Source organism: Syngnathus typhle, linkage group LG3 (assembly GCF_033458585.1).
Source record: "Syngnathus typhle isolate RoL2023-S1 ecotype Sweden linkage group LG3, RoL_Styp_1.0, whole genome shotgun sequence".
In the NCBI taxonomy this organism is placed as follows: Eukaryota; Metazoa; Chordata; class Actinopteri; order Syngnathiformes; family Syngnathidae; genus Syngnathus; species Syngnathus typhle.
The window spans coordinates 12,223,118-12,344,994 of NC_083740.1; the positions used below are offsets into that span (position 1 = coordinate 12,223,118).

The 121,877-nt window shown below is 38.9% G+C and overlaps 8 protein-coding genes across 9 annotated transcripts; 4 read left to right on the forward strand and 4 right to left on the reverse strand.

The window, feature by feature from the left end:
• The first annotated feature begins 6,379 nt into the window (after positions 1-6,379).
• Positions 6,380-13,544, forward strand: LOC133151657 (sodium channel and clathrin linker 1-like). Its single transcript, XM_061274860.1, has 17 exons — positions 6,380-6,426; positions 6,522-6,654; positions 7,039-7,164; positions 7,898-7,968; positions 8,312-8,402; positions 8,531-8,622; positions 8,723-8,900; positions 9,774-9,872; positions 10,424-10,495; positions 11,126-11,200; positions 11,318-11,457; positions 11,625-11,817; positions 12,052-12,248; positions 12,435-12,513; positions 12,857-12,952; positions 13,275-13,327; positions 13,413-13,544. The coding sequence occupies exons 1-16, from the start codon at positions 6,380-6,382 to the stop codon at positions 13,305-13,307; spliced, it is 1,722 nt and encodes a 573-aa protein (XP_061130844.1). The 3' UTR covers positions 13,308-13,327; positions 13,413-13,544.
• Position 13,545: 1 nt separating this feature from the next.
• On the reverse strand, positions 13,546-15,314 carry lg3h4orf33 (linkage group 3 C4orf33 homolog). The gene is made up of 6 exons (XM_061274859.1): positions 14,990-15,314; positions 14,720-14,913; positions 14,508-14,568; positions 14,342-14,393; positions 14,049-14,248; positions 13,546-13,946 (listed from the first exon to the last, which is right to left on the reverse strand). The coding sequence occupies exons 1-6, from the start codon at positions 15,052-15,054 to the stop codon at positions 13,850-13,852; spliced, it is 669 nt and encodes a 222-aa protein (XP_061130843.1). The 5' UTR covers positions 15,055-15,314; the 3' UTR covers positions 13,546-13,849.
• A 43-nt stretch (positions 15,315-15,357) lies between these two features.
• sclt1 (sodium channel and clathrin linker 1) lies at positions 15,358-26,470 on the forward strand. Of its 2 annotated transcripts, XM_061274857.1 has the most exons (23): positions 15,358-15,446; positions 15,808-15,974; positions 16,113-16,230; positions 16,394-16,461; positions 16,652-16,704; positions 16,835-16,907; positions 18,190-18,245; positions 18,642-18,777; positions 19,234-19,356; positions 19,435-19,500; positions 19,813-19,883; positions 20,033-20,123; positions 20,421-20,512; positions 20,767-20,944; positions 21,435-21,533; positions 22,679-22,750; positions 22,857-22,931; positions 23,057-23,199; positions 23,346-23,538; positions 24,118-24,314; positions 24,704-24,782; positions 25,326-25,421; positions 26,180-26,470. In XM_061274857.1, exons 3-23 carry the CDS (start codon positions 16,197-16,199, stop codon positions 26,237-26,239), a joined length of 2,055 nt encoding a protein of 684 aa, XP_061130841.1. In that variant the 5' UTR covers positions 15,358-15,446; positions 15,808-15,974; positions 16,113-16,196; the 3' UTR covers positions 26,240-26,470. The 2 variants fall into 2 exon arrangements, with proteins under 2 accessions (XP_061130841.1, XP_061130842.1); XM_061274858.1 differs by having other exon boundaries at positions 15,371-15,974; positions 16,163-16,230.
• Positions 26,471-27,600: 1,130 nt separating this feature from the next.
• Positions 27,601-66,965, forward strand: dnah6 (dynein, axonemal, heavy chain 6). The gene is made up of 80 exons (XM_061273836.1): positions 27,601-27,652; positions 28,054-28,118; positions 28,499-28,678; positions 29,277-29,633; positions 30,560-30,638; positions 30,727-30,799; positions 30,883-31,069; positions 31,146-31,247; positions 31,334-31,441; positions 31,761-31,841; positions 31,912-32,032; positions 32,164-32,315; positions 32,439-32,591; positions 32,685-32,933; positions 33,034-33,162; positions 33,580-33,693; positions 33,782-33,925; positions 34,027-34,179; positions 34,317-34,367; positions 34,563-34,655; positions 34,749-34,868; positions 34,968-35,148; positions 35,257-35,353; positions 35,516-35,741; positions 37,424-37,588; positions 37,902-38,012; positions 38,099-38,224; positions 38,345-38,500; positions 38,715-38,876; positions 39,866-40,003; positions 40,083-40,250; positions 40,413-40,561; positions 41,144-41,251; positions 42,106-42,232; positions 42,428-42,640; positions 42,726-42,947; positions 43,049-43,171; positions 44,254-44,436; positions 44,551-44,694; positions 45,567-45,788; positions 46,045-46,192; positions 46,425-46,582; positions 46,673-46,804; positions 46,892-47,063; positions 48,198-48,344; positions 48,461-48,534; positions 48,644-48,798; positions 49,948-50,179; positions 50,251-50,403; positions 50,571-50,711; positions 51,029-51,271; positions 51,434-51,601; positions 51,698-51,933; positions 52,844-52,988; positions 53,166-53,282; positions 53,419-53,542; positions 53,629-53,825; positions 54,107-54,310; positions 54,647-54,772; positions 55,349-55,513; positions 55,714-55,781; positions 55,914-56,094; positions 56,885-57,064; positions 57,181-57,414; positions 59,196-59,331; positions 59,422-59,594; positions 60,288-60,478; positions 61,163-61,323; positions 61,536-61,624; positions 61,853-61,999; positions 62,087-62,225; positions 62,744-62,863; positions 63,365-63,486; positions 63,750-63,879; positions 64,014-64,141; positions 64,389-64,574; positions 65,134-65,206; positions 65,471-65,622; positions 66,446-66,668; positions 66,760-66,965. Exons 1-80 carry the CDS (start codon positions 27,601-27,603, stop codon positions 66,861-66,863), a joined length of 11,958 nt encoding a protein of 3,985 aa, XP_061129820.1. The 3' UTR covers positions 66,864-66,965.
• Positions 66,966-68,105: 1,140 nt separating this feature from the next.
• On the reverse strand, positions 68,106-82,616 carry LOC133151463 (neuronal acetylcholine receptor subunit alpha-7-like). The gene is made up of 10 exons (XM_061274524.1): positions 82,547-82,616; positions 79,151-79,290; positions 75,779-75,823; positions 73,696-73,805; positions 72,863-72,942; positions 72,563-72,730; positions 71,441-71,635; positions 70,604-70,690; positions 69,201-69,310; positions 68,106-69,081 (listed from the first exon to the last, which is right to left on the reverse strand). Exons 1-10 carry the CDS (start codon positions 82,614-82,616, stop codon positions 68,500-68,502), a joined length of 1,587 nt encoding a protein of 528 aa, XP_061130508.1. The 3' UTR covers positions 68,106-68,499.
• Positions 82,617-85,913: 3,297 nt separating this feature from the next.
• On the reverse strand, positions 85,914-89,214 carry LOC133151465 (neuronal acetylcholine receptor subunit non-alpha-3-like). Its single transcript, XM_061274525.1, has 7 exons — positions 89,063-89,214; positions 88,528-88,572; positions 87,684-87,793; positions 87,084-87,597; positions 86,674-86,864; positions 86,390-86,582; positions 85,914-86,256 (listed from the first exon to the last, which is right to left on the reverse strand). The coding sequence occupies exons 2-7, from the start codon at positions 88,552-88,554 to the stop codon at positions 86,125-86,127; spliced, it is 1,167 nt and encodes a 388-aa protein (XP_061130509.1). The 5' UTR covers positions 88,555-88,572; positions 89,063-89,214; the 3' UTR covers positions 85,914-86,124.
• An 8,634-nt stretch (positions 89,215-97,848) lies between these two features.
• Positions 97,849-112,447, reverse strand: chrna6 (cholinergic receptor, nicotinic, alpha 6). The gene is made up of 8 exons (XM_061275444.1): positions 112,293-112,447; positions 106,855-106,994; positions 105,870-105,914; positions 104,496-104,605; positions 103,469-103,676; positions 102,093-102,695; positions 99,887-100,156; positions 97,849-99,061 (listed from the first exon to the last, which is right to left on the reverse strand). Exons 1-8 carry the CDS (start codon positions 112,348-112,350, stop codon positions 98,936-98,938), a joined length of 1,560 nt encoding a protein of 519 aa, XP_061131428.1. The 5' UTR covers positions 112,351-112,447; the 3' UTR covers positions 97,849-98,935.
• A 6,132-nt stretch (positions 112,448-118,579) lies between these two features.
• Positions 118,580-119,967, forward strand: LOC133151993 (antihemorrhagic factor cHLP-B-like). Its single transcript, XM_061275452.1, has 7 exons — positions 118,580-118,783; positions 118,856-118,966; positions 119,041-119,125; positions 119,206-119,375; positions 119,457-119,573; positions 119,669-119,749; positions 119,824-119,967. The coding sequence occupies exons 1-7, from the start codon at positions 118,580-118,582 to the stop codon at positions 119,965-119,967; spliced, it is 912 nt and encodes a 303-aa protein (XP_061131436.1).
• The last annotated feature ends 1,910 nt before the right edge of the window (positions 119,968-121,877 follow it).

Consider the following 121,877-nt stretch of genomic DNA (forward strand, 5'->3'; position numbering starts at 1 on the left):
ATGATAGTGACATGAAAAGAGAGATTTCTTAGTTTGTAATCCTTTTTTTTTTCTTTAAATGTTCTCCCTACCTGCAACTCCTGCATTTGAAATTAACACACAATTAAAAAATGATGAAATGTTTCTTCAGAATCCAAATGGCAGCAGACATGCACTTTTTACCTAAATTAAAAAAAAAAAAATACTGTATCTGTTGATTGCCCTGGACAATTATTTTATTTTAATTTTGACACAGAAATTGAGTTTTTATCTCAAGCGAGGAAAAGGCCCCTCTCATGGTAGCCAAGATGGATTTGGCATCAGCAAGTATTTGCTGCTCTCTGCTGGACAACAATGAAATATTTTGTTATAAATGAAGACCATCTGTTTTTGAGACGCTTGGATGTCTCGGCACGTTATTGGATGTCATGTCAAGTTTCTGGAATGTCCTTCATGGTTCACAAAAGCAGATGTCAAAGTGTTTTGTTCTTGCATGATAGCGAGGTGCAACCAATGTCATAAGATAAAGCCACTGTAATGTGTGCAAGTATCATGTGAAGGGGCATCTATGTATAGAGACAAGCTCATGATCATTTTGTTGCCGTATCACTTGCCATCATTAATTAAGATAACTGACTTGCTCTTTGCTCTCTGAACGCTTTCAACTATTGCTCTGTAATGTGTGTGTGTTGAAAGAGAGAGGCAGAGAGTGAGTGTTTTTCAAATAGCTTATGCAATAGTCCTATTAACTGATCCACACAGCTCAACCCATCTTTGCATAACTCTTTTGAATAGATGGATTTCTTTCGCTAATTAAGCACTCACTGTGCCGTGTTTTTCCTGCTCTGCGGTCTTGTGTAATTATGCGCACAGTTGATGCATTTCTGTTCGAACAAGAATTGGTTCAGGCGAAAGGCAATACTGTGTGTGCATTACTACTAGATAGAGATGCAAACTAGGTAACTAACTAGGTAACACTTTTAACAGCAAAGTAAAGTAAAAAACAAAACCCAAACAATGAGAGGCATCACAGTGCATCCATGGCATGGTTAAAATATAAAAATCCTAAACTTCAGAGTTAATGTGACAAGATAAATAATTAAGTCTTACCGGAATGCCCCCCTAAACAAAAGTTGATGTTTTTTTTCATGAAAACCGAGACTATATGGTGTGCACAACCTACCCCAACTTTTAGTTTGATCAGGGCCCAGAACATTTTCCAATGCCTATTTCTGTTATCTATGATTTTGTGCTTCTAGGGCTGTGTAAAAATGAAAGTCTTTCGAAGGAAAGTCACTGCTATTTCTCCACAAAAACAATATTTGAGATAATTATCAACAGTGACACTTCTTTCAATGTTGGTGTCTCCACTCCAGACTGTCACAAATCATACTATATCACTCTTATTGAAGATCAGCTCTTGACATGTCACTCATCATTTTTTTCGGAGATATTTATTTTGAAGCAGCAGGAAAACAGACCATTTCTCTCCTCACCTTCCAGTTAGAAGCAGTAAAATCTCTGATATCTGATTTTAAGGCTACAGCCCAGCGAATTAGCGTGGTCAGGTCTCAGAGTTGAGTGAGTGAACCACCAGAAGACAAAAGGTTCCGTTAACCAGATTTGGGTGAGTGAACCACCAGAAGACAACTCTGGTCTGGGTCTCCGAACAAGGTAAGCAAGGTAGCATTGCAAGGTTTATCATTTGTTTTTGGAGGATTCCAGGTGAAGGGCTGCACCCTCCCCAATCCTTTTTCTTACCACTGTAGTAGTCCATTTGAACTGAACAAAAGCAACACATGAAACAGACCAAGCCCTTTCAAGAGGGGATAAGACTTTTTTGAGAAGCGGATACGATTGTCGTTATCGGTTTCATGCAATGACATGGTGACACTTTGTTCAATTTAGAATAGGCTTGTCCAGGTTTTGAAAGAGGCTCAGTATGAGAGGAATATTTGATGTGAGGCACAAAATCTAAAGTTTATAGCTTGACCACGTTGCCTGAAGGTTAAAGGCCATTTTTGCACGATTGAGTTTAAACCACTTTCGAAAATCAAATGTATGGAACATTTACACCAGTCTTGGCATGTTGAAGTTCCTTAAATATGTCACAGAATTTCTTCAACTTGTGGTATTTAGTTTTTATCTTTTGGGAGCTGTCAATCTTCTACAAAGTGCATCTTTAAACACCCATGAAAAGCCAAAACAGTACTTCATCCTCTGTCTTGGCAATGGGTTATTAATGTGTTCCTCTTTGATTTGCTCTACCTGTTCAACGTATTCCTTCTCAAGCCACATGAAATGTAAGTCAGTCTTTTGACTTGGGTTGAGATTTAAACTCCTTGTTGCATTCTCAGGTTTCCAAGTTCTGAAGTTTTTAGGTTTATCATTAAGCCACAGTAGACCTATTGCTAATATAACAAGGTTAAGCAAGTTTCTATTACCAGTGTCACCAATTTATGAGCTCAAGTTGCCCATGCTTTTGCATCGTGGTGTCTTTTCTGGGAAAGACAAGACAAGCTTTAGCTTTTGTAGCTTTTGCTGCGACCATAGCCGTAGCAAAGCCAGTAGATGAACGTCATATTTTGTGGACCATCTTTCAAGACTCTACCTCTTCTTCTGTACTTTACTGTAGTAGTGCATGAGTTGCCTACCCATGCTAGTGTTTCTCAACCAGGCACAGTGCAAGGGGGTATGTGGAAATATTTACCGTATTTTCCGGACTATAAGGCGCACCGGACTATAAGGCGCACCTTCAACGAATGGCCCATTTTAAAACTTTGTCCTTATATAATGCGCACCGGACTATAAGGTGCACCATTAATGCATCGTGTCAGATTTTTAATCCAAATCAAATCATTCTCTATTTGATCTTTTTTATTTCTACTTCAGACGCAACAAATTACTTTATAATCACAAAATAATGATCCATAGTCTTTGTGATTCATGATTCATAGTCTTCAGTGGGTCACTTATGATTGATTTCATGACACAATGCTTCGGGCCAGTTTAAATTTAGGAATTTGGTCCATATATAAGGCGCACTGGACTAAAAGGCGCACTGTCGGCTTTTGAGAGAATTTTAGGTTTTTAGGTGCGCCTTATAGTCCGGAAAATACGGTAACCATTTATTTCCAACGTTAATTAAATCTTTTAAGTGATTTCATAATAAAGTGGTGTGTGCACTTAAACTGGTTCCCCCAGGAGACAATAATCAGTGGCACTACCACACCAAAATCAATCTCCAAAAACGAGCTGTATGTTGGTGCAAGTATCTCATTAAGCTCATGTGACTGATGAAAGGAAAGTAAAACTGCTTGAATGAGTCTGAGTATAAGTCGTAAGTGTTTTGTTTGTGACTTTTGAATTTAAATGCCTGTTTGATCAAACTTATTCAAAGTTGCTCTAGTTTTTTGGTGATAAATGATGTCATATATATATATATATATATATTTATAACAAAGGAAGGTTTCCTAATGAATTCAATTACTTTTTTTTATTTCTATCCTAATTTATTTTTTTAGACAACATAATTATTTTCTTTATTTTGAGTTTAAAAGAAGACAATGCTTGAGGATTAAAGGTTATAAAATAAATACATTCTCATTTCTTCATACTTTTGGACAGTGATCAAACGTATGAGTGAGGGGGTACTCACAGCATGTCAAAATGTTTTGGGAATACACAAAAAAAAAGGGTTGGGAACCACTGCTTTACTCATGCAGCAAAATGTCTGTTGTGAGCCTGCACTTGCTCATCTTTGATGGAGGCGCATTTATGCTTTACACTTGCATAAAAACATCTGTCACTTTTGAACGTTTTACACCTCCTTGCTGTCATACTTCCATCATGCGTCCATTGCATTGGAATGAAGTTTCAGAATTTAATCAGCCAGAGGGCCCAATTTGAATGAAGATGGCTCAGAAATACTTAAAAGCACAGTAACATCTTTGACCACTAATATGGAGATGTATTTTTAAGTGTTTATTAGGGAGAAGGCAAAACCAGGGACAGTGTGCATACATGCAGGCAGCAGTTGTCTGTGAGGTTGTGTGCAGTTCCAAAACAGTGATGCAAGAGCAAAGGAGCAGTCACACTTTTTGTTCTTTTGTGTACTTCTGTCACTGTGAACATGAAAATAAATCCCCCAAGAAGACCAACGGCGGAGTGTGCTGTCATGTTTTTTTCGGCACTAAAGGGAAAAGGGGAATCAGCACCCTAGTCCAGACCAAGGGTTTCAGACAGAGCTGGAGCACGGTGCATGCTTCGAGCAGATATCACAGATAAACTACGGAATGTCCATGTTGGGGTATTCCCATACTCATTTTCAATCTCAATTCTACCTCCCGGTTGCTGTAGTGGTTACATTCGGTGTGTATCTAAGTTCTTCGGGTGATGGACAAAAATTGCAAATGAATGCAGAATATACACGAGTGGCTCCAATCTGAAAATACATGTCAATTTTTAAAGAGCTTGAAGGAGCGTTCTAACACGGTGCTGTCTTGGATATATGCCATGTAAACACTGACCAACTACTTCCAGTGTTTTGGTGATGAGGGAGTTACAGGCGTTATACCTTGGATTGGTTGCTAGTCAATCGTAGGACACATGGGGCAACTCTAATGAGTAGGAACCATTCGCATATTAACATCTATGGGCATCTTTAGTCTTCATTGAACCTAACATGCAACGTTTTTGCAACGCGAGGTAAAATATGAGGCAAAATCATGCCAAAAGGTCAAAGCTGAGATTGAAACGAACTCAAACTCAGATTTAGACTCCACTTTAGTCATCCCTTGGGATTGCTCCCTCAGGAAATTCTGGTTCCAGTCGCTGACATAGAAATATACAAAAAAGAATGCTGCACTTGAGTAACAAAAAGTAGAGGAATAAATAAAGCACATAGCAATAAAGTGTTGAGTAAGAGTAAAATAACAATGATAACAAATAATAATATAATATTAAAGATAACTACACTTGGGTATTTTAATTATGTGAGGTCTCCTTTTCTCCCCGTTCTTATCAGCCCATCCCCCAGTTGTTATACAGTTTGATGGCATGAAGAAGAAAAGAATTCGGCAGTCTGTTGGTCCTACAATTATGGAGAAGTAGTCTCACACTGAACAGACTCCTCTGAGCAACGATGACTGTGTGCAGAGGGTGGCTGGCACCGGCTCGCCTGACTAATTTGTCCAATCTGGAAGCATCCTTCTTGGATGTGTTGCTCCCCCAGCACATGACGGTGTAGAAGAGGACACGAGCAACCACAATCTGGTAGAACATCTCCAACAGCCTATTGCAGATGTTGAACAACCGCACCCTCCTCAGGAAGTTTATCCTGCTTTGCATCTTCGTGTGTGGTGTGTACTGACCAGTCCACAGTCTCCACCTCAGCTCCCTCCAGTAGTACTGACCGAGGCTTTGATCTGGACTTCCCAAAGTCGATGACCACCTCCTTTGTCTTGGAGACGCTGAGCTCCAGATGGTTGGAGCGGCATCAGGCGGCAAAGGTATAGACTCCTGGACTCCTCCTCATTGTGATCTCTGATATGGCATCCTCATACTTCTGTATATGACACAGCTCAGAGTTGTAACGGAAGTCCAAGGTATACAGGGTGAAGAGAACAGGGGCCAGCAATGTACCCAGGAACGCCCCAGTACTGTTGACCACAGTATCAGAGATATTGTTTCTCAGCCTGACATACTGAGAGGTAGTTGGAGGTCCATGCCACCAAGCAGGGGTCCAATCCCATCCTGCTCAGTTTGTCCCCAAGCAGAGGGGGCCGGAACTGTGAGGCAGACATGCGAACCACTCGGAGACCAGCGAAGCACATCAATGTTTCTCAATCAAGTTGTCAAAATATAATTACTAATCGGAAAAGCCGTCAAACATCAATTAAGTATGATTGTGCTGTTTACCTCCTGTTTAATTTTGAAAAGGAGTTAGTGTACTTCTAGGCATAAAACAACAGTAGATGGCAGTAGCACTTTGGAAACTTTGCTGTCCAGGAAATCTTAAAACTGCCAGATGCATTTGAACTAGACTAATCGGATCCAAACAATTGATCTTTTTATTTTGACCGTTTTAGTGACCTAATAAAAAATTAATCATGTGACTTCACAGGTGCTTCTTTAATGGCCGAATTGATGTAACAAAGGAAGGACAGAATGCAGATATAAAGACAGTTGTTAATCTTTAATCTGCACTATAATATGTATTTATTTTAGGTGGAATAGTCATGCCATTTAACCTGAACTTGCTCACCACAATAGTGCGAGTGTTTGAATTAAAGCTAAAAGCTACAGCTCCTATACAAGGTATATTAACTAACGTTCTATTTGCTCATAATATTTAAAGTATTCTCTGAACACACATTTCATATTGGATATTTGACAGATGATGACCGTCAAAGTGAAGTTGGAAAGTGATCTCAAGGAGGACGACTGGTATGGATTTTTTTTTAGTTATGAAACAAAACAAGACAACATACTGGACATATTAAAAAATATTAATAAATATAAGCTTCCCACTATCTTTGCAGGCTGCAAAGAGAGCTGGGGGAGCCAGTCCCAAATAAGCTTCAGATGCTCCCATTGACTTCAGGAGCGGAGGGTAACGTAGAGGAGAACAGAATGATAAATAACGATGAAGCTCAAGTCCAACTTTTTAAGCAGGTCTGCATGTGTTTAAGTTAATTGAGTTAATTGTGCCCGTATTAGTGCATGCAATATATGTATTCACATCATGTACACTAAAATATTTGGTTGGGTTCGAAGAAAGACCGAACTTCAGTGGATAATATACTGTAGTCTCTTTTACATACTACATCCATCTATCCATTACCTGAGAGGTTTTTCCTCACATTATCTACATTAAAATGATGTAAAATAGTTTCAAGGATTACATGTTTAACATAATCATCCATAGTTTATGATTTATGTTGGAAGTTCCACGTTTACAAATGAAAGTCTTGGTTGTGAATTGTAAAATGTGTCTTTAACAACCGCATGTGTTAATTGTTTAGAATGTATAATCAGTATATTTTATGTATTTGAAAGGAACGGATGCAGGTCACAGAGTTATGGCAGACAGCTGTACAGGAACTTGACTGTCTACAGGAATTCTACCAGACAATGTTAACTAACGGACTCAATGCCAGTGCAGCAGGACAACAGCTGATACCAGTATTTACATCTTAACATATACAGTTTGGATGCAATTTAACAATTGACCCCAGCAGAGTGCTCAAAAGAAAGATATATTGATGCCTTTTCTAATATGACTTTTAACCGTTGTTACGTTTGTCAGGTATCTTCCAAAAATGATTTCACATAGAATACATCTGCAGTGTTTGAAGCTACCTCTTGATGAAATCTGTACGAATCTTGTGAAGAAATGTCAACCGCTACCACCAACTCTATCTGTTATGCTATAATTAAAAATGTTGGCATCACTTTAGAGGTCACAGTTGACCATATGCTTGGACTTTGCCAACAGCTGTTAGACAAGCCCCAATGAACAAATAAGGAACTACATACATTTATTTGGAAGTGACTAAATAGAACAAGCATAGGTAAAGTGTCAAGAGCCTGATCAGATTTTTTTGTTCACAGACCTGAGCTGTAGCATAAAGTCAATTTTGAGTTCAAGTGGGCTATATGGGTCATATACTTCATTCAGTCACTACCATGTGCACTCACTACCATGTAATTTGTCTAGTCACAATCACTCGCTGATTGAGTCCAGGGTATAGTCACCCTTTTTCACTGAGTCAGGTCGCACAGGTTCCCGCCCCCTTGGAACTCTTAACAATATATGCAGTACAAAAAATGAATGGATACTTATCCATCTATGTAAAAATGTATTTTTGCAAGCATGCCACACTAATGGCAGTTGTGTATTTTTTGTCACTCACAGACCAACCATAATTTTCCAAATACAATGGCGGGAGACAGCACAGAGGTAGAGAACTTACAAACCCAGCTCAGGTAACTAAACTTTTGCTTCAATGTAGCTGTTGCAACATGTATTTTGAAAACCAAAATACACTTTTAATGTCGCAAATACACCCAGATTAATTAATTTGCCCTGGAATTAGCTGACAACCAGTGCAGGTTGTACCCTGTCTTTTGTCTAGTCAGCTGTGTTAGGCTCCAGGTCACCTGCAACCATAATGAGAAAAAGTAAAATACAGAATGGATGGATAATTATTGTTTCTCATCTAAAGGCCGCATTATACACTATATATATTTTTTCTTTAGATATTCATATATATGTAAATACATCATATAAGGCCTGACTAGCGAATGTTGGATGTCACTTGTGTTATAGAACAACCAAATCTGATCTGAGAACAGCCATAGCCAAAGTGGATGAGATGACCAAACAGCTCCAGTCTGTTCAGCACCAGCTAAAGAGAAAGGTGAAATGTAGTATTTGGCGTAGGATGGACATGGAGAATTTCACATTATCAGAGTAGAAGTTCAAACAACTATTTTATAATTACTAATTGTTCAGATCTGGTAATTTGTAAATACCATGCGTGTTTAGGAAGAAGATGAAGCAGAGGCTCAGAGTAGAGAGGAAGCTGCACAGAAACAAATCCAGCACCTTCAGACAACCATCAGCCAGCAAGAGACCAGGTGATTATGGAAAGAAAAGGTTTTATTCACAAACATTTAATGTATGAAGATGTAATTTTGGAGATTTTCCCATCGGCTCTTGATGTTTATAATTGCTCAGAATAAAAGTTGCATGTCAGGAGGCAGAGACTGCACTCAAAGATCAAGCTATGTGGGAGAAGACAGCAGCGAACCTAAAGGCCCGTTGTTCAACTTTAGAACAGGAGAAGTATGAGGGTCTGGAAAAAGTGCGAGAGTGTGTTGAGATGGCTGAGGAAGCAACATTGCAGAAGGAAGAGGTACATATGTACTTCCAATTATAAAGTAGAGACTGTTCTTTCATTTGGATTGTTGAGAAAAGCCCCACCAGATTGCATTATTTTTTCACTTGAAATGTGTTTACTAGCAGAGTATTTTAGTTATAATAGACATAGTGTGTGCCTTAAATTTAAACAGCCTATTTGGTGTCACTTGAGTATACCATTTTTTTTCAGTGGCCATTGGAGCAGCTATGATGTAGTTATTGTATGAACACTGTTTGGCAATGAGTGGCCATGAAAATTAAATAGCCATTGTGTTGATCTTCCTACCTGTGTCTCCGAGATGATTGGTTCCCAACCACTGTGTCCCGACAGTGTGCAATAATAGATGTAGATAATAGAGTATTTATTTACTCAAAACAAAGTTAAAGGACTTGTACATTTGTCGATGCTACTTATACAACTGTTTTAGTGACTTTTATGACTGTTTTAATGAATTTATTGTTGCTTGACAAATGATAGGTTAAGTCTAACATGAAAACAGCTTGACAAATGATAGGTTAAGTCTACCATGAAAACAACAGCAAAAAATAGGGTACATACAAAAACAATTACCATAAAGGAGAAAAAAAAAAAACTCAAACTTAACTTACTGGCAGACGAAATAAACCTCGTTGGCTGTCTGTAATCTGTAATGTAAGCAATCATGAGTGATGATTAAAATGTTATTTAATGAGTACGGGCTAACCTAAATGGGTCAATAACCCACCAGACTTTTCCTATAAAACAAAACGAAAGAAAACACTACTTTAAGTATCAGATGTAGAAGAGGAGGATCTTGGGAAACTTGAATCTGACTTTGTTACAAGCACAAACTCTCTAACCTGCTGACCCTCCATTTATTTTCCTCAGGCTCAGTTAAGAGCAAAGCAGTTGAGGGAGGATCTAGAGAAGACAAAAAAGGCCTTCCAACAGTTGAGCAAGGATGCTGCTCTTTGCTTCAATAAAGAGGTAGAGAATGTCATCTGTGGGAAGGAAGCACTTTACTTGAGTTTCCCTTTGCCACCTCCTGCATGAAAATTCACTTTTATTTCTCTCTTTAACATTCACATTTGGCTTGAATGTACGGGTTACACATGCAAGATAAAGTTTCGTCAGCACTTAACCTGAATAGCGACAATTACAGGAAACGACGCTACTCTCTCCCATCCATCTTCAGTCCGTCTTTTGTCCGTCTGCAAAATTGGCATCCATCCGGAATGGACCGTTTTCGTACCTGAGACGGAATGCCTACCTCTGCTCAACACCACATGCTGTCATACAATAAACTTAAATGTAGTACTTTCTCTCTAACCATCTTCAGATGACACTCAAACCATTTTACAGTACTGTCAAAATCTGGGCACAGTAGCCAAAAGTGCATCCTCGCCATGCATGTTTTTTGCACTTTGTTTTATTCTTGTTTGTGTGGTATTGTATTGGTGATAATAGTCTGTTAAGAGCTCACAACATTCTGATACACTAGATTTCCCGCAGTGACAGAACTGTACTTTTTTTAACAGCTGGATAATATTCGTCAGCAGTGCAACACTGAAATGCAAAGTATGACGGAAGAATTGTCTCTATTGCAAATGGTAAGTTTTTACCCTCCTTACAACAAATTCCTCTTAAAATCACAATGCATACATTTCATTCATTCTAACTACCATAAATTCCGGACTATAAGCCGCACTGGACTATAAGCCGCACCAGCTAAAATTGGGGGATATTTTAGTTTTTTTCTTATATAAGCCGCACCGGACTATAAGCCGCACGTGCACACATGTCTTTTTTACAAGGAAAGACCGTTCACAGAAAGCCTTTTTAAAGTTTTAATAACATACTTTAACATGTCTTTCTAAACACTGCCTGTGACGAAGGGTTTAGAGCCCTTTGACGCAGGTCACCTAGCGTGCATTCCTACTAAAGCTCATAATAGTCACAAGCAACACAGCCAGAATAAGCAGCAGCCATAGTAGTGTTTCAAAATAGTATTTTTGTTGTTGTTTTTTTCTTCAAGATACCGCAGTGTATAAAAGTGATCAAGTCATCGCAAAAATCACGAAAAAAATCCTCATATAAGCCGCACCTGACTATAAGCCGCAGGGTTCAAAATTTTGGAAAGAAGTCGCGGCTTATAGTCCGGAATTTACGGTATTTGTTTTGCAACACCTGGTTGAAGTTGCAATATTGATGTGACACTCCACTTCCTCTTTTTGTTATAGGAGTGTATGGACAAACAGTGTCAGATTGAGAGGTCAAAGCGAGAGAGAAAAGCTTTTGAAGAGGGAATGGCAAAGGTAGATGTTTAACTATAGTACTGGAAACAGCTCAATCCAGATCCAAAGTCTTTTCAATGTTTTATAATGCACGACTCTTACGCAATGATTCATTGGTTGTTTGTTTTTTCATTTAAGATGACCAAGTGCAAGGTAGACGATGAGCTTCGGAAGATTGATGACTTTCACCATAGGTGTCTAAAGGCAGAGCGGATGAAGGATGAAATGAGCATCATTTTGGAAAGTACCCAAAGCAAACTAAAAAAGTTGGAAGCGGAGTAGGTGGATCAGTCATATATTCACTGCTTTTAAAGCCAGTCGATGGTTATATCATGTTGTTAATAACCACAGTACAAACCAGAGCCGCTCAAAGACAACAGCTGCGAAATGCATATAAAATCACGTCGCATTATTATCTTTCATGTTTGCTTATTTCGATCTTTAGCTACAGTGAGGAGTTATCCCGACGCCAGGAAGAAGTGCAACAGGTAAAGGGCTGTTTGGATGCGGCAAGAGAGGGCTGTGGCAGAATCAGTGATGAGCGACTCCAGTTGCAACAGGAGAATGTTCAGTTCCGCAGGGAGATGGATGAGCTGCGGAAGGCTTCTTTGCAAGTCCAAAAGAAGGCCAAACAACAGGTAAATGTGAGAATTTAAGAAAATATGTGCCACTGAGAAGAGAGTACAGATCTTCCAAAGCAAGCAGAGAACCGGTGCTTCTTTGTCATATTCATTTTACCTAGTACTCTACTTTTGCATAGATACCTGTACAACTTATTGGGACACTGGCGAGAGATAAAATGTTAATAGTGAGGTTTTTAAAAAAAATAAAATAAAAAGGGATAGACTTAGCATGATTTTACACTTTCCTAGATTGCACAGATGATGCAAGAGTACAGCATTAAGGAGAAAACACTAAAAGGACAGATGAGTGACCTGGAGGAGCACAGTCGCAGCTCAAGTGCTGATCTGATGCGCCTTCTGACAGCTCAGCAGAAAAGTATCCAGCGCTGGAAAGTGGAGGCGTCAAAGATGGCCCAGGCTTTGGAATCCAGAATTAAAACTCTCACGTGAGAACTAAAAAACAGCAGATTTAAAAGAATAGACACTAATAGAGAAATGTGATTTGAGACTAGACTTTTTAAAGGGTCAAGAAATATCTCAATTTTGATGACATTCTTGTCATGGCAACTGTTTAACAACAATTAAAAAATATATGTGCGTGATTTTCTTTTGTTTTTGTTTTGTCTTTTCAGAGAAGAATTGGATCTACACCAACAGCGTTCACATGAGTATGAAATCCAGCTGTCAAAAAATAACAATACTATTGTGGAGGTTTGTGAAAAAATGAGGCGGAGGATAATGATATGGTCGTGGTGTTTCAGCTTCCTCCCACATTCCCCAAAATGAATGTTTTGAAGTCAGCGTCAGCATGAATTCTTTGTGTGACCTTTTGCTGTCCAGTCCAGTAAGCACACAACTCTTATCTAAGGCTCTAGCTACCTTATGAGTCTAAATAGGATAGACAGCATCTGTAATATATAATTTATCAACTTCCACTGCCACTAATGCATGTGTAGGATTATCATACAGGATCATCAGAATTCACTGTCTGGTATTTTTCACGTGAAGAGAAACCAATACTGTAACAGTATTTTTACATATTCTGTTTGTTCAGTATGAGAGACAGCTGGCTGAATTCCGAGAGAAAGCCAGTCGCCTCCAGAGACGACTAACTGAAGTTGAGCAACAAACAACTCTACCTTCACAACAGGTGTGACGACTGAGCAGCATATTGTAGTGATAATGATGACCTATGGCCTCTGCTAAAGAAATTCTTGTTCGGCTTGTGACATCGCTCTGTGTCCTCATAGTGTGTGTGTGCTTCAAAATACACACGGAGTGCAGTGTTCATGATTGGTGCATTATTTTAATTCAACACTAGTTGGCACCACATTCTATACACTGTACATATGTTTAACGTTTCTGACAAACATGAACGTGTGCATATCATGATCATTAGTATTCAAGTACTGTTTAAAGGAAAACAGCTGTTCTTGCAAAATATTTTTTTTTATGAACTGGACTCTCCGTAGGCTGACAGCAGTTCCCAATTAGCTCTTGGATAGGTACTTTGCCTGCTTTTTTTGTGAGTAATCAACCTTCAACCTTTCCTTCTAACTATGTACTATGTGCAAATAGAATTGATGTTAATTCTGTTCTTTTCCTGACAGCTCCCGTTTGGCATCCCAGAGACGAAGGGCCAAGCTTGATTCCTCTGAACTCTTATCAGTGACTCGTTTGTCTTTAGAACATTCACAATGAACTATAAAAAAAAAAATACAAACACCAGAGGTATGCTATGTTTATTGATTTGCCACAATTGTTTTCCAACCTTTAAGTTATTACTGAACCAGTCCATTCATAGATATACAAACATCACAAAATCAGAAAGGGAATTAAATGAAAAAGAAATGTACAAAACTCCAGAAAGGCATGAAATACACTTTGTTAAATTCCATCATATGACTATGCCAAAATCACTGACAGAAATTACTGAAAGACATGTTTCCACATCCGTGACAACACACACAAATGCTGCAGTTAAACGCAAGTATTTAAAAAAAGAAAAAAAAAAGTGAGAAATAGGACAAACAAGTTAGTGAGCTGCTCAGCGTTTTCCCTTCCAGAGATCAGACTCTGGCTGCTCCCAGCCATCCCCCATGATACTTTGCAGTCGGAAATTGCCAAAATACTTCAGGGCATGGCTAACAGGAAAAAGAACGTAAAATGTAATGCACAAAGTTGTAAACATTTATGTTCTAATTAGCTCCAAGAGAAAATAATAGTTTTGCAATGAGTGTACTTACAAATTTGGCTTCTGTCCTTCGACTATCTCATCACGGGGGATGGAGTAGAGTGCTTCGTACGTGCGCATCTCTCCGGAGCCATGAATAGCATAAGAGTTCATCTTGTTCACATTGGGAGGAAAATAAATCCAGGGAAGGAGAGCCTCACCCATCCATTTGTCGCCGATGACTGTCGCATTAAAAACCAGCGGCAGTGCTTGCTGAAAGTGGGTACAAGGGACATTTTACGCCACACTAAAGCATATTAATAACCCTTTATGGATCTGTTGATTACTTCGATTACATCTGCCTACCTGGAACGCTTGGCCAACCCCTGACAGCAGTAATACCAAATGCTGACCATGTCTGAAGTGAAATAATAGAAATCGGCACAAGATAAAAGTGGAAGTTTCAGTATAACTACATTTATTAGATGCCCATTGATGTGTCCAATATTAAAACTAATTCGATTTTACTTACGGACAAATCTCCACCTCCAAGTAATTGTCTGTAGTACTATCGAGAAAGAAGGACTCAACAACTGATAAAGTAAAAGGGAAATATTGACATTTTTAGCACCAGACTTCAAAAGACAATCAAATGAATGCATACAAAATGTCATACCACATGTTTTCATGATACAGTTGTTTGGTCTTCCCAAATACACCTTCATCTGAGCTCCAATCACCCACCTTCATAGTTCCAGAGCCCAGGGAATGGCTGGCCAGGTGCTCCAGCTGGGGCCTCTAGGTCATTGAAAAAGGGAGCAAAAGTCTTCATTTTTAGCCCTTCAACACCAGGGGAGAAGATGATCCTGATAGGATCATGATTCACAGGATTGCTGTCCCAAGTGTGCAGGATCTCAAACTCTGCTTGCATATTCAGCCTGTAAGTAGAATTGTATACAAGGACTGTAAGGTTCTATCTGGCCCCAGGTTAGAAAATTAAAAATATCAACTTACAGAGAATCACAACTCAATGTCATGCAAATGACTGTCACAAACTGCAGTCCACGAACTAACCCCATATTGTCCTTCCAAGAGAATAAACAATAAGCATCGCATACTGCTTTCTTAAACACTTCCAACTTTTCACCTTCCTGTCATTAATTATTTTACGCAATGCGTTATTAAATTAGAGTAATGTTTAACGGAGTTCTTAGATTCACGTGTTATCAAACTCGTAAATCAAACTTAGGTAATAAACAAACCTAACGCAAGTATAGTTTTGGACCCGTACTTGTCAACAGTCGAGTTTATCAAAATGACATCAGCAGTCAATGGACTTCCTTATTTCTGAAATCGGAACTATTCCGTTTGCTAAATTGTACACATCGGAACTATTTTGCACCGCACAGCTTAGCTGTCATTGGCTGCTGTTTGTTTTCTTCAAAACGGACGGCGCAACTCGATTATTCAAGTAATGCCTTCGTTTTATCATCATTTAATAATACAGACAGTTGTCAAACGTAAAACTATTAAATTGAATCGATTTTCATATCTTTAACCACTGAAGATAATTGTTGTTTTAAATACCTGACTCAGTGCTAACGGACATTTATTAGCTCGCTTCTTGTGTTAATCTCCTGTAAAAGAAGCATTAGATAACCTTAGTCTTCTCTCTCGATCAGCTTGTTACAGCTGTTTTCTCCTTTTCTTTCAATGCTGATACTGTGCAACGCCAGCCATGCTTAATTTTCCAGGAGCAAAACCAATGCTGATTTGGTTTCTGCGTCTGTTTGACGCGCTAGCATGATATTTTTACATTTGCTTCCGCCTAGGCGAGTGGTTCTTAACCTGGGTTCGATCGAACCCTTGGGGTTCGGTGAGTCTGTCTCAGGGATTCGGGAGAGCCTCCAATGCGGAGGTCCGAACACGCTTGATTTATCGTGTAAATTCGTGACGACGCATATCTGAACTGGTTTCGCAAAGGCACACTGATTTGCAGGTATGTAATTTGTTGCGAGTTCATGCATTGTGTTGTTTTTGTTCTTTGAGCAAGGTGATGTTTGTGCACGGCTCATTTTGTGCACCAATAAAAACGTCTGTCTTGAACTTGGAAAAAAATATTATTTTTTCACTAAAGGTTAGGTGAATGCGCAAATGAAACTGCTGGCGTTCGATACCTCCAACAAGGTTAAGAACCTCCGCCCTTGGCTGCATCATCAACATGGAAACGGAGGTCGAATTTCTTCGTGATCAAGGTAGGGAAACAAGTCACATGCTGATATAATTACAATTCGACTGCTTACTATTTACCTGCACGATGCCACGCACCAAGGAAACCTCCCCATTGACAAATTTTATTTGAGAAATTAATGTGTGCATATTTTTCGAGGTGCAAACTGCAACAATTTGTGTGCGTAGTCCGCAGGCTAAATTCATCTCTCAGCCAGTATCAGCGTGAGGAGCATGCACGCACCAAACCATCTCAGGTACCAAACATAAACTATACCATACATTATTATAGTACAGTATTGTGTATTATTTAGTTAACAATGAAGTGGGATAGGTTAAGGGAAAACTGAAATGTGGAGATGTGTCATGATGCATACAATGTGTTCAACCAAATCCTTGAATTCTGACTGAATGATATGACTTTGCAACCCCCCTCTCCCTCTCCAGAGATACGAGGAAAAGAAGGCCCCTGGAGATGCTCCCTGGCTCTCTGATAGGAGGTATGATACTGCAGCTATGTGTTATTGTAAATTTTAGGCACAATTTAGCAACAAAGCACCAATGAGATTTGTAAGTCATATGATGGTTTGAACGTACTATTCAACTAATACAAATTTTCTTTATTATCAGTATAATGGCTCCATTGATAGCCGAGTATGATCGGCACATTGATGAAATGTCTCAAAAGCTGCAGAAATATCAGGTAAAACCCCCAAGATTAGGTCATTATAAAAAGGAGGCACTCAAAGATTTTTTTAAAAAAGCTTAAACTTAATGTACCTTTTAAATGCCAATTTAAATTTGTTAAAATTCAAATGACATTATAGCTGATTCAAGAAAATTGTCATAATTTTATGTATCTTACTGAACCTCCCACAACAGCTTTGCAGTTTTCACCTTTTTAAAACACCATATGCGAGTAGGGTTCACTCCTCTCTCACTTAGATTCGAGTTATTTGACATAAATTTTGTCCAGTTAAAATGAGGTTCATTTTCCACATCCCCTTCTCATTTTTATCACTGAGCTCCACACATTTGGAACTCTGTGTCATGCAGGAGAATGGTTGAATGCTTAAAAGGATTTATTCAACATTTTTAAGTGTGCCGATATTGGCACACAGTGTTGGAATAATTAGTTTTGCTGAAGCGCTGGTCGGCCTGAAACCGGAGGTCACATATCTTCGCTCAAGCCAACATATCTGCCAGCCAGCCTTGGGGAGTCCTTATACTCCCGTCCTTGTCTTACCTGTGAGAGGCCCTCACTAGTTAGGAACAGAACACCTTTGTTCTTTGTTAGCTCAAGAGAAGTTCTTTCTCTTTTGATTCTTTTTGTCCAAGACAGTTTTTTAGTTATCCCATATTTACTCAATGTTTGTTTAAGTAGACTTCATGCAAGTTATCTCACATCTACTTAACGTTTGTTGGAGTGTATGCACAAGAGGTATCTGATTATTTACTCATTATTATTATTGTGTGAAATGTAGCAAGAAAGTCTAGAGCATTATTTTACAGGGACACGGCATCCAGGTTTGGAGATTGCAGCCGGGAAAGAGGCTGCCAACCATCTAAGAACAGACTCTGCATTCCTGGGGTCACGGATCGGCCAAGGCCATGCGGCCTCGCACCACACAACATTATTAGCTAGCTGAACAGCGTTGCTACAGTTTAGTGTAGCAACGCCTCTTGTAACCAGGGCAACCCAATATAAAAAGAGGAGACGATGGTAGGGCAGGTTAGGATTGGTGGAAGACTGTGAACTGGGCCTTCTACCTAATTCTCCTCGCGAGCAAAAAAAATACTGGTTGTCTTCTCCTCTTTGTTTCCAGTGTGTAAATAAATGTCTGATGGTATTTAGACCTGACACTTAGGCCCTTAGACATGTGTAAAAAGCAATATAATCTGAGTTTTGTCTTCTTTGTCACTTGTCATTTGTTTAAAGTATTTTTGATTGTATCCATTTACATACTTTGGCTTCATGTTTGCAGGTGTCAATGACAGATGTCAAAGAAAGGTTGGAGACTGTTGTCCAGGAAAATGAAAGGTATCTGGGATTTGTTGGTGTCTGACAGAGTGCACCCAAAAATGATTCACAGAGCTTCGGGTTGTTCCCCACCCCGCCCCCCACATTTTAGGTTACAGCCTTATTCCAAAATGGAATAAATTGATTTTCCCCTTATAACTCAACACACAACACTCCATAATGACAATATGAAAAAAGATAGTGAATGTATTAAAATAATAATTAAAAAAAAGAACATGTACATAAGTATTCCCAGCCATTGCCACAAAGATCAAAATTAAGATAATATAGGTATTCTCCATTACATTGTAGCATTTCAATTGTTGTTTAACAATGTTTACGTGACAATACTAATATTGTATTATATTTTATTATAATCAAGAGAAGTGGTTAGTAAACATTTGGATTTTATTTCAGGCTGCATGCAGAACTCAGGGAATCAGTTGAGAAGCAGCTTCAGTCACCCTCAAATATTTCTGGAGTGGAGATGAGCACAGTGGAGAAAGAAGGAGTGGTTGAAAACCTCCAAGAACAAATCAAGCTTTCGGAACAGGTCCCAAAACTTTCACGTGTACTTTTTATATATTACCTGTTTTAAGTAGCTCCAATGTTTTGCCTGTTTTTAAACAAAGGAAGCCAAATAATGTGGTTACATCTGAAGGAAGCATTTCAGGTTTCTGTTAATGTTTTATATGTGTATATATGTTCTATATGTTATGTGTGGTAGCAGTCACATCAAGAAAATGTCCAACCGCCTGCTTTTAGATTCCTCATCCAAAAACGTATAAGTTTTGACCTGTCGGTGCATTTTATACTCTGACCTACCTGTAGCAATTGAACAAATTACAACATACCATATTTGACACATTCCTGTTAAATTCAGCTTTAACTTTTTAAACAATGATGTCAAATTTAGGATTTTGATCAAATGAAAACATCCAGGAGTAAATGGTACTCTGCATAGTACTTGGTAGTAATAGTTTTGAATGTGTTTTATGTATTTGAATAGGAGCGGATGCAGGCCATGGAGTTGTGGCAGACAGCAGCACTTGAGCTTGATCGCCTCCAGGAGTTCTACCAGAAGAGTGTCACTGATAAGCAGAGCGCTAATGCTAAAGAACAGCAACTCAAGGTATACCTCATACAATGACATTTATAGCCATCCTGTTGGGTACTTTACGACAATAACAAATTGTTTTACTCATCATAGGATCAAATCGTAGTTACCCACCAGCACACGCAGCAACTCCAAGCGTCCAATCAAGAACTACAATTGGTATGTAACGGGTAGAACATGATAATTCTTCTGCACGTTTGAGATCTCTCCCATGTATACATTTGCACACAAACAGTATACGGTAGTGTGTTTGTGACTTGACTGGAGTCGCAAGATGTGAGAGGAACGCGACACTTATCTGATGTATATTTAATGAGAGGGCAAAGCTAGTGGTCTAACTTTTACTGTCTCGTGGGAGCAGTAACATTGTTGTTAAGTGACTTTTAAAGTTTTTACAGTTTGGTTTGAGTCAAAGCGTACAATAAAGAAATGCTATTCAAAGGACAAACTTGTGTATCTTGTCACATACAGATCAATCAGCAGCTACTAAAAACAGTGACAGAACAGAGTACAGAGATGGAGGGGCTACGCAGCCAGCTCAGGTAATAATTGTTGATTTACAATGAAGTTGTGTTACGTTGCTAGGTGCAGAACTCAGCCACACCAATTGCTACATTGTAGTATGATAATGGGGGGAATGATTAACAAAAGTAACTATTGACTGAAATGTTCTCTGGGTCTTGTGTTCTAGAATAACCAAAAGTGATTTGGGGACGGCCACAACCAAAGTGGAAGAAATGAACAAGCAACTCCAGTTAGTTCAGCACCTGCTAAAGAGACAGGTGAATAAATCCATGTTTTAGAATATGACATATTGCTTTTGAGTCAAATTGCTGAAACAAATACTTTATTGCTATTGAAACTTTTGTAGTATCGTTAAGACGGTTTACCCGCATTCAATGATTTTGACATTTTGCCATATATTTTTACGCTCCATACTGTAATACAGTATACCTCAGTACAGTATACAAATTTCTGGCTGATATTACTTCTCACCCTCACCTGTGCTGTAGACGTGTGTGCGTGTGCATACTGTTACTGTACCGTATTAAAGACATGCACGTATTGCATTCATTAAGGAGGAAGAGCGTGCAGAGGCTCGCAGCCGAGAGGAAGCGGCAGAGAGACAAATTCAACAGCTTCAGTTAACCATCAGTCAGAAGGAGACAAGGTGAGTGCCGATCAACTACAGCGTCACTTGACCTGGCTCATTCCATAGACTCAGTAGATAATACTCCAATATATTTACTCTCTCTCGCTCTCTCGTTCTCTCGCTCTCTCTTTCTATATATATATATATATATATATATATATATATATATATATATATATATATATATATATATATATATATATATATATTTATTATTAATTGTATAGGTCACTTGTGCAGTTCACTATCAGCTTCATATTTTCATTTACAAGGCTCAAAACAACATCGCAGGAGGCAGATGATGTTCGAGGAGAACAAACTATGTGGGAGCAAATGTCAGGGAACCTTAAGGCCCGATGCGCTACCTTAGAACAGGAGAAGTATGATGCTCTGGACAAAGTTCGAGAGAGTCTGCAGATGGCTGAGGAGGCAGTACTGCAGAAGAATGAGGTAACACATACTCATTTATTCACCAATAATGTTCTTAATGCATGATTGTTCTTAATGCTTGTATTTGTGTTAACAGTTAAAGTTCACTAAAAGGTTTTGTAGTCAGTCAATATTGCAAGGATGCATATTAACTGACATTAGCGCATTAAACTAATATTATTGCATCTTACCAGGAAATTCCTTGCAGTCCAGTGGATTCATTCATCTCTGTTAATTCAGAGGTTGTTCAGGAACAAAGGAGTTCTCTTCTCTGCATTTCAATACTAATCAATTACTATGCCATTGTTGTTATTTTTTTGTAAAAGCATTCTGTGTGTTTGTGATAAGTACAATGTCATTTCATGATTGTAACTGTACTTAGTACAAACCATAACGACGTCTACCTACCATTTCAAATTTGCATGCATATATTTTGGTGAAAGTAGTATATACGGTATGAGGGAAATGTTTAACAGTCTTTCAATCAATGCAATTTACTTGTTTTCCTCAGGCTCTGTTAAGAGAGCAACAGATGATGGAGGAACTTGAGAAGACAAAGACGGTCATTCCCCAGCTGATTGAGAATGCTGCAGTGCGCACCGGAAAAGAGGTGTTTCTATATGGTTATTGAAGCAAACCTATTTCTGCTGACGTTTATATGTATCATGTACACGTTGCACTTTTTTTTTTAATCCAACCCATATTTAAATCCCTGATCAAGCAAACATGTTTTTCTCTGCTGTACTCAATCCGATTAATCATCATTCTTTTTTCCTATATATATATATATATATGCCAAAACACATCAAAACAAAGCTTTCTCTGCATCTGTTTAACTGGTTAATCCTGCTAAAATGCTGTGTGACTGGAAAGTGAGCTCTCAATTCAAATCACTGACTTTGAGGACTGAAACCTTGAAGACTGGATACTTTTTATGTTTTATTCACAAGGTAATTGAAAAACCTAATGGAGAGTTTGAGACAGGATTAAAAGATTATCCAACAAACAATTAGACTCTTACTCCTGAAATCTCATAAATGGAAATGATCTCTGTGCTATTGTTACAGCAAAAACACGGATACACTCATACGTGAAATAATCTCTCTGATTTATTTTTAATGAAACTGGCCTTAAAAAAACAATCCACCCTGCTTCAAAAAGCATAAAGCCAGTCTTTCGTTGCAATTTCCTGCACTAATATATCTTGGAGGTATTTACATTAATTTTGTCCATTTCACTGACACCAAGATCCCACCAAAAGATTATGATTTATTTTCTGATCTAATGATAACAGTTAGGACAGTGTTCCAAGACAAGGTTGACGTCAAAATTATAGAACTAACTCTGAAAAAAATACTATTGTAATTATAAATGCCACAAATAGTAGTAGGAAGATGGTAGCCTAATTTTACCTAACCCTAACCTTACGTAGAATCTCAGCCACTGTAGCAAAGTTTTTCTGTCTAGCTTCATTGTCTGTAATCTGAAGTTTCTGCCCTGAATTTAATAGGATAGCTACACGTTGTAAATAGTAAAGTTCACTCAAATTGCCTTTAATTTAAAATATTTGTAGTAGAATTAAGTCACTAACTGTGATGCATTATATACAATACAATTTTATTTAATAGAATTAATCAATAGAATTAAGTCACTAACTCTGATACATTTATGTCAAATACAAGTTACTGTCTGCCCTTAAATTCCAATCATACTATCTGCTATAATGCAGCTGCATGACACATTTGTGTTAAACAGGTGGATAATATACGCAAGCAGTGCAATGTTGAGCTCCGTCGTATGGCTGAGAAGCTGTCATTATTGCAACTGGTAAGAGACCCCCTCACAAAGAAATATGTTCCCAAATCTGCCTATTATCGTCTACAGCTCTTACTACCTGATTGGGTATGTTCTTACTCTCCTCACTCATTCACAGGAGTGTGCAGAAAAAGAATCTCAGAATGAGAGGTCAAAGCGAGAGAAAAAAGCTTTAGAGGAAGAACTTGCAAAGGTATTGTTGCACTGATGATTAGATTTAGATCGGCTGCTCTAAATCTTCTTTACGTCTGTGGTCTTCATGAGCCCCCTCGTTATCAACATCATCAACCATGAGATTGTTGTCTTTTCGTGATATAGGTAGTTAAGGAGAGTCGGGCAGAACCAGAGCTTGGGAAATTTGATGTCCTTCACCAGAGATGTCTCACTGCAGAGAGGATGAAAGATGAAATAAGCATTTCTTTACAAAGTACACAAAGCAAACTAAAGAAGATAGAATTGGGGTAAGTGCAATGCCAGAACATGACCTACTAGTATTACCAACTTCCTGTAATGTACAGGGCAGTTACTTAGCCAGTCATTCTGAGCATCTAGTTGTGCAACACTTTGTCCATTTATTCCCTGTCATCTTCCACATTTCTATCTGTAGCTACAACGAAGAATTGTCCCGTAGTCAGGAAGAAGTTCAGCGACTAAAGGGCTCTTTGGCTGCAGCAAGAGAGGACTGTGTCAAAATCAGTGACGAGCGACTCCAGCTGCAGCAGGAGAACTTTCAAATACGCAGAGAGATGGATGAACTGCGTAAGGCCTCCATGCTTGTCCAGAAGAAGGCCAAACAACAGGTAAAGAAAAAGTTAACAGAAGTCTCCAACCAATTGATGGATTGATCATCTGGTAGGCCCCGGATTGTTCCCAAGTCAACATTGAAAGGTGTACGGGAGAAAAATAAGAATGTCTGTGTGCGTAATTATTATTCTCTTTGTTATGTCACTGTTCACTACACTAGCCTAAGAATCCTAACAATCTCATGTCAAGAACAAAGTATTTTTAAAAAAAGGAAAAAAACTGGGCACCTTAACCCATGTGACCTGCATTACATGAGGTTATTAGTGGTCCGCAGTTGTACACAGTCCATGATCAAATTGGTTACTGTTGGAGGTGTCTGCACGCGCGCACGCGTGTATGTGTGTGTGTATACACTCGTATAAAAAAGGAGCACAGAGAACGATGTGATGTCTAGTGATTGTATGACACCAAGAAAAAAATGCTGTGCATGCTGGAAAAGGTGTGTGGGTTTGCAATCGTGACACTGAACTGGGTCATTGCGAAAGGTTGGGCACCACTGAGCTACAAGACGTATGCACGTGAGTCACGACATTTAGGACCTAACCTATTTACTGCACTGTGCTGTCCTTTTCCAGGTGTCACAGATGGAGCAAGAGTACAGCCTAAAAGAAAAGTCTCTTAGTGCACAGATGAGTGACTTGGAGAAGAGCAGTCGCAACTCAAGTGCTGATCTAATGCGTCTTCTAACTGCACAAAACAAAAGTATTCAGCGCTTGAAAGACGAGGGGAAGAACATGGCCCAAGCCTTTGAAATAAAAATGAAAAATCTCAAGTAAGAACCGATTAACCGATGATTACTAATCAATATTTGAGGGATCTTAGTACAGCTTTGCACTGCGAGTTTCTTTGTTTAAAAACTTGAGAGCTGACACCTGACTACTAATATGCATTATGGTATTAGGTAATAGTAGGGCTGCACATGCAATATGCAATAAAGTAATATTTATGGTATTGTATGACCTCATTTTGACTGGTCAGATGCAATATTCAACACACAGTATCGCATGTTTTTCCCAGTGTCGTGCAGCCCCAATTAAAAGTAAAAAAACGTGTTGAAGTTGTTGTCATTCACAAAATAACTCTAATATCTATCACTTGAATCCATAGATCCAGTAAAGCTATAGTTTAATTTGTTTGGTGACGGCTTCTTTTGTATTTCAGGGCAGAGCTGAATCAACAAAAGCAGCGGTCACACGAGCTCGAGCTCCAGCTGGCTAATAACTTGAAAATTCTTGAAGAGGTGTGTGCAACACATGAATTGTGTTTTTCTGGAGTCAGGAATATAATATATTGTAGGCTGTCCTTTAAACACAATGTAACATGACTTGACTGACCTCAGATTGAAAGAGCATTTTAAATTGATCCATTCAGAATTGACGAATGATGTGCTCTCTAACCGCAAGAATACAGATCACCCAGTATTAATTTTTTGCTTCTACATTTTGTCGTTGCAGACATATTCCACAATAGACTAAATGCAGTTCTCCCTCAAAATTGTGTACAAAACACCCCATTGTGACATGATATATTTTTCAGATTTTCTTTTTTAATTATTTTTGGGAGAAAATACAATGTTAAATCTACATGGGTTTTAACACCTTACGCTTCTTGATGCCGCGTAGTCAAACATTATTGCCTTCATAGAAACACTTTTTTTTTTAATCACACTTCGCTAGAAATTTTCCTAAGAAAATTAGAGAAGCTAATTTCAGTTGACTGTTTTTGAAAATGTTGTCCCTGTAGTGATAAGCTCTAATAAAATGTGCATATTGTATTTGTGCAGTATGAGAGACAGCTAGCAGAGTCTCAAGAGAAGTCCACTCGCCTTCAAAGACGACTAACTGATGTTGAGCAACGTGCAACTACTGCTTCACAACGGGTACCACCTTACCCTCACTGCTATTTCGTTTAAATTGTGTGGTTGTCTACGTATGACTGAACTGGGACCTACATATGTGTTACTAGTATATGATCTTTGGGTGGGCAACAACAAAAATTTAGCTTCTTCTAAATAGCGTATGTAAACAAGCCGTGGTTTCATTTTGAGAATGGGTGGGAGATAATTCAACGACAGCATTCAATTTCTTTAGCAGGGTCCATAGTCCTTACTCCTTACTCCATAAAAAATAAAAATATACTACCGTATTTTCCGGACTAGAATTTGCAGTTTTTTCTCACAGTGTGGCCGGTGCGACTTACACTCTTATGTGTGAAATTATTAACACATTATTATTTCAATTCACAAGATTCAGATCTTTATTATGTATTTTATGGCTGCTGCAACTTGTCCTCCGAGCGCACTCTCGTCCGGGAATTACGGTAATCCTGTTAGCCTTCGGTAAAATTATTTTATACCTAACAAGCCAGTGACTAGCAAAATTAAACTATTTTTTTTTTATGCCCAACAAGCCAACTCCAGTGACTAGTAACAAATCTGCTACAGCAGTGGTTCTTAACCAGGGGTGCTCGCACCCCTAGGGGTGCGAGAATGCTTCCTAGTGGGAGCAAGGATATCCTAGGGGAAATTTACACTCCCCTGATTTGTTTTTGTTTCCAACAGCATGTCAGAATATTTTTAAATATTAAAACTGTGGGTTTGTGCAAACCGTAATCTAATTTTGTCTGTTTCCTCCACAGATTTCAGTTATGGCATCCAATCAAAGGAAAACTTACTTTTGTGAGCCAAAGCATGAATGAAGGCATTTTTCACAGATCTATTGGAACTGTGATAGCTGTCATTTTGTAACATATTGTTGATTTGATTTTGAGTTGTAAAGGTGCTTCAGGAATGTTGGCAATCCACTAGTCCTCTGTTACTGGAACATTTTCAGTATTTCAATATTTTTATTTGTGTGCAACTGTGTATTGATATTTTGTAGTTTGTTTCCCCTAGTAATGTTTCTAATAAACAGTAAACGGAATACACAATGTCGCGGAAAATCTCATTTTCAGAGTCCTTTTTAGATTGGGCGGGATTTGTTTTATTTTATTTAATCTGAATTCGATCAGGTGTCTTGATGTAGATTCTACATTGTAGAGGATCAAAAATAATTTCAACATTTCAATGTCCGTTAATTTAACATGGATTCTCACTATTCGCCCCGTCCAATCCTTTATTTTTGTGTTTCGCTTTCTTTTATACTGGGGTATATGAAGTGGTATTTATTTTACCAGTGTTCAAGTGAGTATACTTTTGTCATTTCTGCAGTTGTGTTTTTAAATCTTTTAAAAAGGTCGCAATTGGCTGAAGACTCTTGCTTGCTCAAATATTTACAGCCGCCTTTGTAAACCTAGTACTACTACGTCTGCGATGCTTGTTGGGAAATCCCTGTGTTGCTAGGCGACTGTAAACGTGTTGTGGTGGCACGACCTGACGTATTCTAGAACGTAAAGGTAGGCAAGAATCTAAACACTTATTACGTATGTAATGCCTCAAAATTACAATGGTGAATTGTCAACTTGTTTGCTATTTCCTGATGGTGAAAGTAATAAATCGTTATAGAGCACTTTTTGTCATTTCTTTTTTTTTTAACGCAATACAATATAGCTTTGCTTGCCCTGCAAATTTTCTTTTGATGATTTGCGATTGACATTTCATTTTGCTAAAAAATTTTATTGGTGAATTTAATGCGCTTGTTGCCATGACAACAAATCCTACGATTACAGGAAGTGTTAACATTGCTCAAGTGCGTGCATAACTCAACATCTGTAGCGTCACCTTCCAGAATATTTATATGCGTTAACTAGGCAGTGAAAGCTAAATTTGTGAAAGCTAAATTTGGCAACGGTCGTCAGAAGCTTCCACTCGCCATCGTCCGCGTAACTTTCTTTTGTTTACGTGTTATTTAAGCGTGTAACATTACACGAGTGATGGCAGTGATATGTGTATCACTGACGTATGCAAAATGACACACACTGTCCATGAATGGCAGTTTTTGATAATGCACCAAATTTGCAACGGGATTGAGTAATTATGAGTTGAAAAACAAGAATTATGTGAGTTACATTAACGCTATTCTGCAGTCCATTGCACATTAGGATATTTTTTTTTAACGAAGATGGCGTCAACATCTAACTTCTCGTCTGGACAGAGTGAGAAGGATTGCATGGGTAATAACCAACTACATACTACACCGATTCCGTATTGGATGCATGCACTCGTGTATTTACTGTAGATGAAATTCAAGAACTGGATTTACAATTGGGCTTTTGCAAATACAATAGACCCTCACAGAAATGGTGCAAATTTGCACAATATAGTTACTGGCTTGAGGGTTTGCATCTTCCCTCTGTAAAATAGCCAGAAATTCGTAAATAGAAGACAACATTAACATCAATATTTACAGCTGATTTTTTTAAATATTCATATTGCATCCACTGAATGTGGATTATTGAGGTAGCCAATTTATGATTTATTTTTTTTTTTTTTGAGTGAGTACATTTGATTAGCAGGAGTTTCAAGTTCTGCCACTACACACCATATCTCATATCCACTTCAAATATTTTTTCAGAGGTCGATCTCCCACAACAGCAGAGCCCCACCATGCTACCTCCACTCTGTGATAAAGGCACGCAGGTATGAGCAAACAAGATGTTATGAGTCGACTGAAATTAGATAAACATTTCCGCTGAGCGTTTAATTATTATTAGTTATTTTCAATGGTTGTAACTTTTATAGAGGCACGGTGGCCGAGTCATTCGCACATTTGTCTCAGACGTTCTGGGCTCAAATCTGGGCTCAGGCTTTTCTGTTTGCATGATCTTCCCGTGCTTGCATGGTTTCTATCAAGGTACTTTTGCTTGTCAAATTCTAAAAAAAAAAAAAAAACTCTTTGAAGACTAATTGAAGAAGAGGACTAGTGGCACCGGGAATTGATGGTTTGATTCAATTTGGATGCCTGTCTTTGTTTTTATACACATTATTGTTTGCTTATTTTGTTTTGCCCCATAATGTAGGCTCTGTTAAAGAGACGTGTTAAACGGAAATTGCCAATTGAGGAGCACCTAAAATCTCAGGAAAAGAGGTATTTTCCAGGCTGGCATTCTCAAGCGGCTATATCCCAAGAGAAAGAGACACCACCAAGGCGCAGCGTGCCATCACATATAAAACTACCTCCTTTGCAACCTAGCACCAAGGTCAGTGGCACTCATGAGTGTGAGGTAGATGATAAACATGAACCGTCTGAGAGAAAGCATCAGAGTGGTACATTTGGCATTTACCCACCTTGGCCTTTTCCCACTGACTATCACGACTTGTCAAGTATGTGAGGTTTCGCACAATGAATTGTGTGAGAAAATAATTGGACTTGTGCTTTCAACACAACAGGGTGGCAGAAATGAGGGCTAAGTTTAATTAACTTCACACAACTTGTACCACTATTGGCAATTATCCTTACACAGATGCATCATTCTGACTATTAAACGTCTGCTACTACTTCTACAGGCGAATTCCATATCAGAGCCCTTTAAAAATGGTGGGTTTCACATGCAGTGTAAATAGGGGTACAACAGAGGTCCATTTAGTAAGTTGTAAGAAATGCTAATGTGAAAATAAATAGTGGTAAATAGTTAACCAAATGATTTCTTTACAGCTCCATGAATAGAAATCAAAATTAGTTCTTATGTTCTAGTCAACCGAATAACAGATGTACCAAACTAAAAATTAGTATTAAAAAGTATTTTTCAGCTTTAATAAAGACCTGTAATTCTTGGGCTGTTTTCTTCACTCTTACAGAATCAACTCCCCAAAAATGAAGCATGTACCTCTTGTCCAACAAAACGACCATTTTCCCTTAAGGAAGACGCAAACCTGGAAGCCCCCTCGCAAGTCCAAATTTTTGAGCACAGCAAGGATGACTACACGATGGTTAGCAAAGACGGCGTATTGTCAACTTGTCGAGAGAACTTTGACTTTGTAAGCCTTGAGCGGTTTGAGGAGGAATATCAACTTCACCGCAAGCTGGTTCTCATCCCCTTTTTTGCTCGCTTCAAATTATTCAAACCGTTCTATATCTGGCATAAAAAAGTCTGCGCCAAGAAGATGTACATAGCTCAAGAGGCTCTCAAAGACAATTTGTTCTTGATCAACCCGGTAAGTAGAGAAAATCTTTCTGGAAAAATACAGTTGCAAGAAAATATGCAACTCTTTGGGAATTTCATGGTTTATATTATATTGAATACATTTGTCATAAATTGTGATCCCGTCTTCATCAAATTCAAGGCTATTGAGACTTCTAAAATAATAATGGCAATTTTTTAAACATTTGTCTTGATTGAAAATGTCAAGAAAAACAAAAACTATAGTGCTGGTAGAAATATGTTTATATTGTTTACATTCCATTTCTGCAGGCACTACAGTTATATAGTATCAAAATTTGGTGTCGGGTTTTACCATACTGCATGGCGTCTTAATAAAATAATGAGTTTGGAGGTGTGGATTTCAGCTACTACTGATAAAAACACAAAAAAAATCTTCAAATGTTTAGCGTTAGGCCTGCTGAACTAGAACGTGCTTTCATTGGAATTACAATCAAGAATTGCTAAATTGAAATAATTAGCAAGATTACAGTTACTTCAAAGAATTTATAAATTCACTAGTCTAGAATTCAGCAAATAGTTTACAAATGGAGGCACTTTGGGCTGTTACTACTCTACCGAGAAGTAGGCACCCAGTCAAAATGACTGTTGAGTTTCCCTTTCAGAAAACCATCAAATTCCAAAAGGAGCACATACTTTTTGTTATCACTTCAGGCAGTTTTTTTTAGACCATGATATAAATTAAACTTTGTCCCGTTTCTATCCAGGATCTTAGCGCGGCATTGACAGATGTCTGGAAAATGTGTTATCAAATCAGAACAACCAACTTGTGTGATATTAAGAAAACACACACATATACTCTCCAGGAATTTCATGAAGCTCAATTCAAACAAGTAGATGAGGTACATGTTTATTCCCGTTTATTCCTGTCATTGTTGTTTTACCACATAATCATGTCCCATAATTGTTTTCTTTAATTAGGCACTGATTGACCTGAAGAACTTTGAAGACCTGGTCAAGGAAGTGACACTGTGTTCCTGTACCAACTTCCTGTCAGATCGTGTGTGCATTTTTTTATTGTCTTGAGATTTTTGTGCCCCAAATTATAGATGTTTTTTTTTTTTAATCTATTTATCTAATTGTTACAGATAGCAACAAGCTGAGTGAAATTCAAATTTTATTGGGGATCAACAAGGGCTTCTTCTGTCACCGCCTCAACTGGTATGTTTTCTTGTTTTGTTTTACATTTTGTAAACATTTTGCAGGAAATCAATCACTCCCTCCTTCATCTCTCATCTGCACAGCTTCATCCGACTTGTTGACTATTTGGTAGTCAACACCATGCACACATTGTTTGTGAGTGCCGTGGAGAAGCTGCTGGCTGCATTCAAAGAGCATGTGAGTCAAACCCCCAGCCATGATGTCATTCAAACTTGGGGCCAGCAGCTGGAGACTGATAACAAACCTGCTGAGGAAAAGGCGGATCAAAAGGTAGGGCATTATCTCTGCACCACGAGTCGTCATCCACATACACCCAGTGAAAGGTTTGTTGTATGTGTCTTAATAGGAGGAAGAGTCCGAAGCTCCCCAGAGTAAACCGATGTTGATTAGTGAACTCGTGCTAGACACACAAGGGCTATCCTACAGACCCTCTGAGCAGAAATTTCAGGTTAAAGATTGAGTCAGCACCATTTTATACCAATTGATAATAAACTGCCGAGCAAAATAAATGATTTTTTTTTTCCTATCCAACAGAGTACAGTTAGAGAGATCATGGAGAGGTTTCAGAAGACTGTTTTGTCTGTTGAAACACTAACAGAAGACCCCGATTTCATTTTACTCTTAAATCACGAGTCTTTTAAGGTAGACGAATAACTGTGTTTATGTCACTCTTGTGGTTACACTGCTTATATCAGAGGTGTCCAAACCCGGTTCTCGAAGGATGCTTAGCTGCATGTATTTGATCCTCCCTCCAACACACCACATCATTCAAATGATAACAATCCTCATCAGGCTTGTTCAAAGCTTGCCGACGTGTTGATCATTTGCGTCAGGGGTGTCGGAGGAGGGAAGCATCTAAAACATACAGGACAGCAGTCCTCTAGGATCGGAGGTGGACATCCGTGGTTTGTAAATATGTTAGACACCACTCCGTACTTTAATGTGTCTCTGTTACTTTAAGAGTCAATATCGAGATGCTCCCAGTTTGGAATCGGTCATTGAACATGATGGCTACATTAAAAGTATCCGTCAAAAAATTAAGGTCAGTCACACATTAGTTCCCTTTGAAAGTAACACTCCAGATGACACAATGTGTTTACTCCCTCCCTCAGGAAGCGCTGCAGTTCACATTTGAAGCTGCTCAAGTATGCGCAAGCATGTTTAAGCGGTTTCAGTTGTTTTACAAGGAAAATGAAAGTCTAGATTTGGACGCTCTACGACAGCAAGAACACGGTACAGGCTTTCTGTGTATAATGGACAATATCAGAAGAAGTGATTCAAGATGGTCCCTGATGTTTTAATCCTGACCTCTGAACTTTCTTTCCATAATTTTCTTTTACTATTAACTATACTTTGTTGAACAGGTTTGGACTTTTTTCGAGATTCACTGGACTTGTACAACAATGAGCATAAAGAAGCTGTGGCTCTCCAGCCACAGAGACATCTAGGCCTCCTTCTTGTGGACAAGACAGAAATGAAAGAAAAGCTCATCAATTCCCCCCTCCGCTGTTTAGAGGTCAGAACAGTACACAATCATAATTTGCTCATAAACACATAGTGTCCATAGATATGTGCAATATTCATTAATTGTCAGTGAATGGGGCAATAGTAGTAGTAACTTTCTGCTCTCTTTTTATAGTTCATTAATGAGATACTGACCAAGCAGGCCAAGCGAAAGCTAAAAGCTGTCATGGTGGAAGCTGGTGAAGCTCAATTCAAACTCGAACTCAGTCCCAGTAATACAACCGAGTTAGCCAGCTACCTCACTTTCCTTGATGAGATACCAGAAAGGGTAAGATTTGTTAATGTGTACAAAATCCTAACTTTAAAGAGCTTCACAAGAAAATATTTCTCTTGTCATACACTGTATATTTTTTGTTGCCAGATGAAAGTGCTGGAGCAGGAACAGGAGACCGTGTGTCAGATGTACAATCTGATCAATATGTCCTCACTTCCCGTCACAGCTGATGATGTGGCCTTTGCCTCCATGGAGCCTTACATGAACTCATTACACAACATGATCAATGATGCAATGTTTGACAGGATCAAAATGATGGAAAAGTTTTCTAAGTCTCTTCTAGTAGACATAAGAGATCTGAATCAGAAAGTCAAGAAAATCAAGGAAAAGTCGCAAGTGTGTTGACAAATTTGTTTGTCTTAAAATATATAATGGCGATAAAGTATTTTTGAGTTGGTTGGTCTCTGATGATCTTATATCATGGATGTATGTGTAGGATCCAAAAATCCTTGATATCACTGCTGATGTTTCGGAAGTGCATCTTCTGCTTGAGGATCTTCAGGTTTCCATTGATGAGCTGCAAGTCCAGGCTTCAACATATACGTCTTACCAGAAACAATTCAAGGTAATGTGCTTATTAAGTAAAGCTAATAATTTATTTTACTACTTGACAAATATTTGGCTTTTGAACTTTTCCTGAAGTTGTTTTCTCTCGGGTTTCCCTTCATCTCTGTCTTGGTGTTGCTTTTGTTTTAATAGTTAAAGCTAAATTGAGCAAATTGTGTCAAATTGGTAACCCTTTGTCTTAATCAGTACCCTGGAAGTAGCCCTCGGTTTAAGAAAGATTGGTGACCCCTGGTGTAAATGTTTTAGTATTTGGGCTTCATGAAAACCAGTCTGCATTCTTCTGTAGAATGCGCCTTTGCTACTTTGCTTTGTTACTTCATTGATTGTCACGAAATCAAGATGCTGTGTTATTAAATCCTGACTCACCACCATTCCAACCAAGCCATTTTTCTGTGAATATTATTTTTCAATTTAGTTGGTGGTGACCAAATTTGATGACCTTGATGAGCTAAAAGGAGAGTTTAGGCTGAAGAGGCTTCTTTGGGACTCTATGAAGGAATGGGACTTATTACAAGAAGGATGGCGGCAGGTGAGACACTCTCAAAATATGTGCAGCATTATAAGAATACTTTAGATGCTACTCTTTGTATTTCCATTAATTGTCTTTGTATCTTCAGACCACACTTGAGAACCTGGACATGGAGCAATTAAACTCACAAGTCAACAAATACAACAAGTATATCAACCAAATGGAAAAAGGCTTGCCGCGTAATAACGTAGTGCCACTTCTTAAGGAGAAGGTTGAACTTATGAAACAGAGGGTGGGTAACTAACTGTAATAAAACTATACCATTACAACTGAAGTACTTCCTGTTCATGAATGGTGAGTTGATTATACGTCTGACAACTGTGATGTGTTCAGGTGCCCGTGATCACAGATTTGCGTAACCCATGTATGAAAGCAGAACATTGGAGGTCCCTGGAAACTGTTGTGGGGAGTTCATTGAGTGTGGAGCTTACTGTGGCTGTTGTGGAGGAACTCAATGTGTTCTCCTATGGCACAGAAATAATGGAGGTCTCCCCTAACTTCTTCTTTATTTCTGAACTATCCAGGCCATACTGTATAAAAACTGTATACGGTGTTTTACTATTGGTATTTCAATGTTTAACCTAACTGATGCAGCCTGAAGAAACAAATGTTTTGAATTTTAGGCATCAGCACAGGCTTCGGGCGAGGCATCAGTAGAGACAATTATTAACAAGGTTGGTAAAAATAGGACCCCATGAGTGTATTTTTCTTCTAAGATGTTTGTTGCCTTATTCTTTTGGAGTAAATCAATCTATGATTCAATTTATTTGTGTAGATGAGGAGATGTGTTTATTAGTGAACGTTTTTAGCCATTATTATTTTGATAAATCAGTCATTGAAAAATGAGGCCCATTTTGATCATACTCTAGGTGGAGGATGTGTGGTGGACCACTACTTTCAGTCTTGTGCAGCATGGTGATTCCAAAGAAGTCTTCATCTTGGGGGGCACAGATGAGATCCAAGTAAACATGAAGTGCACGTTCCCCAATCAGTTCTATAAAATGTGGTAAAGTTCAATTTTATTCATTCTTTTTTTTTTTTTTGTCCTTGTTGAGGTACTCTTGGATGACAGCATTATTAATGTGGGCACAGCAGCAACTTCTCGTTACGTTGCTCCCATCAAAGCCAGGGTGGACAAACTCTTGATGAGGCTGCTCCGCTTCAACCAAACTCTGGTGAAGGCTTTGAAAAAAAGAGATGAAAAAGCATTTTTTTGTCTGCCATCTGTGTGAAATAAGAGCACATACATTTATTTACCTCCTCTTCCTACACAGGATGAGTGGCTTACGTGCCAACGAAACTGGCTGTATTTGGAAAGTATTTTCTTGGCACCGGACATCAAGAGGCAGCTTCCTGCTGAATCCAAAATGTTTCTCAAAGTGGACAAGTCATGGAAGGCCATCATGGCTAAAGTCAAAAAGATGCCCAATGCACTCAAAGCGGCCACACAGCCTGGTAGGTACCCATAGGTTAACTTTAACAAAAAAGGTACCAATTTACAGCAAAAAAATCCACATTTTCACATTGATGTACACACTTGAGATTTTGTATTATCCCACACAGATCTTTTGGAAACGTTTCAAGAAAATAATGTTCTATTGGACAAGATACAAAAGTGTCTTGAAGACTACTTGGAGTCCAAGAGAGTTATATTCCCAAGGTAGGCTCATTTTTGGTTAGAAAATTGGGAAATACACACATTTGAGTTCATGATTCAAGTATGTTACATATTTATGCTTAATGTCATGTGATTTAAATGTATTATTTACCAGCATGACTGATATGAATGTTGCTTACTTTGCAATCTTTCCTCTCTTTGCAGATTCTACTTCTTATCCAATGATGAATTGCTTAAAATTTTGGCTCAGACAAGAAACCCCCAGGCAGTGCAACCTCACTTGAGAAAATGTTTTGATGCAATTACACACCTTGAGTTTGCCTTGGATACTGAACAATCGAATACGGGTCAAGCAACACTGGAGTCTGGAGAACAGGAGAAGGTCTATACAAAGGACATCTTGAACATGGTTTCCCCGGAAGGAGAGAAGGTCAGCTGTACCGTTTTTTTCCGTGTATAGTGCGCAAAATTTTACTAATTTATTGTCCTAAAACCCGGGGTGCGCATTATACATGGGTACAAAAAAAAAAAAAAAAAAAACATTTTTTTTTTTTAATTTTTTTTTTTTTTTTTTTTTTTAAGTCCCAATGATCGTCACACACGCAGGGAGGCAATGGGTCCCATTTTTATAGTCTTTGGTATGGTCTTAACTAGGCTGGATGTAATTTTTTTTGTTGGCGTTGATTTCTCCGACTGCCCGTAAACGCACCACTGTGCTTCGTGCGCGCACGGGACAGCAAACGAGCAGGTGATCGAGCAAGCGTCTGATACGAGAGCATTGCGGTCGCATGGAGCGTGTTTGAAGTGAACAGCAGAGAAGAAAGGCAAAGTGTTGTGATATAAAATGCACAGAACGGATGCGCAAGACACGTCAGCTATATAAAGAGCGAGAGTTGTTTTCTTCCTATTAGTTTCAATTCACAGTTTAATTAGCAGTTTCAATCAGCAAATAACAAAATGCGTATTACAGGTAATATTTTATTTCACAACACTTTGCCTTGTTCCTTTGGTCTCTGCTGTTCATCCTAAAACACAAAGGCGCTCTTTAAGCAATGCCACGGTGAGCGCCCGGCGCGCTGCACCAAATTAAGCTCCCTGCGCAGTGCGCACTGAGGTCCACTTAAATTTTAGAAAGTACATCAGGACTTTAAAAATATCTTCTAAATTTCAGCGACGGCTCTGTCACAATAATCGGCCAGCCCGGTGCAGTTGGGCGGTCGGCGTCGCGCTACGGTTGAGCGTTCTCTCGCACGCTCTCTCTCTCGCTCTCTCTCGCTCTCGCACACACGCAAACCGGATATCATACGGAGGCCGCCATTACAGATGCGCAGAACGGATGAGCAAGACACGTCAGCTATATAAAGAGCGAGAGTTCAGTTCTCTACCTAAATCCGTATTACAGGTAATATTTTATTTCACAACACTTTGCCTTGTTCCTTTCTTCTCTGCTGTTCACTTCAAACACGCTCCATGCGCACGGAGCGCGGTGGTGCGTTTACGGGCAGTCGGAGAAATCAACGCCAACAAAAAAAATTACATCCAGCCTAGTTAAGACTATACCAAAGACTATAAAAATGGGACCCATTGCCTCCCTGCGTGTGTGACGATCATTGGGACTTAAAAAAAAAAAAAAAAAAAAAAAAGAAATTAAAAGTTTTTTTTAAAAAAAATCATAAAAATTCGGTGCGTATTATACATGGGTACAAGCTTTTTTCCAGCATCAGCATGCCATTTTTAGGGGTGCGTACTATACATGGGGGCGCACTATACACGGAAAAAAACGGTAGTTACAATCAAACCTTGAACTTTTTCAGTCTGTTTTGGGCATAGAGGCTTAAATGGGCAGGTTTAAAACTGGCTGAATGAGGGGGACAAAAAAAATTGACAGAAGGGAGATGTGTCTGGCATAAATGTAACATGGTATTTCAGAAAAGCAGCAGCATCATATCAAGGTAGTGATAGTATGATGGTCTGGGGCCATTCATGCTGGCCCAACTAGTTATTCGGTTTAGGGGGCGAGTACTGTATCTTCTTCCGGTGCTGTATAAAATGGAGCAGCCTGATATATCACCGTTATAACTGTTGATATTGTCCTTTGGTGTGCAAGTGTAGGTGGCTTTAACAAAAGGTCTGAAAGCAAGAGGCAATGTGGAAGATTGGCTTTGCAAGGTGGAAGAGGCCATGTTCAACTCACTGCGGCAGCTCAGCAAGGCTTCTATAGCCGACTACCAAATAACAACAAGGGAAGAATGGGTGGTGTCTGGGTATCCTTCCCAGGTATACACACTTATGCAAGAAAACTTATTGATACATCCTCCAAATGTAACATTTTAGTCTTCCGGCTGAAAAATGAAAGTTGTTTCCCGTGCTTTTTCACTTTGCTCTATCCTCTCGTCCTCTGCTGTATTATTTACAGTATTGCCTTGGGTGCAGCATGATTTGCAGAGCCCAATATTTCTCCATTGTATCCATTTATGTCCTTGGCAAAGACAATGCACACATCTTTCTCAATCTTATCCTCCATCCTGTCCGTTTCATTTTTTACTGCCACTCATTTCTTACAGCAGTTTCTTTTATTCCGCTTCATCAGGTGGTGTTGACTATTTCTCAGATGATGTGGTGCAGGGATATGGAAGCTTGTTTGGAAGGAGATCATGACCACTTTGCTGCCTTGCAGCAATTTGAATTCACCAACTTTGATGTAAACTAATTTTATTCTGATTATTATTTTTAAAAATAATCTACAAAATGTACTTGTCCAGCGTTGACTGCTCGTGTACTTTTCAGAGGTTAAATGCACTTGCCGCTTTGGTCAGAGGGAAACTACCTACTTTACATCGCAATATCATCACCGCCCTCATCACCGTTGATGTGCATGCCCGTGATATTGTGACAGATTTAGTCGGACAGAAGGTGGTGTACTGTGCCATACAGACACACACATACACACACAAGTACACGTTTCATTTATTGCCTGTAGCTTTTTGTAGCATGTAATTTATGAGGTCATGCACTTGAACAATTCTTTCTTAGGTGGACTCGGGGAATAACTTTGAATGGCAGAGACAATTACGTTACTACTGGGATCTTGACATGGACAACTGTATAGCCTGCATGGCCCTGTCTACTTACATTTATGGCTATGAATACCTCGGAGCTTGTCCAAGACTGGTCATCACTCCACTTACGGTAACATGGGCAACATAATGCTCATATGCATAAAACAGAAGTCACACAGGAATAGGGTTAGGGTGAAGGGTGAATACATTTGTTGGACTGTTGAGCACACACAGTCCAACACAACACCTTCTAGTTAAAGTGTTAAATCATGTAAGAAATAACATACATTTGACTTTTAAGTTTTACACTTAACTTATCGAAATTAACTAACATGCCACTGCAGGATCGTTGCTACTTATGTCTAATGGGAGCCCTCCAGTTGGACTTAGGAGGTGCTCCAGCTGGACCTGCAGGAACAGGGAAAACAGAGACTACGAAGGACTTGGCCAAAGCCTTGGCAATTCAGTGTGTGGTCTTCAACTGTTCTGATGGACTCGACTACAAGGTGCGATGTGACTGCAGTAACTGTATCTGGATAGCTTTCTAAAGTATTTTTTAAGTGAATATAAGGCCACCATTTCCTCTGAAATGTAGTTTATTTTAAAGTAGAAGGAAATTTAATTTTATACTTAATGTGAAAAGAATGCACATTCACTTCTGCGTACAAAAGTAAACATTTTTATAAGAATAATTATTGATGAAAAATGGAGCTCAATTAGGAGAATCTCTACATTTAAACAAATGACAAATAATGGTCAATACACTTGACAGCAATTTGAGTGATTTTCTTAGTTTAGTTTTAACTAACTTGTGAAGTTATAAATGCCAAGAGGCATTTGTCTGAAAAGTACCAGTCACAGGAAGATTAAACATAATTATAATTTAGTGGTGATCTAAAGAGAGCTGCACACTGGATATTTGCACTTACAAGATTTTGGAGTGCCTTTGCAAGTGGCTAAATAAACAAGTTCTCTTTATTCATGCTTGCTCTCTCACCCTTTATGCATTTACTGTGTGAGGCTGTTAGATGGCGCTGTTGTCAAAGCAATCAAGTCTCACGCCTCTCCATTTCATCACAGAGAAATAAAATACTATTGTAGTGTATTTTTTTTCCCCCACAATTTATTAATCGTCTAGTTATCAGGACAACATCATCACTTTTCAAGACGACAAGAAAGGCCGGCAGCCAATCAGAACACATCAACAGCCATTCATACCTATTGGCAACTTAGAGTTTCAAAAGCAACAAAAGGAGGAAAGCAAAGTACCAAAAAAAATTCTGTTCAAGCAAGTGATGAAAGCAATTCAAACCCAGAACATTTTGACTGTGCAGCAGCTGTGATAACCGCATGCTCCTCTGTGCTGCCTATACATATATAATATACATATATTTATAGAGTATAATTTAATTAATAATTAAAGTATAATTTATGATAATTCTCTTAAATAATATATTTTTTCTGTCTCTTACTCAACTCTATATATCTCCATCAGATGATGGGGCGTTTCTTCAGTGGACTGGCTCAGTCTGGTGCTTGGTGCTGTTTTGATGAGTTCAATCGAATCGATATTGAGGTGTTGTCAGTCATTGCGCAGCAGCTCATAACTATACGGAATGCCAAAGCTGCTAAGGTATTCACAAACATGACACAAATTATGTAGCATTTCAATAATACTGCATTTTAAAAATCTTTACTACATTACTTTTCAGATGACAAAGTTTCGATTTGAGGGACGAGAGATCAAGCTGGTGATGACCTGTGCAGCATTTATTACCATGAACCCAGGCTATGCTGGAAGATCAGAGCTACCTGATAATCTTAAATCTCTCTTTAGGCCAGTAGCTATGATGGTGCCGAACTATGCACTCATTGCGGAGGTAACATTTTTTCTGTTTGTGCCAGATATTAACATTGAGCCACTGATGGACAACTTTACAGTAGAATACAAAAACATGTTATGTGTTTTACTACAATGTCGAGCTTTTGGTAAACTGCATTTTGGCCTCTGCACTATGTTTGTACCCCACTTCTCCATGCAGGTGATTTTATACTCAGAAGGCTTTGAGTCCAGTAAGACTCTCGCAAGGAAGATGACCCAAATGTACAAGCTGTGCTCTGAACAGCTGTCTCAGCAGGACCATTATGACTTTGGAATGAGAGCTGTCAAATCTGTTCTTGTCATGGCAGGGTCAGTGGGCATCTTTTTTTTTCTTTGCTTGATCACGTAAATCACATGACATGAACAAAACTATATTACTACTTACCATTACTACTGCTGTAGCGAATGCCACATAATTCATTGCACGTCTTTTACATGTTCCTACATTTAGTCGCCTTGTTAGTCGGCCAATTCCAAACGTTTATAAGCCAGCACTTTAATCATTATGTTGCCTTGTGTTTTTTTAGATGACCAAATTGTTAGAATCAGATGTGCATTAGTAAAGCTCACAGCTGATTGCATGCATTTTTATTACATTTAAGTATGTGCTACTCTTTTGTTCCAATTGCGATAGACCAAACTGTATTGATCTTCTTACGAAATGAAAATCAGAAAGGCTTAATTGTCATTGCATTAAAATGTAGCGAAATTGGAGGGATAGCAGAGTGAAGCCAATCCTAGGTGATCACTAGCACACCAAAGAGAGTAGAATAAGAGTGGAGTGTAGTGTAGTGTCGTGTATCAATATTGCAACGTCAGTGCCCTGAAAGCTACAGAAGCTAGTCATGATTATTGCTCTAGTATGTTTATCATCTGATAATCTGTCATCAGGTCTCTGAAGAGACAGAACCCTGACCTAATTGAAGACGTGGTTCTCATTAGAGCTCTGAAGGATTCCAACCTGCCAAAATTCCTAACAGATGATGCAGAACTGTTTGGGTAAGAGTGCTAGTTCAATGAGGAGGTATCAAGTTGTTGTTCCAGTGCTATTCCATGCTATGTAATGGGTAAAGGGCATTTTGTTACAGCCTTATTTAAAAAAAAGAAACGACTGGATTTTTTCTTAAATTCTGCTCTGTGCCTTTTACCATGGTGTGGGTTCCACTGTCACTAAAATGCAGGCTGCATTTGTGGATTGCCACAGAGATCGTTGTCCTTTTGATTGTTTTTTCCTCCATTGAAGTATGTCGGAGCCCTGACAGTGATGATCAGGTTCATGTTCATCTCCCTGATTAAGGCCACTTTGCTCTGATTGCTCAATTTCGTTGGACGGCCCTACGATGAATTCCGGTGTTTCAGATTTTATTCCATTCATGGTCTATGGAGGTCCATTGTGCTCACTAGAATATAAAATAATTTATTTCTGAACCATTGCACTGTCAACTGTGGGACATTTTATAAACACAGGTGTCATTTTCCAAATTATGTCTAAGCAATGGAATTTACTGTAGTATAGTACTTCAGCACAGTGCTGTAAAACACGTCAAATCCAGATCTAGAAAGTAAATGACACAGTTTGGTTTTAGCCGCTAAAACCAAACTATGGCAGGGTTTCTTGTTTCTGGATCTCAATCTGACAACTCAGATTTAACGATTTAATTGATGTGATTTCTTTTTTTTTGTTTTATTCTTATTAATACATTTGTGAAATTTAAGAAACTTAAAGGGAAAAGAAATGGGGTACAGCTATAACATGACAAAATGTTGAACTAGTGAAGCACTACTTTCTAGTAGTGATGCACTCTTTTCTGGATGCACTCTTTATACTCAGTTACTGTATAAAATTCATCTAGTGGGATCCTGTCTGACCTGTTCCCTGGTGTGCTCATCCCTGCGCATGACTATGGTATACTGCACTCAACCATTGTGGATTGTATCGTGAAGCGAAACCTGCAGCCGCTGGCCACCATGATTAACAAGGTACACATGGCTAAGGGAATTATACACAGCAGTTTCTTTTTCAACATCTAGGGAAATAAATGTGTTTATAATAGTGGTAAACCTTATTGTTGTAATCAGTATGTTTGAGTTGAAAAAAGCTCTGTCAATTCTTAGTATTGGATGGATAGTATGTATTTGAATGGAAAACTAATACCCCTGTGTCTTGAAAATTAGGTTATCCAACTGTATGAGACCATGATTGTGCGTCACGGCGTAATGTTGGTTGGACCCACTGGTGGTGGAAAGACCGCTGTCTACTCCGTCTTGGCAGACACACTGGATACCCTTTATGACTCAGAGTACAGGGAAGAAAACCCCTTCTATCAGCCTGTGAAGACCTATATTCTCAACCCCAAATCTATCACAATGGGAGAACTTTATGGAGAGGTACTTTGGGGATATAATGGCATTTCTGGCACATTGACTAATTTTCAGTTTATTTAAAAAAACAAGCAATAATAATCTGCTTTAGATTAACACACTGACCCTTGAGTGGCGTGATGGATTAATGGCACTGAGCGTCCGTGATGCAGTCGACAGCATGAACGATAACCATAAATGGGTGATTTGTGATGGACCAGTTGATGCCCTGTGGATTGAGAACATGAATACAGTGCTGGATGACAACAAAATGCTCTGTCTGGCTAACAGTGAACGTATCAAACTTTCTCCTTCCATACACATGGTATTTGAGGTAACAGCTAATGCTAAACCATACTTCTACAATCTACACAAATAGACCACTTTATATTTTTCTTCTATCAGTATAACCTTCGACAGAATTACATTTTTCAGGTCCAGGATTTGGCTGTGGCATCTCCAGCCACAGTCAGTCGCTGTGGCATGGTCTACATTGACCCAGATGAACTCAAGTGGATGCCTTATGTCCAGACATGGCTCAGTGGTCTAGGATCCAAAGTAAGATTGTGTCTGAAACATTTCTGGCAAATTTACATTTTTCTAGATTGGTAAATTGCATCATCAGGTGAATATAAGACAAGAGATAAACACATATACAGACGCAAAAGATCAGTGTTTTAGTGAATCTCCAAGTGTTCTTTTCACAAAGCATACCTCTGATCTCTCTGATCAGGTTTACATCAGCCACCCGTTCCTTCTAAACCCATAATGTGTACTTGGACCTGCAAATCAGTCTCTTCTTTCATTGAGGACAATCAGTCGAAATCAATCAGCGCAAAACTCTTTTTAAATCCGCCATGCTGTTCCACCTTGCGAGCATCTGCAAAAATACCGCATCAATATCTAACCTGCCTCCGGGCAGATTTGTGCTCGATTTGTGGTGGGCAAGAAAATAGAGCCCTTATTAGTAGTAGAATGTGATACCTACATCACAAATCAAGCACGGACAACTACCTGTCACCAAATTATCAGGTGCGTGGGAGGCAAAGCTGCTTTGTGTGCCGGCACGCCCAGATTAGCGCAACATGACCCCAGACACACTCCATTAGACTTGCGCTTGCACAAATATGAAGTTACGCCTATTTTTTCTACACCGAGTGCACGGGCACCAGTCGAACAAAATAGAGCCATACACCTTAAATGTTTTCAATACTCAAGTGAAAAATGGCTGGTTTATAAAAAATGGTGGTCAAAATTATTTATCACATTCAGATGTAAATACCAGAAAATGTAAGGAAAATGTTAATCCCTTGTCGTATTTTCATCTTTTGACGCCAGACCCAAGATATGTAGTAAAAATGTATGGATGCTGTAATTAACATTAACAAAAGACGATGGAGAAACCCATCCATCCATTTTCCGACCTGACTCAGAGATTCTTTTATTTGATTTCTTTTTTTTGGCAAGTACACTTATTACAACTTAACGTCACATTTTGTTTTACACAACTTGTCAATAAGGGTCCCAATTGGACAGTTTGTTAATCTGTCCATCCAATATAAATGAAGATTAGAAATTTCCCCAAATCTCTATCCTCACTGTGGATATCTGTGTACTTTTACATCTTGCTGTCGTTCAAGCTTCCAGACCCGGTGAAGACGGCATTGCTTGAGTTATTTCAGACTTATGTGGAGGATGGGCTCTACTTTATATGGAAACATTGCATCCAAGCAATTCGCCAAGTGGACATAAGTAAAGTATGCACTCTTTGTACACTGATGGAGGCACTGCTGCTCGGCAAAGACGGACCAGACTTCAATATGGTACTTGTTTGTTATCAAGGACTGAATGAATATGATGGATAAATTAATTTTATTGTTTGTATTGTAACATCCCATTAGCTTCTGACAACATATGTGCGGGTTTGTAATTGGCAGGATTCCAAGCGCCTGACCGATGTACTATGTCAGACCTTCATATTTTGCTACTTATGGGCAGTAGGAGGAAATCTGCCCAGTTCTCAATGGGATGAGTTTGACAACTTTATCAGGGAGCAATTTAAAGACAACAACAGCGCAAAGGTACTGCACCATGTATTCACATGATTGTCAACTGCATTGTAGTTTTATTTGGTCAATTGAAAGAACAGTAAAGTTTGCTTGTTTATTGTTTAATGTAAGTAATTCTAATTTACTAATTGTAAAAGAAATTGGTGCAGACAAAAAGATCATTGTTGTTTGAAATGATGAGCCCCTTGGCCTTAGAGTACAGTTTTTTTCCATGTATAATGCGCACCCTAGAAATGGCATGTTGATGCCGGAAAAAAAGTCTGTACCCATGTATAGTACGCACCCAAATTTTGACTCCTACTTAGGTCCGTAAACGTTAAATTATTTCAGAAAAAAGATCATCTTTGGTAACAACCGGATGTTATTCTGTCGGTCAGTATCACTGTGCATGCGCTAGCAAACTCAATAGTGAAGAAATGTTTCGGATTTGTGTAGGGTACATTGTGACAGCAAACGAGCAGGTGATCGAGGAAGCGTCTGATACGAGAGCATTGTGTTCGTATGGAGCGTGTTTGAAGTGAACAGCAGAGAAGAAAGCGCATCTGTAATGGCGGCCTCCATATGATATCCGGATAAAAAAAAAAAAAAAGAAATTGTACCCATATATAATGCACACCCCAGATTTTAGGACAATAAATGTGTTAAATTTTGCGCATTATACATGGAAAAAAACGGTAAACGGAAATAAAGGGTAGTTTGCTTTATTTGATAGAGCAAAGGCAGAGCCTGCAAAGGTTGGAATATTACTCAATTTCTGAAACTCAGTATTCATGTAAAAATGTACACTATATTGGATGAATGAGGATAGAGATGTGATATAGCACATTTTAAGTCCATGTAACAAAGAAAACATATTTATTTTATTTGTTACTTGTCTTTTATAGCTTCCTACCAACGGATCCCTATGGGATGTGTTCATCAACTTCAGCAAAAATACATTTGTCCAGTGGGAGACAATAATACCTTTATTTTCATACGACAGTGAACAAGCCTTCTTTGAGATGTTGGTTCCCACGACAGACACTGTCCGCTATGGCTATCTGATGGAGAAATTGCTTTCAGTAAACCATTCTGTACTCTTCACTGGCTCTACAGGAGTAGGGAAGGCAAGTAGTAACAATAAAACAACTAAAAATACAGTGTCAAAAGAATAGCTGTTTATCATTATTATGATTTTGATTTTCTTTTTGTATTAATAGCACTGCTTGTGCCCAGTGGGCATTTGGCTTAGTTTGCAGCAACTCTGTTTTGTACTACCCACTGCCGTTTTGACATTTTTCAGAATCTTCTCATGTTTATGGTGCCTCAAATTGAATTTGCCTTAAACTGTAAAAAACCCGAACAAGGTTGTGTCTTTTACAGTCTGTGATAGCTCGGGGCCTCCTCAACAGTATCCAGGAAAGTAGGGGCTACATTCCTGTCTACATCAACTTCTCTGCTCAGACATCTTCTGCCCGCACACAAGAAATCATTGAGTCTAAGCTGGAGAAAAAGAGAAAAAACATGCTTGGTAAATAGGACAGATCACTCATTCACACACCACATTTTGATAAATTTAAAAAAAAGAACATAGGTTTTACAACCACATAATAGCTTTAGTTTGTCTGTTTCCACAATCATTTAATTTAGTAATTGTGGTTGTCAGTTTCACTCCTCAGTAAACACTCAAAACATGACTATTCCTTGTGATTACTTTTCACTCATTTCATTGACTTAATCCTGTTCCCTGTCACTGTCCATAGGTGCACCTAAGGATAAGCGGATAGTGGTGTTTGTGGATGATCTGAATATGCCCAAATTGGACAGTTATGGCTCCCAGCCCCCCATTGAACTTCTACGTCAGTTCCAGGACTTCTCTGGATTTTATGACAGGGAATTTTTCTTCTGGAAGGAGATTCAGGTAAACTATTGTGCAAATGAGCTATGAACAACTTTAATAGTTGGCAGAGGCAGCTTCCCTGCCTTGGCACTTCTTCATTCTCTTCTCCAGGACATGACTATTGCCGCAGCATGCGCTCCACCAGGAGGAGGACGTAACCCTGTGACTCCCCGCTTCATTCGCCACTTCAGCATGCTTTGTCTGCCCACACCTTCAGACCAAAGCCTCAAACAGATAATTATTGTCAGGATAGACATCACACAAACACACGCATAATGCAATAGTGTTCTTCAGGCTTCATTAACTTTTTTCCCCTCGATTCTTGTCCAGGCAATCTTGTCTGGTTTTCTCAAAGAATTCACTCAACCCGTGAAGGACTGTGTAAAACAGATTGTGGATTCAGCTGTGGAGATTTACAACCGCTTGATGGTGGATCTGCTTCCAACTCCAGCCAAGTCTCACTATGTCTTCAATCTCAGGGACCTCTCCAAGTGCGTCCAAGGTGAGCATTGAGTATACAAAAATACATCCTAGCCTACAGTTGTGTGCATATATTTTTCCAATGTCATGCTTTTTGACTGAACCATGCTCATTCCCTAAACCTTGGTAAATTCCCAGTCCCCGCAGTAGCCCTTTGTCCAATGCCATACCTTGTCACAATGTCTCACTCTTGTTTCTAATCGCAAGTATTCCGCGATAGGCTAGGAAAAAATGATTTAAAAATGCTAACATAAACCTGATTACCATGTTTATCACAACATAACTTTAGGCTGCTAACATTTTCAATGACAAGCAATGACCAGGTATTTGCTGTTTTTGTTTGTTTGTTTTGTTTGTTTGTTTGTTTCTGCATTCTTTTTTTCTACATTTTTTTAGAACAAAAACAATAAAACAAAAAAAAATTGTTTATAAAAAAACAAAATCACTTAAGGCTGCTGAAGATTGGTTGTACACATTGATTCTTGTATTTTATGTTGGTTTGCATTCAGCAGTTATGTGTCATATTTGGAGGATTATATTTATGTAAGAAAGCCTTTGGAATGAAAAACAAAACTCTCTAATTTTTTTGTTCTGTCTTTCAAGCTCATTTTTGTATCAGGACAGTAAGTGGTCTTATGTGCTCCCTGAGTAAGCGCTGATGAAAAATTGTGACCCCTCCAGCGTTCAAATCACCAATGCCTGCTTTGGAGATTGAATCCTCTCAGAGTCAATTGCAGTGCCTTATATCGAGATGTTTTGCTTTTTTTTTTTCCTCGGACACGTAATTGAAATTTAGGGGATGCAATGGATTTTCTGTCACTGACAAAAACTTCTGATTGATCACTTTAGTGTCATTGCCATGCAGCAAACAAATCTAGTCCTGTAATTATGGCACATTTTGCCTCTTGTGCTCTGATGCTTACTTACAAAGATAAATAATATAGTATAAATATAATACATGCAGGTGAGTAGATTACAAAAGCTTCACAATCAACTTTGAAGAAGTACGTATTCAAGATGTTTGAGTAAATGACTGACAAGTTTTTGGTGAAATAAATAAATTATGATACTGATCTAAAATACAAGGGTAATAAGACCTTAGGCTTCCAATTGAAATTCTTTTGTGATATATGTCTCTCCTTGTCTGTATTTCAAGGAATGCTACAATGTGAATCAAGTCAAATTAGAGACAAGACTCAGATCTTTCGTCTATTTTGCCATGAATGTCAGCGGGTTTTCCATGATCGACTCATCAATAACCAAGATAAAGAGTATTTTAACACCATCGTTTGCGAGACAGCCAGTAAGAATGGTCACACTTGATACACTTGAAACACGCACACATCCAGATTTGGGTCATCATTGTTCTCATACTTGTTACAGAATACTCCATCATTGACTCATGTCTCTTTTTTTCAGCCAAGCATTTTAGCATTAACTTGGATCCCTCATACTTTGTAAACGAGCCCATCATATTTGGGGACTTTATCAAGGTATGATGCTTCACACAGACCCAGACACCCCCCACCCCCATTTTCCGACCAAAGGTCCTCTGTATTAAAAAAAAAAAAAGAGAAAGAGCTAAACATGTTATGCTTTTAGGTGGGTGCAGAGAAAGAAGAAAAACAGTATGAAGACCTTACAGACCTGGATAAGATCCAAGCTGTTCTTCATGACTATTTGTGTGACTACAACATGACCTACTCTAAGGAGAGCAAGTTGGTATTCTTCCAGGATGCCATTGAACATGTTTCCAGGTATTTGTGAATAAGCAATTCCTTCACGCTGATCTTGTTTGTGATTGGGACTGTCCATCCATTCATTTTCTATACCGCTTGTCCCCACGGGAGTCACGGGCGTGCTGGAGCGTATCGCAGTAGTCATCGGGCAGTAGGCGGGGGACACCCTGAACCGGTTGCCAGCCAATCGCAGGGCACACACAGACAAACAGCCATCCGCACTCGCACTTATACGTGCAGTGCTCAATCTAACCCTACCAAGCATGTGTTTGGGATATGAGAGGAAACTCACGCAGGCACGGGGAGAACATGCAAACGCCACACAGGGAGGGTGGGATCGAACCCGCACCCTCCTAACTGTAAGGCGGACGTTCCAACCAATGTCCACCGTGCCGCCTTGATTAGACCGTAACAGAGAAAATATGTTGAGTTTATAAATGCAATGCAAGCCCAATGATTCTACTTTTTCAATACTTCAAAACAATGCAGCATTGATTCATGCCATGGGGATGTAGAAAGAAAACTAAAAAACAACGCACATTATGTTTTGTATCACAAAACTCAATTGGAGAAATAATATTTGGTACAGTATGGCATTTGGTATTGTTAAGCAAATCCACCGATCCTTGTCCACTTTTGACATTCCATGGGAATGCTTAATTTATTCCCCTTTTTTTAAAAAAAAAATGTTATTCATATAAAGCATAAAAACCAAAGCCACCACATTTTCTACCCTGACAAGAGTGGACAAAAACACCATTCCTTGTCCACTTTTGTCACACCATTAAAATGCTTAATTTATTCCCCTTTAAAAAATATTCAAGAAATACATCCACTTGCTATTCATGAAAAGCAAACCCACTGTTGTTCAAACACATTCCCGTCCACCCTTACAAAAAAGGACAAAAAACACTGTTCCTCGTCCACTTTTGTCATACCATTTAATTCTCAATTTATTCACTTTTAAAAACTATTCAATAAATACATTCACTTGTTATTCACAAAAAGCAAACCCACTGTTCTTCATAAACATTTTAGTCTTCCTTTCCGTACCTGACCAGTGAATGACCTCTTACTTGAAATTCAGTCCCCTCTAAATGTCATTCTAAACCACAAATATATCTGCTGTCCTATTCTAAAAATGATTTTGCTTATTGGACTTTCTAGAATTGCTCGAATGGTTCGCCTGGAGCGAGGCAACGGCTTGCTGGTCGGAGTGGGGGGCACAGGCAAGCAGTCGCTCACTCGATTAGCATCTCACATTTGTGAGTACCAATGCTTTGAGATTGAACTGAGTCGAGGCTACAACTACGACAGCTTCCACGAAGACTTGAGGAGACTCTACAGGATGGCTGGGGTGGAAAGGAAAGATACAGTTTTCCTTTTTACAGACACTCAGGTATGACTAAAAGGAAAAGCAAGAAGTTATGCACAACTTGAGTAGTTCACCTCTAAACCGGCATGTTTTAGATTGTTGTGGAGGGGTTTTTGGAGGATGTCAACAACATGTTGAACTCCGGTGAAGTGCCCAACCTCTTTGAAAAAGATGAGCTGGAACAAGTGCTTGCTGCAACCCGCCCAAAAGCCAAAGAAGCTGGAATCAGTGAGGAGAACAGAGACGAGGTAAAATCAGATGCACATACTCAATCAAAGAAATATCCCAATCATTCATCAGGTACAGGTACCGTATGTTTTTGAAACAAGTGTTTCACTGTCTTTACATGATGCAATATGTCATATCTGGCATTCTGACCATTTGGCCGTGGCTAACGTGTGTTTGTGATCTTCAGGTGTTTCAGTATTTTATTTCTCGTGTACGGGAGAAGCTACATATTGTGCTTTGTATGAGTCCGGTCGGTGATGCCTTCAGGTCCCGCTGTCGCATGTTCCCCTCACTGGTCAACTGTTGCACTATTGACTGGTTTGTGGAGGTATGTTAAAATCACTATCATTTCTGACCATGGCAATTCATTTTTCACTTTTTGGATTATTGTGATAGTGTCTATTGATTGAGTCAAAGAAGCATTTTTGTCTACACACAACCACCTTTGTAACATTATCTGTGCCATTCTGGAGTCTTATTTCAATCAAATTGACCATATACTTAAATACTAAACTGCATCAAGTCTGTGACCTATTGATATAATCGAAGTTTTACATTCTTCTTTGAGGATGTCCTTAAAGCCCCTAAAGTCCACAAACCGCTGCTGTCCCTGAGCTGTTGTCTTTCTGTGCTGTTTTTGTCTAGTGGCCCCGTGAAGCTCTGCTTTCTGTCTCTCGGGCCTTTTTCCACAGTGTGGACTTTGGAACGGAGGAACTCAAGCATAGCTTCTCAGATTTGTGTGTAGAGACGCATGTCAGTGTTTCTGTCATGGCTGAGAGATTCTACTCAGAAGTTAGACGTCGATATTACACTACGCCCACCTCCTACTTGGAACTCATCAACCTGTACCTGTCCATGCTAGACAACAAAAGGATGGAGCTAGTGCTTGTAAGGCAAAGCCCAAAAATGAATGAACGAAACAAATGAATGAACGAACTAACGTACAGATGGATGAATGAATAAATTAATTAATATTTTTCCAGATCAAAGTGGCCCACTAATATAGTATAACCTCAATTAATTACCACTTTGCCGTGTCCATTTAAATAGGCAAGGGACCGTGTGAAGAGTGGTCTTTATAAGCTCCTGGAGACCAATGATCTTGTGGCCACAATGAAAGTGGAACTTTCTGCTCTGGAACCACTTCTCAAACAGAAAAGTACAGACGTGGATGCTCTGATGGAGAAATTGTCTGTTGACCAAGAGAGTGCTGATGAGGTACAGTATTTCACCCATTTATTATGGTGCCATGAAATGTATGCATTTTCATAACAAGGTTTTCGTGTATTTGATTTGATCTTTTGAAACTTACAGACACGTAGGATTGTGAAAGAAGAAGAGGCAATAGCAAAAGTCAAAGCTGAAGATACTCAGGCGATAGCTGATGATACCCAAAGAGACCTGAATGAGGCTCTGCCTGCCCTGGAGGGAGCTAACCAGGCTCTTAATTCTCTGGACAAAGCTGACATTTCTGAGCTCAAAGTGTTCACCAAACCTCCTGACATGGTCATGACAGTCATGGAGGCTGTCTGCATCCTGCTCAATTACAAGTATGTGTGCTTTCTTTCTCTCTCTCTCTCTCTCTCTCTCTCTCTCTCTCTCTCTCTCTCTCTCTCTCTCTCTCTCTCTCTCTCTCTCTGTCTCTCGCTGTCTCTCGCTGTCTCTCTCTGTCTCTCGCTGTCTCTCTCTCTCTCTCTCTCTCTCTCTCTGTTTCTCGCTGTCTCTCTCTCTCTCTCTCTCTGTCTCTTGCTCTCCCTGTCTGTCTCTCGCGCTCTCTGTCTCTCGCCCTCCCTCCTCTCAATTAACAATTAAGATTCTGGGGCAAGTTAGGGTTATATACCAACTATAATTAATGAAAGAGGGTTTTGTTTGTGAATTATTATTATCATGTCTCATAAAGAGTATTAGAACAAGGATACACTTTAAAATGTATTATTTCATGGGAAATATTCTCGCTAATTTAGGCTAATTTATACAATACACAGCGATGTTGACAGGTGTCTTGCTCAGCCGCTTCCTTAATACATTGTGGGATTTTCCTAGGTAGAGTTTAATTAATCTGTGGCATTTTTGAAAATTTCCAGCATCAATATTGACGAAAGGTAAATGAATGAATAATTAAATTCGATATATTTGACATTTTGATGTTAGATGAGGAATCAGGCAGGGCTGACTCACTTGCGCTTGGCCTGCCCCCCTGTTCCTCCCCTAAAAATAAGAGAGGACAGATTTACAGCCATAGGCAAGCGGTCTGTCAAGTGCAATAGCAAGTGGTGGGTGCAAGGGACGCTGCAGTCAACAATTTAACATCACACCCGTTCCCAACATGGCGTTGTGCATTAAAATAAACCCCGGGGATTATTTTGGCAAATACAAGACACAAAAATGTGAACACCTGATATTTTTCAAACTTTATTGAACAATTTTGCTCTTTTTAACCATCAATTTGTACCTGCACAGACCGGACTGGCCCAATGCCAAAAAGTTACTGGGTGATTCCAATTTCACCCGATATCTGACAGACTACGACAAGGACAACATTAAGCCTCAAGTCTTGGCTAAACTGCAGAAATACATTAACAACCCTGACTTTATACCCGAGAAGGTCTGTTTCCATTTTTAGTCTTTTTTTTTTTTAGTTTTATAGTTTTGAATGATAACTACTAGGTTGATATAGTTTGCACTTGACAATGTCACAAGTTTACCGCTTCTTGGTGTATATGCCATTAAAATGTACCTTTTTGAACTGATTAATGTATTTATCTTTTTGTTGGCTTTTAAGGTGGAAAAAGTCTCCAAAGCATGCAAATCAATGTGTATGTGGGTTAGGGCTATGGACATATACTCGAGAATCCTCAAGGAAGTTGGTCCAAAGAGAGAAGCATTTGCCAAAGCACAGGTCAGCAATTTAGTATACAGGACAGACATGCCCAATCTCATTGGAGCTATATGCATTCACCTAAAACAGCTTAGTTTCACGTCCCTCACGGTCTCCTGTTTCTGCAAACTCAATTATACCTACACGTCCAATATAGTCGGAGCTGGAAATCACAATGGCAACCCTGAGGGAAAAGCAACAACTGCTCCAGAGTGTGGAAGACAAGATCAGGGTTCTACAGGAATCATATGACAGCAGCCTTAATGAAAAGCAGGAGCTGGGTGATTGCCATGTCTTTTGTACCTGTATCTCTATTAAGCTGATTTTTTTTACTATCTAATTTTCTCTGTCTCTTGTTTTCACAAAGTTAACACTATGGCAGTGACACAAGCTCGATTGACCAGAGCAGGAAAGCTAACATCGGCTTTAGGTGATGAGCAAGTGCGCTGGGAGCAAAGTGTTGCCACATTTGATCAACAGATCATCGATGTTGTAGGCAATGTCTTCATCGCCGCTGCTTGTGTGGCCTACTATGGAGCATTCACATCTCACTATAGAAAACTGGTAGGAAGAGTCTCCTGATTTTCTTTTTAGGATGCTGTAACTTAGGATATGAGCAGCCGTGAACACCATAGCTGCAGTTTTACACAATGAAAATCCTACTCTGCGCATTGCACCTTATGTATGTATGTACAGTGGGGCAAAAAAGTATTGTGCAAGTTCTTCCACTTGAAAAATGAGAGATGCCTGTAATTTTCATCATCTTGCACTGTCCCTGTGACGCATAATAAAAAAGTTGGACCAAATTAATATATTCAAGTGTTCACATTTGCCATTTTCCATAGCTTGTTGATGAGTGGATACTACAGTGCCAGAACTTGAAAGTACCCATAAGTTCCAGCTTCAGCCTCATCAATATTCTGGGTGACCCATATGTCATTCAAAAATGGAATAATGAAGGTCTGCCACGAGACACGGTCTCCACAGAAAATGGAATACTGGTGAATGAGGGTCGCCGCTGGCCTCTCATGATTGACCCACAGGATCAGGTGAATTATATGTGTCCTAGACCTCCAGTATACAGTTTTGAGCATTACTCACTGAATAGTTTGTCTTTATTAATTTTGCGTCACCCAAAACGAGACATAAAATCCGTAGTATTGCACACCCGGCTCAAGTAGACTTGCTGCCAGAATTAATGATTTATGTACCCATTTAAATGTTTACACAATCTTATATTACTAATTATTCCTTAACTTCCACTGACACAGTGACAGCATGGAAATCTCTTTGACATTATGTCACAGTAACAGCTGGAATTTGTGTTCACCTATTATTCCAGATTCAAACATACCTTTTTAAATATGTCCCTTTTTCTTCATTAGGCTAACCGATGGATACGCTCAAAGGAAGCCAAGCATGGACTAAAAGTGATCAAGCTCACTGACCCAAGCTTTCTTCACAAGCTAGAAAACGCCATCCGTATGGGCATGCCTGTTTTGCTGGAGGAGGTAGAAATTATGTTGAATTTTGCACCTTTCATGTCAGATTGAAACATCCAAAATTGATCATAAAATTGTTGTCTTTTATTGATTCCATGAACTATTGTTGCAAAAAAAATATTACCAAATTTACTACAATTCATGCAGACTAAGTTAGGTCAAAAAGTATTTTGGACAATCAAAGAGATTAGTTTAATGATTGAAATAAACATCTCATTTTAAAAGAAGTTGAACAGTGAGCTAAACTATGTATACAGATTTGGCTAAAATATAAATTATACAGCTAAAATGGATGATGTCGGCAACCTTTCTTGGCATTAATCAAGAGCCACTTGTATCAGAATGGTGGAAAACAGAAATATGGCTGCTAATTGGAACAGGCTCACTGGTGGTGAGTGAAAATTTTTTGGCTGACAGAAAAGTAGGAAAAAAAACTGCCAAGGCTATACGCTCCACTCTCAAAATTGCCATTGTCCAAATACTTCTGGATCATGCTCATACATCTCTCCAAAGTGGAATGACATAAATGTTTCAACTTGCATATTTGTCTACAATCTACATTTGTGTTTTCTTCTGTGGATGTAGTTAAAGGAGACCCTGGATCCTGCTCTGGAACCTGTTTTGCTGAAGCAGACATTTATAGCGGGTGGACGGACTTTGATCCGACTTGGTGACTCAGATATTGACTATGACAAAAATTTCCGATTCTATATGACAACTAAAATGGCCAATCCGCACTACCTACCAGAGGTAGTGACAGCACATCGTCTCACATTTTGACACAGTTTCATTCATTTTAAGTTTGATTGAGGAGTTGTTGAGTTTTTTTGTTTCCCTGACAATTGGTGATTTTTTTCCCCAAACAAATAGATCATCATATGTGAGCAATGTGTCTGACAATGTTTTTGTTGTTGAGTTATTGTTTTAATATGTACGCATTTACCTTTCAGGTGTGTATCAAAGTCACAATTATTAACTTCACTGTGACTAAGTCTGGTTTAGAGGACCAACTGCTTGGGTATTGCACTATTACACTAACATTAGAAAAAAATAAAGCTTCCAGCTGTATTTTGTTTTAATAAACAGTAAAGCAGTGTATTCCATCACATTCTGCCAAATATTTTATCTCCTCCATCCATTCTCTTCTCAGCGATGTGGTATGCCTGGAAAGTCCACACCTGGAAGAGCAGCGAAACGATCTGGTTGTACGTATCAATAATGACAGGATCCAGTTGAAAGACATTGAAGATCGCATTCTGAAGCTTCTCTTCACTTCTGAGGGAAATATACTTGACAATGAGGAGCTTGTTACCACTCTCCAGGAATCAAAGGTAAAGTAAACCTGAGTTTGAGAAAATATATAATTAACTACTTTGGTGTTTAATCTGACATCGATTTATTAGATTAATTCCAATTTAGAATTTCTGAATCTATTCCACAATTTCATTTCCCTCCCAAAGGAGTGAAGGCATATTCTAATTTTGTTTGTCGACTGAAAACATTTGGATTTGATTTGATTTCATTTGGTTTGCCTAGCTGTTGTATTTCTAACGGTGCTGAAAATGTTTGTTTCAAATTCTGAATAAAGCCAAATAAAATCTGAAATTGACTCCAGCACGCCCAAGACCCCCATGGGGACAAGCAGCACAGAAGATGGATGGATGGATGGATGGATGGATGGATGGATGGATGGATGGATGGATGGATGGATGGATGGATGGATGGATGGATGGATGGATGGATGGATGGATGGATGGATGGATGGATGGATGGATGGATGGATGGATGGATGGATGGATGGATGGATGGATGGATGGATGGATGGATGGATGGATGGATGGATGGATGGATGGATGGATGGATGGATTGGGTGGATTGGGTGGATTGGGTGGATTGGGTGGATTGGGTGGATTGGGTGGATTGGGTGGGTGGGTGGTCGATCTTTTGTCAAACTCTTTTTTTGATGCCAAACCCAAATTTTGAAGTCGCAGATATAGAAGAATTAGCCACACGTTTCAATGTAGCATGTATGTGCGCATGTGCGTGCTTCTCCAAATCTTCAATGTTACTGTGATATTATTCTAATCCACAATTTTTTCAATGTTTTTCAATCATGTTCAGGTGACATCAGCAGCTATAAAACAACGACTGGAGGAGGCAGAGGCCACCGAGCTCATGATTAATAATGCAAGAGAGGGTTACAGATCTGTAGCCACCCGAGGCTCAGTCCTGTTCTTTGTCGTTGCCAGCCTCTCTGAGATTGACCCAATGTACCAGTTCTCACTCAAGTACTTTAAACAAGTGAGAAAGACTGCATTTGCTGTATATTAAAGCCATGGAAAAAATGGGATTGATATATCATGAGGACCACATAAATATTGTATAAAATATTTGTCTTTTTATCCGGCCAATTGCAGCTCTTCAACACCACCATTGAGACATCTGAAAAAAGTGACGTGTTGGAGGAGCGTCTCCAGATCCTACTGGACCAAATCTTACTCAACTCCTACATCAATGTTTCCCGGGGCCTGTTCGAGCAGCACAAACTCATCTACAGCTTCATGTTGTGTGTTGAGATCCTGAAGCACCGTGGTGAAATCTCAGAGGCGGAGTGGCAGAATTTCATTAGGTCGACTGCAGGCATGGAAAAGGTGAGCTTGGAAGCATTACACTTAAAATAGCTTGTTGAAAAACCTCCTGCAATTTTAGGGTAAAATAAATATGTTGAATCCTGTCATGTGTTATCTGTGACAAGAACAAAAGGCCAGTGAGGAAAATAAATTAAGGCATTCTGTGGAGTGTGCAGCGATAGAGGAAAAGATTTTCATCTAATTTGGTTCCCATGTATTCATTCTCACAAAGAGAAGAAAATAAAACTAGTTTTTTTCCAAATTCTCTCAATAACAAGAAATCTTTATATCTTCCCACGCTGATGCTTTAATTAAGTTTTTATTTGTCACAAAACAACATTTACCTTCTCTGCCTTGGCTGCTTTGTTGGCTGCAGATTTACGGCAAACCTGTAAGGAGGAAGAATAATATTTGGGTTTTATAATCAAAAATCCACTCCTAATTCCAATCGATGTAATATACTCACATAAGGAAATAAAATTAAAGCTTTTCAGATTTTCTAAATACAATTTCCTGTTTTAGAGAGATTAACTGAAATGTGACTCAGTTTTCCTGGAATCCTAGAGCTAAAGATAGATTAGTTTGTAGATTAGATTAGAACACTGCAGGCATGGGGAGGTAGAGATGGTATTGGAGCTCTGTGCCGATGATCTTCCCAGCTGTTTTAGTGAGCCGCTGGATGCGTTCCTCCCAAGCATTCATGCAGTTGGAGAACCACACAACCGCACAGTACAGTATGACTACACTCTCTCAATTGCGCAACAGTAGAAAATGACTGGCATCTTGTTTTCGAAATTTGGACACTGTTTATGTTACTGGCACAGTCTTGTGACAATGTTTGCATTAATCTCAGAGGAACCCACTGACTCACACTGATGCTTTCCTGCTCATGAGGGAAATTATTTGCTGATCAGACTTCCAAAAGTCTAAAACTATATCTTTTGGATGTTCAGTTAAAATCATGCACCTGTCCTGCCATGCCATTTGGTCCTGTAGTTTTGGTGCAATTGACATCATGCAAGCAGAATCTGACCTTGTGGGAATGGGCGTGGCATTTTCTGACTTTGTTCTCTGTCAAACTGGGAATCAAACTCATTCGACTCATCCTTCTCCCCTACTGGATGTGATCTTTGTGTTCTCGGATATGGCCTTTATGGCCTTGCTCCTTTTTGTGTCGTTGAAGTGATGTTTCACATGGTGCCTTTTGATTTTGTAGATATATGCCTCTTGTCAATCCTGCTCAGACTTCTCTAACACAACAAATAGATTTGCTATGATAATAAGGAGCACTAGAGGGAATTTGAATTTACAAATACATTGATTTGATGTCAGTCACAAGTGCTAACTATTCTGCTGGTTGGAGAATCTTTCATGAATGATCAAAAGTCCCTCTGCGAGTAAAAGCTTCTGTGGGCACCCCTAGAATTCTAAAAGGGTGCATTTCCATGGTCATTTGGTCTCTAATGAAACCCATCATCTACGTGAGGAGAACCACAGAGAAGCTTGTAAAATGTACTCTTGACTTGATGGACCGGTTTGGACACAATAATTGTGGCCTCCGAGTGGAAGTATTGCATTCGTATGCTCATATTAGTCAACAATAACTGGTCTGGGGAGACGGGGTGACCGGTGACTTTATTATCATCCTAATAGTGTATTTCCTCTTCTGTTTCTCACTTCTGTGTGCCATTGTCTTCTACGTACATCCAGCAACGTCACTTCTTCTGCGATATAGGTGGTATTTATGTATGTGGATATTGATAGTCAGACAATCTAATTATCCCTGGTTTCATATCTCATAGGAATATCCAGAGCAACCAGATGTCCCATGGCTAAGTGAGTATTATTGGGAGACAAGTTGTGAATTGGAGGATTCACTGCCATGCTTCAAGGGCATCTCCAAAGAAATCATTGCTACACACATCCGTGTTCAGCTCGGTAAAGTTGCACCCCATCTCTGATCAGTACTATGTTTCTTTCGTATGAAACGATTTTCAGTCTTAACTAGTCCCTTTGACCTATATTTAGGAAGTTTTGAGACATCTTTTAATCCAGAAAATTGGGAGGGCTATGTCTCAGAGTTGCCCCCTCTTGATACATCAGAAGAGGGAAACCAAAAAGGTGGAATCCGAGGCCATTGGAATGAAAGACTGACTTCTTTTCAGAAGTTAGTTCTTATCAAGAGCTTCGTGGAAGAGAAGGTAGGTTAGAATCATCAGTATATAATTATTAGGGACATTTTACTTCACTTTCTTTACGACCGTTACGACAGTTTGAGTTCTCAATTGTCACGGATACTGATACCAAGTACCAATATCACTTGAACTTTTGATACATAAAATGTCCCCCACAAAAACAGTAACAAAGAAGTATATATCACAATGTGTGATCACAATATCACAAATTTCCTTTCAATCTACCAATATGTTGAAATCAGGTTGGCATTGGTACTCGCCCATTCGTAATAATTGTGACAGTATCGTAAAGTGTAATTCATGTCTAGTGTCACTGAAGAGATGTTTCGGCCCTTCGAATGACACAATCAGCTTTTCAAAGTACCTACTTTTTATCTTCCACTACTATGAGACTTTCAAAACAGCCTTGAGAAATGTAAACCGTATTCTGTATGTGTGGTCTTAATGATCCTCAAAATGTACCATCCTTAGCAACAATAAAAACTGTTGATTACAAGAACAAGACGAGGCTTATCTGAAAGCTGTTTTGTTCTGCTCAGTCAATTTCTGTTGTTGCACACAATTAAGTTTTATTTGTCAACCACTGAATGGACTGCAGTATCTTGAGTTTCATCCACACTAGCTATCATCTTTATCCAGTTGATAATTGGACGCTCAAGATTAAATATTGTGTAATTTGTATCGTTCTTCCTTGTCCAGGTTGTTTTTGCAGCGACAGAATTTGTAATTGTCAGCTTGGGAAAGCAGTTTGTGGAAAACCCTCCAATTGATTTGGCTAATCTGTATAATGGCATGTCCCCATCTACGCCGCTGGTTTTCATCCTCAGCACCGGATCAGACCCTATGGGTGCCTTCCAACGTTTTGCAAAAGATAGGGGTTGTCTTGAAAGGTAAAATCATGTACAAGGTGGTGTAAGTAGATCTTCCATGTGACTCTCACGAGTAACAATGTCATTCATTTGTCTGCTGCATTACACTTAAATGCAAACATTAATGTCCATGTAGAAAATGCTGTGTAAGATAAACACCAAGCTACTTGGAGATGGCCTGATAGTCTTTGTCTTGTTGCTGTTATTCTTGTTAATTATTTTCTTTCGAATCTCCTGAGACAACTCCTTCACTTTGGTCCATGTTGAGTGTGGCACAGTCTTGTGACTTCTCTTACCATGTCACTAAACGGCACATTGACTACTTGCTACCCTTTTAATTGGCCGACTGGCAGGTTACAAGTTTGAAGACACACCTCGGTTGAACATACCTTATAGTCGTATAGTTGTAACGTTTTCCAGGGGTACCATCATTTTTGTCCAGGCGTATTTCAAGAGTTCGTTTTTTTAAATAATTCTGTTGAACCACAATTCAAAATAAATGTTAAATTTTAATTGCCTTTTCATTTATTATTAAGTCAAATTATTTATTTCTGTGTCAACTGTGGTGGGCTTTTCTGCATGTAAAACCAGTCACGAAAATTACTTTACAGGGTTTTCAGGATGTGATACAATAAAGATTATTTTAAAGTAATATACAGTATATACAACCATGTATTAAAGTAATATTTTTTCTCTAACTATCAGGGTTGAGTCCATTTCATTGGGTCAAGGACAGGGGCCAATAGCAGAGAAAATGATTAAATCAGCATTAGAAGATGGAGGCTGGGTTTTCCTGCAAAACTGTCATTTAGCAGTCTCTTGGATGCTCGCTATGGAGGAGATCATTAAGACCTTTGCTGAGCCCGGTTTGTGTAACACACTATCACACACACCCTCTTCAACTGATATTATTTTGACTTGCTCTCTTATACCATGTGGCTATGTATGTAACATTCACCCTCTTTCCTTTTACTTCTCTTAGCCATGGGATAAAATATCAAAACTCTTGGCAGACTTATTTTATTTTTCTCGTGGTGTATGTTGTGTATGTTGAGTGAGGCATTCTTTTACTCCACAGACACGTCAATCCATGAGCACTTCCGTTTATTTCTCAGTTCCATGCCTACCAAAGTTTTTCCAGTTACAGTGCTACAAAACTCTGTCAAGGTAAACATTACTTGAATATTAAGTGTATTAGAGAGGAAATTAAAGTGGAATACAATAACTTAATCCCATTTAGATTTAAGAGTGTTAATAGTTGCCACTTATGCCTACTGCATATTGTCTCTTTCTTTATGGTTGCATTGTAATGATAAGACAAAACAAAGAATTATTAGGAAACAAATATTTATTATGTAATTATTGATACTGTTTGCTTGTGTTTTATTCTTCAAGGTGACAAATGAACCTCCTAAAGGTCTGCGGGCCAACATTCGTCGGGCCTTTACCGAAATTTCTAACGATTTCTTTGAAGACCACTTGCTGGGGCTGGACTGGAAGAAGATGGTCTTTGGAATCTGCTTTTTCCATGCAGTCATTCAGGTTCAAAAACAGCAATGATGCTGTATTTTCGTATTTTGCTCTCTGTTGTATACCGTCAAAAGTTGACCTCGTTCATATGCACTTCAGGAGCGCAAAAAGTTTGGTCCTCTTGGTTGGAACATTCCTTATGAGTTCAGTGACAGTGACAGGGAGTGTGCTCTGCTCAACCTGAACCTCTACTGCCAAAGTACCACTGTTCCCTGGGATGCTCTCACATACATCACGAGTAGGTGAACTCTAATACATGACTGCTTCACTTGGACTGTTTCAAAGGTTTGACTCTGAAATATCCAACTTAATTGCTGCAATGTGATAATTGTTGGATTTCTTTTCACATAACTGTGTCCACCTGATCCACCAGTCAGTATATGACCTTAATAAATAAATAAAATAAACAATAATTTAATGAATGAAACTATATCAAGGTAATTATAATTAATGTTTTATAATAATGAAATAAGTCACTGATGTTGTTGTTCACTCACTGCACAGCATTGACTGAGGTTCCATTCAGTGACATGAATGTTAATGTCTGTCTCTCCACATTATTGACTGGCGACCAGTCCAGGGTATAGTTCTCGTCCCCGTTAGGATAAGTGGCACAGAGATTGGATGAATTCATAAATATGCTAATATTCTACATGCACCAAAGGAATCATGTCAAAATAATCCAACATGATCCTCCTCATGATCCATATTGAGCAAGAAGAAGCAAACTGGTCAAATGTCAATGTGTGTTCCCAGGTGAGATTACATATGGAGGCAGAGTGACAGATGTCTGGGACCAACGCTGCCTCAGGACAGTCCTAAAAGGATTCTTTTCTCCTAAAACTCTAGGCCCGTGCTACACCTTCTCTGCATCAGGTACTTCTTAAAAATCCATTTGGCCTGTGACTGTTCACACTTACTAAAATTATGTGCATATAAATTATTCAGTTGTGTTTGAAATAATATCAGTGTGTTTAAAAATGTGAGTAAAGCTCAAAATCCTTATAGTATTGTTTATTTCAATGCATCATAAAAGATGGACATTATATTCAAAATCTAACCTTGAAAATATGTATTGATTTTTTAAAATGACACTACAGATCACAACGAAAAATTAATATTGGGTAGGTGTTTATCCAACCACAGTTTCCATGGCGTTAACTAACTTCTCGCACTTGATAACACGTATTTCTGATGATGATGCGGTATGATGGTCTGTTGATAATCTATGACTCTACGCAACCTACTGTTGAATGATTTTGCCATAAAGCAGTACAATTTATACCAAAACGGGGACCGATTTTGTCATGTTGAACTGCTATTATTTTAAACACAACTGTATGCTCCTCTGTTTTAATAATTTCTCCTGCTCATTAGGTATCTACTATGCCCCTGCATTGGACTCAATGGATTTATATATAGAGTACATTGAGAATCTTCCCATCATTGATGATCCTGAGGTCTTTGGCATGCATGAAAATGCTAACCTGGCCTTCCAGGTATGGAGCTAAAAAAAACAAAGGACTAAAACAAAGGATACATGTACATATCCATTAGTTAATTTAGTATACTTGTTGTGTTTAATGGAATTCCAAATAAACAGTCATACTAATTCGAAAATCAAAGAGCAAGAGCAAATGGGCACATTCAAAACAGAATTTTCCATCTGTAATTGAAATGTACGTTAAATTAAAAGATAAACTATAAACAACTTTTGCTCAATTGCCTCCTCCCTGTACTGTAAATGTGTTTGTCTCCACAGCGCCGAGAAACCATGATTCTGATCAACACCATTCTGGATGTTAATCCTCGCTCTTCAGCCCAACTCGGAGGCAAAAGCAATGACGAGATTGTGTGCGAACTTGCCGACGCTATACTTGCTAAGCTACCTGGTACAAAGACACATTGTTTGCCAATTTGTATTTTTCTGTAATGGTTAGAAAATGCTTTAAAATGCATTATTAAGGCAGAGTTGTGTTTCCACGAACACAGTACATGTCTGATATGTTTTTGTGTGTTTTTCAAGAGCGCCTTGACATGGATGTGGGGCTTGAGTCTCTTTTCGACAGAGACAATAACGGTCGTGTCAACTCCCTAACTACTGTGTTGGGCCAGGAGGCCGACAGATTCACTAAATTGGTCCGCTTACTCAGGGTGAGGATGAAAAGGATTTTTTTTTTTTCAGGAATAGTTTGAAAGTGGCAAATTAATTACCCAAAATGTAATTAACTTCATTTGATTTGCATCTCTATTTTTGCTTATGGAGCAGCAGTTCATAAATTGGAGGGATATGCTTTAATTGATGAAGGAATTTGGAAAAGTTGTAGGAATTAAGGAAATTAATTACCGATACATGTAATGTAAATTCGATCAAATACTTAGACATTTTTGGTGTTTCCAGGTGTCTCTCGTAACTTTGCAGAAGGCCATTGGAGGTCTAGTGGTGATGTCCGAGGAGATGGACCGGATATACACGAGCTTTGTTAACAACAATGTTCCTGCCCAATGGTCCAATGCATCCTACCCATCTCTAAAAGGCTTGGCTTCCTGGGTCAAAGACCTGTACCTCAGGATCTACTTTGTTGAGGTTATTTTTATATCTTGATTCCCAGAGAGTATATTCTAACGCTTGTGTTTTGTTACAAGCATTATACACACACACATTCTCAACACCTATGAACACTGCATTCTGTGGCAGGAGTCATTTTATCAAAATTGACAGCAGCCAAACACTTGTCGTCTTGGTCCCCAAGCAGTCTTGTATCCGCAAACCTCCACTTCCCAGATCAGATGCTTCAGGACTAATGTGTTCCTGTCTCTTTTTTGGGACAGAAAAATGATCAATTTTCCAAACCGCTTACCCTCGCAAGGGTCGCGGGCATGCTGGAGCCTGTCCCAGCTGTTTTAGGTCGGTAGGCTGGGGACACAGTCTCACATTTGAAAACGTCGCTTTCTTTTTACACAAATATTTAAATGGAAGATCCAAAGAAGAAGATCATTCGACACTAGACATTTTACACAAACTCTGTGCCAATTAAATTACTCTCGGTTTCTTTCATATGCAGGTAGATATACTGGTTCATATTGAGAACATTACATGAGTCATTTGAAAACAAGTTAATTTATCTATTTTTAACTCCTCTTAGACTTGGATCACACGGGGCCACCCCAAATCTTTTTGGATATCTGGATTCTTCTTCCCTCAGGGCTTTCTAACTGGTATGCCACTGCTACACTAAAAACATTTCCTTTAAATGCTTTAATATACCATGTCCATGATAGTAAGGCAAATCTCAAAACTGACAGAATATATTCGTTGTGGTATGGTTATTGATGCTATAAGTGTTGCGTTTGTAAAAATAAATACAGTTTAAAAAGTATTCATAAAGACTGAAGAGTATTCTAAGGCCAACAAAAGAGTGTTTAATGGAAAGACACTTTTCAAGCTAACACGAATGTTCTCTCCTAACTGTTGACATGTAGCAGTCCTGCAGAATCACGCCCGACAGTACAATTTGCCCATCGATGAGCTGAACTTCCGCTTCAACGTGGTCCCTGTGTACAGGGACCAGACCGCTGTGGCCGAGGCTCTACGCAATCTGAACAGCAATTCTGAACTCCCCATGGATTTGGAGGTACATTTTAAATTACCATATTTTCCAGATTATAAAACGCTACTTTTGCACAAGCTTTGAAACCTGCGCCTTATAGTCGCGCGGCTTTATTATGATTTTTATGATATTGTATAATTTGTGCATATTCTCTGCGGTTTATAGTAAAGTGTGCCTTATACATGGACAAAACTAGATTTTCCACTAATTTTATCTGGTGCGTTTTATATTCGGATGCAGTTTATAGTCCAAAAATTACTGTATTTGTTTTTGGGGGGACGTAAAAATCATTCTTCTATAAAATATCTGAATGAAATACTTGATTAAAAGTATTTCAGAGAAAATAACTTTTGTTAAAGTGAGTCATTTTTTACACTACATTACAATTTATTAGCATATTCAATAACATACGTTGTTGATTAAAAGTATTAAATTAATGGGTAGGGTATTTCAATATATTTTATGTATTTACTGGCCATGCTGATTTGAAAAAAAAAAAAAAAAAGATTACTCACCACTCAGAGCTTCAATAGTTTCCTACTTTCACTCAAGTATACAGTGATCCCTCATTTTTCGCGGGAAATGCGTTCCAGAATCACCCTGTTAAGTAAGCACAGACATTTACGTAAATCCCAGTTCATGGTGGGTGATACATTCTGGACATATCTGCAATATGTGGAAAATCTGTGAGCAGAGCAGAATTAAATATCAATGTCTTGTGTAGAGATTTGACTAAAAAAAGTTATTTGGAGGCTCCTGGTTTTGCCACTACGCAATTTTCTGAATGCATTATTGAATGAGTTCCAAATACAGCACAATTACCAATGTTTCTTATTTGTGGATGCAGTTGCCAACGCCTGAGAACGGCGTGCTTGTACATGGCATGTTCATGGATGCGAGTCGCTGGGATGATGACAACATGGTGATTGAGGATTCATTACCTCGAGTGATGAATGGCATTCTTCCAGTGGTGCACTTTGAGCCACAACAGAACTACGAGCCCGAGCTTGAGCTCTACCATGCGCCACTGTACAAGACCTCAGCTAGGGCAGGAACTCTTTCCACCACAGGTGCATACTTCATACAAGTTCCTCACATGTAATGCCTGAAGTACACGTCAAAATTGATTTATTTCCATTCTTCACTTTTCTCTTTTTCTAGGACACTCAACTAATTTTGTTGTGACTGTAATGCTTCCATCAAACAAATCAAGCGACTATTGGATATCCAAAGCATCTGCTCTGTTGTGCCAACTGAATGACTGAGTTTTTTTTTCTCCTAATTTAGGGACACATTTTCTGAGTGTTAAATAAATATAAGAAATGTAAGAAATACCACAATATAGTGGTTTCAGTCATAGATTTCAATCATTGTCTCTCTTTCATTGATGTTCATTTCGGTACCAGGTAAAGGTATGAATGATCCAAAAACAGTTTTCAGTTGAAGACGTACTTTTCAAGTAAATGCTTATGAGCCGTACATCCAGATCCTTTCCCCACACACTGAATTAGTATACTCAAGCTATCCAAAGATATATATGCTTGATTTATGTATGCAAGATTTAGAGTAATATGTTTTGCCTCAGGAAATGAGGAAAAAATAGATGTTGGGTTCCATAAAGCATACAATACATGGGTAAAGCAAGCTTACTAAGTAGACGAGCAAGTTTTTCTTGCTAACAAGCAGAAGTGCTGTACGAAGTGCTGATCATCAAATTAGGAAATGCTTCTGCCACAACCTCCATGTGCAGCAGCTTCCTATTTGTGTCGCTTAGGGCATGCTGTGCAAACACATTGGATGTGTGCTTCCACCTCAGTGCTATGGCAGAGAGCTGACAAACACAATCTTTGTCATATAGGCGTACACACTTACATAGGCACACACACACATCTTTATTTCTACCATCTATCTATCTTTTTCCATTTATTTGCGGTCAGGTCGCAGGGGCAGCAGCTTAAACAGGGAAGCCTCGACTTCCCTCTCATCCAGCACTACTCCAGAGGTGCTCCCCGGCCAACAGGGAGACATAATCTCTCCAGTATGTTCTGGGTCTTCCCCGTGGCTTCCTCCCGGTGGTACAAGCCGGGAAGACCTCACCAATCTGATTAGATCCCCGTAAGCCTCATTTGTCTCCTCTCGATGCTGAGGAGCAGCAGCTCTTCTCTGAGCCCCTCCTGAGCCCTCTGACCAAGCTTCTCACCCAATTTCTAAGGGAGAACCCAGACGGCCAAAAAAGGAAACTCTTTTCACAGTGATACATATATTACTTATGTTAAAATTTCCATGGATCAATATACCCCTTGTTTGCTTCCAACATGCAGGATTTAATAGAATGAGAGGAGAATGTGGTTTAAAATAAACATCAATGGATATCGAGTGACTCCAAAAATTAAATTAGGACTCTGTGCAATGAAACAAACTGAAATGTTTTTTTCAGTTGTCTAATGACAATTATAATGATGATAACTCACAAAAATACAAAAAGATAATAATATAAACCTTAAAAATGCTGAAGTGTCAAACCCCTTTATGTTAATGTGATGAGAGTGTATTTGTGAATGAATTTACTATAATATCAAACCCTAATAGAATATTATAAAACAAGAAGTTACAATAAATATTCAATGTTTCAAAGTAAAAAGGTAAGTAGTGTATGGTGACTGCAAAACTCTGTATTGGTGGTGCTAAATAAATTGAGATAAAGTAAGATTGTGCTCTTTTAAGTTTCCACATTACAGCAAATAAACAAAAACAGGTATGTCTGAACAGAAATACTTTATGTCAGAGACACTTGTAGGTCTATAGGTTTCCAGGTGTTGGAAGCATGTTGGGCAGTTTCTGAATATTTAAGCAATGGCAGCATTTTTCCTCTCTTTCCTGTTCATAGAGTAACAATCCGCTTCATGTGAAGTCTTTGGACACCGCCTCAATGAAATTGGGAGCCGACATGAGGATGGTAAAAGTGCAGATGATAGAGAAGAGCGAAAAGGCCACCAGGCATAAGCGATCCACCACCGCCGCTGCAAACTTCCACTCGCTGCAAATGGCCTGGCCCTCATCTTGGTCTCGGAAGCGCCTGGCGATATACTGCACTTCCTCCAGGATCCGAGACATTTCCGGGAGTTGTTCCAGCAGCAAAGTCCGTGTTTGCTCTGGGTAGATGGCAGAACCAGTGAGATGTCTGTCGCTGCCTCCGCTGCTGCCGCACATTAGCACAGTCGGATCAGTGCTTGGTGGGAAAGAAGGGTTGTCTGTTCCCATGGAATGATATCCGAGGTGCAGGTTAATGTTGCCATTGGTGTTAGGTGACTGGGTGGAGCTCTGGCAAGGTATGGTGCTCATCTGAATGCTGTTGGTGCTGGTGTGGTGAGGAGGAGGGTGTGGATACACATAAGCAGGGCAAACTGATTGACTTTTTCTTTCCTCTCCAGGTTTCTTCATGCGTAGGAACCAAGCGCACCAGTTGAGGAGAATGAGTCGGACCTGAATGAGAAGATGAGAAAAAATCGGGACATAAAACAGGTACACACATTACCGAGGTTTCTATCAGTTTACATGCCCTGTAGCACCATGTCGCAAACCAGTCAACAATCTTCACCTACCCATTTTGGCATCTGCCCTCCTTGGGGGTCATGGTGGTGGAACTGGAGAACTAGAACTGTCACCACCACGGATAAGCCTACGATCATCATTGTGCTGGCAAAGTACTGAGCTGAAAAAGTTGAAATGGAACGGAAAAACACAGGTGAAAATATAAAGTTCATATTAAAATACTTTAAATCAATCAGAGATGAGAAATCAAATGCACTTCACCATTTTGGACATTACAAAACAAATTCAATTTACCTATACATTTCCATTGTTTACAGTCACTTGGTGTCATTGAGAAAAATTGCCAACCAAAAGAATACATTTTTGTGGCAAAATAAAAATGCAAAACTCTATCAAAGTGGTGCATTTTTTATTGTTTTAAAGCTATCAGTTCAGCTCTACTTGCGATGCATTAAGATGTCGGCTCTTACACCGAGGGGGAGTGCTAATGGATTTTTTATTCCCACTGAGCTACAAAACAATGCAGAACATCTGTTGTTTTCTCTCATCTCATGACACATCGCTTTACATATAGGTGAAAGCTTTTAATTATTCTTAAATGTCCAATGTAGCTCCTCAGTGAAGTTAAAACTATCTGGAGGTTTAAAAAAAAAATCCCTAACAGTTGTTAAGTGTATTTAGCATTAAACAGATGTGACCATCTGTAAAAACTAAATGTTTAAATGTTGTTAAAATTTCTATGACACAAAGAACACCATACATGGCTGTTGATGGAAACATTTTGTTCTGTGTCGCAAAGAGTTCAGGTAACTTCCTGCCTTTCCTTTGCGAACGTGTTCCTCAATAAAGTAGAGTGTACCGTTTTTAAATTTGGCTTCTAGTTTACATCGGCACAAATGTCAGTACAAGTTTGCCATTGGGCTAGATGCTTTAGTGACACCATTGTGTAAAAGCAAATTCACGTGACATCTTTTTGTTGTGGCTTCATAAACAATTTAAATCACCACAGATGTTGCATTCAGTTGTTAGAAATGGTTTGACAGTAACATCTACAGCAAAAGTTCTGAGACATTTTAGCAACAATGTTATTGTAAATACGCCCTGATCCAAACTATTTCAAAGGGAAATTCAATTTTTAGCTTCTATTTCATGTTGTGGACAGGACATATAAGAAACAAAAACTTCCTGAACTGAGATTTAGTATGTTATGACTGTGGAAATTGTAGAGGGCAAAATTGGTTAAAATTACTTGCTATAACTAGGATCACTGTTAAACAAGTGCTTTGCGTGACGGTCCGATAAAATAAAATACAAGGAAAAATCTGTGACGTACATGTGCTATGCTTTTCAGATCTTTTAAATCAAATATAAATTAGTTTGGTCAATCTTGTTTTTGTTTTACTGCAGCGTATTTTTTTGCTAAAGATAATTGTCAAATGGAAGCACGGCTTACCAATCAGGGGAACAGAGTCTGATGTAGCAGGCATTATCTCTGCCACCAGTAACATGAACACAGTTAGAGACAGCAGCACAGTGATTCCTGGGTAAAAAAAAAAAGAGAGAAATTACATTTCTTACTGGGATCCAGAAAGTTGAGAGTTTTTCCAAAGAGTAAAGAGTGACAAGAATAGCAGATTTATTTTGTAATAGTTGCCCACAAGGAAATTCTTCTTTACTCTAAATGTGTTTCACTTACTGAGGGACGTTTCGAAAACATTCTGTATTTTTATAATTATTTTCATACCTGATCTTTTATTATTTTCTTGAGTCATATGATTAGGTGGAAATGCAAATATATTGCCATACTCTCAGTATCAGCTTATATCAGAGGCGTGCAAGAGGGGCGCAATCAGGGTCAACAAGGCTTTCCAGGTCTAAACATGTAACAATAATCAGAAGCGCTGACCTACATTATTAACCCAAATTCTGTGTCCCATGAATTCATTGATTCCTAACAGTCTATTTTCTTGATTTTGTCAGTATTTATTTGGCTCCACTGCTTCTAGTTATGTACTATGTAATGTACTGCCTTATTTTTGAGCTTACTGAAGTATATTTAAACATGAGTCACCATTGTGAAACTTGGAAGGTTAAGTATTTGTTTAAATAATACTTGTTGTAAAATATTTACAAACACTATTGTACTATAGAAAACCTGCGTTAACAACAGGACCACAATGATAACGAAGCATGATTCATGATGCATAAGTCAAGTTTTGTGTTCCCTGTTGAATTGGAACATTATTGCTGTGTTGACTGAATGAGTTTTTGTGTGTGTTTTTAGTCGCACCCAGTGAAATCTTCTCTCCGGAGTCTGCAGGCAGCAGGAAAACCAGCAGGGCCAGACCAGAGATGAGCACACATGGGATAAGCAAGTTGAGGCCATAGTAAAGTGTTCTACGGCGCATGGTGACAGTGAATGTCACATCAGGGTACGGTTCTTTGCAACAGTCGTAGTAGAGCTCATTCCGCTTGGCTGGCACACCTACAAGTTATGACAAATGAAGGTTTTTGGAATTTTCCATTTGGAATAATGATGTCTTAGTTGCACAAACACACACACATGCTCAAACATTTGAATTGTTTTTCTCTGAATGGATGGATGGGATAGTATTTTTAAGTCTCATATTATTGTTTGCTAAAGGGAGAGAAGCAATAGTCTAGCAATAAAACAGAGGGCATTTGTTCATTTTATTCTTTTGACAGCAGCATTATACTCTGAGTCTGATCAGCATCAGAAGTGTGCAGATTTATTCAAAGTGACAATGCTGGAATGATAAATATAATTATAATGTGCTAAATTATGTCTAGTGGCAATGCTACAAAACACATACAAAAGAAGTCTGGCAGAGTGTCAAGGTGAACTTATGAGTCAATTATTTAAAACAGTAGAAGGGAGAACATTGCTGTTGAGATGTCAGATCATGTCGGTATGCAGTTTTGCAGTGTAAAAAGTCAAAACAAAGTGTTGTGCAAAGTGGGAAGAACCCAAGAGAATTCTGCCTGCCCGCTTCTTAGTCTACTTAGTCCTTCTTAGTCCTTGCAGTGTGCATTTTGGGGAGGCGGTAGCCTTGTTTTTGTTATGTAGTCTTAAATGCGGCCTGGGACACGTGTCTCAACAACTCCTGTGGCAGGCTGTGCTACCTTTTAACTTCACAACCGTCAGGTTTTATGCTTTCTGCAATCAAGTAATAATCCATGATGCAATTTGCCTCAGAATTTCAAATATCGTTAAGTAGGTTATGCTGATCATTATAATGGAAGCCCTTTTGTCAGCTTCCTCTTTACCCGACTAAATCTCTCTAATATGTTTGCCTCAAAACAAATTTCAAAATCACCATTAGTGCCAGCTGTCATGATGTAGCCGCCATCACAAAAGAACCACAAGCAGGGCATATTTTTATTGTCTTACCAACAAGATCCCACTCGCCATTGGGTATGTAGGTGGAGATGTCCACATCCATCATCTGGAGGTCAAGCAACCAACCGTTATGTGTCCAGGAGCCAAATTTTAGGTCACACTTCTGTACATCAAATGGGAACCACCGAACATCGATGTAGCAGGTACTCTTCAAGATGCCTGGACAGTATTATTTTACCATAAAGAAAAGGAAAACTCAAAAAAGTGAATATGTTACCATATAACAAGAACAAAATAGCACAATGACATGTATGGATTTACATGAAAAGGTCATCAGTGGAATTATCTCACCTGGTGGGATATACTGACAGGAACCTGAAGCATTGACCAGTACATTTGTATGGAAAGTTGCATCAAACCTTTCATCGGCACTGCAAAGAAGTTTCGGAACAATTACTAGCATTCGTGCGGAATTTGCTCCCATTACTAAAAATATTCAACATTGATGTTGATGAATTTCAAATGTATTTGCACCTTCTGGCCCTGATTTGTTTTAATGACGTTTTCAAATTCTACTTTTGGAAGTTACCTTTATTCATGCATATCTCTGTACACACACGCACTAACCTTCCACTGTTTCCGCAGTAATTAGTATGGATCATCTTTTTTATATGTCTTTTCTTGTTGAATGCAGTTACGGCTATAACTTGGTTTAATGATTGGTATCACCCTTTTGAGAAAGCTCAAATCTGTTCAATTCATCCATATCAAGCATATACATGTCACAGAAATTATGCTGAAGGTAGGAATCTCATCCATCTGAATCCATTCTTCCATTTAGCATCTCTTTCTAGCATGTTGTCCTCTCCCTTTCATAATAGAGATGCTTTGAATGCTTGTATCTGACAGGTAGACAGTCTAAGTGGGCTGAATACGAGTGATGCATCTAACTTAAACACTCTCCCTTGACAAATGATGGCAAACAATGGAGTCAGTGGCAATAACAAGAATGGTTTGTTTGCATTCAGACCGGGAGGCGTCCCAGACCACCTTTAAATATTTGCATATCACGTTTGTGTCTCAATATCAAATATGCTTGTTATTGACATTGTAGTTTGCAGAGGTGTGGTAGCCTACAAAAATGCATCAAAAGTGTTTGAAATGTAGTCATTTAAAACCCCAACCTGTTGTAGAGGAGAATGTCTGGAGTCCATATCAAATCAGAAGGGAATCGCAGGTTTTGAACACCAGGGTAACTTTCTGTATCCCATGTAAGGTACACGTCTGTCCACTGCTAGAAAAAAAACAGAGACAAACAGACAAAGGTATTTCCAAGTAAACGAAGTGTAGTCAGGAACAGCTATGGACAAGACTGGCATAGCAATCATGTTTTTTTTGTTTTGCTTTTGGACTTAAACGTTGATATGCGGATGGCACGTAGGTGCATTGGTTAGCACGTCCGCCTCACAGTTCGGAGGGTGCGGGTTCGATTCCACCTCCCGCCCTCCCTGTGTGGAGTTTGCATGTTCTCCCCGTGCCTGCGTGGGTTTTCTCTTGGCCGGAAAATATGCCAAAATGTATTTCGTGCCACTATCGTTCCACTTTTGTTTTTCCAGCAATAGTGGGGGCTAATTTAGATGTAAAAAAACAAAGATACCTGTAATGTGTGATGCACGGAGCCAATAATGTTTAAGTGGTGCAGGGCAAAACACAACTGAATCGTTCGCGGATATTCAGAGACTGTGAACCAAAAATAATGCATGAAGTAAGGTAATTTTTCATCCAAAATATTGTTCATTCTATAACAGAGGTTTCCATGTATCTAGGATTGGGGCACATTAGAAATTAAATCATTTCTAGACATTACTCCTGCGTGGATGCCCTGTTAAGGAGGTGGCTTCCCGAATAGTTGAATCATTCATTACATGCAAGCCAGTCAGCAGCTGACTCAGACAAATTGGATGTAGAATGTGACATTCTTAATGTGCAAGTCTAATGGAGGGTGGGGACAAAAAGGATGTTGTACCTTCCTGATGAGTTTGATGTCACATTAACAATTAACTAACTACTAAGATGTCCCTCACAAAGTCTTCTGTTAAATATGTGCATGCTACTGAAATTGAAGTGTGCAGCGCATTCTTTGGATGTGCACGTTCTCTCAATGCTTGAAAAGGTTTTCACTAGGTGTTCCAGTTTCCTACCACTTTCCAAAAACATACTATACATAGGTTTATTGAGGATGATAGATTGCCCCTTGGTGTGAATTTGCATGTGAATGTTTGCTTGTTTGTCAGGTTTCAAAATGGTTACATTAACCATTGTGAATGCTATAATAAAAGATACCGTTTATTTGATAACAGTGACTTTTGGTAAAACTGGTCTCGTTTTATTTTCAACTAACATTACAAGGTACTCTTATATTTGTTTCCCTACATCTGGTCTGGTCCTGTTTAAATAAGTGCAGCAAAAAGTACAAAAAATAAACAAGAAAAGGAGATAATAAAATCCTTAAAAAAATACTGTATAAAGTCCTGTAATAAAAAGATCACTAATCAGATTCTTTCTACAGTTAGTCCCATATTTAAATAGGCTATTTATTTATTTATCTATCTATCTATCTATCTATCTATCTATCTATCTATCTATCTATCTATCTATCTATCTATCTATCTATCTATCTATCTATCTATCTATCTATCTATCTATCTATCTATCTATCTATCTATCTATCTATCTATCTATCTATCTATCTATCTATCTATCTATTTGTCTGTCTATTTGTCTGTCTGTCTGTTTATAAAATATCGTAATTCATTCATGAAATATTGCAATGCATCACACAAGCACGTTTAAAAACAATAAATTTATAATTTGAAATTCAACAACGTTCTCCTTTGATACAGCTTTGGCATTAAATGCTAAATTTACATTAATAGAATAGTTGACTAGAATAGCCCTGAGATTTTATTTGTAAGAGACTCAATTTAATGTTATGCCTCAGATTTTTGTTTGAATTTGTCAGTTGTTGCAGGAGACCCAGGTGAGTGATTGAAATGGATTAATATTGGCTACATTTTAGTAATCAATGTTTCAAAACAAATGGTTGAAGTTTACTGCTTTAAATCAGATGTCTTTTTGCCTTGAAACAATTTCTGACATGAATGCTTTTCAGAAAAAGCTAACTTAAATGGCAAAATCTTCTCAATAAAAACAAATTGACAGTAAATGTGCAATGATCACATAAACATACTCAAAGTGGATACATACCAGCTGAAGCCACGCGTTTGTGATCAAAACTTGGTTCTTCTCATCCTGTAAGAGAAAGATGGCGTGTCAGAGAAGTCGATGTTTGCTAGAGATAAAGAAAAATGTTCTGCATACCGAGAGAAAATAAAAAAAACTAAAAACTTTTATATCTGACTAAAAAGACATGAAATGAAGACAGGCAACCTGCAGTGTATGACCCTGTGCTGACTGAATGACAATGACAGCTTCTTTTTTAGCCATGATTTAAATAGTACGTATATGTAGAGTATATGTCTTATTCTAGCAATATTTTAACCGACAAAGCATAAGTGGACAATTATACTGACACAATACTCAAATGTCATGTATTAGTTGAGATGTCATTGAGATTCCAGAAATGGATTTCGTATTTTAGTATAGTGGTCCAATAAACATATTAGCAGAAGATTTGAGGGCCAATTAAAAGAACACAGATTTCACTGTGAGCTACTGTGAGTCTGGGTGAGCACTTGCATGATCATCCTGCCAAGTCTGTCCATAACTTGTGATAAAGCCAGTGGCTGGCTTCAGACCAGATGGATGAATCATGGGCCATAGCACACACACACACACACATACACAAACACGCACCAACATTGAACAAAACACACACACGCATGCTCAAAATATATTATTCACAACTTTTCAGAAAGCATTAATTCATCTTGTTATTTCCGACTACATACAAAGAAAAAGTAGATTATCACGTAGACGCTTCGGGCCTGACTTAGTAGTGTTTTTTGCATGCAAAAATAGGAGCAAACTTGATTTCTTTTGGAAAAAGGTGGCCGCACACAGAAATACGTCTGCCAAACAAGCATAATTGCCGTGCAGTTCATGTTTTGTGTGAAAGGAGCAGATGCAAACTGATTATTTTTAGCACATGCAATGTAATTTTACTAGCCCATGTTTGTTTGCTAACTCAGTAACACTTCCAACTCCATCCCTTCAAACTTTATTTTTTGGTCGTGATCCTCTCCAAAGATTTTATGGTGAATACCAGCAGAGCTACCAAACACGTAAAACCGTCTTTCAAATACAGCGGTTCTCACTACTTTTACACTTGTTCCAAACAGCACGCAGAATCTGTTTGCGAGCGTAAACACACAATCTAGCACACGTAAACACACATTCTAGCACACTAAAAGGTCACAACCTTCGAGGATCACACGCAACATATCCACTAACAGAATGAGCTGTTGGATTAGACCTGTGCAAAATATGACTCCCACATCTGGCCCACCCGCATGAAGTCAAAATAACACCTAAAATATGTCGTGCTTTTATTCTGAAAGTTGTGATTTTATTTTATGTGCACACATAGACATTAATACAAGTCAAGTATCAAACAAGAGTGACAAAACATTTGTCTGTGGTGTTGCCAACTTAGGGACATTTAGCAACTACCCCTCGCCCCCCACACACACACTCGGAAAAAAAAGATGATTTGGCCTTATGATACTGTACGCAAATCTAAGTCATATTAAGTAATCAGTGGCTCATTATACATCACTGCCAACCTCACAATTATTAAATTCCCACTTATATATTTAGGAATGGCTAATATGGGTTGGCGCCAGTTCTTAAAAATGTGTTAATGTTAGAAATTCGAATGCGTAGAAATGTGTAAAAATATTGTTTCAATGAGTATTCATACCACACCGACTCACCTAGAATTAGTTTTTAAAACGGATTAAAATTAATACAGACCAAAATGACTCAAACATCTGCTTTGCTGGTTGGTACTTGGATGTATTCTTTGTTTGTTATTTTGTTTATTTTAAGCAATGCTTAGAGTTCTTATGCTTTGGGCTTTTATACCGTTATATAATCTTTGCAACATGTAGGTTAGGGTTAGAAGAGGAGACACTTTATCAGTGCATAGAACCCTAAAATTGTGTTTTATGGGCTCTCATGGAATCCGTATGAATAATAGACAAATGGAAGAATCCTATACAGTATTACAACAACGATTTCCAACAAAACACCCACTTTCAATAGCAAGTCAAGATGTTTTTCTTTGATAACAAAAAATGTGAGGCTTGAGGGAAACCAAAACCCAGGCATTCACATTTGCCAGATTTAGAACAGATCAGGTAAGGAGAGCTGAGCCATTACACTAATTAAGATGTCACGGAAAATTCTCCAAAAGGGCATCCATGTGCAAGGCGGAAGGGAGCTTTGATGTGAAGGAGCAGATAAAGTAAGAAATGAAGAAACATGTTGCATGCAGTGTTTTTGATTTTCTTTGGCCTACACAGTTTATAAAGCCTTTGAGTTTGGGAAAAACAACCCAAATCCTATGGTGCACTGTGTTTTGGTCAAATGGCCCTGCCATGGAGGGAACATAAACCCCTTTCCAGACTAGTAGAATGGAGCACACTGTATTATGCCCATCAAACACCGGACACCAGGAGAGGCCAATACATGTGCTGGCCATCTCCAGACCACGTAAAAATTCTGTCACGTTTTATCGCATTCGTTCCATTGGAATCAATCCAGTGGCAGATGTTTTGACAATCTAAAAATCTGACCCAGAGTCAATGACAATCAGCATTTGCCCATCCCGTCCCCACTCGCTGTCTCACATCACTACAGTTTTGTCCATGGTGGCCTGCAATATAATTGCTGTGGATGCTTGTAACATAATGTAAATGTAGCATTTGTCTTTTTTGTTTTGATTTAGTTCTGTGTGGTGAGCTAATCTCTCCAGTTTATTAAGATTTTTAAGTAAAATGACTAAATGCAATCCATCTACACAACTGTGTTTTATATATAATAATAATAATAAAAACAAAAAAGAAAACAGCCTAGCACACAACAGTAACACGTCTAACCAAGAGAGCGCTATCGATTTTACCTTTCGTCTCAGCCAGAATGCAATTAGTGGACTCTTTTGTGGGAAACATTTAAAACATCAGTGAGCAAAGTAGAAAAGGTCAGTGGCAGGTAAATAAATGAGAAGCCAAAAATAGGCAAAGATGAATATTCTAATTAGATTGGGTTTTGAAATGTGTGGATTCACAGTTTTTATTTCCTGTAAAATGAGCATATGACTAATCAGTTAAGTACATACACAAGACTGACACAATGGAATCTCGAAAGTCAAATATCTCTTCAAACAAGATTTTCCAGAATAATGCACTTCTAAAGATGCGTAAAAATATCAAAATATCGAATCATCCCGCTTGACCTCTGCAAGTGACTATATTGACTGACTACAAATTTAAATGGAATCAATTGGACAGTGAGGTTAACGTGAGAGGTTCCAATTTACTATATTGATGTCTATCCAAGTATCTAGAAAAAATGATACCTTCTGCTCGCACTTAGTCAAACGGAATACACGCTCACCACATCAATGATCTGTAGCAAAGTGAGACCAAGTTCCACTACGATGGGTGTAGAGTCGTTTTGGACTGGTCGTTCCAGTCGATTATAGTTGACCATCAAATCCCGGTACAACTTCCTCTGATATATTCCACCATGGCAGCCTGTGTGCAACAGCAAAGAACTTGATGAATATAATGTAATTTGAAACATTATGAATGCAATGATAAGTCAAATGCACAATAATCCATTTTCTATGCCACTTCTCCTGTTCTGAATTGCCTGTCTGAGGTGACTGAGGGCAAAAGCAAGACTTGGACTGACCGGGCTACATTTCTCAATGGTAATTTAGAAAAATGTAAATTCATCATCAGCAAGCAAAAAACAATAAGAATTTGAGAAGAGGGCCTCTTTCATGGTGTTGGAAATTCTAAAATATTTGGCAAAGCACTCTTAGGAGTTCGGCACACAAGCTACAACGTTGTCTCCCAAAACAGTTCACTCGTTTCAAAACAAAATGATTTTCTCATCTAAGTAATCTTAGCCCAGTCTTCATTAACAAGAACACCCTAGTAGTTTATTCCTACTTAAAACATGAACTTGATTCAGCTATGCAAATAAGAAAATACTCTCTGAATGATTATTCCAGATGCGGCCTTTATCACCATAATGATAGATGCAAACGTGTGCTGAATGGTCAACAGCAAAGAACAAATCACATCTCTTTTTAACCGAGGTACACAGCAACAATAAAGAATGTCCTTGGGCAGCCTGTCTCGCAAACAGATGGCCTGCAGGTAATTCATAAAAACTTCTCAGTGAGTCGGGATGTCTGCTGCGTCCCCAAGCAGAATGTTTCAATTATAGTGCATTTGATTAGATAAAAGTGGCACGTACAAGCTACTTTGTCCATTTAATATCCACCCTGTTGTATTGTAGATCATTTAAAGCATACAAATTATGATTATTATTTTCCAGGCGGGGGGCGTTTTGGAGAACTCAGAAGGCACAGTAGGAAGTCAAACAAATATTTTTGAATTAGAGAAAGAAATCTATACTACGCTGACAAATTTGTGGTAGCCAGCAACTGCATAGAAGCCTTGTTTATTGCTAGTTTGTTTAAGTGTGGCAATTGACTCTACTTGCTTATCCTGTTTAAAATTGAGGAAGGCGCACCCCAAAAAACTGGATTGGGAGAACCCAGTACCAACTCCAAAACATTTGCAGATGAAAGAAATTGCAGACTTGAAAGGAGTTTGTTTTGCTTTAGTCAATAAATCGCATTGCCTGTGTTAAATCAATCCCTTCTAAACACCTTCTAAAACATACTAAATGAACTGCAAACTTGTTTTGCCAACTTGATAAATACAATTCTGAGTTTGCCTGGTCTACACTTGCTTGGATTAAACAATCTACATAGTTTGTGCCTGTTTCTGTCACACAAACCTTAGTAAATTAGTCCCAACGTTTTTGACTGTAATAAAGATGTCGATGAAAATTGAGGCATCCATTCTCTGCCTAGCTGCTAAGTCATATCTGCAGAAATTTGCTTTTTCTTTTTATGGGTGTATGTAAAGGGAGGGGCGGGGGTGTTATCATGTAAATTACTTGCACTGTTTTCTCTCGATAGAAGTAAATTCAAAACAATGCGCTCAGACACATATTTAGAAATTATGTATTGGCAGACACTCCAGAGTGGTGTATAAAAGCAATTAAAACATTATTGTTCTATAATATGTTCCCTTTTAGTCTCACAATTACAACAGAAATGGTACAGCTAGAAATTGTTCAGTGGAGACACTTTCAAACATGGGGAAAACATTTCTAAAACGTGAGCCAATGGATAAATGATGCCTGACGAGGCAGATGGACAGATAATAAAATAAAAGTACCAAAAAAAAAACCAAAGGTCAGCCTCAAATCCATTCCTTACGTCAGAATAGCAAGAATGACATTATTACAACAGATCCTCAAACTTCAGCTGTTTTCTTTTCCATGTGTAGCGTGACATTCTTATATCTTGCAACACTTGCAAATTCTGTTACACTTACTCCGTTACCGTATAGTGGACGTATTTCACACCTTTCAATGTCTATTCTCTCATGAAGCAAAGGGCACCAGTGACGCTAAACAGGGAAAGTGTGTTGATGGCCACAGAACCAAAATTTAATTTATTGAGACTTCAAGAATAACAGTGCAAAAAGTTGAAAACAAGCAAACATCTAACATTTGCTAAGACTACATACACATTTTTTTTCTTCCCAGAAAATTTGATGTCACGCCAAAGACTTAAAGTGGGTTTCCCCTGAATGTCTGCACCATATTGTGGCTTTCCAGTGCCAGACGAAGGCAGGCCCCTAACAGCTTGTCCCTTGCAGCAACACTGACTTCCCGTTATGAGGGACTGTTTAAGAAAAGCCCTTAAGCGGGACTATAAGTTACTGAAAAATGTCCAAACTGGACACACCAGAGGGCAATAAAGGCAAAACTATATTGGAAAACGCAAAGGATTAATGCCATTGCAACCAAGATAATTTATATGAAAGTTTACAGCAACTGAGCAGCTATTGAAGTTTCCAGTGAGTTTATGTTCCAAGTACATTAATAGGTTTGGGTAGTGCAGTGTGACTCGAACACCACTGAATAAGATACCACTGTATTTTTTTTTTAAATCTATTGTTAATGTCTAAAAACTATATTTTATTTGTGATCTGTCCAGGGTGTACCTCAGCCCAAGGTCAGCTAGGATTCCCGTCCACCCTTGGGCAAGTAGTATCGAAAATAGAAAACAACTAGATGTGGTATAATGTTATAATTTTATTAAAAATAATGACCGTCCGCTCAAAAGTCATGCAATTTACTCAATAGAACCTGTTTTAACATAACACTTAATTAACCCTAATGCATTTAATAAGAAAGATTTAAAAAATAATTAAACAAAATGAAAGATAAAAAACGGTGTGTTACGTGGTAGTACAAAGGTGTCAAATATCCCTAGTATTGTAAACCATGGACTCAAACGTGTTAAAGCGCTTTAACTTCATCTGATGGCGTTTCTGCTCTACTAATCATGTATTTAATTTTGACTGCGGATTACGCTGAGGGGATGAACAGTCCTAATGGGCTTTGTGCATCATTGCTGGTATGCCCTCCTTTTTTTTTTCTGAGCCAGATGTTGTTGGTCTAAAGAGCAAGACTGACACAAGCACACTGACCTACACTTGCACTCCAGGCACGCAGCAATATGTTCTTCTGTAGTGATGTGATAGAATTCCTCCACATGCTGGAATATTAGACAGTCACATCTGGGAATATGTGCCTGCGTCATTGATGGTCATAATCAAATGTCATGAAAAAAAACGCTTAAATGTATGGTTATTTGGGCAAACTAAAAAAAGTAGGAGTCATTCAGCAACCTACCTCGAAAGCTCAAAGTCACCCAGAGGTAAAATCCTAGCAGTATTGATTTTCTGGTCCTCCGTGACTCCATCACAGCAATATTGTTGGTCTCCTTTTTAGCCCACAGAAGGTGTCAAACTTGGAAAGCTTCATCAGATTGCTCTCGCTCTCTCACTCTCTCCATTTCTCTCTCTCTCTCTCTATCTCTCTCTCTCTCCCCTTCACTCCCTCCCTCCCTGCTTCCACCGCTCTCTGTCTCTCTCGCTGAAAACAAACATAGAAGACCTACACAAAACACCAATTTGCTATTATGCGGGCTTGGACAGCCACCTGCCTGCTTCGGTCAACTCCAAACTTTGTCCAAGATGATGAGTGCTCTTCTTCGAAAACAATGTCTCCCAACTTTTATTGAGCCAAGGCACCCATTTTACATTCGGAATATCTTTCAGCACAGCACCAAACAAAAATGTAACACAATGTATGAATACCGTATTTTTCGCACTATTAGGCACACTTAAAAACTTAAAATTTACTCAAAAAAACACAGTGTGCCTTATAATGCAGAGCGCCTTATATATGGATCAATTGATGAATTTGTTGATCCATACTGGTTGTGCACAGCGCTCTGCCAAAATGTTTCAGTTCTACTAATGAGAACGTATCACCCAATATGCATAAAAGGTCCACAAATGTTTGATTAAGTATCTTCACTTAGGCGGTGACACCTGCAACAAAGTAAAAGGCACTCAGGAGAATGTAGACCTCCATCATAATCTTAATTTGGATTATAACCAAATGGTACACGTTTATTGCGACCCGCAACACACATTCTTGAAAGATGTGTGCAATATTCAGTGAGAAATTGGGGGAAATGTTATTTCTAACAAAGAAGATAACAAACATGAAGGGTAGTAATTTATAACATTCACTTCATTTATTTATTTGTTAATCACATTTGATTGTTGCTTAATTCATAAAGAGTTTAATAATGTGACATGCATTGTATATTCATTCCAACTGGAGCTATTATGTGAGAGTAAAAAAACAACTAACATTTAAAATCCTGGCATCATTGCAGCTAACATGCAGGTCACGCTCCGTCTCCGTTCGTTTCCTTGTTTTAATGTTGCCATGGTTTCTGTTCGCGTCACCCCTCCCTTCCTGTGTCTACTCTCAATCTTTGTACTAATCACAGTCACATGCCTCTCGTTACCTGTCGCGTATATAACTCCTGTCTGCGTGTCTCTCCTCGTTAGATTGTTCTCGTCTCAAGACTTCTTGTTTCTAGTTTCCAGTCTGTTCTGTTCTAGTCTTGTCCCTAGTCGAGCCTCTAGTCTATCTTTTGAGTTCTTCAATAAACCCTGGTCCAAGCTGCATTTGGTCGCCCAGCTCCATTCACTCCATAACACTAAGTATGTTTCCATTTGTAGCCAGCAACATTTCTCCATCGTACCAATGTTCAACCAGTCATCCTGCAACTGAATTCAACTTCGATCGCATTCTGTCTCCCAGATGTGGTGAGTTGTTGAAACATTGTCATTGTCAGAAGTAGCTTTAAAGTAATGGCACACCATCATCGCCATGACCACCACTGATGAGTATAAGTTTAAGGGTATGATTTACCCAACAGTTTAAGGGTATGATTTACCAAAAGTCTCTTCATAGGACTGTCTTCGAAAAGAGCAACCACCTGAACCACAGTAACAAGCTCAAAAAAAGTCTATTCTCTGCTTTGTATAGATTTTCATCTGCCCCATGGAGTTTTTTTACCAAGAAATCTGCCTTTTTACACTACAGCTATTCCACCTTTGTGCCTGCGAAATACGGTTCAATGTTTTAGGTGATACCACAGCCAATTCATTGATTTATACCTGCCACTATTCCACTTTCACGTGTATGGGCCACTGGTACTATATAAGTCATTCATGTTGTCATAATTTAGCCGAAAACTTCTCCGATTCTGTTTTCATTCATCCTCCCTTTTTTCATGTTTCTCTTGATTCCTCTCTGTCCTTCCCCATCTGCCTTCAATCTATCTACACGTTGTATGTTTATTTTCCCTCACCTCTCCATTCTGTTCATATTCTGAACTGTCGGTACGCAGCCGTTGCAGCAGTGCCCTAAAACCATTAGAAGATCGCCTGCAGCGCTTCTTTCACAATTATCACTCTTTTCATTTGCTCTAGTAGTTTTGCACATACAGCCCTTACTCTCTTCTCCTCACCTCCCTTTTTGCATGTGTACTTCCGGGTCCAGTCTTTGCACATTCTCATATATGTATGTTGACTGCCATCAGCTTGCATTAAGAGATGGCTTTTCAGCTCAGCCTGCAGGAATTGGACTCTTACTTGAATGTGAAAATTTGGTTCATTTGTCGTGTGCTGTATTTCTCTCCATGCATGCTGTACCTGTTTATTTGCACTGCTACTATACTTTTTGTGTTTCACTTTAGACTAGCACTTCAAACAAACAAATCTTTTCAGTCAACATATTGAACTCACGCATTCACTCACTCACTCTGAAACCTTTGTCAGTGTAACATAGCTCCTTTGTTATTTTAACTGTGAATTTGGCTTCCAGACCGAGCGAGCTAAAGGATTGTGTGTGTGGTGGTGGTAGAGTATTTACACTGTTGCAATCATTAGCAGCAACATATGAGGTGAAGGTCACGAATTAATCCTGGCATAGAAGGAAGTGAATGCGGCAGGAACCAATAAGAACTAGACAGGTTGAGATGTGTGTCAGACTGCTGAACTTTATGCTGTTGTAGTATGCACAGTATGCAGTATTACAAGTATACAAATTCATTGCCACCATTGGCCTTGCAAAGTGGCAGAGGAAAGTAAATGTACAGCTTTAGGTCATGCGCATGCCCACCTCTCCACATCAAAATCTCTGACTTTCAGCTCCCCCAGTATGTCACTACAATTGCAAATTATTGTTAAAAAAAGACTGGGCAGTTTTCCAAGAGGTAGACAGATTAAAGAGTGTTTTTTACCGTCAGTGATACACAACAGTTTGTGCTCTTTGGCAAGGAATGTCATTTAGGAATCCCTGACTGCTGCTTATCAGAGACGAGCACCTACAACCTCCTATAAAATCCGTAATTATAATTTATTGGTCATTAATGCAATAAAATTGGAGAGGCTGCGACCCACGTGAGGATAAAAGAAAATCCAGATAATGGTTGGATGGACGTATTTGCTGCCATTTAGTGGTCACTCAATAGCATTACAGTCAGGCAAAATAACGTCATGCGTTTATTTTTAACTCGTGATTTAATGGACATTTTCAGTAATGACAGTACACGTTTTAATAACAACTTTATTATAATCACATAGTATTGAGTGCAATCACCTTGTCAAGCATGCTGTGTATAGGACACAAAACAATTTACTGATGAATGCTTAGTGATTGTGCCGTATTTAAATGGCTGTGTAAAACCATTCATGCAAGGAGTACCTGCCTATTGCTATTTGTTTGCACACTTTTGTGCATGTACTTAAATTATTGGTAAAAGAAAAAACTATGAGTTTTATTCAACTTTGAACTCTGAAAAACAGGAATTCTAAAATACAGTATTTGCAAGTATATATTTGCTAAGGTGAGCTGAAGTACATCTGCAAAGCTGGTGTGAAGATGAGGACTGTGCCTAATATTGACACAGTGAGAAAGGCCCACAGGAAAATCCTATCCAGCACCTGAGCCACAAACTTCCAGTCTTGCACAACCTGTATGAATAGGAAGACCCAATTACTGCCATAATCTTAAACATTTCTTTGGATATTGCTATTATTATATGAGATGATGACAGTCAGTGAAACCAGACTCATTACGCCAAAATTGTCCCTCAAAGCCACACACCTCACGGATAAAGTGTTCCTTTCTGATGTGACGACTGATGTAACGAACAGAATGTGTGGCCGTCTCCAGCATGGCAAGCCAGGCTTGATTCTCCTCTTTCTTGCCTCGCGGCTGTCCAGGAGCCGCCGCCTTTCCTTTCCCTCTATGTGGCTTCAGCTCAGGGCTACTTATCTCAGTATCTGAGAAGTGGTATCTATAAGAAATGCATACAATGCATAGTATGTTATAACTATTGTATGTATGACAACATAACATAAGTCAATTAGGTTTTTTTTTTTTTTTACCTGTCGGTATGCCCCCGCATACACAACAGCCTGGGCAGTCTCTGAAGGAAAAGGGTCTTCACCCATGGGGCCATAGGGTGGTAGGTTGCAGAGGAGCGATGATGGACGTTAATGACGAAAACAGTTACAATAATGGAGAAGGTGACAAAGATCATAATAAATAGCAGGTATTCTCCAATTAAAGGGATCACCTGGGGTAAAGAAAGAGAAAACAATATAGATATCAAGAGCATCAATTCTACACAGATTTGAGCTATTCACAGGCTGAGCCAGTCCCTATCCCCCCCCACTGAAACACTCAACAATTTGTGCCACAAGTGATTATAGCTTTAACTAGCCTTTGTTGGGTTACAAATTGACAATACAATTCTGTGTTTACTGTACCAGCCTAACTCCTCAAACCAGTCTACCTTTGAGGATGAAGGTATGATTTCCTCGATGACCAGGAGGAAGACAGTAAGGGACACCAAAACGGATGTGGAAAGTGACAGTTTCTCTCCTTCATCTGATGGTAAATAGAAGACCAGCACAGTAAGAAAGGACAGACCGAGGCACGGGATGATGAGGAACAGGGTGTAGAACAAGGGCAACCTCTTGAGGATGAAGGAATACGTTATAAAGGGGTACCAGTACACCCCGTCCCTCCTGTTTCCCTTCATTCCTGTTGCATTGAGTATTTCCCACTCTCCGTTGTCAAAAAAGTCTTTGCGGTCAACATAATGATCCACCAGAACCAAATCAACCATGTTTCCATCATAAGTCCAGGAGCCAAACTTCATGGAGCAGTTTTGGCGGTCAAAGGGGAAAAAGGTGACATCCATGGTGCAAGAGGATTTGTAGCTGGCAGGCGGGGTCCATGTTATCGTCCCGTCCCACCGAACAATGGCTTTAGTCATCAGGGAACCCTCAAAACGACCATCCGCGCTAGCGAGTAATACAAAAGGGATGAAATAAAATATATCATTGAGACAAAATGAGAGCCAGAAAAGAAAGAATATTGTGTTACTCACTTTTCATACAGAACAATGTCTGGCAGCCATATAGTCTCTGAAGGTACTCGGGTAGATGTAATACCTCCGTATTCATCTGGATTCCACTTCAACTTGACATCGACCCATTCCTTTAAAAACGTCATCAATATAGGCAATGTGTACTACAAAACGGTATTTGTATTGTAAACGGAATGTGGATTGTGTGTCGGTGCCTTGGCACTGGCTGGAAATTAACCTTCTAGCTTACTTACATCTGGAGGTTTTCAAATAATTTTAGTGATTAACAGTAGTGTTGGTTGAGTGGTGTTGGTTAAATGATTTACTAGGTGTTTAATGAAAACCGTTTAGAACTGAAAAATCAGTTTTGATTAAGTAGATGCGAGTGCATCGGTACACAAACCATTTAAAGAAACTTAAACAAGTCAAAAGATGGTATGAATTGGTTTGATGTTGCAGATGATTTGGTGTTTCTTGAAGTTTAATTAACGTCAAGCAGATTATTCAGCACCATGGAGAGCGGATAGTTGTTCAGTTGTACTGTAACTTTATGAGCAATGGCATGCTTGTTAATTAATTAACAAAATAAATTCATTCTAGCAGCGCTAATTAAACATAGAATGTAGATTCTTGCTATAAATGACAATCTGCTACATTGATTATGGCCTCGACCATAATGTGATTTTTACGCAGTTAAACAAGCCTGACTAGCTACTTTATATATTTTTGCAACCTGCCTTCTTCATCACCAGCTCCTCCTACACATTGAGTATCATTTCATCAGCAAACTATACATTGAAAACACAGTAACATAAAAGTTATATTACTGCACAAAGCATAGCATTCCGTTAGGCTGGTGCTATACCTGCCAAAGCCAGACATTCGTAGTCATCAATTGGTTCTTCTCATCCTGTTGGGACAAAGGGAACACAGTTTCTCTTTCTCTGAAAAAAATATGAGGAAGTGAGAGCCAAAGAAATGTTGAGTTTGATTGAATATAATTGTTATGGGATAAAGTAGCTTCTCTTGCATGAGAACAGTATCGCTGGAAACTGGAGCCTCATTAGTATCACCAAAGGAAAACAAGAAATCTCAGAAGCATGACAGAAGTATCAAATTCATTGGCGGTTCGGTGAGGGTAGTGGGATCTCTCAGGGGGCCTTAAGCTGTACCTCCTTAACTCTGTACCTGCTCCTCTAATGAGTATATAGTAACCAATGTGTTAATGAGGTATCACCATGCTAACCTGAGGTCAGGTAGTGTGCGACCTTTATGCAGTTTTGACCTCTGCACTCACGTAATACAACTTGCGGACAGTAAGCCAAATTATTTTTTTACATTGATGAAAAATTAGTGCTGTACGTATTGTGTCACTGTAGTTGCAGGTGTTCAGTCCTCACCACATCCACCAGTTGTGAGATCTTAAGTCCAAAGCGCACCGTAATGGTGTCATTGGCATGCTGTACAGGCCGAACCCACTTCTGATATCCTCGGAAGAGGTTCCTCAATAGGGCGTCTTCCAACTCGGCCAGCGACACAAAGTCATCTTGAGCTGGAAGCAGAAAAGGAAAACTAAAATAAAGCAAAGTAATTTGACGTATTGTCCAAATGGCTAGAATGTTGACCTCCGCCATTTAACAATAACTTTATCAAGAAATTGTTTTTAAATAAACAAAGTCAGGATCGCCACTGTTTAGTACATCCACCTCACAGTTCAGAGGTGGAGGGTTTGATTCTGGCCCCAGTCTTCCTGTGTGGAGAGAAGAAATAAACATGTGATCTAAAAAAGAATGCAACACAAAAAAAAGACAGAAGTCACTGGTGAGCTAGTTTTAGAATACACGCACAGGCTACCCATGTGGTCCTCGGGGGTACCTGGTACCCACAGACACCCCTGCTCTAATCTAACTCCTGCCCTCAGTCAAATCCTATGAGGTACGGCAAGCATGAAGGGAATACAACTCCTTTACTTAAAGCACTTGAATGAACGATCATGATTACCTCCCGTTATTCCTTCTGTGCCATTTTGCACATGACACGCAACACTAGAGATAATCAACCTGCACACAACAGACATGAAGTACAACATTCCTCAGGAGTAAAGGGAAAGGGGTGGTGAGGAAGTGCCAGTGCCAGGCAGACGCAGCCAAACTGTCAACTCTGACAGCTGGTCATGGCCGAGTGGAAGCATCTAAGGTCCCAAGGCTGACAAAATGATCATACTGACATGATAAACTCTGACAGAAGCATTGCTAGGGGAGAAGAGTTGAGTTGCTCAGTGAAGTCAGGCACGAGACGTAACAGTCACTTAGAGAGTGACACTCAAGCTGAGCAGGACACCCCTTCTTTAGAGACCTTAGAGATGTCAGGTCCTTCAAGTAAACAGATGAAAACACATAGTGTGTCCTTTTTTAAATGCAGGTAGACTATTGGTGGCTGCATTCAGTGGTTGTGGGAAATCCAAGCTCCAGCCTTTCTATGTGGAGTCCACATGGTCTTTCTCAGTGGGATTTCTCCGGTTTTCTCCTACATTGCAAAACAATTCATAGTTGATGAATTAGAGTCTCTATATTGTCCATATGTGTCAATGTGAATTGTTGTTTGTGTTTGTGCTCTGCAATTGGCTGGAGATCAGATCAGGGCCAAAGTCTGCTGGGATCATGCACTTGACCCTAAACCATAATTAGCGGTACAGAGAATGAATAGTTGGCTGGATGGGGACTGACTGCTTTCCAGTGTCCTACTCACATGATTTGTTTGGCAAGGGTTTTCTTTGCCTGGGTATCTTGCCAAACACCTTCCATTCAATCATTTTTTGTAGTGCTTGTTGAGGACAAGTTTCACAAACAAGGTGAGTCTATCCCAGCTAGCTTTGGTGGAAGCCATGGTGCAATGTCAACAAGTCAGCGGATTAATTCGAAATGCACGTATAGACAGACTCACGCTCACATTCAATACCGTGCCCAATTTAAGTCTTCAATTAGCTGACCTTGCATGTTTGTTTGTATTATTGACGCATATGATTCTTGAAAGGGGTTTTGGTTAGTTAGTTAGTTAGTTAGTTAGTTAGTTAGTTAGTTGGTTGGTTGGTTGGTTGGTTGGTTGGTTGGTTGGTTGGTTGGTTGGTTGGTTAGTTAGTTAGTTAGTTAGTTGGTTGGTTGGTTGGTTGGTTGGTTGGTTGGTTGGTTGGTTGGTTGGTTGGTTGGTTGGTTGGTTGGTTGGTTGGTTGGTTAGTTAGTTAGTTAGTTAGTTAGTTAGTTAGTTAGTTAGTTAGTTAGTTAGTTAGTTAGTTAGTTAGTTAGTTAGTTAGTTAGTTAGTTAGTTAGTTAGTTAGTTAGTTAGTTTTTGCATTACATTGCATTGCATTAATTTAATTTGTGTTATATTGTCCATATGTGATTGGTTAGCATAGCTTGTCTTGTTGTTTTGTGGATTAGATCATTGCTCCTTTTGAGGCTAACATCTTCTCTGTCACTTCCAAGCAGAAGACAAATTTACTGGACACTAGCAGCACTACACAGTAATCGCCCTGAAATAGCACGAGACAGGATGCCACAGTAAATCAGCAGTAACCCAAGTGCTCTGAATATTCAATGGCATAAGACATTGCTGCATCATAATGCAGCACAGTGACAAACATGCATCAGCAGATGATGAGTGGAGAGAAACGATAAGCAAAGAGTGAGATGATTTGACCCACAGCAAACTCCTATTGGTGTCTGAGAGCGACGTGGCCAAGAGATTGAAATGCAAAAGGAAGTTCACTATAGTTAGGGGTGTCTGAGTAGACAACACAGAAACTACTATGTCTACAGTCATGTCAGAATATAGGTAAAATGTTGTTTATTATTTTCCAAAGCAGATATTTGCAAATGTCTAAATTTGATTCAACACAAAAGATATCCAGCCTGCTTTCATGCACTACGTTTACATGGCATCAATATTCAAGTAAAGGTTTCAGGACTATCGGTCCAGTCCAACCTGTGAACAGTCACAGATCCCAAATTCATAGGGTGATTTCAAACTGTATGTTTGCGTGTCTGATCATAAATTCATGCTGATTTTAGTCTCAGGTGGATTTCATCCCATTGCATCAGATCTACTATCACGCACTAAATAAGAGATTATGCCTGCAGAACTCTCAGTCATCTCAAAAGTGTCAACCGCTGGACGCAGTCATATCTCAAAAACCTCACTTCACAAGAGGAAAAAAAAAAAAGCTTCCTCCCTCATCTGAATCTATTTTACTGTGCGTATGTGTGTGTGTGTGTGTGGGTGAGCACAGAGGTGAAGGGCACCATATTGATTTGACTGCAGCCGGTGTTACCAGGGGAGGGTTGACACTCTGTGGATAAATCATGGCACATTAGTGTGTGTGCGTGTATATATGGTACACATTCAAAAAACGTGTTCATGTGTGTACACTATATGCTCCCCAGTATTTAACCCACCACTGGTCTTGAATGCGTAGCAGTCTTATCATCATCACCCTGCCACCATCTGCTCTTTGTTGAGCCTCAGTGTGATGTACCACTGAGAGGAGAAATGAGAACATAGAAGGGAGCCCTTCATTTTGTTGTGTACACCAAATGATTTGAGGCTGTTTCATATTGTTGTTCTCCCTTTTTATCTTTTGAATCTGCTCGTAAATAACACTCATCTGATTATGAATGGCTTTATGCACTTACAATGACAGGATTTTTGCAATGGTTAACGATCAGTTTCAATGCCAGGGAGTACTTTATTGTATACAAATGGCCTGTAATGTGCAGATGATTGTTCAAAATCTTTTATTGGCAGAGGAAAAAAAAAGGAAATACACAAATAACTTACTGACAGTCAAAGTATTAATGGGGCCTTATCTGTGCCACTGTTACCTGTCATTAAACTAGTTATTCAGGAAATAAATATGCTTCCCATCTCAAGGTCATTAAAGTGGGAATTTATGTAGGTTAAACGTGTCATTGTCTGATTTCATATAAAAGGAATGCATGTAATGCAAATATTGAATATTACTTAATAAAATAATGTGTTTGGGTAAGTTGCCTGTAGTTGTTGACTGTAAAGAACAACAAAGATACATAATCTTTATTTACTTAACAAAAAAAAAAAAAAAAGGGACTTGACAATGTAAGGTGATGAGAAATGCCGAGATGGTCAAAGCTGCACATGCACATTCTTACCTTGTACGGCAACCTTCTCAGCAGTCAGCAGCGACCACAACACGACCAGCACAAACTTCATCGTGCGTGTGACAAACACTCGCGTTTTTACGTCCTCCAATTTCTGCTGCAAGCAGAAGTATCCGCTGTCTTGACGTTCAGTTTGAATCCACGGGGGCAACGAGAACAACACGCCTTCGCTCCGATGTTGTGGAAACACTCCGTGTCGGTGTTCTGTGACCAAACCCGGCGTCTCTTTGCGATCGCAAGTGAGTGCCGCCGGTGAAGAGACGCGCACTGTCGAAGGAGGAGGCAGTGGTAGGGGGCTGGCCCGTTGAAGGATGGAGAGATGACCCTGCTGTCCACTGTGTCCAGTGCATCCTCCCTCAGGGCAGTTAAGAAGATGTGACATGTTTTCACGCTCTAACCGGAGTTTCTAATTATTATTTTTTCTAGCGGGTTACATCATAGTTTTGTAGAATTAATGAATAACACATTTTTAATTAAAAGGTCAGTATAAACAGTTTGTTCAAATATTATTTTGTGGAATTTGTAATTCAAAATGTTTGAATTTCCTCTACATTTAAAAAATAAATAAATGTTGACAATTTGCAATTTTGTGATTTTAGCAAGAAACATCAACGCGATGCACATACAGTCCCTTCCAAAAGATCATTTCCTTTCTTTTCGTTATAGGCAACAGGCACACATCGGGTGCCAGTGACTGATATTGGTAACTGGTATCGGAGACTATCCAAGCCTTCGATACTTTGAAACTATTGTCTTGATACCTCGTATTGGTAGCTACCCAGCCCTGATTAAAACATTATTAAAAGAACATCATCTAGCTGCACTGTATAGTAAATAATACAATTCCAGTTGCCTATATAATGATCTGCAGATGTGAATATCAATTTAATGAATGTAATGTTGTCCTTGTCTGAACAAAGGGTTTTGTGTAAGACTTCATTATTTGCAGGTGAACTGCACTTGAAACATGAAACTATGTGGGACACTGCAATGGAGACTGACTTTTGGTGGGAATTAATGCACGACCAACAGTCTGCAGGCCTGGATGTCGTTTGTTTAAGCAATCGAATTAGCAGTCGGCAGACTCGTAAACAAGTCGTGTTGATCTCTAACGGGAGATGGACTCTTGCTTTCTCCTGATTAAGTTAGAGCTTACAGCAGATGGGAGAGGAACCACAAGATGAATCATTCCTGTACAACTCACACACACAACCACATTGTTGTGTTTCTACATTCATGCGTGAAACTTGATTCAATACATACATGACTTGCGCACAGTTCTAAGAGACAAGCAGATATCGCACAAAAATCATATTTTATTGTAGGCATGATTTGTTTATGAAATTGTTTTGAATTCACCTCAGCATAACAATGTAGCCTTATCATTAATAAGGCCCGTATCTGATCCGCAAGTGTTTGAGCACATAACGAATTTTGGTATTTCGTCAGAGTTCCTAAATGGTTGCAAACCGTTGCCAACAGTTTTTTGTTTTTTCTTTGTTAAAGGTTTCTTTGCACTAAGATGGCGGCTAGTAAAACTGTTGCCGAATGTCTGGCAAACATCTTTGCGACTGTTTTGCATGACAGATTTTACAATTATAGACACAGAGCTAGCACGATAAGCAGTTTTAGCTGTTTCTAATGTTGCTGCTGGTGTTATTCATAAGCAAGAAGTAACTCCCGTGAAAAATAACAATTACCTTGCGAACATCTCAGCCACTAGATTGAAATCCTGCAATGCTGAAGAAAAAAGAAGGGCGGGGGCTTCAAATATTTTTTGATAATGATAAAGAGATAGGCCTGTTTTTCTAATCCAGTTGTTTTGGTGGCCAGAAGCAGCTGTAGTGGAGAGGTAATATTTGCCCAATATTTGCACTTGTGCCGGTAAGCATCTTGGAGAGGTGGTTGTGCCCATTCTTTTGGAGGAGTAAAGTTGATGAACCTCACAAAAACGTTATAGCAAAGAATGACAAAAGCTATAGACTTTTAGGATAGAGGACGATATTTGTGAACAACGGTATGGTTTCATTCCTAGGAGCAGTCCCACAGATCTTGTATGCTATGTCAACATTCTAGTGCATTGTATCACTTAGCTCTGAATTAGTGTATTGAACCATGAGTTTACCCTGAGGGTAAAGCTGTGGAAACTATCTCGAGAGAGAAATGACTCACTTAGCAGGACTTAAAGTGGAAAATATTCTTTGATACTTACATGTACAGCGACATCAGACCTTATTTAATTTAACATGGAGACTGAATATATGCATAGTAAATATTGCTTATTAGCTCCACTTGGCCTGTTTTCAACATGGAATGTAACATTCAATACCAAGTACAACTAGTACAGTTATTTATTTATTTTAACTGTGGTATTAAAAAATGTCTAATTTTAAAAACCTAATCTCTTTTCCACTTCGAGGGAAAGCATTATAGAGTGAGAGAGATTATTTTACTCTTGTGTTTTACGCTGTCATGAATAGAGTGAGAGATTATTTTATGTTACGCTTTACTCTGTCATGAATACACAATACGCTACTTGTGAGACATGTTATTCTTTCTGTCAGACTGCAATCCACAGTGATTTAGGGCGCCCAAGCTGATAATTGGTTGGCAAACCTGCAGGCAAATCTTTCAGTGACCGTAATATTTGGCTAATTCCATGAACTCCCCTACTGGCAACACAGAGAATCAATACATAGAGCCTAAAAAAGAAGCTTGCCATGTTTTAATCTGAAACGTTTAGCAAATTCTGGTCCCTCCCCTAGGACCCGTTTGTCATGGTGACCCCGACAGGATCTTAGATCTCCAAACAACTTACCTATAGGATCATTGTGACACACAAACATGAAGGCTTAAGGAGGGACTGAATATTTCTTCGTGGCAGACATATTTCATTTGTAACTTTTACGTTAATCAGAATTGGGCATTGAAACTGTGACATCTTCAAATATGGCAAATATCACAAAACACAGTAATTATAACATCTGAGCAGATGTTACAATATCATGCCCCTTTGTGGTAGAATATAAAACGATTACATAGAGTAGGCTTAATTTTATTGTGAAGTCACAAACCAATTCCAGAAGTTCACTTTGCATCCTCCTCCCACTCTTCCATCACATGTGTGCCAGGGAAAAACAACGGATATAAAATGTGATTGTTCTCTGCCTCAGCTAACCATCAAAGTTAACACCTCGCCATGACTGTGGACTGCATCTCCGGCTTTCTTCTTATCCTACCTCTTCCTCCCCCAGTATCCTGCAAACAAATTGATATCTCAGCGCCTCCCCCATATAAGCGAAAAAATATCGAGTGTTGGGCATGTGTTTGCAGAACAACATGGGGTGGCTCTCAAAACAACCATGATATTCTTCATCCATGTTACACATTATCAGTTGTGTACCTGAAATCTGCTCGACCAATAAAAGGCCTCGCACTGGTATGCATATATTAAAAGTTTTTTTTTTCTTTAATTACTTAAAATAAATATGTTAACTGTTTATGTTTTCCAAATATAGTGTACATTTTATGCTATTAAGGAAAAAAAGTCTTATTTAATTCAAGTTGACAGTTGACCGCACGCTGTACATGCAATAAAATGATGCCGGAACAGAGATGCAAACAGCTTTTTTGATTGCATTTTTGGTTCAGAAGAGGCAGATAGTTTGGGTTTTTCATTTTGAGAACATGATCACTAGCAGTTTAGCCTAAACTAATGGAAGCAAGAGGGAAAAGCAACTAGTAATGCAAGCACAATGTCGAGAAAAAAAAGTGATTTGATTTAGATCATGAAAACATGAAAATAAATGCTTTTCTAATTTGCACTTGAAAGAGTAGTCAAGTCAAAAATTTGCTTAGCAAAAATAAGATGCTATGCACCGAACTGGATTGGATCTTTTTCTTACCCTGCATCTTTTCTTGAGATTGTGTGTGTGGGAAATATTGCAATGTTGGAATTGTAATGACTCTTGAGTCATGAATGGTCCACATGGGTTATCATTACTGCTAAAGCTTCCTTCCAATGAATGCTTACGTTGAATACCCACCACACTCTTTCTCGGTGGTACAGGTGAACAAGAAACATATCACAATGATGAAATATTACATTTATTTCAACTTCAGAGTCAAACCATTGGAAAGGCAAATCCCATTTTATAAACTCCTTAATACATTGTATCAAAAAGGCCCAATTAAATTGAGTCAGAACTGCACATTTTATTACAATGCATTAATGGCAATTCTGAATGATGCCTCTCACAAGGCATCAAAAGTACATAATCAAAAGTGGCAAGAAAAACAAGAATTAATAACCACTAAATTAAAAACAATTTCTTTATGAACAAATGCAATGTTATTTTGGGAGCAACCAACCAAGTAGATTGGATTAAATATTTACTGGGGCAAACCAATTAACATGTGGAACGTTAATCACAATGAACATTTAGAAACACATGGTTTCTAATTACAAAAGAAAAACAGCCTGTCCTTATTCATTAATTGCTAGTACATCACAAATCTGACTTCTTTATGAAAATGATTCCAAAAGGCGATGGGTGTGTGAATGATTGTCTCTCACCGCTGGCAGCTTAATGAATCAGACTCAGTATGATGTATTCCAATAAAAGTCACCGGGGAGGGACGCGTGGTTGTTGTAAGGGAGTATTCAAAATCTGTTTTTCACCATGGTCCACTTTATCTACAGAGAATAGATTGCGCACCCCTAAATCAACGCAACAGGGTTGTTGACATCTATTTAAACATAATTTGAAACTGGTTCTCCCTCTTGAGACTAAAGGACTGACACGATTTTCATGCAGGAGAAACTTGGGGGTTAACAAGATGCTTCACCAGCAACCTGTCTGTCTCCATTTGTTTTCCTCTTGTTCACCCTGAAAATGATTCTCATCAAAGGGGTGTATAGTGTAGCTGAGTCAGTGTAAGCACTTGAGCATTACATTGGAAGATGTACATGGGCCCAAAACCCATTAAGTAACAAAAAAATGTGTCATGTGAGTTTTTAAAAATGTGTGGTGGATCAAGTGCTGCTACAGACAAAAAGGAATAGTTGGACAGATGCTAGACTGCTTCCTGACTATTGTCTTAGTGCCTTTCAGCAAGGCATTAAATCCATACGCCAGCTCACAGGTGACAAACCCAGGTCCTCGAAGGCCACTATCTCGCATACTTTAAATGTTTTGCTCTTCCAACACACCAAATGATCAGCTCATCGACAAGCTCTGTAAGAGCCGGCCGGATATCAGTCCTGATCGTTTGAATCAGGCCTGCTGGAGGAGAACATGCAGTCTAGTTAGTGGCCCTCAGAGACCGACACCCAGCGCCAGCAGTACGATTTTTAACTTTACTCTGACAATTCTCCCAGCATGCCAGCGGGTATGTGATGTGTTTTTTGGTGTGATATGCAACTACAAATATACAGAAGAGTATAAATTGAATTCCCTCGCAAGGGATTCTAAACTGTTTTATATAATAAATTAAAGAAAGCATTAAAATACACACATGATCAACAGAGCCAGTAGGGAGTTGTCTTTTGAAGTATTATTTGTGTGAAGTTTCAAAAACTCAAGCGCTGCCCTAAAACAAGTGTCTCCAATAATTAGCCCTACTGTTTTGCCTTTTTGCAATTTCTAAATGGCAGTAGCTTTTGTAATCAGCAATTGCCCCATCTTGAATAAGGTTGCCAAGTGCCCGCACAAGCAGTTTATGTAAATTGAATAGTACAGAAGCTCAGCAATAGCTAAAACAAGCCAGATATTAGCTGCTTCATTCATGATTTGCAGCGATTATAATGGAAAAATGTCTTGTTTAGAAATTATTTATAAAAGTTTAATGAGGAAGCCTTCTTATACCATGGGATTAATTTGGGAGTAAATGGGGTAAAATAATATGCAGCGTTAATAAGCATAAAATTAAGGCATTAAAATGTGTGCTGCTCTTTGCAAAAGGCAAAAAGCAAAACGAGCCAATCAATAAGTGCTTTCTAAGTACATTTTTTGTCATCAAATGGATCATTTCTTTAGAATGGTCCAATCATGGGAGCAGTAAACCCTGATTAAGGAGGGGTTATGAGACAAATCCAAAAAGAGGTTGCATGAAGAGGCCCACGGTCCCCAGGACGCACACAGTCACAAACACCCATAGGAAGATTCTGTCAATCACCATGGCGACGTACTTCCAGTCATCTTCCACCTGAGTCAGTGAAGGGGTAAAACGAAATAGCAGAAAAGATTTCAGCAGTGGTATTAAAAATAACTTACAAGCAATGATGGGGTTAAACGTTTTCACTGAAAATGGCCAACTTAATAGACACTGCTCCAATGAAAATCATAGTGTCAATAGAGCTGCTTTAGTACAGTTGTTATGATGAATACCATTTTGCATACTAGAGGTTTCGGTCTCCTGTGAGCCATTTATGATCAAGCAGAGCTCTTCAGGGTGTGTTTTTGCATTCATACATTATGTATGCGGTTTGTGTGCCATGTATAGTTTGCCCATAAAACGCTACGGAATTTTCCGTGTTCCAACAGTGGAATTATGTATTTCACATTAGATGTAATTGTGAAATTCTGAAAATTATACTTTCTCGATTGCTTAAGATGACCAAAATAGTAACACAACTGTAAAATGAGAAGGATAAGTCCCCTTGTTAGATTTATCACTAGGACATGATAGACACCTTCTTTAATAAAAAACTTTATAGAGTACAGTAGTTACACCAAACAGGAATGTGAACTCAAAATGAACTTTACCTAGCTCTTCCCCCTAAAATGTCATATTTTAACATGAAAAAAACGTAATTGTGAACAAATACAAATACACAAAGGCCATTGCCCCTGCACGGAAAATGATGCCAAAATACCCAGATGGCCGCAACAGCGCCAAACACGCTAGACTAGACTTGGGCTGGCATGAAAATGAAGTTATGCCCTGAACCAGTCTACCAAAATAGGGCTCGAAATCTCTATAGACATGACAGATGTGACTTTGTTTGGGCCACCAAGGACAACAACCAACCTCTTTGGCTTTGTTTCGGCTCCTCATGTTCTCAGCGATGTACTTGACGCTCTCGATGGCCTGCTTAATCTCGGGTGACACAACCGAGAAGGCCACCACTGAATTTATGCTATGTGGACTCATCTGACGTGTCGTTTTTACAGTTGTTGGTGATTCAGGACTTTCCTGCCCGTGCTGGCGAGGCCAAGAGCATTTTTTCCCAGCACAACCTTCCATGGAAGACATGGTGGTGTCCCCAATCTCTAGACAATTTAGGGAACCGCCACCAACCTGCTGGAAAGCAAAGATAAAAACAAAGTTTAGTTTCTTGGTAATTATCTAATAATACAGTCCAAAGAACATACTGTACACTAGCTTTCAAAAATAAACTTCTTTTCAAAGTTCTGGTTAATGAGGGTTTGTCCTCTGCGTTATTACTGTAAACAGAAATAAATTGTGTACATTAAAGCAACAGAAACATTAATCACAAGCTGGTATTTAATTGCTGTCGTATTTTAAACCACTGTGAGGAGACTGAAGAATAACTTACTATGTAATAGCCAGCATGCTATCAAATGCTCAGATATAGTGTGCACTTCTGAGAAGAGCAAATGCATACAAAAGTTATTGATAGTATAAATACATTAAGAGGTCTTCGATGGTGTGACGCACAAATCACATTTATGACATAATTTGACATCTATCTGTCTGTGTAACAATTTAACAAACGCGTGTTTGACGTTGATGGGGATGCAGATCTACTTTTCAGTCAAGCTCAGTCAGCTCGATTGCTGCCTGCAAGAAGAAACCTAACTTTGTTCTGAACACACCATCAGAATCAGTGTTTTACAAAAATGTAATAGTGCCTTTTTTTTCCTTCTATTTCACAGTATCTATTTTACATTCAATATAGACAAATCATTCATGGACTGATGTTGATGTTTTTATTTATAAACTTATGGAAGTATCTTTATATTTCTTCTTTTGGAATCATTTATTACGGTATTTATCTTATGGATCTGCGAATCTCTGTGTTCTTTGTGGGGACAACTCGGTGTTGTCAAACATCATACACACAAAAGAAAATGTTGGGTCTGTTCTCTAAACCACTCAATGGAGCAGCTGTGGATTTTGAGCAAAATGAATTACTTCTACCCAAAATTGGCAGCAGATTGAGTGAGGGATTAAATACGGGCCGGCAGACGAGCTGAAGCTGGTCGTCATTTTCGACAGTTGTTTTGCACTGAAGTTGATGTAAATTTAATGTAATTGTAGACAATGCAGGTGGCGGCCACAGTGGTCAGTGGGTTCAAATCCTGGTCAGGACAAACACTAATATCCAGTTGGGTGCAAGACCGCCAATGCCCAGCTGCTGTCGTTTGCAAAACTAGATGAAAATGAGTGGGGTGGATCAGGAAAGGCGTTCGGTACAAAAAAAATTACCAAACATAGCATGCAAGTGGCTTGTTGTGGCGACATCTCGGGGAAAGTCGCTTCTTCGTAGAAAACATTGGCAGTTAAATTAGAACTACCGTTTTTTTCCGTGTATAGTGCGCAAAATTTAACTAATTTATTGTCCTAAAATCTGGGGTGCGCATTATACATGGGTACAAACATTTTTTAATTTTATCTTTTTTTTTAAGTCCCAATGATCGGGTAAAAATTGGGTGCGTATTATACATGGGTACAGGCTTTTTTCCAGCATCAGCATGCTATTTTTAGGGTGCGTATTATACATGGGGGCGCATTATACACGGAAAAAACGGTAGTTTTTCCCTTTGCTATTCTGATAACTTGGGAACTCAATTCATGGTCATGTTAACTCATCGTGGTGAGTAGTTTTTACTCTTTGTTCAATCAAAATCTTGAGCTGTGCTGGTTCATATGCTCATCCCCTGGAACAAGGAAACGTAACCAATTAAGAGGTGCAAGGTACACTATGGAGTGTTTGTTAGTCAATAACCTGGCCAATCAAAAAACGACAACTAATCACCCTTACAATGTGCAACTTGAGTCTCGCAAATGAGCTACTATTTTGGAGTGTGGGAGTAAGCAGTGTGTTCAGAGTAGAAAATACAATTAAACACAGACATGCACCAGTCACTAGAAAAGTGTACTGTCGAACACATCATCTTACGACCTACATTTGGTAGGGTTTTCTCTGTATGACACATTGTGACATCACGCTCATGTTTATCCACAAAAGGATGAAGAAATTCTTTCTTGCCTGTGTCAAGTTATTCTTCCTCTTCTTGACTCCACCGCCTCCTCCTCCCCCTCCAGCTCCTCCTGCCTCCCCACTGTTTTCCAACCCTCCAGCCTTGCTGACTTCATCAGTTGGTCTCCGCATCAACATAATCCTCGGCAGCACTTTAAGAAACACTGTCCGCACCCATCCGGGCATGGTGTGCGTCATGGGTGTGCGGTAGTGCACGTTCAAGACGAAAACCGTAATGACAATGCTGAGGGTGACGAAGATCATGGTGAAGAGCAGATACTCTCCAATCAGCGGGATGACCAGAGATGTGGAGGGGATGGTCTCGGTGATCACGAGTAGAAATACAGTGAGGGAGAGCAGGACGGAGATACAGAGCGTGACCTTCTCTCCGCAGTCAGACGGGAGATAGAAAACCAGCACTGTGAGGAAAGAGATGAGGAGGCAGGGGATGATGAGGTTGACGGTGTAGAAGAGTGGCAGTCGACGGATGTAGAAGGAGTAAGTGATGTCCGGGTAGATTTCCTCGCAGCAGTTGTACTTGATGTCGTGCTTGTAGCCTGGAGCATCAATGATCTCCCACTCACCGCTCTCCCAGAAGTCTTTGAGGTTGACCTAAATGATGGAAACAAAGCTGTAGTTTGTTGCACAATCAATGAATATACATAATATAAATATGTAATAATTCATAAACTATTGGGAAATCTGTCATTGATTGATGACATTTTGAAAGTACATACTACTTTATTTCATTGCATCGACTGTGTTAAATCTTTGATCCTGCAGTCATTATGAACGACGACTATATTATTAGGTAATGACAAAGGAATTCTTAATTAAACTCTGTGACATATTTTGTAACTTGTTACTGTTATTTATAATTAAATATATCAAGTTTAGCTGAAACAATTACATCAAATTTTATCTTGCAACTTTATTTTTTTATTTTTTTTACCACTTCCGGTATATACTGTAGCCTTTCGATTACCATGGATGCCGTGAAAGTAGTTTTAACAGAACTGCAAACTTGGCTTAAAAAATGTTTTGAATTATTTTTATTTTTTTTGCAAATTAGCTTCTACGTGCTTGAAGATTGATGTAGTTTTTCAATTTTATTTTGAATTGATTAAAACCTGAAAGTGGAAATTAATAAAATCTAAAATGGATGTGAATTTCAGAATGTTCATTCAGTCAAATTCAACGTATATTTGATAGACAAAAACATTGCTAACGTCACGCTGACAGTTTGTGAAATCTTAGCTATCTCAAATCGACATCAGATATTTGAAAGCATTCATCACTTTATTATGTGAGTGTCCACATTATTTAGAAAAGAAAGATTAAATTCCGTAAACGGACAAAACCCAAATATAGACCCTATCACTGACCTTAGATCCAATAAGTACAAGGTCAATCTTGGCTTTGTCATAAGTCCATGAGCCAAACTTCATTGAGCAGTTCTGATAGTCAAATGGGAAGTAGGTGATGTCCATAGGGCAGGAGGATTTGAAAATTGCAGGAGGAATCCAGGTAATGGTACCATCAAACTTCAGCAGTGCCTTGGTTTTGTCCTCTACCAGGAAATCCCCAACAGCACTGTATATGACGTGCATGTGTACACGTATCAACGTCAGCGTTGTTATGGCAATGGAAAATGTATATGTAGATTTGAAAAGGACACACAGGTTTAAGGATGACATGACAAATGTTTACGGAAATGAAAACAAGGAACACATGTAACGAAAGACAATATATGTTAATGGGAAGAAAGAAAAAACTGAATTAAAAGAGTTCATTCTCACCTTTTGGACCAACATTAAAACTCTAATTAGAGAAGAAAATGGGCGACATATTTAAAATAAATCTATCAATAAAAGATAATAATCAATAAAAGAGCAACTCACCCCCCTACCCCCAGACTCTTGCTCCACCCCTCACGGAAATTTGAAAATGATGCTCAAAGGCCCGGCGTTGCCTGGAGGGCCATTGAGTTTGAACGGGGGGAGAGCGATCGGTGTGGGCTGGCTGTGATTGACAGCAGCAAACTAAACGACGACCTAAGTAAGTTCTATACTACGATAGGCTACACTAAATAAACTCAATGAATGCTATTCTAATACATCACTAATGTCAACCCTGCTCGTTACGCAGCAATAGTAGACACCAATTTATACAGTTTATCAGCAAATAAATTGTTGATTAGGGGGGTGAGTGCTTCTTTAAATAAACTTGCACTTGAAAAATTGTTTGAGTGTCATTTGTGTGTAGCTAATATGAACATCCACCATGACAGTAAAAGTAGCACGACATGCAAAATATACAATTTTGTTCTAGAGTGAAGCGAGTCATTCAAATCTCACACAATGCTTGTATTCGTGAGGACAAAAATACATGAAACAGGGATGATGGGCTCACTTGTTGTAGAGAACAATGTCAGGTCTCCAGATCTTATTTGATGGGACTCGGATGAACTCAATTCCATCAAACTCATCGGGCATCCATCGCAGCTTGTAATCATTCCAAATCTGGAAAACAACAATAAGACTCAATCTGTTTTTTCTGTCAAAGAGTATGGCTATTCTGGTCCTCGAAGACACCACCCTGCGTTCCAAAACCTTCAATTACGTATATATTTTGGACATTCTTTTGAGGTTTTACGATGTTATTTAGAATATTTACAAACAGAAACAAGTAATTAATTATATGGCAGAGTTTTAATGCATGCTTGTTGCAGCACAGCCAGGGTTAACGAGAAATGACAGTTAATTGCCAGGTACTGTACCATCTATCTTTATTGAGGAGCAGGTCATTAAAGAAGGGGTTGTTTCAGCATCTTATCAACAGACAAAAAGGATTCACTTGTTATTCTGTCAACATACCTGCAGGTAACATTTTGTGAGCCATGGATCCATTAGTCTTGGCCATTTGCATGCCATTCAAGATGAAGTCTTTCATTAGCAAGGCGGATTAATGCCAAGTAACAACCTGAGAGCTGTTTAATTAACCACTTCATGCTACACTGGCTTTTCTATTTATCTGGGATTATGTTGAGCTGGAGATGAAATTCCTGGTAGGGTGAGCTGGATGCCTTATTGTGTCTAAAATGTCACTCATTCCAAACTGACATAAACATAGAAGCGCTTATACAAAATACATCTGTTGCAAGGAGATGCATTAAACAAATTTGACAAGGTAAACAATGAAAATGATCCTTTTCAAGAATGAGTTAAAAACACAATTACAGATAGAAACCCCCAGATGATCACTACATTGGCATTTATCCACTTTAATTATATTCTTAAAAATAGACAGCTGACACATTACAAACAAAAGTAACCTCTGCAGACAATTGAATGTATTTTAAGCAACAGCCTATGTTTTGTTGAATTGTATCAGCATCAAACAGACATTGCAACTCTAATTCCATGTTTTGATTAGACTTGAGTAGCACTTAAATACACATATGCCATGAGAGCAAATTTGGCGATTAAATTTGGTTACAAGATTTACGTACCTCTACATGCTAATGCTTACATTGACTGTTGCCTCTATCTAGAATTTCTTAGTTTTCCCAATACAACCTCAATTGCTGTGTTTATCATTTTGGTGACAAATAAAGATGGCATGATGCAGTGGCATTTCACCCTGATTAGTATGTAGAGCTGCTCTTCACCTTTATTTCTGTGGACAAACCTTGACAGCCCACCTTTAATGTGGTGGTCCACAAGGGAAAATGCTAAAATGATTTCACCCAATAGTGTGAGTGAGTGTGGGGGTGCGTGTACTTACATGCCTGAGCCATAAATTTGTTTCCATGATCTGATTGACCTCATCCTGCAGAAAAGCACAGAAATATGTGACTTTCTATGAAGTAAGCTTGTGAATTTAAAAGGAAAAAGTGGGTCAATGACCCGGTACATTTATTTGGGTGTAAAAAGCTTTGTTTTGCTTCTACAGTGGTCTTTTATTTGACTAATGAATTCATATAAAAGAAATTATAATCCACAGGGGTCTTTACAGGTTTAATAACATATTAATATTTAAATAAATAGAATGAAGCATTTTACTTTTGCCTTCCACTTTATTATGTGCAGCCAATTACAACACCACTGACCACTGAGATTGTGAAAACAACATCAAGGGAGATTATAATGTGCATGGTTATATATATATATATATATTATTATTCGCAGGAACAGGTGGCAAATTAGATGAGGACAGTTTACAGTTTACAAAAACAATTTACTCCAGTCAACCTGTTTTGAGCAGGATTCTCAAACATAGCACATACTGAGAGCATCTTTGCTTACAGGTCTATTAACTACCCTTTAGTGTAATGTCACCTTGAAGAGATAAAGCGACACATCAGTCAAGTCTGAGAAATGCCTCAGCAGGCAATTTTCTTCCTCTTATCTCAGGCTTTACTTTCAAAGCTAGATCCCTTCTCCAAGAAATGTTTGGAATTAGACTTGATCCAAGCTATTTATTTGAAGGGCTGTAACATTTGAATCTGTGAAATCACCCCCCCCCCCCTCCCACACACACACACACACACACACAAACACCACAATTTGCTACTACTGTACTATTACTACATTTTCAAGGTAATTAGCAACAGTCCAAGGGAGATGTCTAAGAGAATCCAAGGGAGATGTCTAAGAGAATGAAGTGCTTGACCTTTCTAAGAGGTATCAAGTGTCACAAAATGTTGGACATACCCTCCCTTTTATGGAATTGATTATATTTATCCAGTGTCTGTGTAAGTTTAGCTTACAACTTTGACCAGCTGTGAGATGGAGACTTCAAACTCCACCGTGACAGGGTCTGAGACGTTCTCCACTGGTCTGATGAACTGGTTGTATCTCCTAAAAAGCTTCCTGAAGAGGCGGTCTTCTGCTTTAGATGCAAGGCAATCTGTAGGTGCAATGAGAAACGAGACAGGCAAGCCAAAAGCAGGTATACTTGATAAAACTGCATTTTACAATTTGTAAAGAATATTTCAGGGGATGCTAATTAGTAACATAATCACAGGCAGACATCACAAGAACCATTAAATGAAATAAATGTAATTGCCTCCAGACACGTGAAAAGATGTTGTGATTGTAAATGATGCTGATCAACTCCCTGGGGCTCTCGACATCATACTATGTTCATCATCAGATGTTGCCCGAACAAAAAGGCAAATATGAACTTGGCTTAAAACGTAAATACATCATTTATTTCAAAATCAGTGTACGTAAGTGTGTGTGGTGTGGTGAGGTTGCAGCTGTCTCCCCTCAAAATGCTGCTTCTATTATATGGAGACAATATACAGTAAAATGTCAGGGGGAAATTACATTCCATATCTGTGGGCTCCACAATGACCTTTTAGTCTGACCTGAATCGCATGATGGCATTACATTTCACAGCCTCCATATATTTCAATTTAGCTCTGAATTAATTTGAAAGCCACCAGTTCACACATGCACCATTGTTGAGACCACAGTGAGCTAATCTATGAATAAAGCTCTTTGGTTTTGGAAAACCAAGGTGACAATGTATCTTTTCACAGTCTGACAATTTGCCAACCGTGGATCACTACACAATTTGTAATTTACCGTCATAATTGCACCTATCCTTATCTACAGTATAGTGTATATTGTTCACTGTTTTGGTTGCGCATGGAGATAGACAATTTGTAAACAATTGAGGCATGACCTTTTAAGATGATATGGAAAAACTAATGAATGATAATGAGGGCAGGTTCAAGATGATTAACACTGGCAGTGATTTGAACTGTAATGTTATGGAAATGTTACAATGAATATTGGGACAAGGAATTAAACAAACTCTTCGGTTTTCTTTCATCTGTATCAAATCGTAGGCTAAAATAATAATAACTGCAACAATAATAGAAGTGCAACTACACTACCACTGATTATTATTATTATTAATATTATTATTATTATTATTATTTCAGCTGCTCCTGTTAGGGGTTGCCACAACAGATCAATCGTTTATTATTAAGCAAAATGCTATGATATACACTATACACTATAAAACATTTTACTGCTGTTTTGAAATGCAGTGTGCAGTAAAATAAGTTACCACCGCAATGAGGGCCTAGCTTCAAATTTGGTTCTTTAGATGATGAGGACAAACATCTCACCTCAAATATAAAATAAGTACAAAACGAACAACGAAACAAGTAGAAACTTTCCCCACACACTTTGTTGTCTTTAAACAAGTGAGTCATAGAAGCGATCAAATCTGTTGTTTGTGTAATACCCCCACTCTTCCTCCTACGACCCCTATGCTCATGAAACCACACCAAAAAAATCACTGTATTTGCCTTCCTATTAATAACTAAATCAATATCCTGTATATATCAGCAAGGTGGCACCAAAGGATGAAGAATGAGAGGCGGCAAAGTAAGAATGCAAGAAATAAAGAACTGAAGAAAGTAAGACTTGAAAAGATATGAACAGGTGTGAAATGGAGATCTACTATTTAAGAAGACACAACAGTCAGACTCTCACAATGACTATGGTAGCTAAAGCATGTTGTTGACCATAGTCTGTTGCAATGTCATGACCTCTGACATAAGTGCTACCAAGCCATCTCAATGCTCAAGTTTGGGTTGACGTTGATATTAAACTCAAGCTTTTTAAATTTACAATACAAAAACTGTGTGAGAATACCCCTTTTTCCCCATGGGACTACATTTGCTCCCCTTCCCCCCGCAATATTATCTGGTACATCCCAAAATGACAGCAGGGCTTACATTGGATTTAGCTGAAAGCATCTGTGATGACCTGGATGCGTATTGAACAAACATGCATGGCATACAATCTGACATTTTTTTTGTCTATCGTGTGAAACACGATCACGAAAGAAAATAAGGTAGATTATGTTAAAATACTGAATTTCAAAGGCTGTTCATTTCATGTCCTAAAATGCACAATATGAATTATTCAACGTAATGTGCCGAAGCTGTCAAAACTTGGAGCACAAGTTTCTTGAAGTGTAGATCTCATGAGGGATATTTAACGCAGCCAAGCATTACGGATTGGAGGTCAACTTGGATCGTGAGAAGAAAAATGGCTCTGGATGGGTGTCATTCAGGAAGATAACAAGGAGGGAATAGGAGGAAAAGGAAGCCAAGGAGGAGAGACATGCACCGATGAAGGAGATGAGTCCTTGCTGTGTGAGAACCTTTTAGGCTTCACTCACTCTTTGAGTGTACAGCGGCTTTTAACTGAGAAAGTTGAGTTATGCATCGGATGTGTCAACTTTAAGTGTCTTGAACATGAGTAATAACTTCTTGGTGGGATAGAACAAGATGGTGTCAAACAGGGCTATAAAGTAAACGAATGTATTAAGACTTGCTGAATAAAAGTTCAAGACATTCATAGATGACAAATTACATGTTGGTGTTCACTCATCTCTTACAAATTGATTTTTTTTCATCCTTGCTGCAAGTGAAAGATAAATTGCTCAAATTTCCCTTGAGGAACACTTGGGCCAAATTTGGGTTTGTTTAAGGATGTAACATAATCGTTCAAATTTGGGTTTGTTTAAGGATGTAACATAATCATTCAAACTTTGCAGTTTAAATTTTCCCTTGATTGTGAAAATGATTTGCTCAATAAATAAGAGCTAGGTAAATGTTATATTGTTCTTTCTGAGACGTTAGGGGGGGCCTTTGATATAAATATGTTGAAATTGATATAATGGCCTACTATCCAGGTTAAAGAATAAAATGGGATGGTAATGACAGCTGTTTATGAGGTATTTACAACACATTTGTCTGTGAGTCACTTGATACTTAGCCATGCCCCTTCTGTTCTGTGTTCTGCTCTATAAATGTTCTGGTGATATAATCCTTGTTAGCGCACAGCTACATACACCACATGAACACACACACACACACACCGTACCATTGTTGTATTGCACACTTCACTGACTGGCTTGTCAGTCATGCATATAAATACTGTACATAACAAAACCTTGTCTGCAATTATTACAACTAAAGTGGACTTGAAATGACACATTTGAAGAGCCACACTTGGGAACCTTTGTGTCATTTATAAATATTACATTTCAAATCAAAGCTATATTATCCTATAACGTCCCATTTTATGAGAATGTCCCAAGATGGTGTCCTGATAAAGTAAATTCCCACTTAGTGAATGTGACTGTGTTTCTAAATCGTGCTAAACAGAGGGGTGCATTGTGCTCCATCACTGAGTTTCTGATCGTATTTCAGCAAGTCAGTTTGAGTTAGCCAAACGGCGTCGAGAACGGACTTACCAATACCACATCACACACAAGTGCCGCACACCTGACCTGCAGCCAAATAAAGAAAAATAAAACAGTTGTGTACCTTTTGGTCCCACAGAGTGCCGCACACCTGACATGCAGCCAAATAAAGAAAAAATAAAACTGAGTTGGATACTTTTTGGTCTCACAGAGTGCAATGACGTGTCCTTTATTATTTTTATATCTCAGATCACCACGCTGTGCTCATGTGTGTGTATTTGGTGTTTTTATTTTATTTTTTCATTCCCTTCCTATGCCAGCCAGTGCCATGCTGACACTCACGCAACACATGATCGCGTTCTTTATATTGGTTTCACTGTTGGCATGCGCTCAATATAATGTTACACTCGTGTAAACTTTTGGTTATTCTTGGTTTGAAGGTAATGTCTTTTGTCAACTATGCTTTTTGCTGGAGTTAGTTCATCGGCATATTATTGGTGTCAGGCCGAAACATTGTACCTCGAAATTAGTCACTTTTCAGGAGCCCCCCAAAACGACATGTTTGTTCAACCATTAACATTCATAAGCAAAAAGACTGAAGGATTTTTAACACTTTCGATAGCTTAGTAATTTGTTAAAATAACAACCACACAGGTCGACTGACCAAAATAGTTATTTTTGAAAAAACAAATTGTCACTTTGAGGTTTCAGCCCGACGCCAGTGATATGTTAATAGCTATTATGAATATTTGCATATATTTAAAGAGGGATGAAAAGAACCAGTGACTGGAAGAACGACATGAAGAATGGAGCCCACACTACCTGCACCAAAGTCAGTCATGGATTTTTTCAATCCTAAAATTAAATTGTAAAATACATTATTTATTAAAATGACTGCTGTAATATGATGTTGATGGAGAACAAAATAAACACACATTTAATCCAACTAGGTCTACATTAGATAAAGAATTAGGCGTAGAGGCTGATAAACCATGAAAGTTATGATAATGCTACCACATAATTACCCTCTCTATGTTCAGCTGAATATTTCCATGTCAGTTGCAGGCTGTCAGTGAAAGACATACAAAGCAGCTAAAACATTCCCTTATCAATTCTCAGTTGGTCTTATTTTTTCCTTCGGTTCACTTCTCCAATTCAGCCACAAGAGACTGCTGTTTTTCAAAACCTATTATTTATTGAGGCATGGCTACAATAATGGATCAATCAATGACAAATGAGATCTGATGTTGAAGCAACAGAAGAAAAAAACTAGTGCTCTATGGGCCTCAACTACCAAAGGTGCTGTTGAAGGAGTCAGAACATCCAGTTACGATGATTTTCAAAACCACAAATAATTCTATAATCAATTTTCAAACGTGCTTGTCGTCTTTAGTGAGCCTCTGCCAGCTTACGTTGGATGAAAGGTGAATGTTGGAGGAAGTGTCTGGACAAAAACTTACACAAGCATGTTGAGAACATACAAAACAAGAAACCCACTCGATTGTGAGACAGATGGACTAACAAAAACTCCATGCTTGCTTTCTCAAGTACCATCAGAACATGAATTCCAAAATAAGATGAGGTCATATTGGAACACCCCCACCCACCCTCCTTCATTAGCTGCAAAAATGGAATTACAAACAACATTTGCATTCATCAGAATTCATTTTGATGGCCTAGTTAATACCAAATACTCCAGAAAAGAATAACAATAATAATGATAATAATAATAATAATAATTTCTAAACAATAAATAATAATACATAAATAATACATAAATAAATAATAAATAAAAATAATAACAAAATAGTTCAACTCCTACTCATGTACTGTATGCAGTATACCGTACTTTAGTGCAATCTTCTTTCTGACTTTCTGACTTCTCGCGACTTAAAAAAAAGTCATGCCATGCAGTCATTTCTAACTCTGTAGGTGTTTAATGTAGTGGAACAAGCGGCAAATCATGCTTACCTTGGGTCACCAAACCTCCAAGAAGAAGAACCCAAGTCCATTTTACAACTGGATGCATCTTTCATTTGTTTATTTTATGCTGCGTCCTGCAGCTTTCTGATTTCTGACTGTGCTCGTGTCTCTCGTCCAGGAGCGTCGTTGTGGATTTGCCAGGTCGCTCCTTACTGATCCAAACTTGACTGAGTCCTTCGCTCCTCCTCTTCCTCCTCCTCCTCCTCCTTCTCCTCCTCCTCCTCCTCCTCCTCCTCCTCCTGCTCTCCTCTCCAGGTCCGCTGCATCCCTAATCTGGCCCCCACCCCTCCCTTCATGTGTTGGTGGGAGTCACAGGAGGGACTGATCACAATTTGTGCGTTGGGAATCATTGTAAAGACATTGCTTATAATTTCAAATGAACAGTTGATCACCAGCCTCAAATGTACATATCTCTACTTAGGCCCACTTTGAAAACATTGTGAAACAATTTGGCTTCTCATGGCTGACTGAAAAGAGCAAGAAATGAGCAGTTCCCCTGAAGCTAAAGTGCAATTTCTGTCAAATTGTTTATAAGTCATGTATCATTCATCACATCCAATTTAACTATATTTGGCAGTCTTGACTACATCCGGCTATTAGGAGTCGGTAGTTAATATAATAATTTTGTTTATAATGTGTATTTCCTAACAATCACATTCAGCAAAGACAGCTTTGCGTGGGTTGCTGCAATCAGAACGAAATTACGGTTAACACCTTGCTGTCAAGTTTTCATGTTGTATCCCAGGTGACTGTTTGGTACCCCCTCAGATCCAGCTGATTAAATTTAATTTTGGCTGGCCACTTTCCACGCTTGGTTTGACGTCATCAAGGTAATCAGGCACTCTCAGTCAGGCTGAACAGTTTCCACTGGCTCGTTAGAAAACAAATAACAGAATGAACTCTGCTGGATTTGTTTTGACTCACAAATGAATGTTTCAACTATGTCTCTTTATTTCTTAATAAAGTCCTTGCTATGGCTGTTTTCACAAATCATAATATAATGAGGCTTCCAAAACAAAATGATGATACATACTTGAGCCCTAGATTAATACAATCGCGTATGTGGGGATTTAAAAAAATCACAGTATTTTGTAATTAAGTAAAAATACACTGCAATTCCCAGACCCCGTTCGACCTTCCTTCTTCTGCACGGTCAGTAATAACAAAATCAATACCTTTAAAATAATTTAATCGTGAATGCTCACGTTTCAAATTAATTGACACTGTCTCTAAAATTATTAGTTTTTTGTGAGGTTTATTAACGATTCTGAAATCCCATGTCTTGGCATGTATTGCCAGCGGTAGGAGATGTCTATGCCCAGGGAGTGTATTATTTTTATTTTATGTCATTAATGCTTTAGTTTTTAGATTGTTAATTTTTGTTAACTACAATAATCAAGTTATTCATACGTAGTGTCAAAGAATACAACATTTTACTTTTGTAACCTTGGTCAAATTCATCCACCCATCCATCCATTTTCTGTACCGCTTAGTCCCCACTGGGGTCGCGGGCGTGCTGGAGCCTATCCCAGCCGTCATCGGGCAGTAGGCGGGGGACACCCTGAACCGGTTGCCAGCCAATCGCAGGGCACACAGAGACAAACAACCATTTGCACTCGCACTCACACCTAGGGACAATTTGGAGTGTTCAATCAGCCTACCAAGCATGTTTTTGGGATGTGGGAGGAAACCGGAGTGCCCGGAGAAAACCCACGCGGGCCCGGGGAGAACATGCAAACTCCACACAGGGAGGGCCGGAGGTGGAATCGAACCCGCACCCTCCTAACTGTGAGGCGGACGTGCTACCCAAGTGCGCCACCGAGCCGCCTGGTCAAATTCATTTAAAAAAATTTATATAAAGCAATCACACCATTAAAACAGTTACATTCATCAAACATAAAATTGAAGTTGAGTTGGTTTGTGTCAGGTCAAACTAGTTGATCTGGGACATAGTGTAGAAAGAATATCCATGATATTTACTACATACAGGTTTTTGCTTCTTCTAAACTATTTATACAAGTCACAACATACGCATTTTAATGCAATACAAAAAGAAAAACTAAGACAGGATTGTCAGAATGTAGACCGAAAATGGAGAGGTTGTGGCAGGTGAATTTATTCACACTCTATATCAATCTCAAAAACAGTCAAACTCCCTTTGAGAATGGTAGTTGGATCACAAAAATATCTATCATAGGCAAAGTCATCAATCAATCTGTTCCTTCCAATCTGTTACTTTTTTAAGGTGATCTATCAGTATTTCATGAATCTAATTCCTGCACACAAGCAAACAAAGGACATAAAAAATGAAATGAATGAAAGGCATGTTGACTGGTACCCGAGCGCTCAGCGTAAAAACTAGCATAACTTCGTTTTCAAATTTAGTCTAGAGTTTCTGAAACCGTGTTAATTGTGCGTTTCTATGAAAAGAATTTTTAAGCAGAGTAGTATGTACCGTAAATTTTGGACTATAAGCCGCGACTTTTTTTGCAAATTTTGAACCCTGAATCACATGCTTTAGCTGGTGCGACTTATAGTCCGGTGCGGCTTATACTCCGAAAATTATGGTAGTCTACTTATAAAATGTGCTGGGATCCAGATGATGATGAAACGAGCCAATCAGCAAAGAGCAGGCATGACGTCCATGAAAAAATCCACAATTTATTTTGAAGTAAATACTTTAACTGCTGTCGGGTGCTGGGGTTTTCATAATCGATGTGTTTTTAGTTCTTTGAAATGAGTCGAATGTTGACCCTCAACCAACAACCGTCTCTTGCACATGCCGTTCCGTTCCATCCCACAACAACAAAGGCCCCATGACACTCAACTCTACCTGTGTGAAGTCTAGCAAAATACCAAAAGAACAAAAACTCCGCCCATGCAGTTAGACAGCACTTTGCGCTAGACTTGTGCTGGGGACGAAAATGAGGCCGAATGTGTTCTTGCTGTTGCTGGTGATGCCAACGACCTCAGTGCGGAGCGTCATCACATGCTTCCCTTTGCCCATCTTATTAGTGAGGAGGCTTCATAGAAGAACTAGGTGAGAATCAGTGTTTCTGCCAGGACTATTTAGCGTGACACACCGTAGCCTGCCCCTGTGCTGTGCCTCTAGACATGTTTAATTCATGTTTCTTTTTTATAAAGGCTGGCTGCACACACTCCAAAAGCCATTAAGGTCACCATTTTATTCACTCCCTAGTGTCACAGTAACTCTCAAGTTCATCTCATCCAACAATCTCTCCTCGTCATTCATTAAATATCTCCTTTTTTTATTTGATGTCTTTCATCCTATACGTCCTGCCATCCTTTCTTCTTTCACCTCACGTAAAGAGGCTTTCTCCCCTTTACACTTGCTCTCGTTCATACAATACACGCACAATAGTGCCATCTTTCTGCCTCAAGTGAAACATAACATAACAATATCTGCTTCCCCTGCAAGAACTTTTAGACTCTTTTGAATTATTCACACACATATATCTGCAGCACATTCCTGACCCAGAAGATAAGTGCTTTTATCTTCAATCCCACGTAAAAAAATATGGATGTCCCTTTTTACACTCCTCACTGAGGTGGGTTTCGTAGAACAGAGAGGATCCGCAGATTCTAGGTGATTCTACAAAGGGTGGCGGTGGTGGATGCACTGTAGAGCCATTGCTGCTGGGTTTAGGAAATCAAATATTTTTGCTGTATGACTCATTTTATCACTAGCTGCTGTTTACAATGCAATTTAAAACTACAATGCTCATTTGATACATTGCAGTTGATTAAATGTGACAAGAGTGTGAAATAGTAATGCCTAAGAATCATTATGGTTGCCAATCATTGTGATGCCTTTGAAAAAGACCTTTTTTATGAAACAACAAAGGGGAAAATAAAATATATCATGTTTGAAGACGAAGGCAGCGAGCTACTGAGTAGGCTTTATTTTATACTAATGATCTACATGTACTGGATTAAATACATTATTGTCAAATAATGCATGTCGAATGCAGCAATAATTTATATGAAAATCAAGTCAGTCTAAGTCAGAATAATATGTTTCTTCTTGTTAAGCCTTTCGAGTCATGTAGCCCATTAAACTAATTTATAAAAAATATAAATGGGTCAGATATATATTAAGTACATGTCTTGCATTTAATTTATTTTGTTTATTTGGCTCACATACATGCAAAGGCATTTAAGTCACGAGAAGTGTGCTTGTGAAGAAATGAGACTTGGTCTTTAATGCAACCTCGTGTTGGGGGAAATCAACCTAAATGAGTAATGAGACCATTTTCTCCGGAGAGTTGTACTGACGGACAGGAATGGGCTGAAATATTTTCCAGACACTGAATTTCAAACCTTCATATTTCAATTTAGATCGTTAAACTTGGATAATTCTATTGAAAAACTGTTTTTGAATCCCGTAATTGAATTGGTTTTGTTCAGTTTGAATAATGCACTGATGACTAAATCTGAATTAAAACTTGACACGGATGCATGATCAGGTGGTCTTCAATTGCCCATCCTCAGCGGCCAACTTTGCATAGTCCACAAGTGAAGATCTTGCAGTTCCTTTTAAAGCACAATGATGAAAAGCCCAATTTGGCGCAAGCCATGTGTACATTTTTTTTCTCTGCATGGACTAATGCTTGTTGTGCACACCTGAGCCAGCAGTAGCCCTACATACAGGGCCAATTATTTACAATCTGCTGCAGATACCGCACTTTATATCATGCAGAGTACACAGAAAAAAAGATGATCATTTTTATAAAATATTCTTCCCAGAGGTATTGAGGCCCACGTGGTTTGGTGAATGTTACCCAAATGGATTTTCTTATCCTGACATCTGCTCCACATATACAATTTGCCACATTTAGTCGTGGTACAAATTATATATATAAAACTACAAGCTCGCCAGTTTGTGAGACTTAGTATTATGATAAAGAGCACACACACACATACAGAGTGAATAAAGACATACTGGTATAAATGATTAAGACTATAAGAAACAGTTGATGACACAAGTCTTGAGCTACAGGCAAAAAAATTACTTAAACAAGCTGAAAACCTCTGTTAGTACATCATAAGTGCTGTCTAAGAGCATCCCACTCATTAAAGTCAAGAGCTGGATAGTTTTATTATTGATGCAACAGCAAAAGGATAGGGCATTAAAATTAGAACAACAGTCAACACAGTTGTGACATTCTTACGTGCCTTAGTTACAAATCACATTACATCAACTCAGAATGCGAAATGAGACATTCTGCCACAGCAAGTGTGAATGTGGTACATTTTTAATTTATTGAATGTTAACGCTTGTCTTAATTCCCAGAAGAGGCAAGGGGGATGTTTTGTTTTTCATGAGTCTTGAATATTTTTGACAGTGCAGGTAGGTCTCAGCAAGTTTTCTACACTTGCCTGTGCACACAAGGTAACGTACCAGAGATCACATGCTGTGGGCAGCACATAGTTGTTTATCTGATATGACAGCCTGACCACAACCATCAACCTTTGCATGCAATTTTAAAACACAAAAAAAGTGACAGTTTCTTTTCTTAAGAACTAGTCAGAAGGGCTGTTATGTTGTGGCTGTGTAGTCAAGACAAATTGTTGCAGTTCTTAGATACATCGCCCCAATTGCATGTCATGAAAATGAGACAAAAGCATGATTAACTTAGTTCATAAATTTTCAATAATGAATTGTGAATTTTAAAAATTGTAAACTGAGCTTTAAACTAGTTAATGTAGAAAATGATCTTTCCCAACACTGACTGTGCTTGTATCAAAGTCTTAGCAAAATGACATGTGTTGATTTAGTTGGCATTTTTTATATTTTAATCATAAAGCCAGGGAAAATTCACCTAACACGCTTATGCATTTTTGTGTTTCATTTATGTTTTCCTGTTCCATCTTGCACAAATCCCATTCCAGAAGACAGATTTGAAAAAAATTCAAAAAAGACAAAAAATCATTTTTCTTGCTCACATAAGCACAGAATGTACATTTAGTGTATACATCATGTTGTCAAAGTTATCAATTCAATCAAATGACATTACTATTAATATTTTACTAATATTAGTAGTTTATTAGAATTATTTTCTTTCCTGAAGCTCAGCTGTGAATGACTTTTCACCATGGCGACCAACGGAAAGCCGGCCCACCACTAATTGTCAAACAGGTTTCAAGTGTTTGTCCTCCTCCGTGATTGGTGGTCAGAGCTTCTCAGCTTGCTTATAGTGCACGTGTGCACACATTTCCTCACTGTGGGCATCTGCTGCTTGCTTGTATTCACGATGGTTGTGTGCCGATTTGTGCTTCTGCTGTGGTGTGCTACGACACTTTCTGGTTTGGCAGCGGCCAACACTTTACCTCTGGTCACATGCGACGACGACAGCGCGATGGCGGCAGCCGGCATGGCCGTCCGTCGTATCAATGACAACCACCAGCATGGCTTCAAGTTCAATCTGCAGGAGGTCCAGAGCAGCAGCTATCAACAGGTTAGCCTCATAACACAATCCCTAATATGTCTTGGAGCTTTGGTGACTCAACTTTGGTGACATGTCTGCCAGTTTTCTGGAGGTTGCCATATCGATGTCAACATAAAGCTGGCGCAGACAAAATGTCACTTCACTAACCCCAAACCTGTGGACCAATGCAGGCTGTGGCAGCAGAATGAGCGGGTAAATATTCTTTTGAGTTGGGAAAGCGCTCAGCTATGTCTGTTGGTGTGCTGAATTATTTTTTTGGTCTTTAGGGTGCAGTGGCCACCTGCAGCGTTGAATTTTGGGTCATGTGGGGTGTGGCCAAAATCACCAAATATGAATGTACCACCAGGCCAGGTTTTGACCCTCACTTTAGTTTATTTATAACTGGCTACTTATCATATGCCCATTGAATGAAATGTGCAATCTGTGTGCAGAACTTACCAATGCAGAGTCGTTAACAACTTGTCCCGACTGCCCTCGGTTGTTGCCCCTGGACGAGCCCACTGCCGTCAAGGCGGTGCACAATGCTGTGGTCAAGTTCAATATCGAGAGTACACGCCACAATTACTTCACCCTGATGGAGGTGGCTCATGTCACAACGAGGGTGCTTTATTTATTTTTTAAATATTTTTAACCCCCTCCAACTCACCAGTGTCCTTTAACACAAATGTTGTTTTGATGGCAGGACCTGGCAAGGATCGGCACAATCACCTGGCTCAAGTTCGCCCTGGTGGAGACCATGTGTCCCAGAGGGGCCAGGAGTACTTTTGTAGCCTGCGTGCCTCTCTGTCCAGACAGAGCTGTGAGTTAGCCTTCATGCCAAAAGTCAAAGATGAACACAAATTTGTTTTACCTCCCTTGCAACTAACTGATTCTTGACATGTGTTTTTCTTAAAGTATCATGCCTTTTGTCAAACCGCCTATTACAACTCATATGGTCAAGTGGGTGAACTTGACTGTGAAATTTATCCACCAAAAGTAAGTAATGTAAGAATGAAATGTATGTACTTTAACACCCAGAATCCCTAATTGTTCCTCTTGGTTCCCTGCAGAATCCTGGCCCCTACCCAACTGGTGAACCAGAGCCCATTTGCATGCCGTTGTTCCACCAAAGTTCAGACGCTTGCCTGTGCAAGGACAAATTGAAAAGCCCTGAGCCGTCCCTTCATCATATTTGTCCCTTCCCCTTAAAGTGAAATCACTTGTTGATTTTGATTATAATAAAGTGGTTGGCTACCTCTAGTCCATTGTGACTCAAACATCTTGGTCCTGATGTTGGCTTTCACTAATGCTGCATGCTCATTGCTGGTTAGTTGCTTTGCTTTACGTAGGCACTTGAATTTACCAGTCCATTACCTACCACTAGATTGTTAGCATTGGTGACTCCAATTCACTCCGACTTGCAGGAGCATTTCAATCAAGTTTGTTCTGTGTATCCCCACTTGTCTAAATGGAGCCTAGTAATGAATATTGCGGTTGTGGAATGACAAGCAGCAAAATGTGGGCATTTTGTCGCTTTCTGTCAAACTTAATTTTTGAGTTTGCAAATGAGCTGTGACTTATCATGATGAGGCAAAATTGACTTTCAGGATGAGCAAAACTGCTGGGTTTCATTCCATAAATGCAATATTCATCAGATTGCCAAGACTAGTGATGCTGCAAAGAACATTGTCAAAACTTTAGAATTGATTTCCCTTAAATCATGAGCAATGTGGTGCTAGCACATTGCTTTCACATCTTATTTTGAAAACCAAATATAAACACAAAGGGATGTAAACACAACACCAAGATTTAAGGCAGCACCTGGACACTAGTGAGAATAAAATATGCCAATATGCCAGAGGGTAACAGTTTGCAGCAACCTTTTTCTGGAATGGGGGGAGAAAAGAACAATGAACTTTACATTTTTTGAACGATGAACTTAGTTCATAAATTTTCAATAATCTGTGAGTTGTGAACGGAACTTTGAACGGGTTCATGTCAAAAATGAACTTTCACTGCTAAGCATCGGTTTCCCAAACTGAAAGAGTCAAATGTCAAGGGGCCCTCATGTGTCTTTGAGAATACCAACCCAGACACAGGGTTAGGAAATCGGCACAATTAATGTTGAGAACCGCCATCTTAAGGTGCAACAAGGATGCATTTATTAGGTGAGCACAGCCAAAGAGACCAGGTGGGACTAACCACATCAGAGAGGGCACTGTGACAGGAACATATTTTCATTCTCTTTCTAATGTGATTATGGACTACAATCATGTCAATAACTGAACATAGTATGGCCACATGATTAATGTCCCATTATTTGGTAACAGTAGCTGATCGTTGCTGTCATATTGGACCTCACACACAACAACAAAGGGACACATAATTGGATCGAAACCATATAAATATTTGTAGCTTCTGTTCCAGTGTTCTGAGTTTAGCAAAGTGTGATAGAAGGAAGCAAGGTCAGGAAAGGGCCAAGAGAGCGGGGCCTTGGTAAGTGTCCAGGTTTGACTGAGTGTTTATGATGGGATAGTCGTGCGGATGCAGGCTGTATACTAAGTCGTCCAGACAACTCCACGGGAGTCTGACACAGTTTGAGAGTGTAACCTCAGGAAACTCAACCATGAAGCTAGACCAGCCCACCATAATGCAAGGCTGAGAATGTTAATCTGTATTGTAGAGTGCTGCCTGAGGCATTGTGATGGGATGAATGAAAGATGAGAAAATGTTAATTACAATGTTGAACAGATCTGTATCATCAGTGTGTTAAAAGCAAAAATACAAAATACAAAAATACTTAACAACGTAGGGTTCAGTATGTCATTTGAATAAATGAATTGATTGACTGAGTCATTTTGTAGCGTTTTGTAGCAAATGCAGCCTCTTGTTCGCGTGGCTGCAAACAACAATGTGAAATATTAATTAATGTAGATTTATTGTGAATTTATATGTTTGTTTGGTTGTTTTTTATTTATACTTGAGTGCTCAGTGCTCCAATATGAAACATTGGAGTAGAGCACAGCATTGAACAATCGCTTGTGAAGAAGGGCTAAGTGATTTATTGACTAAGTGACTTTATTTATTCATAGCACATCGCAGCCTGGTTTGATTTTAATCATAT

What these genes read in the sequence shown, in the direction of transcription:
- dnah6 (XM_061273836.1), top strand. Translation starts at nt 27,601, where the DNA reads ATGGCGTCAACATCTAACTTCTCGTCTGGACAGAGTGAGAAGGATTGC. An exon ending in TTCTGTCACCGCCTCAACTG is followed by an intron (nt 30,800 to 30,882) that starts GTATGTTTTCTT and finishes TCATCTGCACAG; the next exon opens with CTTCATCCGACTTGTTGACT. An exon ending in TCAGTGGTCTAGGATCCAAA is followed by an intron (nt 43,172 to 44,253) that starts GTAAGATTGTGT and finishes CTGTCGTTCAAG; the next exon opens with CTTCCAGACCCGGTGAAGAC.
- LOC133151657 (XM_061274860.1), top strand. Translation starts at nt 6,380, where the DNA reads ATGACCGTCAAAGTGAAGTTGGAAAGTGATCTCAAGGAGGACGACTG. An exon ending in ATCAGCCAGCAAGAGACCAG is followed by an intron (nt 8,623 to 8,722) that starts GTGATTATGGAA and finishes ATAATTGCTCAG; the next exon opens with AATAAAAGTTGCATGTCAGG. An exon ending in CAACTCTACCTTCACAACAG is followed by an intron (nt 12,953 to 13,274) that starts GTGTGACGACTG and finishes GACTCTCCGTAG; the next exon opens with GCTGACAGCAGTTCCCAATT.
- LOC133151465 (XM_061274525.1), bottom strand. Translation starts at nt 88,554, where the DNA reads ATGACTACGAATGTCTGGCTTTGGCAG. An exon ending in TCATACCTTCATCCTCAAAG is followed by an intron (nt 86,865 to 87,083) that starts GTAGACTGGTTT and finishes TCTTTACCCCAG; the next exon opens with GTGATCCCTTTAATTGGAGA. An exon ending in ATGCGGGGGCATACCGACAG is followed by an intron (nt 86,583 to 86,673) that starts GTAAAAAAAAAA and finishes CATTTCTTATAG; the next exon opens with ATACCACTTCTCAGATACTG.
- chrna6 (XM_061275444.1), bottom strand. Translation starts at nt 112,350, where the DNA reads ATGCATCCAGTTGTAAAATGGACTTGGGTTCTTCTTCTTGGAGGTTTG. An exon ending in TCTCACAGCTGGTCAAAGTT is followed by an intron (nt 105,915 to 106,854) that starts GTAAGCTAAACT and finishes GCTTTTCTGCAG; the next exon opens with GATGAGGTCAATCAGATCAT. An exon ending in TTGTACTTATTGGATCTAAG is followed by an intron (nt 102,696 to 103,468) that starts GTCAGTGATAGG and finishes TCCATCATTTAG; the next exon opens with GTCAACCTCAAAGACTTCTG.
- LOC133151463 (XM_061274524.1), bottom strand. Translation starts at nt 82,616, where the DNA reads ATGGAGTCACGGAGGACCAGAAAATCAATACTGCTAGGATTTTACCTC. An exon ending in CGGAGAGAAGATTTCACTGG is followed by an intron (nt 70,691 to 71,440) that starts GTGCGACTAAAA and finishes TTTTTTACCCAG; the next exon opens with GAATCACTGTGCTGCTGTCT. An exon ending in GAGGGCAGATGCCAAAATGG is followed by an intron (nt 69,082 to 69,200) that starts GTAGGTGAAGAT and finishes CTTCTCATTCAG; the next exon opens with GTCCGACTCATTCTCCTCAA.
- lg3h4orf33 (XM_061274859.1), bottom strand. Translation starts at nt 15,054, where the DNA reads ATGGGGTTAGTTCGTGGACTGCAGTTTGTGACAGTCATTTGCATGACA. An exon ending in ACATTGAGTTGTGATTCTCT is followed by an intron (nt 14,914 to 14,989) that starts GTAAGTTGATAT and finishes TTCTACTTACAG; the next exon opens with GCTGAATATGCAAGCAGAGT. An exon ending in TTGGAGGTGGAGATTTGTCC is followed by an intron (nt 14,394 to 14,507) that starts GTAAGTAAAATC and finishes ATTTCACTTCAG; the next exon opens with ACATGGTCAGCATTTGGTAT.
- LOC133151993 (XM_061275452.1), top strand. Translation starts at nt 118,580, where the DNA reads ATGGTTGTGTGCCGATTTGTGCTTCTGCTGTGGTGTGCTACGACACTT. An exon ending in TGGCTCATGTCACAACGAGG is followed by an intron (nt 119,376 to 119,456) that starts GTGCTTTATTTA and finishes TTTTGATGGCAG; the next exon opens with GACCTGGCAAGGATCGGCAC. An exon ending in CTCTCTGTCCAGACAGAGCT is followed by an intron (nt 119,574 to 119,668) that starts GTGAGTTAGCCT and finishes TTTTTCTTAAAG; the next exon opens with TATCATGCCTTTTGTCAAAC.
- sclt1 (XM_061274857.1), top strand. Translation starts at nt 16,197, where the DNA reads ATGGAAACGGAGGTCGAATTTCTTCGTGATCAAG. An exon ending in CGAATTTCTTCGTGATCAAG is followed by an intron (nt 16,231 to 16,393) that starts GTAGGGAAACAA and finishes TTGTGTGCGTAG; the next exon opens with TCCGCAGGCTAAATTCATCT. An exon ending in CACGCACCAAACCATCTCAG is followed by an intron (nt 16,462 to 16,651) that starts GTACCAAACATA and finishes CTCCCTCTCCAG; the next exon opens with AGATACGAGGAAAAGAAGGC.